The sequence below is a fragment of the Ictalurus furcatus genome, chromosome 1, assembly GCF_023375685.1.
Source record: "Ictalurus furcatus strain D&B chromosome 1, Billie_1.0, whole genome shotgun sequence".
NCBI lineage: Eukaryota > Metazoa > Chordata > Actinopteri > Siluriformes > Ictaluridae > Ictalurus > Ictalurus furcatus.
The window spans coordinates 6,573,152-6,717,330 of record NC_071255.1 but is presented as its reverse complement, the minus strand read 5'-3'; the positions used below and the strand labels follow the sequence as shown (position 1 = coordinate 6,717,330).

The window sequence follows — 144,179 nt, the reverse complement described above, 5'->3', positions numbered from 1 at the left end:
ATGACATTCCAAATCGTTGTACTGGCTATGCCCGATGTTTGTGCTCCGATTAATTTTCTCTTTTTTCTCAGCTTCAAAATGGCTTGCTTTTTCTCCCACAGACAGCTCTCTGATCTTAATGTTGGCTTATCCTTTTTTTTAACAACAAATGCAGTCTTCACAGGTGAAACTGAAGGTTAATACCAAGAGTAGATGTTCAGAGCTATTTACTGTTTAAACAATCAATCTAACAGGACACACCTGGGTAACAAGGAACACCTGTCAGTCACATGTTCCAATATTTTTGCCCGCCTACAAATTGGGTGGTCTGATACAAAATGTGCTGTGTTCTGTGTCATTTAACACATCTACATATAAATACCAGGGAATAAAAGCTGAACTTCTAAAGTCATATTCAATGTTTCATCTCAAACCCAAATGTCCTCACTCTACAGCCAAAAAAAACAAAAAAAAACAAATGAATTGGCCTTGCTGTTCCAATAGTTTTGGAGGGGACTGTAGTTTCTTTCTGTTATTTCTGTCCAAAAAGCTTAAAAGGTTATTTGTAATTAACGTCTACATCCAGCATTCCAAGTAAAAAATAATAATAATTTAAAAAAAAGCCAAATAAAACTTGCACAGAATTTTATTGGAGTATACAGGGACATTAAATGTGTACTATACAACAAGTCATTTCTAAATCAGACATTTAAAAAATGAGTCCCACATTTCTTTATATTTCATTTAAATCAAACAATAGTCTATTTATTAAAAAAAAAAAAAAAAAATCTTTAAAAAAAAAAAAAAAAAAAAAAAAAGGCTCAAGCACCACCAAACAAAAGAGAGCACTGAATCCACGGAACAGTCTCGGATGCATCATTTACAGCGATACACCACAACAACATCTGAGGTTTAATTCTGTCTTATTTGCTTTTTGTTGTTTACAAAATAAATAGGTCAGAAGAACGAGAAAAGAATTGTACACCGCTACACTAGTCACACAAATAGTAATATTTTATCACATTGCTTTTATTTCAGAAAAGAAAAAAATTCTCTCTCTCTCTCTCTCTCTCTCGCTTTTTTTTAAAATTATTTTTATTTATTTTTTAAATGTTTTGAGGTTTTACACAGTGACCTGAAGGATCTACCCTCAGCACTTTCTTAAACTGCTGTATTCAAAATCCAGTAAAATCAATGGTTTGGTAAGAAAATGAATAAATATAGATACTATAAAGTTATAACAGTTGCCCAAAGGATGTATTGTCCAGCAGGGGGTGATAGTGAGTAAGTCTGAGTGAACCAGTCAGAGCTCTGGTGAAGGCAGGAAGAGTGCCATGTCCAGGTGATGACTTGTACAGCTGTCTGACTCCAGAAGTCTAACGGACAGCTATTCTGTGTTCTGCCCTTAGTGTGACATGGTGCTATTGCTTGAGGCTTTTCCTGGTTTTCCAAGCATTACAAACTAAAACCAAGAGAAAGGTCTTCGTGCGTCTTCGATCATGAAAACACAACAAAGTGTTCATACATTTTCCACAGCTGTTATGTACACAACACAGAGTCCTTCTGAAATTGTAATCTCCACACCAGGTTTCTGTCAGAAAGGCAAAAGTGGACGTCGCAGTGTCTGTATGGTGTGTATTATTGGGACGCTAAAGTAAATATGGCGAAAAGTCATTGGACCAGTCTCTTCACCTGAGCCTGAAGTATGTTGATTTGTGCTGAAACGTCGACTCCCTTGCTTAGAAATCAGTACTTCAGCATCCTTTTCCAAGGTTTTTGTCCAAATGAATTCCTTCTGATTACATGTCTGCTGAATCAATGGTCGTAATCTCAACATGAAACGTAAGCGCTGGAATGTCAGAACGCTGCGGAAATGCTTTCGGAGTTGCCAAACGATCGATGGACACGGCTTCATCGTCAAGGCTTTTCATGCAAGCTTTACAAATAAAGAATTACGCACAAGTATTACACACAAATATATCCATAAAATGAGTACAAAATAAATTCATTTAAAAAAAAAACAAAAAAAAATTTTTCAAAACAAAACAAGCTTCGCGTTCGTGTGAAAGTTGCATGCCCTGCGCGTGTGAACTGAACCGCTGTTGGACGGGGTGAACTCTGGAATATTGATCGTTTTACAAGCATTTACAGTAGCACACTGACACCAGGGTATGTTTTATTGAACTACTCCGGATAATACATACAGTCCACACAATTAACATTAAATCAAATATTTAGGCCATACATTTAATAAAAGACGGAAATAATAATAATAATTAAAAAAAAACACACACACACATAAGCGATTAGAGACGGACTTTGATGTAGCTGGCTTCTATTCTAATGTCATAGCACCAATCCTTTAACTGCAATAACAAAGAAAACCGACTCCACAGGTTAGGAATGTGTTTAATGCTAGTTTCATACTTATAAGACACTTAAACTACGCATGAACATAGAGCGACCATCTCTTCCATATACACCTTTTTTCTATGTGCTAATCTTTTGTTCTCTCTCTCTCTCACACACACACACACACAGATTTTAGAAAGTGCGTAAACTCTATCCGAAATGTGCAATCATGCATCGCTTCCCCAAATAATATCCCCTTACAACACACACACACACACACACAACCACGTAGCATCACACTCACACTAACACCCACACCTACACGCACGTGGATGACATTTTGGTTTACTCACACACTCGAGTTTCCAAAGCATAATTAGTGATAAGTCCACCCAGTAACGTATTTCGAAAGAAAATGAAGACAAATCACAGAGACAATGCAAAGACATCCATTCTGTAAACCTACTTTAATATTTCTACTTGTGCAAATCGCAAAAAAAAACAAAAAAACAAACTGAATTACTGGTATACATAGTATAGCTTCGTCGTCGTAGTAGGGCTCTCTTGAATTAAACAGCCAGTCGAATTGCGTGTGTTGTGCCTTTGCGGTAGACAGCACACCCAGCGAAGTCTGAACAGAGTGTTTAGTTACTAAAAATAAAAGAAGAGATTCTTAAACATGAGACATTTTGGTAAACTGTGTGGTTGACCCACTACACCGCACACTATATAAGAAAAACACATGGGTTTTTATTGTTTTGTTTTGTTTTGTTTTTTTCATTGAAATTACACACATTACACATTTGTTCAAGTTGATGACCTTTTCTCTGAACTGTTCCACTTCCTGTAGGTGATATTGGGCAACTTAAACCAGAGCCCCAAACAGTACAATAGCCGGAAACGCTTTATTATTAGGTCCATAAATAAGCATGTATTAATACATGTAATAATAATGAATTAATACATGCACTGATCGTAGCCTATACATAGCCTGTGAAGCGTATACTGCAGGAACAGGCATTAATCATCATAATAGTTAAGTATTAACATCTTGTCGACTTATTATTTTAATTAAAACCATGACCTGCAGCATTAGTAAAGATTATTTACATAATTAATGGTCTTTTTGTGTGGAGTATGGGTTGAACAAAACTTGGGACATTTCGCAATTTACAGTACATGATCAAAATCGAGCCACTTATAGGCATGATGTTATTAAAAATAAAAATAATTTTTTAAATAAAAATAAAAAGTGTGACAATCTTGTAGGACTTTGATCCACTCGAGCACTTTAGCATGATAAACTTTTGTTTCATATACCAAAGTTGAAAATGTTAACAATGTGTATGTCAAATGAAACTCGTAATTTCAGTCCTCAATTTCAGGATTCCGGTCACTCGTTAAATGTTGGAACAGTTGTACTGAACAAAAAAAAACAAAACAGATTATGACGAAAAATGATACACTTTTGTGACACCTGTTTGCAATAAACAAGACCGAACAAATAAATGAAAATAAAAGATTTACGGGTGCTGGAAAACAAATGTGGGTCTCAAACGTACATCCTATCATTTTGGCTCAACCAATCATTATTAATACTGAATAATGAACAGAACGAGTTGAACGTTAATACTTAACTGTTACCATTATTAATAGTTCTTCATATATGACGGCTGTTGTAATGTGTTCATGTCAGACACGCACTGATGATTAGCGCATGTATTAATTCATCGTTGGTACACATATTAGTGTGTGCTTATTTGTGGACCTTATAGTAAAGTGTTACCCAAAAGCCCCTAGAGAGAGTCATTACCACTATGGAAACGGAATATATATTGGTATATGTTATCAATATATTCCGAAAGAGAATATATTGTACATTGTATATACACAATATTCAGTATTAAACATTCGTATGTAATTTTGTACACAGAAATCCAGTTGCTTAAACTGCAACGATACAAGAATTTTAATAACACAACGCTTTCACAGACTCCAACTGGATTTCAAATGGATTTTTAAAAATGTTGGTTTTTTTTTTGTTTTTTTTAAATGCATCAATGTGATGGTTGTAATTTGTTTTAAATGGGGTTAAAACATACAGGACAGCTAACATTATTCTAAAATTGACATTGTGCAAATGGCTGTTGCTTAGGCAACAAAGCAGAGGTGAGGGATTTAATCATCCATTGCCTTCCGTAAAGTGCTAATATTCAAAGGCTGAGTGAGAATTCACCTGCACATATCCACTGTATGAACATGAACAATGAACATGAACATGGTTTTTGGACGTGGTTTTAAAGATCCCAGATTCTGAAAAGAACCTGAAACAGCCTTGTGTCACGTTTGAGGTATGTGAATCATCATAATATTGCATATCTAGAACGTTTTGACTAATTAAATTCTGGTGTATTTAATTAAAATATTGGTAAAAAATATGTTTAATCCTCGACATTCAGCGTTTTTCCAGTTTTTGTCCCAAGAACTGGACCATGTTTGGTTAACAAAATTCTCTCATCTGAAACGTAATATCGTCACGTGAAATCACACGTAGGACTCCTAATCGATCCTGCTCAATCAGTAACGGACAGAATGGTCAGTGTTAATTGAGAATTTTATATCTCTTTTTTTTAACGGTCGTTTTTCATTCTAATTATATCGTGTTATTTGTCATAACCGACATCGATTATCTTCATAAATTATATAGCGGATCTTAACAATGTGCCTTTAAGTAATATTTATGGGGGAAAATTTGTCGCAGCAAGTCAAACTATTGACCAATCTCTCCAGCCTACTGGTCTTTATGTGTTCGACTCACTGATTATGACTGAAATACAATTATGCTACAATTTACATGAATGTAGACAAAGTGCCAAAAACAGATAATGGCAGAATTAACTACAAAAATAAGTACCCCGCATATTTATGTGTACGCCTCAGGAGAAATGCCAGAAATTATTTGTTTGTTTTATTACAAAAACATATCCTGTAAATACTGTCGGACAAATCCTGTTACAGTAACCAAAATAAGCCATGAGAAGATAACCATAATAATCCTGTTATTCTTGTACTGCTGCATATTGTTTGCCCAGTGAAGAACGCGCATGGTTTTGGAACAGTTGTCACCAGCCAACACGACAAGTAACTGAACAAACCACAAAGATCCTTGGTTTAGAAGATCCTTTGCCTAGAAAATCAAGGACATCCTCCTTTTTGATTACTCACAAGGTACCTCAGGTGCCCATACTGGACCTTCCTTCAATGCTGACCTTTACCTCCTGTGAAAGGAAGGAAAGTTTAGGCAGAGTTTCTTCAGGGTGGTCATTCTCCTGTGACCTCCCGATCTCTCCTCGCTCTGGGGCAGACCACCTCCTCTTGCGACTCCCTGCACCATGAGCTTTCCCCTCTCCATTCTTTGAGATGATCACACCATTACCAGAGTTCGAAGTCTTTAGCCCAAGACCTTCAAACTTTTGCTCCCCTTCTAATACAAAAATGTTCCCATCCCTCTGATCCTCTCTCTGAGCCTGTGGCTCTCCAATCTGTCCACTGGTTTTAGCTGCTTTATGGTGAGTGCTATTATGGTTCTTCACAGGACCAAAGGGTTGGTCTTTTCTTAATGCACCGTTCCTCAGGCTCTTTAGGGTGAGGGAGATGCAGACATCACCAACAGAGAGTTTGGCACATGACAGAGCCAGTAACTGGGTAGTGCGGTCTGGGCAGCAGGATGACCATCCCTGACCAAACACGAAGAAAGGATACTCTACCAGCACTTCCACACATACCTACAGACAAGGAAAACATGAGCAGGACCTAAAGTAAGTACATATTCAAGAACTAACAATCTTGTATAAAAGTTAAGTATGTGTAAGCCAAGGACAATTATATTATTACACAAAATAACAATCATTGTTTATGTCAGGAGAATAACTATGATATTATAACTACACTGTGTAGATAGTTCAGTGATAGCTTTGTTGAGACTAGCTATTTAATACATATGATGAATGATTTGTGTGTAGAAATGATATATGTGGGATTCAGTCTGGTAACTACATGTCAAGAACATCAAGGTTTCAGTACAACGCCAGTTCACTGGAACAAACGTAACAAGCGGCACAACTCCAGGTCATTACAGTAAAAAAGTGCACGTGTGATCCAGGAAGGGTCAAATTTGCAACAGAAAGTATGCATGCTTTAGACCCAGAAAAGTAGTCTACAAAAAAATACTACTAAATATCATGACCCTACCTGTACTTTGTGTTCCCCGACTGAGAACTGTATGATAACTGCATCAGGCGTTCTGCTGGAGTCTATCCGTTCAACTGTGCTCGAATCAATTTTGAGTTCTTTGCTCACTTCTGCACTCTGTAGGAAGTCCTCTGTCCTTAGGTCCTCCACCCGCTTAAGCTCTCCATCTGCCAGCTGGATGATAGAGCCCTTCATGAAGTATGAAGGCAGGGCTGATGAGGGTGATACGGGTGCATTCTGTGGGCCTGTGGGTGTTGGAGGGAGCACAGGAACTGGAGGTGCTACTACCCCTGCTGAAAGCACGGGAAGTTGCACCTGTGTGGAACTCGGTACTCCCACTGCAGCATGATGTTCTTCAGGCCCCATGACCTCTTTGCCATTAGGGAGGATGGAGGTTGTAACAGTAGGTGTGGCTGCGGTGATGTAGGCCTGAGGCAGACCTGTTGCTACAGTCTGTACAGTGGTAGCAGAAATGGTGGGGATGGAGCAGCGCGTAACCTCTGACTCAGTAGATGACGTGTTCATGTTGCCAGCGCTCACAGGAATAAGGAGGGAGGGACTGCCTGAGATCACTAGATGCTGTGGGAGGTTGCTATGGTAACTGGCCACAGCCTGCTGGGGTGCCCCAGATGTACTAGTAATGTATCCGATAATAGGCAGCTGTGTGCTTGAGAAAAGGTTTGTAGTAAGTTCCTGGGTAGGGGCAGCTGGAGACGTATGCAGGACTGTGTGAGGGGAGAGTGTTGGAGCAAGAGATGCTGCCATGCTGTCTGATGATGGGAGAGAAAGGGAGGAAACTCTAGAGACTGGTTTCCCCACAGATAGTCTTGTTCTCTCAACTCGAGCAAGAGATGTGTGCTCTTTATCCTGGGTGCTCTGAAACTCAGTGCTATTATTGGCCATTAGGTGGTTGCTTGACACCAGCATGACTGATGTTTGAAGTCCTGCACTGTCATGAGCAGCATAGTCAGCAGGGAGCAAGACCTGAGTTTGGGCTGGGAGACCTAGGTTCTGAATCTGTCTTTGGCCATCATCACTTTCTGTTTTGTTAGACATTCCCTTCACAATGCTGGTGGTGTGTTTGACCACTGTGACCTCTCCCAGAGCACCATTCTGCAGGTCTCTGCTTTGGAAGTCAGGTTGTTTTGTGATGAGGCCATCAGCATAATGCACAAGCACCTGAGAGGGAGCAAGAGTCAGGCCATGAGGGGCAAGAACAGTTGAATGAGTGTGAAGTTGAAAGGGTACTTGTGAAGTTGGGGAAATCACTGGCAAGCCAACTGGGGTGCCCTCTACCTGAATGCACTGGCTGGTGGTGTGAGCTACATTAGGTAAGGATGAAATCACATGCTGCTTCTGTGGGTTTCCATTAGAAGCTTGTGGGATGACAGCTGCGGTAGCATAAACCTCCTGGGTAGGTCTACGTGACTGGGTCGGACTTGCTGCAGCTGGCACTATCTGGGAGGAGATATAACTGGTGTAAGGTCCAATGATTTGTAAATTAGGTGGCAGCTGGGTGGGCTGGATGGGTCCTGTTGCTTGAGGAAGATTGGAGGAGAGGACAGCTGGGTTGGCTGTTATTGTGGTTGTTCCAGAGAGACCTCCTGCAGGTGTGGAGCTTGTATATGACAAGGAGCTGTTGCAGGCAGAGGTGGAAAGTGGGTACTCTGTCACTATAGTCAGGGCTTTGGTCGATGGTGTTGGGCTGCAAGCTTCAGTACTGTTGCTCTGTGAGGGAACTAGGTTGGGAACAGTGGCCATGCTGGCCATGCTGGCTACACTAGCAAGCCATGCCAGGTTCTCACCACTTTGACTCTCATTCACAGTTGATGCAACCAGGACCTGCCGCTCTTCCAGTGCCAGGATCTCTCTCTTCTTTGGAGGCAGGCACTCATTACTACGCTCCTGGTTAGACTTCATGATCTTTCACTCTTTGACTCCTACGTGCTACTACCACTGGATGGGCTTGGGCTTGTTTTTATTTGGTCTTCAGTTTCAAGAAGTCCATTGTTCTAAAAATTGTTCTTTTTATATTTTGTGTTATGATATAAATCCGTCTAGTCACTGGATCTCCTTGCTGCTGCTGAAGTCTTCATATGGAACCATCTGGAATTGTCTCCTTTACTGCTGTACCTTGCTGTAGTCTGTACCTTGATCAGAAACAAAATCATAACCGTTTACTTTGAACCTGAAGGCGTACTTTCCCTTCAGCCTCCCCTGGCAAAAAAAAGTCAAAATAAACAAAGTGCTTCTCACTGTACATTAGAAAGATATAAACATAGCAGGAGCCAAGAACTACTGAAGTCTTTCTTTACGCACAGCCAGAGCACTTTATGGTCTAAAATTGAATCATTTTGTAAAACTGTGTATACATCATAACACACACAACACACACATAGCAAGCCTATAATTACATGAGCACCATTGCAAAGAAGCATACGTACTATGTGTGAATGTTTTGAGCCATCATATGGTCATCTATGTCAGATTTCAACACTCTTGAACCAAGTGTCTCTTTTATAGAAACCAGTTAACTTATTGTCTTGTCATAAAGTTAAGAAAACTATAATTACTTCCATTACTACCAAATATATCTCTGATAGATTTATATATTACTTTGTGTTAGTTGTACATTTACATTTCTATCGCAATGGTGTGTATGTCCTAGTTGTTAATTGCATTGACTTGACCCACGTCTTGCTCACTCGTTTCACTCTCTCTCTCTCTCTCTCTCTCACACTCACTGACACACACACACACACACACACACACACACACACACACACACGATTATATAAATATACATATAAATACACACACATAGGCTGGTCACAGAGTCAGAGAGATTAGCACTGCAGTATCACTCCAGCTCTGACTACATCAGACATCACACACTGCTGCCCTGTTGCAGATAGCTTGCACGGGCCCCCAACGTAACTCCTTCACACTTCCCTATCTTCCTCGTCACACACACACACACACAGAGAAATGTATGCTGCTTGAACATGACACAAATGAAGACATAGTGACAAACCAAAGGCCCAAGCACAGTTTTAACTATGCAAATTCAGATGCAAATGACTTATTCTGAAATTCTACCATAACACATGATAATACACCTATTCTGTGTTAGTGGCATTTACCTGATTTTTGCACAGTTACTGCATACATGTTATATACAGTCGTGTGAAAAAATAAGTACATCCTATGGAAATTGTTGGCTTTTCTGACATATTTAGGCAAGCAATCATATTTGATCATCTTTGAATTGGTGCCCGTTAATAAAGTTGATACACAGGGACAAAACCACAAGGAAAATGAGTTTTTTCAATAATTTATTCAACAGAAATATCAATAGATGTGATATTATTCTGTGGAAAAAGTAAGTACACCCTTGGCCTCAGAAGCTAGTTTTGCCCCCTTTAGCAGAAACAACTTCTTGTAGGTGTTTTGCATAATTGTCCACCAGGCTTGCTGGAATATCTGACCACTCTTCCATGCAATATTCTTTCAGTTGCATGATGTTTGAGGGTTTTCTTGCACGTTCTGCCCGTTTCAAATCCCCCAACATCATTTCAATGGGATTCAAATCCGGGCTTTGACTAGGCCATTCCGTAACCCTCCATTTCTTCTTTTTGAGCCATTCCTTGGTGGATTTGCTCGTGTGCTTAAGATCATTATCCTGTTGAAAGGTCCACTTTCAGTTCAACTTCAACCTTCAGACAGATGACATCACATTATCTTCAAGCACTCTTTGATATGATGCAGAATTCCTAGATGAATAAATGAATGCAAGCTGTCCAGTCCTTGTGGCAGTGAAGCAACCCCAAACCATAACATTTCCACCACCGTGCTTCACAGTTGGTATGAGGTGCTTCTCCTGAACAGTTGTCTATGGTCAGCGCCAAACATGTCTGCTGTTACTGTGGCCAAACAACTCTATCTTTGATTCTTCTGTCCAGAGCACATTATTCCAAAAGGCCTAGTCTTTGCCTATATGCTAATTTTTCCTGGCTCGCCTCCCATGCAGGTCAAACTTGTGCAATCTCTTTCTGATTGTAGAAGCATGTACTTTGACACCAACAGTTAAAATATCTACTATAAGATCCTGTGATGAAATTTTGGGGGTTCTTGGAGACTTCTTTGTGCATCAGACGGTCTGCTCTTGAGGTGAATTTGCTGGGACGGCCAGTCCTGGACTAATTGGCAGTCGTTTGAAATCCGCGTCATTTGTAGAATATTTTCCTTACAGTGGAATGATGTATTTCAAATAATTTGGAGATCTTTTTAAATCCCTTGCCAGACTCATAGGCATCCACAACCTTTTTTTCTAAAGGCCTTACAGAACTCTTTAGATCTTGGCATGATGACACCACACACCTCAATAGCAAAGGGAACACCAGACACCAGATATGAGATGGGTATATATAAGACAGGTTTCACCTGCACTCCCTAAGCAGGTTCTAATCACTGGCACCCAATCTTCAACACCTGAGTCTAACTTTATGGATTTGAAGGTGTGATAAACATAGGTGACTTACTTACACAGACCTATGTGACTGGTCTGTTTTTTTGTTAATTTAAATTGTGAAAATTACTACAAAATGTCAATTTTATGTGTCGTTTGATAGAGTACATCAACTTCATCAATAGGCACTGTTTCAAAGAGGACCAACTGTTTGCTTGTCCAAATATGTAAAACAACAACAACAACAACAACCATTTCCATGGGGTGTACTTATTTTTTCACATGACTATACATAGCTTGTCACAATCTTACAATGTTACAATCACAGGGACCTAAAACATGATGTCATCCCCAAATGAGAAGACAAAGTGGGATCAAGTACTACACTTCGGTATGACCTCGACCACCTTCAAACCAAGCACTCCAAAGAAAAAACAACATCGTTCATAATAGTCATGGAAAATTGGAAGTGTTTTGCCAGACAATGCCCTTAAGCAACTATTCTCTGCACGTTGCCACCCTTTCATAAAGGTACCTGTCCCTTTAAGAGGCGGGCTGGGGAGTCCTAAGCTAGACATGAATCCAAACAGTGCTGTTGCTGCTTTACAGTGACTACAGACTGCTATTCTGAACATATTCTCTCTCTCTCTCTCTGTGCTGAAAGTATCACATCACAAATTGCACACATTCAGCAAAATGTATGCAAAATATCTAATCTTTCCTTAGAGAATGCCTGCATGGACCACGCCAGCGCTCGAGTAAAACTATGCAATATTACAGGGTGTCATGATGAAAATTCCTTTGTCAGGAGCCTTACCTCTGGATTTTGGAGAAAACAGCTCCCTCACTCTCTCTCTCTCTCTCTCTCTCTCTCTCTCTCTCGCCTGCCTTGCAGCGTGTAGTACGTGAGTGCAAAGCACCCTATTCCTCACCAGCCATCCTTTGTCCGGGTTTAACACAAATACAAAGTCAGATCCACAAATCCTCACGTCACATATTTACCTCCATGTCCTGTGTTTGTCCCTTGCTCTTCTGCCCTCTCCTCTTGCCTCCTCTTCTCCTCTCCTCCCTTCTGCAGTAGCCCTGGAGGAGTAAGCATAAAGGAAGTCCCCTTGTCTGGGCTGTCTCACATGAAGCCCTTGCATACAAGAGGTACAGAGTATGTTATGCAAGGCATACACACTGCCTCACTCCCAATCTCTCTCTCTCTCTCTCTCTCTCTCTCTCTCTCTCACTCTCTCTCACTCTACACACACATACGCACACACATGCTCAGTGCTCTACTGAATGCAGCTCCTCCTCCCCCAGTCAGCCTCAGCAGCCTCATCAGGTATTCATTCAAAAAACACACTCCACTTGGCACAACGCCCAAGCTACACTCACAAGGAGGGAGGGAGGGAAAGAAGGGGAGAGGGAGAATTACGCAGGGAAGGCGGAGGCAAACGCAAGAAGCCTAGTACTCACAGAACGACGAGGAAAAATACATGCTCTCTGCAAAGGATTACGCATATACGCACACACACACACACACACACACACACACACACAACATACTGCGCTACTACAGTTTTTCCGTTGTGTTTGCGGCCTAATTAAGTTTTCCTCAGTGTAAAATGAATTCCCTATCTCGCAATGTACAGTCAGTTTTGATAAATAAATCAGCTCCGAAACGAATTCCATTTGCATGCCGCTGTGCTCTGAGGACTGTCCTGGAGTAACCTCTTACACACCTGCTGTTAGGGAGCTACTATGTCACCACACTACTGTAGACCCTTCCACCTGGTATCACATGTAGTCATCATATTTTTAACATCACACACACACACACACACACACACACACACACAAAATGAGAAGAAACCGACCTTTTCATAAAGATTAAAGACTTGTATACAAAGATCACAAAGATTTTGACAAAGACTGACAGGAGTCTGGTAATGGTGAAGAATATCTGTAGGCTTAGGGTTCGTCTGTTGCTCTAAAATATAGCACATTTCAAAGACAGTACCAAAAACTGGTGCTAATTTGCTGTTCGTGGTGTTAATGGTTGTGTGCGCTAGTGCCAGTTACAGTACCGTTTAAAACTATCTCAAACATATGCGGTTTCACTGTTATGCCATCAAAACAAACGAGCACGAGCGTCTTTTCTCACTCACCATGATCTCATCTGTTTGAGCAGAGTATACAGATGAGGAGGTAAGAGAGCTAAACAGACTAAAGTACTAAAGTGCTGCTGCATCAGCCTCTTTAGCTAGAGATGACACGTGGGACAATTCCCACTGGCACCAGTATCAGTATCAGCAGGCAGTCACATGGCATTGTGGGTAATGCAGGTCTGAACTAACTTGAACTGAATTTAAAAAAAGAAATCTTGAAAACCGTTGAAGAAAACGTTAATTATAAAGATTAATATCCATGTCATTCAGGGTGGATTTCTAATACATCCATCCATCCATCTTCTATACCACTTATCCTCTACAGGGTCACGGGGAACCTGGAGTCTATCCCAGGGGGCATGGGGCACGAGGCGGGGTACACCCTGGACAGGGTGCCAATCCATCACAGGGCACAATCACATCCACATTCGCACACCCATTCATACACTACGGACACTTTGGACACGCCAATCAGTCTACCATGCATGTCTTTGGACTGGGGGAGGAAACCGGAGTACCCGGAGGAAACCCCTGCAGCACGGGGAGAACATGCAAACTCCGCACCCACAGGGCCACGGTGGGAATCGAACCCCCGACCCTGGAGGTGTGAGGCGAACGTGCTAACCCCTAAGGATTTCTCATATAAGTATCCTGTTTACAATATTTTCTTTTATCCTACCCCCTGGTATAACTAATAATGACAATGTATAAGTAGTGCATTTATTCAATTCTATGCTGTATAACATTATTATTTTAAATGTTGTATTAAAGAAATTCTCGAGGCCTGGTGTTCTAGACTACAGGTGAGAGGTTCTTGGTCTTAGAGAAGCTTGAAATTTTCCTTATATATATATATATATATATATATATATATATATATATATATATATATATATATATATATATATATATATATATATATATATAAAAGTACATGTGTGCATATGTCAAAACTTGAAAAGATATTGCAATGTCTAATCTTAGCCTGGTTATGTTCCATCACCCTTTTCGAGCAGGACATGCCCAGACAGAGGACACAGATTGATTTGGAGGAGAAGAAACCTCAGGACAGACATGGCAGCGAAAACACGTGAAGGTAGGCGTGAAGACAAGCACAAAGGGCTTTATTGGTCAAATGATGATACTTGGTAAATAATGAAATAATTAAAGAACAGATACAAAAACCTTAAAGATGTGAGCCATATTGCAGTTTCTATTTGCAACGTAGTTTTAATGAATTACGCGAAGTAACAATAACATCTGACATGTGACTAAAAACCTGTTGTGCATCCATCCGTTTTCCATAATGCTTATTCTAGACAGGGTCACAGGGAGCATATCCCAAGGAACCTCTGGGCAGAACGTGGGGGACACCCTGGACAGGGTGCTAACCCATCGTAGGGCTCAATCGCATACACTACAAACAAATTAGAAATGCCAATCACCCTACAATGCATGTCTTTGGACTGGGGGAGGAAACTCCCAAAGCAGGGGGAGAACATACAAGCTCCATGCACACAGGGCAGAGGCGGGATTCAGACCCTCAATCCTAGAGGTGCGAGGCAAACGTGCTAACCACTAAACCACTGATCCTGGTCCTGTCTGATCTCCGGACCTGCCTGATCCGTTTCGGATGTCCTGCCTCTGGATGGAGCTCAAATCTTCTCCGATTCCAGACTGCTGGGACTATGGCTGCTCCTAAGGCCATACAGACTTCATATAAGTCAATAATGTACTTTTTCACACTATCAATTGTTACCCAGATGAGGATGGGTTCCCTTCTGAGTCTGGTTCCTCTCAAGGTTTCTTCCTCTTAAAACATCTTAGGGAGTTTTTCCTCGCCACCGTCGCCACTCAGTGGCTTGCTCAGTTGGGATAAATTCGCACCTTTAATATCTGAATACCGTGTTGATATTTCTGTAAAACTACTTTGAGACAATGTCTATTGTAAAAAGCGCTATACAAATAAAATTGAATCGAATTGAATTGAATTGAACTGAACTAAGCCACCACCCACCTCCTGTGTACATATGTACAGTAATCATGGGCGGATATTTATATGCTGAATCATATAACAACTGCACTCTTAATCAGTTCGCATAAGCACACAGGTATATTATACGTGTGGTTCCTATTCATGACGCACGAAGTGTCCGATTATTTTAGACCTTTACATTGTAAATAAATAAATAAATAAATAAAAATTCTGACTGGTCGCCAGTAAATTACTGAAAAATGTACAAGAAACAAGCGTATGAAACAAATGTCGCTTTTTTTTTTTTTTTTCTTTTTTAAAGGGAGCAATTGATGCAGGATAAAACTAAGCTGTGGGTTAAAGGTTTTACTCAGAGACCCAGTCATAGTAGTTTGGCACTGTTGGGGTCTGAACTTCCTACTCTGTCACCCAAAGCCTTAACCACTGAGCCACTGGAACTAACACGACATACTGTATGTGCGCTGAGTCAATGCCATCTTTTACTGCACATTAGCTCAGTGCCAGATCTGGTTTAATCAATGTAAGTAAGTTGAGCTAGTCGTGGTGGCTCAGTGGTTAACGTTTTAAGGTGCAGATTAGAAGGTTGTGTCTTCTACAGTTAGTTCCTTGAGCAAAACCTTTCAGCTCAGACGTGTCCTGCACAAATAATAAGTCAGCCAAATGAGCACATATAGTGGATCGTGTGTTATTTTCTACTACGTAATATATTATAGCACTTCGCTGTAGATATGTTTACAATTGTTTATTGTAATTTTACTGCGCTTTATAGGCAACCTTTATTTCCGGTAAATTACTGTAAAACCTAGTCCATTTTTACAGTAGATAGACTAGACCCTCACTGTGAAAGCTAAATAACTGCTTCTATCTATATCTATGGGTGCACCAAAGGAACCGTGATAAACTGAACCCAGACAAAGTGAGTGTGTGACAATCTGTGCTTTCAGCGCCTAAAGCCACGCTGAGTGACAACCTTTGATAGCTCCACTCCTCTTAATAGAAGAAGGGGTTTTGGCAGGGGTGCTATGTTACTCTGTTTGGAGAGGATATTGAGCCCAAGCAGACACTGGGGGGAAGAGCAGTGAATTTCTGTGTGTGTGTGTGACCCTGCTTTCACCAACAGTGCTTCATTAAACTACAGCCTCTTTCACTAGTACATTAGAGACGCATAATTGTAACAATGCATTTAAATAGCCGAAGCACTCTATAAGATAGTATGCATCAGTGACCTTGCGTGGGTGTTAACATGGGGTTAAAAGTCAACAGCCACATGAATTAAGCGTGGTGCACATATGGTCTGCTATTTACAGTTATTAAAAGTATAAATCATTTATGAGAGTCTGTGTGCTGTGTTCACCCACAGGCAATGACAAGCAAAATACATAACTGGCAAAGAGTAAACAAGAAGCACAAATTACTGTACCAAGGGCACATCACTGTACTCCAATATTAGATCCTGCTTAAATATACAAGTATATCTGCACACACACACACACACACACACACACACACACACACACACACACAAAGTGCCATGCGTGCACTCACTGTGATGTCCCCAGATGTGGTGTTTTCCAGTAGAAAATAGGATATCCTCATATGGTTTGTCCTCAGCACCTGTTACTCACACTACACTGCCAGGAGTGTCTCAAATAGTGCCTCACATTATTCATGTAAAAACCCTCAGACATGTCCCAACATGTTCAGGCATGTAGAAAGAAGGCCTGAGAAGGCTTGGGCCTGAGCAGCACCTGTGTGGACAGAACACAAGCATGAAGACTGTGGAAGGAGGGGAAAGATTTGATTGGTTACTTTTATGCTAACTAAGATTATAATGACATTGTCCTTAATGCAACACAGTCAACTCTCAGAGAACGTTCCGTCCAGTGCTCATTCGATTTGAAATATTGAGTCATTAAATAAAACCAATTCATCATGCATGAAACAATAAGTCAATTTAAAGCACATTATTTGAGCACTTACTTTCTAAATTTAGCTTTTTTGATTTGGCATATAATCAACGAGGACGTTTCAGCGCACTGTATTTCAGTAATGATCTTGTGGTGTTTTTATTGTGCAGCACATTGGTGTTGACCTGGTTGTGTTTAATGGTGCTATATAAAGAAAACTGACATTTACTTTCTAAGTTTTTGCATGTTTTAAGTCCTTCTTTCAAAAGTTTCTGCATATGGGAGGGAAAAGTGTTTACGAGTGCACCAGAAAACTGTATGTAAAAGTTTTGAACTGTCCAGAAACTTGACCCTAGTTTTTGGAGACTGAATACCTAATCTGATGCGAACTGCTTTGTTGGAAAGAAGAATAATAACCTGAATAAAACTTAGGGTAGTAAGAAAAAGTCTTTTTCCTTGAGACCTGTTTAGTTATTTATTTTCTCCTAGCGCTCAGCAGTCCAATAAAGAATAAAGAATGACCCCATAAAGAAGACATTTCACTTTAATCTGCTAGCCACCGGCATGTCTTTCCAAGACCCTCACAAGAAATAGTTATACTGATCATTTATGGTTATAGTGCCCTATCAGCACTGCTTTAAAACTGGGCAAAAATATATATTGCAGGCTAATGTGGAAAACTGCCTTTGGTTTTGGTGTGTGGTTGGTAAAAGACACATCACACACAGTGAGGGAAATGTTAACGTATATGTGTGTTAGGAAAGACTGAGACAACTTTGGAATTTGCTTTTGTCACTTATTCACATATTCAGATTGACAACCGCTATACTAATACACTAATTGAATTACATTTGGTGGGCTACTTTTACTTTTACTTGTATTGTAATTTAAGCATTAAATCCAAAACAGCGAAGGACATAACACACATCTTTGAGGCACTCCGTTATTTTCAGGCTGCCAGCTTTTATAGAAGCATGGTGCTCACTGATGGATGCTGATGGATTTTCCATGATAAATGTAAAAGTAGAAACACACAGAGAGAGAGAGAGAGAGAGAGAAAAAAAAAATTGATAGATAAAATAACTGGAGATTGCTGAGGATGGTACCGCTTGAAGTACCATGGAAATGGTTTTGGACCTCAATTCCACATGGACATTCTCACTGTAGTTGCTGGGACTACGGTTGCTGCGATGGCCTTGGGACTGCGATTACCACGTGCAGATTTGCACTCGGGTCTACTTTAGTGAACGGTGGACTATTTCAACAAACAGACTTCATGTTAAAACCATAATGAACTTTCTTTTACTTTCATACTATCTGTTGTTACCCAGATGAGGACGGGTTCCCTTCTGAGTCTGCTTCCTCTCAAGGTTTCTTCCTCATATCATCGTAGGGAGTTTTTCCTCGCCACCGTCTCCACCGTCTCGCTCAATAGGGATAAATTCACACCCTTAAAATCTGTATCCTGTGTTTATATTTTTCTGTAAAGCTGCGTTGAGACAATGTCCATTGTAAAAAAGCGCTATACAAATACAATTGAATTGAACTGAATTGAATAATTAATATCGTAAAGTAATAAAATGGTGTCTAGTTTCAGTAAGTCAGCGTAACGGACTGAAAACCTTTACGGAGATCTTCACGGACTGCATTCTTTATTATTTTGACGTTAGACGGCACTCAGGAAGAAAAAAAAAAAAACCCCAGAGATGACATGGTCAGTACGAATAGATGAGCCAACATTCATTTTCACAGTCACACAATTCTCACTTAATAGTTACAAAGATGATGGTAAAAAAAAAAAAAAAAAAGTCATGGCCAAGTCCACATAAAGAAAACTCATTTCCACAGGTGATGATGCCTATGTGCTATATAAATGCGGATCAATAGATCAAAACCTCACTGACTTGCTGAAATGTGTGCATTCATGTAGCAGATGTTTCCTCAGTCACCTCTGATATAAAAAAACAAAACAAAAAAATCAGTCACTCAGTTCCAGAAATGTGCGTGTGTTTGAGAGAACGAGAAAGAGAAGAAGGAGAGGGAGAGAAAATATCAGTCTAATTCAGAATGAACATTTTACTGTGTGTGTGTGTGTGGGGAGAATATGAACCCCGGGTTGCCAAGGTAACCCAGGTAGACTGCTATGCATTAAGCAACGTGGGTTTCCTTTAAAACTGTACGTTTGTTTATGTGAGTGTGTCCGCATGCATGTTTGGTCTTGTGACTGCACATGTACTCAGGAGGTATCGTGTTTAGTTGTGAGTCTGTATGCCTGAGTTTCAGGAGCTTGTACAGGCCCTGTAAACCCAGAGCACCGGTGGAAAATGTCTCGCTGTTGAACACTTGCCTCAGGTTGGCGTTTGAAGAACTTGAGCAAGAGCCAACTCGGCTGTTTATCTCTGACCCTTATGCCATGGACTCTTTCATACAGTGTACAGCAGTAGCATTTATACCTCAACATGGAAAAATATACTGTCTTGAACACAAACACCTCTAAACAAGAATCTTGCTGGTAATATCAAAGAAAGGGTTACTAAGTCCAAAGAAGTCCACTTGGCACTGAATTTGAGTGTGCAGACTGGTCCAAGAGTAATAAACTGTCCCTGCAGAGGTTCTGGTGCATTCTTTTAAAGAAACAGAGAAAGCAATGCAATTAGATTTAATACTCGTTACCCTGGTCAGGGTCACAGTAAGTTTGAACGCTAGGGGTGAGGTAGGAATGCACCCTGGATATGACTCCTGAACATACTGAGCATGTGACAGTTTATTGTTTTTACATCATAACATAAAAACCGATCATGTTCCAATATGCAAATGCAGGTCATGTGACACCTGGCAAGAATCCAGATTTCTTGATAATGGAAATAATGTTGGTGGATCGGTGCATTTTTCTGTTTTCTCTGTTCTTGAGCAATTTTATTATTATTTGAGATAGGAATAGATTATGGCCACTGAAAGTTTTGGGTGACTTTTCTGTCAACAAAATGCATGGAAGGACAAATATGATAATGAGTCTTTATTGGTCTCGTATACATTACAGCACAGTGAAATTCTTTTCTTCTCATACCCCAGCATGTTAGGAGGCTGGGGTCAGAGTGCAGGGTCAACACCATGATACAGCAGCCCTGGAGCAGAGAGGGTTAGGGGCCTTGCTCAGGGGCCCAACAGTAGCAGCTGGGGCTTGAACCCCGGACCCTTGAACCTTTGACCTTCCGATCAGTAACCCAGAGCCTGGCAGTGCTGGGGCTTGAACCCCTGACCTGCTTATCAGTAACCCAGAGCCTTGCAGTGCTGGGGCTTGAACCCCTGACCTGCTGATCAGTAACCCAGAGCCTTGCAGTGCTGGGGCTTGAACCCCTGACCTGCTGATCAGTAACCCAGAGCCTGGCAGTGCTGGGGCTTGAACCCCTGACCTGCTGATCAGTAACCCAGAGCCTGGCAGTGCTGGGGCTTGAACCCCCGACCTGCTGATAAGTAACCCAGAGCCTGGCAGTGCTGGGGCTTGAACCCCTGACCTGCTGATCAGTAACCCAGAGCCTTGCAGTGCTGGGGCTTGAACCCCCGACCTGCTGATCAGTAACCCAGAGCCTGGCAGTGCTGGGGCTTGAACCCCTGACCTGCTGATCAGTAACCCAGAGCCTTGCAGTGCTGGGGCTTGAACCCCCGACCTGCTGATCAGTAACCCAGAGCCTGGCAGTGCTGGGGCTTGAACCCCTGACCTGCTGATCAGTAACCCAGAGCCTGGCAGTGCTGGGGCTTGAACCCCCGACCTGCTGATAAGTAACCCAGAGCCTGGCAGTGCTGGGGCTTGAACCCCCGACCTGCTGATCAGTAACCCAGAGCCTGGCAGTGCTGGGGCTTGAACCCCCGACCTGCTGATAAGTAACCCAGAGCCTTAACCTACCACTGCCCCTAGTACACAATATTTGAACAGAAATATGCAAATTAAATAGTAAATAAAGTTTCAGAATCTAAATTCACTGACAGCACGATTCAGAACGTAGAACTCACATGATTTTTATCATATTTTATTTGAATGTCAGAAATCTTATGGTTTTATTGTTTGCGAGTGGACTGTGTATTGTGGAACAACTGTTGCAATCTTCGCTCTCTACAAAAATGAGGAAACGCTGGATTCCTTTTGATAAACAAGCCTGACCACAGCAACGGACAGGCCTGATTCTTCACAGCTAAAACATTTTCCCATGTTTATCAGAGCCAAGAGCTCCATTCATCCCAAAAATAGCCTGGCCATGCTTACGCACAGCGCTGTAAGAATGCAACCCAAGAAGCAGAAGGGGATAAAAAGAAAAGGAAAACAAAAGTACTGACTTAACCGTTCTACCAAAATCTCCAGCAACATTGTGGTCACTCCTCCATATGTTACACTCATCAAATGCACTTGGGGATAACAACGCTGAATTACACCGAATCCAGAGTGGTTAGAGGATTTCTGCTTGCAAGAAGTAATAACAGCTCCTTTATCTGCTGATGGTATGAAGAGCCGTGCTGAGTATGAGGCAGAGAGAACTACCAGCCTTGCCAGTGGTTTGGCAACCCAACAGAGTGAAAGGAGTGGAAGTCACGGTTAAGTGATCTCATTTGACTGTCCATTTTAAACCCAGAGAACCTGAGGGAGAATTTCTCAAAACTGGAGAATTATAGACATAATCTTAGAAAGGCTTCTTGTTCATTCACAAATACCAACATTGTATACGAATGTGTAAAGGCCAACAATGGATAAAGTGATAGCTCAGCCAAAAAGGGAGGTTTATATAATAGGCATGCACTTTGAACGATGCAAGTCACAGTAAGTGAGCTGCCTTTACTTGTTAGCCACAGAAGAAGCAAACTTAGCTTATGGACTACATTTGGGGTTGGGGAAATCGTGTAATCTTAACTGTGTGAGTGTGTGTGTGATTGGGCCCTGCGATGGACTGGCACCCTGTCCAGGGTGTACCCCGCCTTGTGCCTGATGCTCCCTGGGATAGACTCCAGGTTCCCCTGCAACCCTGAAAAGGAGTAAGCGGTAGAAGATGGATGGATGGATGGATGGATGGATGGATGGATGGACAAAAGGCGGGGTTAGCAGTCCTAACTTGTCATTTATATGAAATTTTCAACAGTTTTTAAAAAACAATTTTCTTGTTCTTTGGAATGCCAATGATTTTTTTCCTAAAACCGGTTGCCTTAAAACATTTCTATCACACCCATATCCAAATTATTTTGCTAGTTGACAACAGGTATTTCACAACAATGTAAATGATTATACAGTTGCTCTGTGCTCTGAAAGTGTAAACACTTTTCCGTACTGTAACAGTCTGCATCGGTGGAATCATATGGTTGGTATGCATCAGTGCTGGGAAGGAGGAGAACTGTGGTGTGTTTGGTATACACTGCATGTTGCCAGGCAGATCCAAAGTGCGCCTTTCCTGTCTTTAATTCCAAAAGTGGAAAACTGGAGTGGCACAACTGTGTGTGGCTTCGTCTTTTGCTGTGCCACTAAGTGCTATATTATTCAACAATATTTTTGTTCACAGCCTTGTTGTAGGAGCTTGGCTCCCCATCCAGGGTGTATTCCTGCTCAGAGACACTGGATTCACTGTAACCCTGACCAGGATAAAGATTACTGAAGATGTCTGAATGAATGGCGCACTTAGTACAATCCTCATATTTGACAGTGAACTGTATTACAGTGGGGGGGGGGGGGGGGGTTTCCCTTGCTAACATGCATTGGTCAAAACTGTCACACTGTCAGAACTCTTCACACAGTCAGTGAAATAAAAGTCCAAACGGACCAAACTCTGAATCATTTTTAATTGCTTTCACACAAAATGCATTCAATGACCACACCTTCTAAAATCCATGAACTGCTTTGTCATTCATACTCCACCATTTGGAAAAACACTATATACATGCAGCACATTTTCCAAAAGCTGACACACTGCTTTCATAACTGTTCACACAAAACACATTCAAAACCAATAACCATAATACCCATACTGAATTTATAGAAACTCTTAGCAGAATATCCATCAATCCATCCGTCCATTTTCTATACTGCTTACCCTACTGGGTCGTGGGGAACCTGGACCTTATCCCAGGGAGCATATGGCACAAGGCGGGGTACGCCCTGGACAGGGTGCCAATCCATCGCAGGGCAGAGTCACACACACATTCATACACTACGGACACTTTGGACACGCCAGTCAGACTACCATGCATGTCTTTGGACTGGAGGAGGAAACCGGAGTACCCGGAGGAAACCCCTGCAGCACGGGGAGAACATGCAAACTCCACACACACAGGGCCATTAAGCCACAGTGTGTGCTCTTAGCAGAATATTTACAATAAAATGAAATAATAATCATTCCAAACACAGCTAATTGCAATTTCAGCTGAAAGCCTACGCAGGTGTCCTTTCTTTTAGTCTCGTTACCATCTTTTAGCAAAAGGGGACGGCTTCGGAATGATGTTGGTTGGAAACATGGATCAAGGAAGACAGGTTGGTTGGGAAAGAAGCAGAGGAAGACCAAGAGCGGTGGTCTCTGATGCATCGTGCATGTTGTAAACCATGGTCTGTTTTTGAGAGAGGCCAGTTTCAGGGTGCAACCAAATCTGCAGAGTTTCAATAATAGTACAGATTTCCCAGTAAAACAACAGATGAGATGTGCATCTTTCAATGATTATTGAACAACAGTATGAACAATACAGAATGTGTGCATTTTTACATGTACTGACATTTTGAATTATATTGATTGCTGTGAGTTTTAGGATCCAGTGGTGGAATCTTTTCAAATGTGGAGGAAATTGCCATTGTTGGCACGGTAATTGGCAACAATGCAATAAAACTGAGGGAAATTCGGGACAGAGTGCTGGCAGACGATATCACTTTTGGGAATGTGAATACGGTCAACACAATTGCCAGAGTCCCAGAGAAACATAAAATAAGCATGAAGCAGTTGTACACTGTAACCTTTGAGAGAAACAGTGAACGTTTGAAAGGACTACGGTATCAATATGTCCAGGAATGTCTGGTCGATAATCAGATAGGGTACATACACCGCTATGCATAATGTAAAATACTGTAAAACTGTCCATAGTTTAGAGAGTAAAGGAAATGGAAGCCAGATGAACTGCACACGTATTCATTTTTTGTGGATGAAGCTGGATTCAACCTGGCAAAGACATGCTGCAGTGGAAGAAATGTGAAGAAATGTGATTGGAGAGAGCAACCATGGATGTCCCAGGCCAGAGTGGAGCTAACATCACAATGTGTGCAGCACTGTCCAATGATGGTTTGCTGTTACATAAACCACGCATTGGAACCTACAATACAGAGAGGCTCGTTTCTTTTCTGCATGACCTGCATAATCGACTTTTGCCAGCGGAGAAGAGAAGGTGAGGTGCAAGAAACTCCCCTACGCACCACTGTGTGTTCCACCACTCTGCTGCAGTTATAGAGGAGCCCAGACAGGAGTTTTTCTCTGTGTGAAGGTGGAAGGTTTATGACCACCATTCACACGACCAGATGTCTTTACTGGATGTCATAAATGTGGGATGTGGAGACATTTCTCCTGAAGCCTGCCAGGGTTGGATTAGACATTCCAGATGATACTTTCCATGTTGCATTGCCAGAGAAGACTTAAGATGTTGTGAGATGTTGGTGAGAACTTGTGGCCTAATGCAGGAGAGCAAGAGGACTATAACCCTCACAGCACTATACATACAGTGTGAGTGATTATAGGTGTTGTCATTGTTTTTGTTTTGTTTCGTAATTATTATTGCAGTCCTGGAATTTAAGGAATTTATTTATTTGTTTCAGCTTTTTCTTTTTTTCACGAGTACATTACTATATGCAAATGATTCTTCATTCTTGCTACATATACTTTAGTACAGTGAATAAAGCGAAAATGTGTTATTGTTGTTCTATATTGAAATACTGATTTATGGGGAAAAATGTTATCATTCCAACTGCAAAGATAAAATAATGCTCCCTGTTGTTAGTGGTTTTGAGGTCAGTGTGTTATGAGTGACAGTGTATGCTTTCTGAGTGACAATTGTTGCCAGTGTTATGGTCGAACAGGCTTATTTTGAGGCATGTATGTCTCACCAAGTTTTTTGTTGGTTTGAGCGAGTTTTGGAGGTGAGATTAACTGTTTGGCCAAGATCTATGTTGGTAATGCAGACTGCATGAAGAGTTTTGAAAAAGTGGATTCAGTATTGACCGATGCTTGTTAGCAATAAGAAAAAAAAACTGTAATCAGCGATGAGACGCTGGAGAAGATGTAAAGATGCAGGACAGAGCATCCATAACTTAATTGCTCATCGCAAGTTAAAATACATCCTAAAGAGGCATTCTAGTATAAGATTCATATGTTGTTTGTCATGTTGTTGTTGTTGGTGGTGGTGGTGATATTATTGTTGGTGTTGTTATTGGGATTATATGTGCTGTTGTTAACGGTGTTGTTGGTGTTATTGGTGTTGTTGTTTATGGTACTGGTGTTGTTGATGTTGTGGGTGCTGTTGTTCTTGTATGTGCTGTTGTTCTTGGTGTTGTTAGTGGTGTTGTTAGTGTTGGTGGTGGTACTGTTGTTGTTGATGTTGTAGGTGCTGTTGCTGTTGTATGTGCTGTTCTTGGTGTTGTTGGTGTTTTGATTGGCGTTGTTGTTGGTGGTGTTAGTGGTGTTGCTGTTCTTGGTGTTATTGTTGGTGGTACTGTTGTTGGTAGTGTTGTTATTGTTGCTGGTGATGATGTTGTTGGTGATGTGGGTGCTGTTATTATTGTTGGTGATATGGGTACTGTTCTTGGTGTTGTTGTGTGTGCTGTTATTATTGTTGGTGATATGGGTACTGTTCTTGGTGTTGTTGTGTGTGCTGTTATTATTGTTGGTGATGTGGGTGCTGTTATTATTGTTGGTGATATGGGTACTGTTCTTGGTGTTGTTGTTGTGTGTGCTGTTATTATTGTTGGTGATATGGGTGCTGTTCTTGGTGTTGTTGTTGTGTGTGCTGTTGTTGTTGGTGGTGATGATGTTGTTGTTGGTGATGTGGGTGCTGTTCCTGGTGTTGTTGTTGTTGGTGGTGGTGATGTTATTGTTAGTGATGTGGGTGCTGTTGTTGGTGGTGTTGTATGACCTGTTATTGTTGGTGTTGTTAGCGTTATTGGTGTTGTTGTTGGTGTTGTGTGTGCTGTTGTTATTGGTGTTGGTAGTGTTAGTATTGTTGTTGGTGTTGTTGCATGTGCTGTTGGTGTTGGTGCCTGGGGTGAAAGGGGCAAAACAGCGATGAATAGTGGGCCCCAGCTGATGACCCGATAATTTTTCCAAAGGCACCATTGGAGGTGTGACAAGCAACAATGCTAAGCACGTGTAACACCTACTGTACCTGTGCACTATACACCAGAAAGGTAACTATTTACTACAATTTACTGCAATTGTAAATAAAGGCCTTGCATAGCTGACAAAAGTCCAGTCATGGAATGGATGTAAAGCATTTCATTGCCAAGCTGATGTCTTCAGGGAGTGTAATCTTCTCATTTCATTTGCAATTAATCTCCTCTTAATTAAAACTACAGACTCCACTCGCCTGCTGCAAGAGCAGCCAACTAATCACAGCTTCTAATATCTCACCACAAGAAATCAAGCATCAAGGACTGTATGAATCAAATCCGTAGGCATGAGGGAGCTTAGTGAAATCAGAATATAAGCGCACAGTCGATGATAAGACTGTGCTGAAGTTGTGGTCATAACATTCTTTCTGCTCTTCCCACCAAAAGAGTGTGTTTCATAAATGGATGCTATTAGGAAAGATTAGTTTTACATCATTTTAAAGGTAAACTCCAGCATAATCATGTCTAGTATGTTATTCGGTATGTTGTTTGTTATCATGTTATGTAGTATTCCATAGTGCAGTATTGCATCTCAAAGCCATGAATGAATAATTTTGTATTGTCATGTGTACGTGAAGCAGTGTTCGGCACTACACTATACCAAGCAAACTACAGGTATATGTAACAGTTATAATATAGTCATAGGCACCACGGTGGGTAGTGCATAGTGTTGTTACTTTACAGCTTACAGCTGATTGGATGGGGTTACAGGTTTACCCCCACCTCCCAAAAACATGCTTGTATAGGAAATGGACTGGCCAAGCTAAGTTTACATCTATGGCGTTTGGCAGACGCCCTTATCCAGAGCAACTAATATTTATATCACTTATACAACTGAACAATTGGTGCTGGGACTTGAGCTACGTCGAAGTCCAATGTCGTAACTACTGAGCTACCACTGCCCTGTTGCTCCTAACTGTGAATGAGTGTGTGCATGGGACTGGAATCCCATCCAGGGTGTATTCCCAACTCATACCTAATGTCCCTGGGATATCCTCTGGATCCACCGTGACCCTGACAAAATGTCCAAAACACACCCTCAGAACACACCCTCAGTGCAGCGCACCATGCTCATTCACATCTAGGGGGATTTAGTGCAACCAGTCCACCTTCCAGTATGATTTGAGGAGGTGGGGAAACCCACATGGACACGGGGAGAACATGCACAACTCTACACGGACAGTAACCCAAGCTCAGGATCCAACCACGGACCCTGGATCTGTAAGATGACAACGCAACCCACAGCACCACCCTGACTGAGATGTCATTTAATTAACTGTATAGCACAGTAAGTTAAAACTAAGTGCAAATTAATACTGATGATTTAAAAAAAAAAAACAACTAAACCAATTAATCCATCACATAAACAGGCCTTCAAAATAAAAACAGAACAGCAAAAAGAACAGAATTTTAATATTAAGCAAAACTTCACAGGTGTGACCAGGACTGATGCAAATGCAGCTTTTCTTTCACTACACTGCAGAAGTATTCCAGGACTGCTGGACTGCAGACCATTAAACATGGATTATAATACAGTATTATGAAGCCATATACTGAAGTCTCATGTTATTAAACATAAAACACTACTGGGATGAAGCGAAGCTAGAAACAAGCCACCCCGTACTGGATTAACATGATGTGTGAGGAGGTTCTATTGCTTTTGTTCAGACGTAATCACAGAATATTCATCGATGATTTGTGAGGACATGCTCCTTCCATCCTTTCTCACAGAGTATAGGAGTGTGGGCTGATGGAAAACAATACCTCCTCCCCTTTTCTCGAAATAGCCAATAGGGATGCTCTAATCACAGTCACTATGGTCTTGGATTTGCTGCAGATGACATCATTACTACAACAAGCCAAATGCATCATCAATTAATGCAGGACTGCTGCACAAGGAGCCAATGAGCTTGTTCAGAGGGAGACCTTGACAACACAGCCTGACTCTGTCCTTCCTTTCCTTTCCTTTCTCTCACGGCCACTGATACACACATATATGCTCGTGTGCATGTGCACACACAAACACTCACTACTACTACTACTACTACTACTACTACTACTCAGGCGAGAGAGAATTCCCAGTGGCATGATGACTGATTTGGCCCTCTGCCCTGCTGTTTATTTATTTATTTTTTAAAGTATTTATTTATTTATTTAATCCGTATTATTTTAGATTATTGCGTGTCTGATGTACTCGGGTGATCTTTTCCGAATTCTGAATTCAATAATAAATCGATAATAAATCATGAGTCTGTTAGTTTTGACCTGCAGCGCTACCACTGGCCTCAGACAAATATCCAAATTTATGTACAGTACATTTAGGGAGATACAAATTTTACAAATACAGTTAGGGCAAACAACAACAATAACAACAACAATAACAGCAAATACTTTCCCAAGCTATGAGTCATAAAAGGCAACATCATGTTCAATATCAGGGTTTTTGTAAAAAGATATTGTCATGATGTAGTTATTATTGGACTAACAGATATTTAGGTGATTTAGAAAATGATGTCTGCCCTTTAACCTGGCACTCGCTCTGGTGCAGGGGTCACACTTCAGGGTCAACCTGAGATCACAGGTCAAATAAGAGAAATTAAATATGCTTTAATATATTTGTATAAAATATCGTATGGTTGAATCTCAGGTATTTTAAGTATTTTTAAGTCTCAAAAAAACAACAACAACAACACACTGCCGTTATGTGATACTTTAATCTGCACTAAAAGAAATTTACATTCTGTTCTCACAAATTACAGTGAGGTTAAAAAGTCGTCGTTTTCCAACAACGTGGAGACGGTTCTGTTCATAGCAGTAGACCTGGTAAAGACGTGACCCGTACATGAAAAAATAACAACAAAAAAAGAGTGTCTTTTGTTTACCTCTCTTCTTAATTTAATGTACTATTGTGAGTGAAAAGTAGAGCGTTACTGGCAGCTTTGGACTTCTGCTGTTTGTTCAAAGCTTGGCAGACCCATGTAAGCTGAAATAAATTAGGATGGCTTCACTACCTCCAGGTTGCTTGTTTATGTTTTTATTGGATGGCCACACTGTGTTGTAATAAATGTAATTTAATTCAGTGGTTTCAAAATTTGTTGTGGGTGTATGAGGTGGCCTGAATGAGTGTGAGACTCCCAGCCTGAAATTACAGGTATGTCCCAGTCCGGCCCTGCTACTACTACTACTACTATTACTACTACTACTACTCAATTGGGATAAATTTGCACATTAAAAATCTGTATACCGTGTTTATATGTTTCTGTAAAGCTGCTTTGAGACAATGTCCATTTTAAAAAGCCATATACAAATACAATTGAATTGAATATTACTACTACTACTATAACTACTACTATAACTATTACTACTATGATTACTACTACTACTGTTACTACTACTAATACTATTACTACTACTACTATTACTACTATAACTACTACTGCTACTATTACTACTACTATAACTACTACTATAACTATTACTACTATGATTACTACTACTACTGTTACTACTACTAATACTATTACTACTACTACTATTACTACTATAACTACTACTGCTACTATTACTACTACTATAACTACTACTACTACTACTACTACTACTATAACTACTACTAATACTATTACTACTACTATTACTACTATAACTACTACTACTACTACTATTACTACTATAACTACTACTACTACTACTATTACTACTACTATAACTACTACTAATACTACTATACTACTACTACTACTATTACTACTACTACTACTACTAATACTATTACTACTACTACTAATACTATTACTACTACTATTACTACTATAACTACTACTACTACTACAACTATTACTACTATAACTACTACTACTACTACTACTATTACTACTACTATTACTACTACTATAACTACTACTAATACTACTATACTACTACTACTACTATTACTACTACTACTACTACTAATACTATTACTACTACTACTAATACTATTACTACTACTATTACTACTATAACTACTACTACTACTACAACTATTACTACTATAACTACTACTACTACTACTACTATTACTACTACTACTATTACTACTACTATTACTACTACTATAACTACTACTAATACTACTATACTACTACTACTACTATTACTACTACTACTACTACTAATACTATTACTACTACTACTAATACTATTACTACTACTATTACTACTATAACTACTACTACTACTACAACTATTACTACTATAACTACTACTACTACTACTACTATTACTACTATAACTACTACTACTACTACTACTACTATTACTACTACTATAACTACTACTAATACTACTATACTACTACTACTACTATTACTACTACTACTACTACTAATACTATTACTACTACTACTAATACTATTACTACTACTATTACTACTATAACTACTACTACTACTACAACTATTACTACTATAACTACTACTACTACTACTACTATTACTACTACTATTACTACTACTATAACTACTACTAATACTACTATACTACTACTACTACTATTACTACTACTACTACTACTAATACTATTACTACTATAACTACTACTACTACTACTACTATTACTACTACTACTATTACTACTACTATTACTACTACTATAACTACTACTAATACTACTATACTACTACTACTACTATTACTACTACTACTACTACTAATACTATTACTACTACTACTAATACTATTACTACTACTATTACTACTATAACTACTACTACTACTACAACTATTACTACTATAACTACTACTACTACTACTACTATTACTACTATAACTACTACTACTACTACTACTACTATTACTACTACTATAACTACTACTAATACTACTATACTACTACTACTACTATTACTACTACTACTACTACTAATACTATTACTACTACTACTAATACTATTACTACTACTATTACTACTATAACTACTACTACTACTACAACTATTACTACTATAACTACTACTACTACTACTACTATTACTACTATAACTACTACTACTACTACTACTACTACTATTACTACTACTATAACTACTACTAATACTACTATACTACTACTACTACTATTACTACTACTACTACTACTAATACTATTACTACTACTACTACTACTATTACTACTACTATTACTACTATAACTACTACTACTACTACTACTATTACTACTATAACTACTACTAATACTATTACTACTTCTATTACTACTACTACCATTACTACTATAACTACTACTACTATTACTACTATAAGTACTACTACTATTACTACTACTATTACTACTATAACTACTACTACTACTACTACTACTACTACCATTACTACTATAACTACTACTGCTACTACTATTACTACTACTATTACTACTATAAGTACTACTACTATTACTACTACTATAACTACTACTACTACAATTACTACTATAACTACTACTAATACTATTACTACTACTACTATAACTACTACTACTACTATTACTACTATAAGTACTACTAATACTATTACTACTACTACTAATAGTACTACTACTACTATAACTACTACTACTATTACTACTACTATTACTACTATAAGTACTACTACTATTACTACTACTATAACTACTACTAATACTATTACTACTACTACTACTAATAGTACTACTACTACTATAACTACTACTACTATAACTACTATAAGTACTACTACTATTACTACTACTATAACTACTACTACTACGATTACTACTATAACTATTACTAATACTATTACTACTACTAATAGTACTACTACTACTATAACTACTACTACTACTATTACTACTATACTATTACTAATACTATTACTACTACTACCATTACTACTATAACTACTACTACTACTATTACTACTATAACTATTACTACTACGATTACTACTATAACTACTACTACTAATATTACTACTACTACTATTACCACTATTACTACCACTACTATTACTACTACTACTATTACTACTATAACTACTACTACTACTACTATTACTACCACTACCACTACTACTATAACTACTACTATTACTATTACCACTATTACTACCACTACTACTACTACTATTACCACTATTACTACCACTACTACTATTACTGCTACTACTACATGCATGTGTTTCATGCTGGGAGCGGATACAAATACCTCTAAAAACATATGAGGAACTAGATGAAAACCAGGGAATAGGGAATATCTCTGGCCTCATAAAGCTGAAAGCAACAGGCCCTGTGATTCATAGCAAAAGCAGACATCCATCCAATAACGCGTTTCCTGTTGTTTTAGGGATTATAAAACCAAAACATGAACTTCTTTCCTATTAAATAATATCGTACTGGGGACTTAACAGGCCCATGTCAGGTGAAGGCAAGGCAGGTTGTGAAGGACTGAGCTCTGCTCACCGAAATGAGAGTGAGAGAGAGAGAGAGAGAGGTCTGTGGGGAGTCAGGGTCTGTTTATGAAAGAGAACCATCTGTCCCTGTCAGCTTTGCTTTCAATGCTGATAAAGCCCAACACAATAATTCGTCACATTGACAAATATATAACGAGATATGAAACCATGAAGATGACCGCACAACCTAATATTATGTTTTCTTGTACATGTTTAGTGTAATAAAGGACAGCATTAAAATACAGACAACATTGCAGCAACAGAATATTTTTTTTTTCTAAACGTAGCCTTCACCAGTGGATGAATCCTTCATTCCTACAGTATAGGCTGGGAAGTTGCAGGTAGGGCAGAGGATGAGGTTTGCATCCGGACTGTATACAATGTAAAACTTAATAAATGCAAGCTGTAGTGTTGTTGTTGTTGTTGTTTTTTTTTTCTTGTAATCTTGTAAAAAGTGAAACCTTTTCATGGAGCCCAGGCTGTGACATTACTGCTTTTCCTTCCATCTCAGTTATGAAGTTTGCACAATCTGATGTCACGTTATATCCTAGTGCTTTTGTCACGTTGACTCTCTCTTCCATTCCAGAAAGCCAGCAGCTGTAATGAATATTCCGAATCGAGATAAATTCAGTCCGTGAAGGGAATATTTAGCATTCTTGCTCCATCTACTGGTGATTCAGGTGCACAGCGTAGTGTATGTTGTAGTGTAGCTCACTATGGAGAAGATTCTAAGTCTATACTGAGATGTTGAATAAGCGCCTACAGTATGGGTGTGATTAGTTGGGTGTCCACAATTTTTACAACATACTGTAGTGTACAGTGCAGTGGCACGGATTGGTTTGAATCGTGGATAAGATTCACTTCTGACACGTAACCAGCGTTTCATTTGGAAAAAGCCATCCTCGGCTGATTGTTTTTCAGTGCAGATCAGCCTTGCTACTCAGTGTGGTATGTTGACCTCATTCGTCGTCACCCAGATGAGGATGGGTTTCCTTCTGAGTCTAATTCCCCTCAAGGTTTCTACCTCGTATCGTTTCAGGGAGGTTTTCTTTGCCAGTGTTGCCTCTTAGGGATACATTTATATATTTCTGTAAAGCTGCTTTGTGTCCACTGTTCAAAGTGCTATACAAATAAAAACTGAATTGAATCGAACGACCTGCGTATTGCAGTGTTTCGGGGCAGAATTTTCTCCATAGACGTCCCCACAGCAGCAACTAGTATCAATTGAATCAGCTATGTGACTCCTAATTTAAATTGAATTGAATCACTTGAATCACTTAAGAGTGCACACAGTGCTGTGAAAAAGTACTGTATTCGCCCCCATCCTGATTTCTTCTGTTTTTGTGTATATCTCATACTAAATAGTTTTAGATGTTAAAACTAAATACAACATAAAACAAAGGCAACCTGAGTAGACATGCAATACAGTTATTTATTTATTTATTTATTTATTGAAGAATATATATATATATATATATATATATATATATATATATATATATATATATATATATATATATATATATATGTTATCCAACACCTACCACCCATGTGAAAAATGAATTTCCCCTCTAAAAAATTGGAGATCAGTCTTTCATTAACTTCTAAGGACTTGGACTTACTCCTATGCTTTGGATCGTTTCAATTTACGGACTGAAGACCAGAAAGTCTCCTTTAGGATTTTCTAGTAGAGAGCAGAATTCATGTTTTCCTCAGTTATTGCACGTTGCCCAGACCCTGAAGCAGCAAAGCATCCCCACACCATCACACTTCCACCACCATGCTTGACTGTAGGAATGACGTTCATTTTGTAGAATTCGGTGTTTGGTTTACGCCAGATGTAACAGGACACCTGTCTTCCAAACAGTTCCACTTTCGACTCATCAGTCCACAGAACATTCTCCCAAAAGGTTTGAGGATCATCAAGGTGTGTTTTGACAAAATTCAGACGAGCCTTAATGTTCTTCTGGGTTAGCAGTGGTTTTCACCTCACCACTCTTCCATGGATGCCATTTTTGCCCAGTGTCTTTCTGATAATGGAGTCATGAACAGTGACCTTTATTGATGCAGGAGAGGTCTGTAGGTCCTTTGATGTTGTCCTTGGCTCTTTTGTGACTTCCTGGATGAGTAGTCGCTGTGCTCTTGGAGGAATTTTGGAAGGTCGGCCACTTCTGGGAAGGTTCACTACAGTGCCGAGTTTTTCCATTTAGAGATAACGGCTCTCACTGTGGTCCTTTCGAGTCCCAGAGCCTTTGAACTAGCTTTGTAACCCTTCCCAGACTGATGTATTTCAATCACCTTCCTCCTCATCAGTCTGGGAAGGGCTACAAAGCTATTTCAAAGGCTCTGGGACTCCAAAGAACCACAGTGAGAGCAATTATCTCTAAACATTTGATTGAACAGGGATTTCAGTAATCAGGCCTGGTTGCGTCTAGTCCAGCTGAACCTCATTATGAATGCAGTTTCATGGATTTGGGGAATTAGTAACTATGTTGGCAAATACATTTTCACACAGGCCCAGTTGGTATCGGATAACGTTTTTTGCTTCAGTAAATAACATTATCATTTAAAAACTGTATTTTGTGTTCACTCAGGTTGCCTTTGTTTTATTGTGTTTACCGATGGAATAGATAAGAATAAGAATAATATTGATAAAGGAACAGATAAAAAAACAAAGCAATAATAACGATAAAGTGCGCGTGTGTTCTGGTCTCTCTGTGGCTGTTCGTATTTGCCTGATATTCTTTGAGTGGTGTCATCTTGTTCTATTCGCTCGAACGGTAGTGGATTGACCTTTCGGGGTCGGGTGCACAACATTTGGATGACTTGCACAATCACTGCAAATCTCAAAAGAGCTCAAATCTAGATTAATATAACAATAAATACACGTCATAATTTACACATCGGAGAAATTTATTAGCACATTTATATTAAAAGGCACAATCAGTAAAATAAACTTCTTTTATATATATATATATATATATAACTTTTGTTATACTGTGATGTTTTGCCAAATGACTGCGGCAAAGATCTTGATCTGAAATGTTCTGGAAAAAGAAAAAAGGAAAAAACGTAACGCTGGCATTATTCTGTCTTTCAGAGCCGTACCACGTTTAGATCATTTGGACTGACTTGCTTGTTTGGAGTGCATTCACTCCAGTTTAAACTTTGCTGATATTCAGATCAGACACAGAACATGCTAAATACAGTAATTAGCAAAGTAAACTTACACTTATTGGGATTTGCATGATACTCATTTCACTGCATGTTATGAAATTCTTAAAAAAAAAAAAAAAAAAAATTCACATTGTATATGCCAATGGCATTAAAAAAAAAGCTGCAGCAAACCATTCAAACGCTCCCTCCGAGCACCCGGAGGGAATAATACTTGCTGTCAAACAGTTTTCTCTTCGACCGTTCAAAGGATTTCCTCGTTTTCTCTCTTTCCTGTGACCCGGCAGTTCTTTGGATCAGTTCTTCATGTGGAGTTGTTTTCTCAGCAGGTAAGATCCACACACATCATCTGAGTCTGTTTCTCTTGACCACTATAGTCCCTGCCACGATATCGTACACAGTTCTGTTGTGCTGGAAAAAGAGCAGCGTGATAAACGCCGGGAAAAAAAACGCGATGGAGAAATTTTTGTTCAGGGCTCGGATGGTCGACCTAAGAGAAGAGAGATGTAATGATTTATAAATGACTGGTTAGAATAGTGTTCTTTTTTAAAAAAAAATCTATAAAATCATCAGGATCTGTGCATTCAGAATAAATTCAGTGAAATTTTACGAAACTCCCGAAACACGGGGATGGGGGGGGGGGTGACGTGAGAACCCCCTACCCCAGAGGTGCGAGGTACAAACGTGCTAAACACTAAGCCCCGATCTGCAGATGTGTATAAATGTGAACGCTGAATGCTGCGATGCAGCTATCTGATAGCATCTGCTCTCTTGTCGCAGGTATCGTTCGCCACTCGTTCACTCGGGGTTTTTCCTTCGTCACTCGTCCGTAAAATCAGAATTTCTGATTCCGGAATCTCTCACTCTCGTCCGATGTAAGCAAATTTGAAATGCAAAAATACCAAAGGAATACACAAAAACACCTTGCATTAGTAGCTAGAATTCTCTATCGATGCAACAAAAATTCAGCGGACTGCCATCATATTCCTATCCATCCATCGTTCACTTTCCACCAAATTAGAGAACAAATGTTCCGAAAGAAAACCAATATCCCTACTGAATCTATTTTCCTCCTGTACTATCAGATTGAAACTCTCGTGCTCGGACACTCGCTCTCTTCAATACACCCTGTCAGAGACATATCTCCCTGCAGTTCTCACCTGGTTTCCCAACTGAAGCTATGCAGGACAGTACCCAGATGGGGAAAACTAAGGTTGATGCTGGAAGTGGTATTAGTGAGGCCAGCAGGGGGCGCTCATCCCGTGGTCTGTGTGGGGCCTAATGCAACAGTATAGTGAAGAGGACACTACGCTGTTTAAAAAAAATTATAAATAGCCCGGTCTTTGGGATAAAAGACATTAAACCGAGGTCCTGTGGTCAATAAAAATACCGGGACACTTCTCGTAAAGAGTAGGAGTATAACCTATAGTCTTGGTGAAATTCCCCCATTGGCCCTTCTCCATCACGGCCCCCTAATAATCTCCATCTCTGAATTGGCTACATCACACTCTCCTCTCCACTAATAGCTGGTGTGTGGTGGCTGATGCTACACACTACTGGTGATTGATTAGACCCCCCACATATACTATGTAAAGTGCTTTGAGTGTCTAGAAAAGCGCTATGTAAATGTAACTGTAAACCCTCCATCTCCCAACAACCCCCCCCCCCATCCAAACATCAGACTCATCAGCCACGTGATTAAGAAGACCTATACGTCTGCTAACTCCTGCAATTATCCAATCATGTGGCAGTAGCGCGATGCGTAAAATCATGCAGAAACAGGTCAAGAGCTTCACTTAATCAGTTCACATCAAACATCAGAACGGAGAAAAATCTGATCTTTTTTTTTTTTTTTTAACTTTGACCATGACATGGATGTTGGTACCAGTATTTCAGAAACTGCTGGGATTTTCACACACACACACACACACACCAGTCTCTAGAATTTACACAAAAAACAGTGCAGAAAACAACAATAACACATTCCGACTTACCTCGGAAACGGGAAGTCGGAACTAACTGAGCGAATTATTTCATTTTCGAACCTCTTGTACTTCTGAGATGCAAAGTGGGAAAAATCCATGTTTGTCCTTTGTTAGCAACGAGCTATTATTTTCCTCCTCCATGCACGGTCCTGTATAGTCAGAGTTGAAGATTTAACCAGTGAACACGCCTTTACGTCGACTGATCGATAGCGAACACTCATTCCAAGCTAAGAAGTGCGATGTTGTTTACTGTTCACGATGCGAGGAGCCGTGTTGGTCTGACGTCACTGGACCGAGTCCGAGGTCGAGTCCGCGATCCGAAATGAAGAGTTACGAGTTTGAGCTTGAGCAGTAGAGTGAGACAGTTCTGTGCGTAGAAACGCTTTGTTGATGAGAAAGGCCAGACGGAAAACGGCAAAAACTGGATCGAGCTGACAGGAAGTGCCTGTGACTACAATGGCATGGTGGCCAGAAAAGACAGCACATTAAACACGAACCTTGAGGTGGATGGATTACGACGGGAGAAAACTACATCGGGTTCCGCTCCTGTCTGCCAAGAACTGTATCTGAGGCTACAGTGGGCACAAGCTCACCCGAACAACCCTGGACGGTTGAATATTGGAAAAACATCACCTGCTCAGTCTTTTCCAGTCTTCAACTGACCAGTCAAGGTCAAACTCACGGAGATCACGGTTTTCCGCCCATTCTGATGTCTGACGTGAATATTAACTGATACTCTTAACCAGTATCTGCGTATTTTTTTTTTGCATTTCACTGCTGCCACATGATTGGCTGACTCCATAACCGCATGAATGTGCGGGTGTTCCTCTTAACGTGGATAGAATATTTTGGTCTCCTGACACAATAATCATGTTTTTTGTACATTGTAGTAAGTAAAAAAGATCCTACGCCCTGTATACTTAAATAAATAACCCCAGAACTTACGCTGACAGACTGACGTTAGTCGCAGGCACCACACGCACTCGGTTGGGCTGCACCAGGACCGAAGTGTCACACGTGACCACTCGCAGGCCAAGCACAAATTTCCCTGGCGTGGCTCCACCAGCTCCCCAAATACATATAATCTAAACAGTGAGTGACATACAGGCATGTGGATAATTGGGTATACATTACCATGGTAATACTAACATGGCATCACATTAATACTGTTATAGTAATGACAGTCATAACTGCTTTAATGGTAAACTGATACGATATTGGGTAATCATCATGATATCATATTTTATACTAATACTACTATTTCATATCTTATAGCTTAATAAAGAGAGAGGCAACAAATTTACTTCGCTCTTTATTAGATCGGTGTATTCAAGCTGACCTCGTAGAAGCACACCAATATCCGGTACACAAGCGCCACGAGCATCATTTTCTGCAGCTCCTCCATTGACGTGTCTTCATCTATTTCTTCCACAATGAAGTGCAATGCAAATTTTGATATGTCCCTAAAAACACCAATAGATACAGCATTCCTTGAACACGACAGCAATCAAGACGTTCTATAAAAGTAGCTTTGCAATGATGCCGTACGCACATTTCGTTTTTTGCGCGTCTATACCGATAAAGAAACGGGTGCGAGGTCAACGGGACAGACGGGATACGTTTAACATTTCAAGACCATGTATTTAATTGACAAGGCTCGTGCCTAGTAGTTTCACTTTTAAACATGCTGGTTGTTAAATCTGACAACAATCGCATTTTTTTAAAAAAAAAAATACATAATCGGTTAATTTTAAAACTACTACGGGTTTTCACTACAAAACGTACAGGCATCTACAGCTTCTGTTTTCTTCTTGTGAACAGAAGACCACTGGGCCACCGCTACTGTTTGCGACTGACAAGGATGAAAAAACCGAACGCAACACAGCCAGCCATTAGCGACCGCAATCTGCGGATTTATATTGGTTTAAAAAAGAAATTCTGACGCTGCAGCCTAATTGTTAGCTATATCTAGCATACCTTCATACAGGCGGTGTTCAGGAATGATTGCCGTGTGAACGATTACCCCATGAGAGTGACTGAAGCTGTAATGCTAGTCGAACAGCGCACTGTACTGTATAACAACGCGCGAACATTTTTTTAAACTCATGCGCGAGCCAGGAAGTCCTCCTGGCCTCGTTTTAATATTCAAATACTGACGATTTGGTTAACCACTGGGAGTGCGAGTGTTTATTGTGGTGTACACAATTATCATTTTCCCACCGCGATTTATTCGCTCGTTTCCCGGCAACAAAGTTGTCCACAGACATCAGACAGAGAAATGACGTACACATGCAAAAAAAGCTTCACGTTACAGCCAACTTTATTGACAGCTCAATATTTCAGCCTGTAGCCCTAGGCACTCTGGCTAAATCCAATCTTTATGAAAGTTCGAACTACTGGACCACAGCGGAGGAGCGACGATCTCGGTAGGTTAACGGATTTTAGGCGATCAAGGCGGCGCTGCAGGTTTATAATAATCTGATGGTCCCAAAGACTTTTTTTTTTTAGCGTCCTGATACACACCAACGACAGCGTTACTTTCTGCCTAAAATATTCACAGATCTTCTCATGCAGGTGGAGGCTATAAGGTGTCCCCGAATGGTGATTTCAGCATTCGAACACTGGCACCTCAAACTGTTTACCAAGTATTTGAATACCCATGTACACCCCTACGGGGTCGCGGTCGGGATCAGCTCTTCTCATGCGTGATGCCTATAACCATAGTGACAGTCACTGAGATACTCTCTCTTTCTCTCCTTATATATATATATACACACACACATACATGTAAACTTAGTAGAACATTTGAAATTTGAATGAACTGACCCTACGCCAGTGCGGACACTTAGCATTCGGACCCAACTCACTTCATTCCACTCAGGTGTATTATGCTCAGGATGATGGTTGCTTTGATGAAGAAGAGGATGAAGAAGTCCACCATCTCAGCCAGGAAGCGGTGGAGCGGAGAGGGAATATAATATTCTCGACCTAAAATCAAATCCACAGCACAGGAATGACAGGAACACAAACAATCATAACCATTTCCATCATGTTACATGAGCTCTATTGGGCCAGAACTAGGTTTTCAGCGGAGTAGTGGGAGAGCACAGCTCTGTAACCTGGTCGAAACTGGGACTGGAGTCAGATTTAACTGGATGTTTATTACTTTAATAACTGAGAAGCTTGCTTCAGTACCTGGCTGCTGGGCGTTTCCATTTTGCTGCAGGTTCTGGGGGACAGGAAGATTCTGACTCTGGCCATTAATCTCTACCTGTCTCTCACTAGCGTTATGAGCAGCCGTGGTGGTAGAGGGCGGAGGAACAGACGGAAATGAAGAAAAAGGGACAGCAGAAGAATGACTAATCCAGGTCTGTAGGTCTGGGGTGGGTAAATCCACCCCCCATGTTGGCGCTCTCAGGCTCCCAGTCGCTGCTTGTGTTGGAAAACAAGGAGGAAAAGGAAACACGGTCACCCAGCTCTGCCAGCTCACATACCCGCAGTAATACTGCCACATCCATTCCTGGAGTTTTTCACAATATTCCGATTTGGCGATTAAGTCAGACACAGTTTGTGACCCGGATTTGGAAACGGTCTTCATTTCCTTCCCGTTATTACTCCCACTGCGGTTTATGGAAGCAGTTTTCTTCAGGTCGTGTACTCCTTCGTCGGAGTCCGCCATGACAAGTCTGTTCTCGCGAGCATTCTGCGGCTGAAGCCTAAACGCCTCCCGATAGAACACGTAGTGCACTAGATAGGGCGCAGTAGCCACGACTTCCTAATGCAGTGTAGTGTACGAAGAGAGGGAGTAGCGTGCTAATTTCGAATTAAGCCCATGTAAACTCCAGTAATACAGGAAGGATTTTCTGACTTGCTGTACTGCTTTAAACACACAGAGGGCGGCATAGAGCAGTTATAAGCAGTCACAACGCTGCACATTCTTACAATAAGATAAGATAATACTTTATTCATCCCCAGAGGGAGAAATTAGGGTGTCACAGCAGCAGCAAGACAGGTGAAGAAGAAAGAGATAGTAAGGAGAACAAACAATACAGGGATATATAAAGAGTATATACAAGATGTATATATATATATATATATATATATAGACATAAGCGCAAACTATATATATATAGTGTGTGTGTATCTATCTATCTATCTATCTATATAATGTGTGTGTGTATCTATCTATCTATATATATAATGTGTGTGTGTGTATATATCTATCTATACACACACACACACATATATATATATATATATATATATATATATATATATATATATATATATATATATATACAACAAACAACAATGTACAGTCACATTATACATATAGCCTATGTACATACACAATACTATATACATATTGCAGCTGTATGGTATAATCAGTGTAGACATATAACAATGAAGTAGTGATCTATGAACATGAACTATGAAGTAGTGATGTGGACCTTACAAAAAATATAATACCGCATGTGGTCTATGATGCCCGAGAAAGATCCTGAATATTAATTGGCCAATGCACAGAAACTGCTAAATAGGCTAAATCCTATTATATCTTAAAAGCTCTATTTTTAAAGAAGGGTTTTATGGTCTATAAATACACCTGGGGGGGGGGGGGGGGGGGGAATAATCGCTTGGAAAGTGAATACACGTGGGAAATTTATCAAATCTTATTATTAGATGAGCCTGATTTGGAATAATTATAAAGATTATCAAATATATCTCTAGAGATTCTTTTTTTTTTTTAATTATTATTATTCCATTGGCATTTTGGCAAAATTATTCTTTTTTTTTTTTAATCGCTCACTTTCAGTAACCACTTTGTCCTGGTCAGGGTCATGGTGAATCTGGAACGCAACCTTGAAGGGACTCCAGTCCATCACAGAGCACCATGAACACACACATTCACAAGAACATGCACACAAACTCCACACAGAACACAGACAGTAACACGAGCTCATGTCATGATTGACCCGGGGGCCCTGAACGCTGAACACTGCACCACCATTTCCCCAGTTTTTAAACCACATTACGCTTGTCACAAATATATCTGTCCAGGCAAGAATATCTGGAAACTGAGACTCCAGCATATCTGTCAGATCTAACCTATATAATTTAGTATAAAAAGCCTTGAATCTATAATGATTCTATTCTCATTTATTTATTTATTTAATCTTATTGCTGTGTATCAATAATTGCTCTAAATTAATCATGCCACACATGACAGGATATATCTGAAGTCTTTTATTGGTTTATTATGCATCAGCAGAAATCCCTGAGTTACAAGGTAGCATGTACAGTCCCCTCAGAAACTATTGGAACGGCAAGGCCGACTCATTTTATTTGTGCTGTACACCAAAGACATTTGGGTTTGAGATCAAAAGATGGAGATGAGACGAGAGTTTCGGATTTCAGATTTTATTTCCTGGTATTTGCATCTAAATGTGTTAACCAACATAAAACATGGAACCTTTTGTATCAGACCACCTAATTTTTAGGTGAGCAAAAGTATAGAAACAGATAAGTCTTGAAGTAACTGAAAGTAAATAACACTTAATATTTAGTTGCATATCCCGTGCTTGCAATAACTGCATCAAGCCTGCGACTCACAGACGTCACCAGATTGTCGGTTTCTTCTTTTGTGTTGCTTTTCCAGGCTTTTCCAGCAGCTTCTTTCAGTTATTGTTTGTTTTGGGGGTTTCTCTCTTCAGTCTCCTCTTCAGGAGGTGAAATGCTGCTCAACTGGGTTAAGGTCTGGAGATTGACTTGGCCTTAAACTTTCCACTTTTCCCCCTGAAAAAGTCCTTTGTTGAGTTGGCCGTGTGTTTTGGATCATTGTTGCATGATGAACTTCACTGTAATTTGGAGACAGAATGTTGCTGTAAATGTCTGAAGTCATTCTGCTGCTGCCATCACGAGTTACATCATCAATAAAGATTAGTGAGTCTGTTCCAGAAGCAGCGGTGCAAGCCCAGGCCATGACACTACCTCCACCATGTTTCACAGATGAGCTTGTATGTTTCGGATCATGAGCAGATCCATTCTTTCTCCACACTTTGGCCTTTCCATCACTTTGGTAGAGGTTCATCCTGGTTCCAGAACTTTTGTGGCTCGTCTCTGTATTTCTTTGTGAATCTTAATCTGCCTTTCTGATTCTTACTGCTGATGAGAGGTTTGCATCTTGTGGTATGACCGCTATATTTCTGCGCTCTAAGTATTCTTCACCCTTGCCCTGTGGAGGTTGTTGGTGATGTCACTGACTGTTGTTTTGGGTTTTTTCTTCACAGCTCTCCCAATGTTTCTGCTATCAGCTGTTGTTGTTTTCCTTGGTCGACCCATTCGGTGTCTGTTGCTCAGTACACCAGCTGTCTCTCTCCTTTTCAGGACGTTCCAAATTGTTGTATTGGCTTTGCCCGATGTTTGTGCAATGGCTCTCATTGATGTTCTCTCTTTTCTCAGTTTCAAAAGGGCTTTTCTCCCACAGACAGCTCTCTGATCTTCATGTTGGCTGATCCTTTTTAACAACAAATGCAGTCTTCACAGGTGAAACTAAAGGCTAAAACCAAGAGTAGATGTTCAGCGCTATTTACTGTTTAAACAATCAATCTAACAGGACACACCTGGGTAACAAGGAACACCTGTCAGTCACGTGTTCCAATATTTTTGCTCACCTACAAATTGTGTGGTCTGATACAAAATGCGCTGTGTTGTATGTCATTTAACACATGTACGTATAAATACCAGGGAATAAAAACTGAACTTAAACTATCTTCTCATATTCATCGTTTCATCTCAACCCCAAATGTCCTCAGTCTACAGCAAAAAAAAATGAATTGGCCTTGCCGTTCCAGTAGTTTCAGAGAGGACTGTAGTCCAGAATTAATGTGACTGTATGTATTTATGTATACATTTTATAAATATGAAGTTTTCTGTGAGAAAATAAATACAAAATCACAGTACTGCAGAATGCGATAAGAGTGGATGTGTAGAGTGCAGGGATTTTGCTAAAGTTTTTTTTTTTTTGTTAATTGTCATTTGCATTAACGGCAGAGCCCGATCAGCTGAAGTATCATCAAGAAAAGTGTTATAATGTCTAGGTAGAGGTTCAGTGCAGCAAAAATGTATTCCTCTGCACTGAGGGCGTATTTGTGTTTCCCGCCTAGCATTAGCTGTGTATCCATCACCAGGTACTAGGGGAGAGAAACAGAGATGTGAGAGATTCGTCTTAGTAATTAAAATAGTTCCTACCTGCTTTTATCTCTCAACGTAATAATGTATGACAAGTACTATGCTGTATACACGGTCAAACCAAGCTCTAGAAGAGTAAAACATGGACAATCACTTACGATAGAGAAGATCAATGTCCCCACCGATGCATAAGCAATGTATAGAAACTGTTAACAGTAAAGTAAAATAAAGATGAAATGAAATATGAAGAACTGATCATTCATTTTCCATGTAGGTCATATTGTTTACCTGGGATCGCATGATAGCACAGAGTAACCCAAACGATAACAGAGTCCAGCATAGTACCCAAAGTGTTCCACTGATAGTTGTGAAGTCCCACTATAAGCAGAAGAGTTTGGACAAGTTGGAACAATTATTCATATTTCCCTTTGATGGAAAGTGCAATTTAAAAAAAAAAAATGTCACGGAGTCATGAGTTCTGTATAAATATGTGTACATACATACAATGGTGCTTGAAAGTTTGTGAACCCTTTAGAATTTCCTATATATCTGCAGTAACATGACCGAAAACATCATCAGATGTCCAGTCCTAAAATTAGACAACGAAAACCCATTTAAACAAATGAGACAAAAATATTACACTAGGTCATTTATTTATTGAGGAAAATGATGCAATATTACACATCTGTGAGTGGCAAAAGTATGTGTACCTCTAGGATTAGCAGTTAATCTGAAGGTGAAATTAGAGTCAGGTGATTTCAATCAGTGGGATGACGATCAGGTGTGAATGAGCGCCCTGTTTTATTTAGAGAACAGGGATCTATCAGAGTCTGATCTTCACAACACATGTCAGTGGAAGTGTATCATGGCACGAACGAAGGAGATTTCTGAGGACCTCAGAAAAATCGTTGTTGATGCTCATCAGGCTGGAAAAGGTTACAGAACCCTCTCTAAAGAGTTTGGACTCCACCAATCCACAGTCAGACAGATTGTGTAGAAATGGAGGAAAAATTTCCCAGATTTACCATTACCAAATTTATCCAGAAATATAGACAATTCTAAAGGGTTCACAAACCGTAGAGGTGATTATCAGAGCTTCTGGTTTTCCGATATGTGCTATTCAATACTCGTTGTCCCTTGCAGAATTACAAACTTTATTCAGCATCTATTGGTGCTACATTTAACAACACATACTGCAGTCAAATGACCCACATTCATCACTGTGGCTCCAACATCTCTGTAAATCTCCTTCGGATTTTTAATGGCCCTGCATGTGCATGTTTCACACAATGTGGTGCAAAATCACTTGGTTAGACGATTGCTTTTCGCCTTCAGTAGTTCTCACAAGTAGAAATAATGTTTCATGACATCATTATCCATAGCTTACGGGTAATGGTATAACGATTATAACTATTTTTCATGTCTCACAATACACTATGTATACCATTATGTTCGGTATTACTGAAAGCGGTGTATCTATTTTATTTCAGGTTTTTTGAAGTGTTTAACTTAACAGTCAGAGTCTAGTCGACTATATCTATATAAATGGGTTGAGTTCACAATAAGGGACCATTAATGTCTCAATTTTGTCTCAACTTTCTTCGCACACTAATCATATAGCATGCTAAGGAAGTGATAAAATGGTCATCTGGAATTCAGTAATAGCACAAACTAAAAAAATTAAGAAATAGAAGTTTCTGTCCATGGCATTGCATTTTTTTTTAATTATTTTTTTTAGTTATAGACAAGTAAAGCATTTTCTCCTTCACAGGGTCAATCCATTTCTCCATTCCTTATACCAGTTTTGAGCAAGGCCTAATTAAAGGTCAACATATTGTTTGCTTTCATCATAATAGATATGGAAAAAAAAAATGTTAATAAACTTAAAATCTATTAAAGTAAATGAAAAGTATTATAACTTTTTGATTGGACTTTTTATATTGCCATGTGACTGACCTTAGTCTGCATTGCAAATACACTCAGACCAAAGGACACCAAGGCAGTGGCTCCTACTGCCCACAGAACAGCCTCTGCATTAAAGAACCTAAAACACACACATTCATCAGTTCTGTCGGTCTTTGCACTGTAATTCTCTTTATAAAGAGTCTGTTTAATATAAATACCCTACAGTCGGCTCCAAAACATCTATATCATCATTTATCAAAAACAGTTGTTATACATGCAAAGATAATCCACATCGAAAAACACAGAGTTCTGATCTAGATCAATGCCATATATTTGGCCATTATGCCACAGTGCTGTTGAATTCCCAAATCTGAAATGGTCAGGAGGTGTTGATAAATTTTCTATGAAAGCAGCTCTGACAGTAAAGCCAGCTGTACAGTGGTGCTTGAAAGTTTGTGAATTTTCTATATATCTGCGTAAATATGCATCGGATTTACATCATCAGATTTTCACACAAGTTTTAAAACTACACAAAGAGAACCCAATTGAACAAATGAGCCAAGAATGTTATACTTAGTCATTTATTTACTGAGGAAAATCATCCAATATTACATATCTGTGAGTGGAAAAAGTATGTGAACCTCTGGGATTAGCAGTTAAATTGAACGTGATATTAGAGTCAGGTGTTTTCAACTGATGGGATGACAATAAGGTGTGAGTGAGCGCCCTGTTTTATTTAAAGAACAGGGATCTATCAGAGTCTGAGTTTCACAGCACATGTTTGTGGAAGTGTATCATGGCATGAACAAAGGAGATTTCTGAGGACCTCAGAAAAAGAGTTGTTGATGCTCATCAGGCTGGAAAAGGTTACAGAACCCTCTCTAAAGAGTTTGGACTCCACCAATCCACAGTCAGATAGATTGTGTAGAAACGGAGGAAATTCAAGACAATTGTTACCTTCCTCAGGAGTCGTCGATCGACAAAGATCACTCCAAGAGCAAGATGTGTAATAATCCGTGAGGTCACAAAGATAGGATACCTTTGAAGTTTTATCTTTATTGATCCCCTGTAGGGGAAATTCAAACTGACACAACAGCACAAGTAATTTCCATAAATACCTGTACAATAGAAATAATAGAAAAAAAACCAGATCTGTGTGTATGTACATATGCTAGAGTTCTATTTGTATATGTACATGTGTAATATACTCGGTATTTATATACATGTGCAGTATCTGTGAAATGGGAATTAACTGTTGAGTGAGTGTTTCTGTGAGACTCAATCAGTGGGGTAGGAGGTACTGGGTGTTGTTGCATTGTGGAGTCTGATGGCTGATGGCACGAAAGACGTTTTGAGGCACATGGCTGGATGAATCTGTGGCTGAATGTGCTCCTGAGCCGCCTCAGCTCATTGTAGAGAGGATGAGAAAAATTGTCCGTGATAGCGTTCAGCTTCCCTCTCATCCTCTTCTCAGTCACTTCCTCCACCCTGTCCTGTTCCATCCATCCCACAGAACTGGCCTTCCTCACCAGCTTGCTCAGTTTGTTGGCCCCACAAGTCCCAATGCCACCTCCTCAGCACACCTCAGAAAAGAAGATAACACTGGCCACCACAGACTGGTAAAACATTCGTAGCAGCCAAGTGCACACAATAAAGAACTTGAGGCTTCTCCGAAAGAACATACTGCTCTGTCCTTTCTTCTAGAGGGCCTCGGTGTTGTCTAGCCAGTCCAGTTTGTTATTGAGTTGCACCCCTAGGAACTTGTAGGTGTCCACTACCTCCACTCCCTCCTCCCTTATGGCGACAGGGGTGGGGGACCTCTTGAAGTCCACCACCAGCTCCTTGGTTTTCCCAATGTTGATTTGGAGGTGATTGTTGTCGCACCATCTTATAAAGCTTCCAATAAGGTCTCTGTTCTCCTCATCGTCATTGTCCCCTGCCAAGAATGCTTTCTTCTTCCTGTTCAGCAGGGCTATGTTGATCCGAGGCTTGTTGTACGGACCTTCTAGGTGGGGACAAGACTCTTCACAGCGATGTAGTCAGTTATACACTGAGTGAGACCCTCTATGTCATCCCCATGATCTTCCTGAAACAGCTCCCAGAAAGTTGTCATGTAACACTCTATCAGGGCCTCCTCTGCCTCCACAGACCATGGCTGCACATCCCTGGTGGTGATAGGCTATCTCCTAACAACAGGCTTGTATGTAGAAATGACCTGTATCAGACAGTGGTCTGATTCGCCAAGGGGAGGAAGGGCGGTGGCACTGTATGCCTCCTTAACATTAGCATACAGCAAGTCTAAGGTCTTATCCCCTCTAGTGTTGCAGGTTACATACTGTGTAAAGTTGGTTTGAAACCTGTGATCAAAATCTCCATTTATTATGAAGAGTGCACTGGTATTCTGTCTCTGCAGGTCCATGACAGTAGAATGAATGATGTCACAAATGCACGCTGCCACTGCCACTGGTGGTATGTAAACAATAGCAACAATGGCGATTGAAAACTCCCGGGGAAAATAGTATGGTCTCAACCCGATTGCCATCAGCTCAACATCAGGCATGCAGATTGTTGCCTTTGTAATAACATGCCATGGGCTACACCATTTGGAGTTAACAAAGACAGCAAGTCCTCCACCCGACTTCTTACCGCTCTGTTTCTCCCTATCGACCTGAACTAGCGAGAAGCCGGCTAGTTCCACCGAACAGTCAGGTATTTTCCCATTCAGCCATGTCTTCATCAGACATTACATGCTGCACTCCTGGTACTCATGCTGTCTGCTGACCAGGGCAGAGAGTTCGTCCATCTTATTAGTCAGCAAGCGTACATTCCCCATGACAACAGTGGGAAGACAAGGCTTGTTCCTCACCATCTCCCCGGCTCGAGATCCTCGCCACTGTATTCTTAACTCCACCGGGATATCCTTCAGACCTGCAGCTGGTCGATTCTGGTACTGGGAGAGCTCCTCACATGAGTAGACTATGGTGCATTGTTGTTTGGTGGTTGTGGTGTTCTTTATCTTGCACATTATTAAAACAAATGAAACTAGCAGTCCTTATTACACAATAAATACGACGAGCTACAATGGCTAATGTTAATGTTCATGGGTCCACCATCAGGAGAACACTGAACAACAGTGATGTGCATGGCAGGGTTGCAATGAGAAAGCCACTGCTCTCCAAAAATTAACATTTCTATCCTTCTGCTGTTTGTTAAACATCATGTGGACAAGCCAGAAGGCTAATGGAAAAATGTTTTAAACCATTTAAACCAAAAAGTTCTATTTTAGTCTCAAGCGTCTACAAAACATTTTTCCAATAGCCTTCTGGCTTGTTTAAAATCTGTTGTGTTATGTTTGGAGAAAGGAAAACACTGCATTCCAGCATAAGAACCTTATCTCATCTGTGAAACATGGTGGTGGTAGTATCATGGTTTGGGGCTGTTTTGCTGCATCTGGGCCAGGACGATTTGCCATCATTGATGGAACAATGAATTCTGAATTATACCAGCGAATTCTAAAGGAAAATGTCAGGACATCTGTCCGTGGACTGAATCTCAAGAGAAAGTGGCTCATGCAGCAAGACAAGACATGTTGTGGAAGGAATTGAAGCAAGCAGGTCATGTGAGGAAACCCACCAACATCCCAGAGTAGAATCTTTTCTGTACTGAGGAACGGGCTAAAATTCCTTCAAGACGATGTGCAGCAACAGTTACCTGAAACATTTAGTGACAGTTATTGCTGAACTGAAGTGGGTCATAAGTGGGGTCACACCAGATACTGAAAACAAAAGTTCACATACTTTTGCCACTCACAGATATGTAATATTGGATAAATAGATGAATGAATTTAAATGAGCATGTATAATATTTTTGTCTCATTTGTTTAATTGGGTTCTCTTTATTTACTTTTAGGACTTATCTGATGTTTTAGGTCATATTTATGCAGAAATATAGAAAATTCTGAAGAGTTCACAGACTTTCATGTACCACTTTAATTCAAATCATAGGGTTATATTCATGGGCTCATCCAATACAGTATCATTTCCATAGTAACTTACACAGCCACTTATATGCTCGGACGTACCACATCATCTAAGGCATATTATTGTGCTTTATTTTTTAAGGAAGAAAAATGTGTAATCGTTGATAAGCTGAAAGTCAATATATTCCACCACAGGATTCTCATGATTTTCTTTGTTTAAAAGAGCAACAGTGTTTTTTTTTTTCCACAACTCTGCTTTGTACCATTATAACAGCTCAAAGTTATATAAGAATCATATAAAAAAAAATTTTTGTATATTTTTTTCTATATGTACTGTAGAGTGAGACTCTACTAATGACTGAGCTGTTATTTAAAACCATGTACAACCCCAATTCCAAAAAAGTTGGGACGCGGTGTCAAATTTAAATAAAAACAGAATGCAATGATTTGCAAATCTCGTGAACCGATACGTTATTCACAACAGAGCGTAGAAAACAATTAAACAATCAAATGTTTAAACTGAGTAAATGTACCATTAAAAGAAAAAAATAAGGTAATTTTGAATTTGATGGGCACAACATGTCTCAAAAAAGTCGGGACGGGGGCAACAAAAGGCTGCTTTGAACAAAAGATCAAAAGGTTAAACAAGGGTTTCAACATTAATAGAGGGCACTGCAGGAGAAATAGAAGACCCAGTAATCGCTGCTTAGTTAATTGTGAACTCTTACTATAAATTGAGTAATTTACTAAAAGTACTTAGTAGTTAATTGGAATAAGATAAGGGATAATGAAGAACTACTCATTGTTCCTGCTTAGTCCGTGCAGCGTTACCTCTGAGTTACGTATCAGTGTTATAAAGCGTTACTGATTTTTGTAGTAGGTTTTTACAAATGAAATAAGAACAACTCTTGATAGTGAACTCAGACTGATGGGATCTGAGAGTGTGGCCTAAAAGTAGATCTGTAAGCGTCTTACTTACACAGTCACCGATCCAAGCAGCATACCCTCTGCAATAGTCTGTAAGGGAATAGATCAGTTAAAACCACAGTACCCTGTGTGTCATCAGGATTTTCTCAAACATGGGGCAGGCTGATGTCTACTTACAAACAGCCCGAGAAAGAAGAAGTTCAAGGGAACCTTTCGCCGCACATCACCACAGCAGGAAAGCACAATGACAAGAGCTAGTGTTATCCCCCTATTGGAAATAAAACACACAGACACACACCTGTGTTGAGCTGTCGTGGAGCCAGTGAGCGGGAAAACTGACCGTCCAGAGACTGCCCTGCTGTTTTTGTTGTTGTTGTTGTTTGTTTTTTTAATTATTTATGTCATATTATTGAATTATTATCTGAATTCAGTAGTAAATCAATACTAAACCATGAATCTGTTAGTTTTGACTTGCACCGCTTCCACCAGCCTCAGCTCCGGCGAACGGAGTCATGAGTGTAGAGCGAGGATGGAGAGGAAGAGACCGGGTGGAGCAGAGAAGGAAAAAGCACACAAAAGGAAAACCTTCTAAAAAAGAAGCACAGAAATGTAACAAAATTACTGACCTGTTCAGGGCTTCAAGTGCAGGTCAGTCTCATCTGTAAATACTATAGCTTTGTTTTCGCTAATTTAGCTAATCAACATAGGCAAACGTTAGCACTATTACTATCATCGCTCTAAATGTGCTAAAGGACAGTGTTATCTACTGTATACTTATAATACTAAGTCATTTAGCCCTCCATGTTGAAGTTACAAAAACAGCTTGGGCAAACAACAACAACAACAACAACAACAACAATAAAAGCAAACACTTTCCCAAGCTATGAGTCATAAAAGGCAACATCATGTTCAATATCAGGGTTTTTGTAAAAAGATATTGTCATGATGTAGTTATTATTGGACTAACAGATATTTAGGTGATTTAGAAAATGATGTCTGCCCTTTAACCTGGCACTCGCTCTGGTGCAGGGGTCACACTTCAGGGTCAACCTGAGATCACAGGTCAAATAAGAGAAATTAAATATGCTTTAATATATTTGTATAAAATATCGTATGGTTGAATCTCAGGTATTTTAAGTATATTTAAGTCTCAAAACAACAACAACAACAACACACTGCTGTTATGTGATACTTTAATCTGCACTAAAAGAAATTTACATTCTGTTCTCACAAATTACAGTGAGGTTAAAAAGTCATCGTTTTCCAACAACGTGGAGACGGTTCTGTTCATAGCAGTAGACCTGGTAAAGACGTGACCCGTACATGAAAAAATAACAACAAAAAAAGAGTGTCTTTTGTTTACCTCTCTTCTTAATTTAATGTACTATTGTGAGTGAAAAGTAGAGCGTTACTGGCAGCTTTTGGACTTCTGCTGTTTGTTCAAAGCTTGGCAGACCCATGTAAGCTTGTCACGATAAGGAGGTTGAGACGGATACAAGTGCAGAATTTTAAAGTTTCATAGATAACCAAACAAGATACAAAGACACTATGACTATGAGGCAAAACACTGTGGCGAAGATAAACATAAACTAATGAATAAAACACGGCTGCAGAGACAAAGGCAAAGAAGGACGAATGTGTGACGAAGAGTGCAGTGCAAACTGTGGTTATATACATGAGTGCTCAATTGACAGGGTGCAGGTGGTCATGTGACTGTGATGCAGTGGCTGCCGGGAACTGTAGTTAAGAGTTCCTTCTCTGATTTCATGACAAAGCTGATATAATTAGGACGGCTTCACTACCTCTAGGTTATGTTTTTATGGGATGGCCACACTGTGTGTAATAAATTGAATTTAATAAAGAAAATTCGGTGGTTTCAAACTTTGTTGTGGGTGTATGAGGTGGCCTGGATGAGTGTGAGACTCCCAGCCTGAAATTACAGGCATGTCCCAGTCCGGCCCTGTTTGCCTCATGTCCAGTCCAATCAAAGTCCAGTTATTTAGGGTAATAATCTGATAATCCCACAGCCTGGCATCAATATTACGTATGATTCCTTATCTACAAACCCACAAACACTTAAGCAATGTAGAACACTTACATCATGGCGTAGGCAAACCAACTGGTGCGTATAGCCCAGATTTTCAGGGTCTCCCTGTCGAAAGGGGACAAAAGCAACCTTAAGCATTACTACAGAATCATATTCAAATTCTTAGACCTGGGTATCAGAGTTGCTGGTATTAAAAGTCTGGTACGGGTATGAGAATTTAACATTTGGGCTAATTTAATACTTTATGAGTGCGTACTCAAATGATTAACCTGAGCAGCTTGTTACTCACCAATAGAGGAATGCACAAATTATTCCAACTGTTATCAGCAATTGAACCATAAGGGTGAGGTACACCTTTCTGATGAAGCCTGAAGATAAAAGTATAAACCACAGGTGTAAGGCTGCTGAACACACATGTAATTCATATATTTCACTTCTTAGAACATCTGCATCCTCATTTTTATTTAATCTGGTTTGTTTGTTTTTTTTCCCCCCACAGATTATATTTTCATTAATATGAATCTAAAGAAGTTGGGTGACCTACTTATAACTGGCGCTGTCATTTATCTAAGGACGTGTGAACCGCTTTGGTGAAATGGTACAGTTTTATAACTGAATATATTCAGTTTATTAACTCGGTGCACACAGATCAACACACCTCGTCTGACAGAAGCTTCGGAGAAGCAGTTATCGTCCTCGAAGCACTGTGCGTATTCCGGGGGCATGCCGTCTGCTTCTCCTACATTAGAGTTACATTGAGTGATTGTCGAAATTTCAGCCTCCCCAACATTCCTGGCTCCGTGGGTGTAGGGTTGGGTGCATGTGGGGTTGTAAGGAGGGGGAAGCTGATCCCCGTTAACCACCTCTGGTCTCTCCATGTGAGTCTGGGTAACCACCGAGCTCTCAGTAATGGGAACCTGATAACAGTTTATTTAACTAAATAAAGGAGAATGGAAAACAGTACATGAGGGATTTGTTAAGAGTTGTACATTATTCACATTACAGTCTTTCTTGTTTTTGTGAAAACAGTGACTGTTACAGTTACAGATGTGTACACACACACACACACACACACACACACACACACACTAAATACTTTCACCAGTTTCATTTGATTGAGTTTTATTTCATTCAGCACTTTGATTTCTGTTCAGCATCAAATTAAGGATTTGGCCTTTTATTTATTTATTTAGTTATTTATTTATTTATTTATTTATTTTACAGATTGCTATCTTAGTGATATATAGTGGAAACCAGATCAGATTTTATGAAACTGAATGAATGAAGAAGGAGAATAGACTAAACAGAATCGAGTTAAATTAAAGTTAATCATACAGTTATCCGGATAGTTACGCGGATACCACGTGCTGTGCTGTGCTGTCCGATTATGATTTCTTTTAGGCATGTTAACGATCATAATCGAATACAAGTTTCGTTATTATCGTATTATGTTTAGCTTAATTCATTTCCTTCTTACCTTTCGCGCTCGGCTTCAGCGTAGCTCTGTTCCACAAACGCTTCATACAGGGCAAAGTCTACCCTCAATAGTTTTGTTTCCAGGGCGACTCGGACTAGCCTATGGGAGCCAATCAATATTTAAGTTGCGGTCCACGTGGAATTAACACCTGCATTATACAAATATATACAACACAGTCATGTCTTAATATTTACAGTGAACTACTTTCAGGTCCAGGGTTATAAACCAACAGTGCCGCATTAGTATGTTGGTACATTTACTTCCACAGGGTACGCATAATGGACATGTATGTTCAAAAGTGCAGTGGCCCTCATCAGTGGTCATTAAACAGTGGTCCTTATTACGGAGTTTAAACATGTTTAAAAGTACAACATCTTTTAGGTCTTCTAACTGAAAGACAATAGAGGCACCCCTGATGCTCTCACCCCAGTGTTTGCAATCTGACAAAATACAATACCATTTTTCTGGGTGTCTATACAATATACTGTAGTCTCATTACCACTGACAGTGCTGAATTAACACCTACAATGTTGAGCTTTGCTGTGTAGTAACCACGTTGTCTATTTGTCCTCGTCTTTATCCGTTGTCCACAAATTTTATTACTTATAATCAGTGATGACTGCTCATGATATCACGGCTAAAATGCCATGTTTATCAATGGCTCAACAATAAAACTATTAGGGTTGAGCAATGCATCATAATGTTCTCCAATGAATACCAAACATGATATACAGGAAAAATTAAAATGAAAAACACTAAACTTACGGTTCTGTTTATTGTCCTTTTGTGTTATTCTGCACTATGATTGGCAATTTGATTGACATAAGCGTCAATAATCCACCTTGTGGGTGTTCATTACACCCGTGACACTATTTCACATGCGCCGTTTCAGTCACTGCTGATGACGTGCTATGGCTGAAAACTATCAGCCAAAATGGAGGTCAGAGGCCATATGCATGAAGCCACTGAGAGTAAAAATTTAGGCTCTTAGGAAAATTTTAGAACAAATTCTTAAGAACGTAAGTGTGACTTAAGAGTATAACGGTTCCTAAGTATTATTATTTAAGAGTGCTGGAGAGGTTTCCTAACCTGGTTAGGAGTAACAAGATGGCAGCAGAGAGGCGGAGACCACGTACTTTCCGACAAAGAAAGAATGTGTTGGAATTATATGACGACAGGGAGTTGATCAAACGACGCAGGCTTGATCATCAAGGTATTCAGTAGCTTCTCCCACTCTAAGAAACAATGCTCTAACTGCAGAAATGAAAGTAATAATGACTCTGTGTTTTTTATCGACTGGAAAATTGCAGCAGTGCACCAGGGCCCATCACATTCCACACTAAGCAGGGTCTTAAATACCACTATTGCAGCACTAACCACACCAAACATAATAAGGCAGTTCACTGACTTCCCAACTGACCTTCAAACCATACAGCAAAAGCAAGCTGCTTTTATGAGGAATGCGGGCTTCCACGGGGATGCTGGTGCCATCGATGGAACTCACGTTCGCATCATTGCTCCAACTGTAAATGAGGAGACATACATCAATAGAAAAGGATTCCACAGCAGCAATGTTCAAGTTGTGTTTGATGCTAATTACAAGATTCTGGATGTGTTCGTGATGTTCGAGTTCTTTCCCAGAGTGGCCTCACTGGGTTATTCGAACAAAATTGTGTTCGGCCTGGATGTCATCTGCTGGGTGACTCCGGATATCCCTTAAAACGTTGGCTTCTCACCCCTTACAGAAGAGTACAAGGAGAACAGCAGCTCGACTATTACAGGTATTGTTCTGGACTGAACTGTAGGCAAAATACCAGTGAGTGCATTCCTGACTTATCTTTTATTTTTACATCATGAAGAGCACACAAAGTAACAAGCGCTGTGGTAGAGAGCAATTGGACAGCTGAAAAGGAGATTCCATGTCCTTCATGGAGAGATTTGACACTCCCCTGAGCGTTCTAGTTGCATTATTAGGGCTTGTGGCATTTTACACAATATTTGCAAGGCTCATAAGCTTCTGCTGCTTAGTGATGATGATGATCATGATGACAGTGATCATGATAATTATGAGGAGAGTGATGACAATACCACCGACCACACTGTCACGTAATGGAGGCTGAGACGGAAGCAAGTGCAGGTATGGTAGTTTAATCCAACAATATGAAGTACAGTGATGACAATACTACAATGGAGGCTGAGACGGAAGCAAGTGCAGGTATGGTAGTTTAATCCAACAATACGAAGTACAGTGATGACAATACTACAATGGAGGCTGAGACGGAAGCAAGTGCAGATACGGCAGTTTAATCAAACAATACGAAGTACAATGGATCAAGCAGACAGGCTACACTAGGCAGAACAGAGAATCGAGGTCAACAGGGTAAACAAAGTCCATGATCAGAACAGCAAACACGATAAGGCTTGGAAATACGACAGAGACCATGCAACTGAGCGTAATACTTCGCAAAGTCATAGAGTTCAAAAAGTCTTTTCTAGAGTGATTGTGAGTGCTCTGAATGGGATGCAGGTGTGCGTGATTAGAATGAGTGTGAGTGTTGTGTGTGTGTGTGTGTGTGTGTGAGAGAGAGAGTGTTCTGGGAATTGTAGTCCATGGCGGCCATGTTTGTAGGCCGCTGTGCAGTATGGGAAATGTAGTCACTGGTTTGCTGTGGTATGACACACACACATGACAGAGTGTTTCAGGGAGAGTTTCGATAAGGGATTGCTTTGTAAAGTAAAACTGCTTGACAATAAAGAATGCAGTAAAAAATTTGTCATCACACGATTTTATTTACACAATACAAGATTGATATATTTCTTTAAAGCTGCTTTGGGACAATGTCCACTGTTAAAAGCGCTATACAAATAAAACCGAATTAAATGTGCAATCATTGAGCATTCTTTAATCTTTTCAGTTTTAGTGTGTAACGCTCATTTGGCACTTCCAGCAACTTTAATTGTAATTTGAGCTTTTTTTTTTTTTTCTTTTAAGAGACTCAACGTCATCCAGAGGGGCTGTGCTCTGTGCAAACCCTGTGCGTTGTGAGGCAAAGGCTCATCTTGAAGACACGGGGAGACGTGCTAAAACGATCCAGGAGAACTATAACGATCCATTCACACTAAATTCACATGCAGAAAATATTCAACAGTGCAAACATTTTTATTCAATCTGATGTGTTGTGTGTATTTCATGTCCATAGATTAAAGTCAAGATATCAAAAAGGCAAAACATTATTAAACATATTATTTTCTTCATACCAAACCTCCTTCAGTTGGAGCAGTGCAGGGTCTGGGGCATCTGCAATGCCACAAATGGATGGATTAGCCACTCCTAGTATCTCCTCAACTATCTCAGCGATCTCAGACAGTTCACATGGAGGGCCTTCACCTATTTGACAGCAAGAACTCAGCTGCCGACCACACGTAAACAATCTTTAAACATAAAAAAAGAGTTGTTTAGTAGGCCTAAAATTAAACGTACTAGTGGCTCGCATACTTTCTTCGTATGCTACAATTTCCTTGCGTGCTGTTGCCAAAACATTGTAGCACTTTTTCTCACAATCCTCGTCCGAGGAAATGTTGCACTGACAGTGATCGCAGTGTCTTGCCGTGCATTTGTTTTTGTCTTTACTTGTTAAAGTTGGACCGAATGTTCCTCTTGTCACCTCCTGATTGCACTAGAACAGTGGTTTTCAAAAGTGGGGGCCGCGACCCCCTTGGGGGCCACCAGGGGGCGCCTGGGGGGCCTAAACAATTTGATGTGAAAAATAAATAAATGTATGTTTTCTCTTTCTCACTCTCAGACAACCACACACACACACACACACACACACACACACACACACACACAGTCAATTCCTAATGTAATGTAAAGATGTAAGATGTAATTATTAATAATAAAAAAAAAGGGGGATATATTCAGAAGTCTGTATTTTTAATGTGTTTTAAAGACATCTTGCAAAAGGGGGGCCTCGGTCAAATGTTAATGCCATTTGGGGGGCCTTGCCCTGGAAAAGTTTGGGAACCCCTGCACTAGAAGAACACTTTCTTCCTTGGACCAGTTTGGTTTTAAATCCATTTTTTTAAGATAAGCCAAGGAAATAAGTCTTTCCTTTATTTACAGCTGTGAGTGCAAGTTATAATAATGTAATTCATCCGCTTAGTAACTTGCAACTCGTTATGAAAATCGTGTCAAATAAATGCAGGTACTTATTCATAATATTTTTGCACATATTTGCACATTTTTTAAATAAATTTAAATGTCTTAATTGCATCATGATTGCATGGTGTCATGCTGCTGTGACTTTACCCTTGCAAGCTTACTATTGGCTCATTCAGAGGTTGAGGGCGGCCATTTTAGGTTGACATCGTTGTAGTCCTTAGTTCACACTTAAGTGCCATCTCAGTCAGCGCTTAAGAGTCAGTTTTAGACTTTGCTGAGAGTTGCTTTTAGTTGCTTTATAAAAAGCTCCTACTCTTACACAAGTCCTACTTTTTACTAAGAATTTTTTTTTTTTTTTTTTTACACTATTATTAAGAGCATTTCTGAGAAGTTTTATACATACGGCCCCAGAAGTAGATGGTGTTTCATTCTGTGTAATCACCTGACCACAGCTGTTACTGCTATGCTACATGAATCTACATTCTGGGCTAGAAATAAATCACCCCAGCCTCGCTGCTTCATACTATTCTGTATATTTTTCTTGTGATTGTTAGGGGTGCTGTCTCACTTGGTTCTACAAAAATCCAAAAAGAATCCATCTTAAAAGATTTGTTAAAAGAAAATAATCTGGATGACAAAAATGAAACCTTATATCGGTGTCTTTTTTTTTTTTTAATCTTTGAAAGACCGCTAGTCCATTTATACCAGCCACCCCTGCTTACAATCAAGTAAGTCCGTCAGACTGTAACAGGAAATGTCTATAAAGTCAGGTCATGTGATTTCTTATACATACCCTGACTTATTTCTCCAAGATCACACAGTGGTTTAATTTCAAATGTTCTGGCGCCAATATCTGAGAAACTGTTGAGTTCAAAATATACTCACCAGTCAGTTTAATAGGAACACTGGTACACCTGCTCATTTATGCAGTTATCCAATCAGCCAATCATGTTGCAGCAGCACAACGCATAAAATCATGCAGATACAGGTCAAGAGCTTCAGGTAATGTTCACATCAAATATCAGAATGTGGGAAAAATGTGATCTCAGTGACTTTAGCCATAGCATGGTTGTTGGTGCCAGATGGGCTGGTTTGAGTATTTCAGAAACTGCTGATTTCCTGTGATTCTCACACACAACAGTCTCTGGAGTTTACACAGAATGATGCGAAAAGACATCCTGTGAGAGGAAGGTCTGCAGGCTGAAGCACCTTTTTGATGAGAGAGATCAGAGGAGAATGACCAGACTGGTCTGAGCTGACAGGAAGTCTATAGTAACTCAGATAAACCCTCTTTATACCTGTGGTGAGGAGAAAAGCACCTCAGGACACACTAAACATCAAATCGGAGGTGGAGGGGCTACAACAGATTCAGTGTTTTGCGCATGCTGAGATGCTTGTCTGCTCACCATGGTTGTAAATTGTGATTGTTTGAGCTACTATATCCTTCCTGGCAGCTCGATCCAATCTGGCTATTTTCCTCTGACCTTTCTTATCAACATGGTGTTTCCACCTACAGAACTGTCGCTCATTCAATGTTTATTGTTTTTCACATCATTCCATGCAAACTCTAGAGACTATTTTGGGCGAAATTCCCAGGGGATCAGGTTTGTTGATGGTGGAATGGCTGGTCACTTTATATCCCAGGGCGCCCTCATGTCTGTGTTACCTCCTGGCTCTCCCTTTTAGTTATGCCGTCATAGCTAGTCTTGCCGGAGTCCCTGCTTGCACTCATGCAAAGTACATGACCTCAACCATTATGAGACAATAAGCATACCTAATAATATTTCTCTCTCTCTCTCTCTCTCTTTCTGTTGAGCTACACATACTCATGAGATACCAGTCTGCTTTCCGGACCTGCCTGATCCATCCTGATGCCCTACTTCTGGTTGGAGTTCTCATCAACTGGAAGTCACATGCTGCTGCTGAGGATGGCCCCACATGGTGCAGCCTGAAGATCATTGAGATTACTGAGGATGGTTCCACTTAAAACCCATAAAGATGGCTTTGGACCTCAATTCATATCAACAGTTATACTATGATGGCTAGGACTACAATTACTATTATAGCCTTAGCACTGCAATTACCACAAACTCTGTGGTATCACAAAGTCTCCATCAGTGAACAGTGGAAAGTTCAGCAAAACAGACTTCATGTAAAAACTGTAATGCATTTTCCTGGTTAGACAACTGCACTATTTGACCATGTAATATTAGCACATTTATAGAAGGGATTTGTTCATAATCGTACTATCCGGTGTCACCCAGATAAGGATGAGTTCCCCTTTGAGTCTGGTTTCTCTCAAGGTTTCTTCCTCATATCGTCTCAGGGAGTTTTTCCTTGCCACTGTCGCCTCTGACTTGCTCATTACGGATAAATTCCTACATTTAAAATCTATATCCTGAATTGATATATTTCTGTAATGCTGCTTTGGGACAATCTCCATTGTTAAAAGCGCTATACAAATATGCTGTATTGAATTTAATTGAATCAGCAGTTTTTGAAATACTCAAAACAGCCCTTCTGATTCCAACATCCATGCCACAATCAAAGTCACAGAGATCACACTTTTTCTTCATGCTGATCGTCGACGTGAACATTAACCGAAGCTGTTGACCGGTATAATTTTATGCATTGAGCTGCTGCTAAACGATTGGCTGATTAGATACCTTAAATTCACACCTTAAAACAGACCACTCGACAGTGGCGTCAAACCAAATTGGTAGTATTTCAAACAGCATGGAAGGAGAGCCTCCTGAACTATAGAAAATCTTTTAGTGCTGCTAGATCAATGTATCTTTCCACCATAATTGAAGATAACAAAAATAATCCTAGAGTCTTACTCAATACGGTAGCAAAATTAACCAGTAATAAAACCACCAGAGAAACTTGCACACAAAAAATATATAGGAGTGATGATTTCATTCATTTTTTCACTGGCAAAACTGAAAATGTTAGACAAAAAATTTAGACTATTAATTTAACACAAGACAGTCTTACAACTAACCCTGTAGATAATAATAATGCAATATCAGATCAACGAATTTCATTAATTTCTTCATCAAAATCATCAACTTGTATACTGGATCCCTTACCTACATGTTTCTTCAAACAGATCATTCCAGAGGTAATCAAATCCTTTCTAAAAATAATCAGTTCTTCCCTTAGCACTGGCTACAGTATGTTCCGAAATCACTGAAACTAGCAGTTATCAAAACCCTGACCAAAACCTGACCTCAACCCTGTCAGTTGTCCAGCTATACGCCAATTTCAAATCTGCCCTTTATCTCCAAGATCCTACAAAAGGTTCTAGCACAGCAGCTATGTTCATACCAACATAGCAATAACATTCATGAAATATATCAGTCAGGATTTGGCACAGAGACAGCGCTGGTTAAAGTAGTAAATGACCTACTACAGGCCTCTGATCAGGGTTGTGCCTCCTTGCTTGTGTTACTTGATCTTAGTGCAGCTTTTGTTACTATAGATCATACTATCGTTTTTAATAGACTAGAAAATGTTGTTGAACAGCGCTCTCCTGGCTCAGGTCTTATTTGACTGATCGCTATCGGTTTGTAGATGTAAACGGAGACTTCTCCACGCATACCGAGGTTAAATTTGGTGTTCCACAAGGTTCTGTTTTAGGCCCACTGCTTTTTACTTTATATATGATACCTCTCGGTCAAATTATTGGCAAACATGGAATAAATTTCCAGTGTTATGCTGATGATTTCAGAAGATTTCTTCTGTTTTTGTGTATATCTAATGTTAAATAGTTTTAGATCTTCAAACGAAATACACCATGAAACAAAGGCAACCTGAGTAAACACACAATGCAGTTTATTTATTTATTTATTTATTTATTTATTTTTATTGAATCAAAAAAAGTTCTCCAACACCTATCACCAATGTGAAAAACTAATTGCCCCCTTAAACTTAAAATGTGGTTGTGCCACTAAAGAGCAGCAATAACTGCAACCAAACGCTTTCGAGATCAGACTTTCACTTACTTCTAGGATTAGAACCTACTCCTATGCTTTGGATCATTGTCTTGCTGCATAATCCAGTTGCGCTTGAGTTACTTACAGACTGAAGACCGGACATTCTCCTTTAGGATTTTCTGGTAGAGAGCAGAATTCATGTTTCCCTCAGTTATTGCACGTTGCCTAGGCGCCGAAGCAGCAAAGCATCCCCACACCATCACACTTCCACCACCATGCTTGAACGTAGACATGATGTCCTTTTTGTGGAATTCTGTGTTTGGTTTACACCAGATGTAACGGGACGCCTGTCTTCCAAATAGTTTCTTCTTCGACTGAATTGACTTGAATGAATGTGCAGGTGTACATGAGTTCCTAATAAAGTGGACAGTGAGTGTACAGACATGAGACTATAATTATGGTAAATTGATTGGAAGTGGTTTGTCACATCTGTTATCTTGTGGATGGATTAATTATAATGGCTACATCCCTAATGTTATATTATTGCGCAAAAAATAAATGAATATAACAGAACTATGGAGCTTCGAAGCTGACAAAAGTGTTTGAATAGGACTTTTGTATATTTGTGATGTTATACATACTCAATTCATGTCATATTCCATAAAAATATTTTCCATCCTGTGGTGTATTTAATAAATGGACATTTTTGCCTATGGCTTTTCTTTGTTTTTAAAAAAGACAAACAAACAAACAAACAAAAAAAAACACAAACAGATCCAGATACAGATTTTATGAATATTAGCATCCAGGATTCACAGGAAAAAATAACTATTTAAGTAAATTTCTCACTACCAGGGCTACACTTACGTTTATATGGATGTGACAGCAAAGTCGGGGGGACGCTGGCTTGTCTCGCACAGGGTTGGGGGTTTGAATCCCGCCTCTGTACTGTGTGCATGGACTATGCTTGTTCTCCCTGTGCTTTGGGGGTTTCCCCTGGATACTTTGGTTTCCTCACAGTTCAAAGAAATGCGTTATAGGCAGATTGGCAGTTCAAAATTGTCCCTAGTGTGTGTGTGTGTGTGTGTGTAATTGTGCCCCGAGTCCCCGGGGATAGGCTTCAGGCTCCCCGTGACCTTGTGTAGGATACACGGTATGGAAAATGGATGGTTTGACAGCAAAGTGGGCTACAATTAATTACTGCCGTGTGTTAATTGTGAATAAGATGATGTGGATAGCAAAATGAAAGCTTAATTGTATTTGAATCATGAGGGAGACAGAGGACTTAGCTTTATGTAAGACAGCACCAGTTGGACATTACTATGAGAAGGCATTACCAGACATTGTCGGCTTTTCTCGGTTTATCATAGCATTATAGTGACTGTTCCACTTAGCCTGTGATTTACACATATGGCATTTAGCAGATGCCCTTATCCAAAGTGATACATTTATCTCACTCATGCAGCTGAGCAGTTGAGGGTTAAGGGCAGCAGTGACAGCTTGGTGGTGCTGGGATTTCAACTCACAACCTTGCCATCAGAAGTCCACCATCTTCACCACTGAGCTACCACTTTCTTTGGTTAATTCCATGAACTGTAAAGAATGGAGAAAAGCCTCTTTCGGGCATTTGCTCTAGTTCGGAAACAAGTCACTGTTTTGTTAATTGTAAAAAAAAGTCGTTTAGCTAATAATCAAATTAAAAATGTCAGATTTTGGCTCCACACAATGTGTTATTTCACTTCACCAGTAGAGGGCAACAAGCACTAGACAACTACAGCAGCTCTATTGTAAATGGTCTGGTAAATGGTCTGCACTTATATAGCGCTTTTATCCAAAGCGCTTTACACTGGTTCTCATTCACCCATTCACACACACCAATGGTAGCAGAGCTGCCATACAAGGCGCTAACTTGCCATCGAGAGCAACTTGGGGTTCAGTGTCTCACCCAAGGACACTTCGGCATGTGGAGTCACGTGGGCCGGGAATCGAACCGCCAACCCTACGATTAGTGGACAACCCGCTCTACCACCTGAACCACAGCCACCCTTACTGTAAACTACTGTACTAATCAGTAGACCTAAATAGTGCATATATTTACCTAAAGTCATGCACACTACTAATATTTCTTATGACAGAATGCAGATTAGTAAAGAATATTTGTTAGTTACAGTGCAGGATACTGGTCCTAATGTTTATTGAATGATAATTACTTCACACCGTGTATTATGAATGAACAACTGTTACTTTAAAAATACAACTCCTTTACAATTAAGAGAATAGGCCTACTTATTCATTTATTCATTAGAGATATATAAATGAGGTTATATGTAAACATGTAAACACACCTAATGGTTTGTCCAGAAAGAGAGAGAGAGAGAGAGAGAGAGAGAGAGCGAGAGCGAGAGAGAGCATTGTGTGAGTATGTGTATTTCTTTTTGCTCGTTTTTTTTTTTTTTATTGATATTTGCATAACACTTCTTGGTCATTTCCATGCTTTAGCAATACTGTAACTGCACAGAGAGAGAGAGAGAGAGTGGGGGGGGGTGAGGAGAGAGAGAGAGAGAGTGGGGGGGTGAGGAGAGAGAGAGAGAGAGTGGGGGGGTGAGGAGAGAGAGAGAGTGGGGGGGGTGAGGAGAGAGAGAGAGTGGGGGGTGAGGAGAGAGAGAGAGGGGGTGAGGAGAGAGAGAGAGTGGGGGGGTGAGGAGAGAGAGAGAGTGGGGGGGTGAGGAGAGAGGATGAGGAGAGAGAGAGTGGGGGGATGAGGAGAGAGAGAGAGTGGGGGGGGGTGAGGAGAGAGAGAGAGTGGGGGGGTGAGGAGAGAGAGAGAGTGGGGGGGTGAGCAGAGAGAGAGAGTGGGGGGGTGAGGAGAGAGAGAGAGTGGGGGGGTGAGGAGAGAGAGAGAGAGAGTGGGGGGGTGAGGAGAGAGAGAGAGAGAGTGGGGGGTGAGGAGAGAGAGAGAGAGAGGGGGGGGTGAGGAGAGAGAGAGTGGGGGGGATGAGGAGAGAGATAGAGAGAGAGAGTGGGGGGGATGAGGAGAGAGAGAGAGAGGGGATGAGGAGAGAGAGAGAGAGAGGGGATGAGGAGAGAGAGGGGGGGTGAGGAGAGAGAGTGGGGGGGATGAGGAGAGAGAGAGAGGGGATGAGGAGAGAGAGGGGGGATGAGGAGAGAGTGGGGGGGATGAGGAGAGAGAGGGGGGATGAGGAGAGAGAGGGGGGATGAGGAGAGAGAGAGAGTGGGGGGGATGAGGAGAGAGAGAGAGTGGGGGGGATGAGGAGAGAGAGAGAGAGAGGGGATGAGGAGAGAGAGGGGGGATGAGGAGAGAGAGAGAGTGGGGGGGATGAGGAGAGAGAGAGGGGGGGTGAGGAGAGAGAGAGAGAGTGGGGGGGATGAGGAGAGAGAGAGGGGGGTGAGGAGAGAGAGAGAGAGTGGGGGGGATGAGGAGAGAGAGAGAGAGAGAGGGGATGAGGAGAGAGAGGGGGGATGAGGAGAGAGAGAGAGAGTGGGGGGGATGAGGAGAGAGAGGGGGATGAGGAGAGAGAGAGAGAGAGGGGATGAGGAGAGAGAGGGGGGATGAGGAGAGAGAGAGAGAGTGGGGGGGATGAGGAGAGAGAGAGAGAGAGGGGATGAGGAGAGAGAGGGGGGATGAGGAGAGAGAGAGAGAGTGGGGGGGATGAGGAGAGAGAGAGGGGGGGTGAGGAGAGAGAGAGAGAGTGGGGGGGATGAGGAGAGAGAGAGAGAGAGGGGATGAGGAGAGAGAGAGAGAGAGGGGATGAGGAGAGAGAGGGGGATGAGGAGAGAGAGAGAGAGGGGGGATGAGGAGAGAGAGGGGGGATGAGGAGAGAGAGAGAGAGTGGGGGGGATGAGGAGAGAGAGAGGGGGGGGTGAGGAGAGAGAGAGAGAGTGGGGGGGATGAGGAGAGAGAGAGGGGGGTGAGGAGAGAGAGAGAGAGTGGGGGGGATGAGGAGAGAGAGAGAGAGTGGGGGGATGAGGAGAGAGAGAGAGAGAGGGGATGAGGAGAGAGAGGGGGGATGAGGAGAGAGAGGGGGGATGAGGAGAGAGAGAGAGGGGATGAGGAGAGAGAGAGAGTGGGGGGGAGACACACACACACACACACACACACACACACACACACACACACAGAGAGAGAGAGAGTGAGAGAGAGAGAGAGAGAGAGAGAGAGAGAGAGAATCATTGGCTTTTCGCACAGTGCTTAATATTCAATGACCTATAATCTAACACAGCAGCGCTCCGGTCTTCTCGGAGAAGGGACACCGCCTGGCTCTGACTGACGGGCCTCGCTGCCTCTGACTGACGGGCCTCGCTGCCTCACACTGTTCCTCACACTTTCTGAAACTTTTGACTGCTCCGCTGTGTCTCAGCGACGGCATGGAGGCGCTTCTTCTCGCGTATGCAAACGCGGCCTCTGACGTGTGCAGTCACGTGCCTTTTGGCGTCGCACCCCCCTGCGCTCGCGCATTTTTTTCGGCTGTTGTCTATAGGGTTCGGGTAGAATCTTTACATTTTCGCAGCCCCTCTATTTTGCACATCACTCGGAAAAGTACGGCACTTTCTGTGTTTTTGGGAGCTATGCTGTCGCCTTGCGGCCTGCCCTGCGCCGTGGACAGGTAAGAAAACAGCTGAAATAAAGATTCACCACAGACTCAAATCAGCAAAGCTAACCTAAAAAGTTACAACTGTTATGTATGCGTTTGCTAACTAGTTAGCAGAGAGGACGGCCAGCGCCGTGGCCTAACCACAACTCCTACTCGGTATAACGTCTTAACTTAACCGTTCAACTTTCTCTGCTCTATCCATATCGTACAAACTGGGTAACGGAAAAAAAAACACCCCCCAGAGCAAAACAAACCAAGCTCGTGTTCCGGTCCGGATATAACGCTGATTTAATAAACGGCTCCACGCTGAGATTTAAACGTTTAAAGCTCGGCGGTTTGGTTCAGAGCCGTTTCAAACGGAGCGAACGTGCGCGTGAGCGTGTCTTCACTCCGACGTCGAGATAAACAGCGGAATATGGCTCCCGGTGTCGACATGGCGTTCACGAGAGCGCGCGGCTTGCTGTCGCTCCGTCTCATTCGCCGGGTTCATAACCGAGGTCCGAGTTGTTCGGCGCCGGGTTAGTGTTTTACTCAGGCGAAGGGAGCGAGTCAAGCTCGCAGGAGGACTTCAGGAATGGCTGGAACTAGCTCCTCTGATTTGGCTGTGATGTAGGCAGGTGACGCCTCTTCTCCCCTCCAGCTCCCAGCACACTGCAGCACTGCGTTCAGCACTCCTCACACTCCTCCTGTCTCTCAGATCACCAGGACATCAACCGCAAACTTCACCGTCCTGGGAGTGCTTTTCATTCAACTCCTCATACATATATATACATAATATATATAATATGACCGAGGCTTAGTAGTGCTTACTCAACGTGGCTCAAGGTCCCTTTCCAGAACCTTCTGTCCCTCAGTGTCCCTCAGTGGTGGGGTGAACTTCCAACCTCAATCCTGACCGCAGAATCTGTCGCTGTCTTCCAAAAAACAGCTCAAGAGCCACCTCTTCCGTCAGCACCTAACTGACCCCTATAAACGTTTTTAAGAACAAGCACCTCGACTCTGCGCACTTTGCTTCTTCTAGAACTCGATTAAAGATCTTGTACGGTAGCACTACTTGTAACGTTCTCCGCTTGATATATCGCTTTGCTTGTATTTTCTTATTTGTAAGTCGCTTTTATATATATATATATATATATAAGATACTCTTTGGTCAGCTGGTCTGACTTGCCCCATGGGGCATCCTTCATTTCTGATGGGAAATAATGGTCTATATTGTTAATATCTTCAACCTTCTTGTATAGAGCGTAGTAGTTTGGGAGCGTAATTAGTTTTTTTTTTTGGACATCTTTTTAGTAAGGATGACTTGCTCAGGAGAATTGGATCACCCTGTTTGAGTTAAGGTACATGATTTACACCTCAAGCTGGGAACGCTGGTACAAACGGGTTTGCCAAAAAACAAACAAACAAACAAACAAACAAAAAAAAGAGTCCTCAGATATGGGGTGTAAAAGAGCAGGGGTGCGTTGACGCATGATTATGTGAAGCGTTCTCTTGCGTTTATCTGATCTTTAACACTCCTTATTCAGGTTCACGGCTCGACGGCTGGTAAGTTGAAAAGCGCTGGCCTTGAGAGAATCGCAGCCATAAAACGTGTGAGACGCGCACGCACGCGCGTGTGTATGTGTGTGTGTTGTGTATCTTGTACAATGACATGATCATGAAAATCTCCCCCTCCCCCCCCCCCCAGCTGATATACGCTCATCACGTAGCACGGTTAATCAGTGAGTATTAGGGTCACGTTGCCACACAAATGCAGTTCTCTGTTCTCCGTTTTGTTTTGTTTGGAGCGTGAAAAACAGTTTTCCTGAGTAGTCTTTGATCAATGATCAATCCAGGTCTTTTTTTTTTTTAAATTGTATTTTTTTTTCTTAAAGACAACTTCCAAGGATACTCTGTGTATATTCCGCTCAAACTATAGACTATAAATAGGCCTTGAGGTCAGCAACACGAGTTTTAAAAAAAAAAAAAAAAAAAAAAAGTTCTGACTGGAGTTTTAAATTTTTGAATTGAATTAAATTTTTGCAGGGCAGCTTTTCTATCCGTGATGATAAAATCAAGACCGGAAAAGTATTGCTGCTTGTTCGGAATATATAACTGTAAATATTAGACCCTGATTCAGCTTCACTAGCTCTGGCACCAAATGCTTTTTGTGCCAGGTGACTGGCTGGATTCAAAATGGCTGCCTGCGTCGGTGCTAGAGCGCTGACGTCACCGAGGAGGCGGTTTTGCTGCCCAGGCCGTCGGTGACTAAGCGAGCAGAGGCGATGATGTCATAGCCGTGGGCTGGGCTCCTCTCAGAGCTGTGTTTTCTCTGCTGCTGCTGCTGCTGCTGCTGCTGCTGGTGATGACTTCATCGAAGGGAAAGGTTCACTCCGAGGGTGTCTTGCCTCGCATAATTTATTATTAATCCCTACTGAAGGCTCTAAATATTCTGTTCCTGTGCTCATCTCTAACCAAGAAAGTTCAGGCATTAAGGTCCACTTTTAGAAGACGTTCTACACCCCTGCCCTCTGACTTGCGTGTCATGGGAATGAAGGAGAGCAACAAGTCATCACGCGTTCATCGGACATTTTGTGTTGGAACGATTTCGGTGGTGTTTAATATCCTGCTTTTTTTTTTTTCCTTCGGTGTTTGTGGAATAAATAATACATCGTCCCATTTAGAGCTGCAGCGTTCCGTTAACGTGAACGATGATCCACAGCAAAATGACTCGAGTGAAGGCTTTCCGAGCTCAACAAGGAAACTGTACGAAAACGGTATATGTTTTAGTGCAACAAGTGTAGTCTTACTTGCTGTTGTGTTGGAACACAGCATGCCATCTGAGAGTATTTCTCTATGCAGAATGTCCCATCGCTCGTAGAGTCCCGTGGTATCTTTCCCCGTAGCTTCTCACTTGGTCCTGGTATCTGTGGTCAGTGTGATGTTTTTGTGTCAATCAGTAGGAATGCTTTGTCCTAGTTGAATGTAGATCCAACCGTTTTTGTTGTTGTTGTTGTTGTTTCTGAAGTAGATGGACACATTTGAGCCATAATTGTGTATCGAAAAAAATCAAAAACCATCACGTCACAAAGCACAAGCACAATTCTCACAAACCCATGGCTCTTAAACTGTTTAAACAGTTTAAAATAATAATAATGAGTAAGACGAGTCCTCGGAGTGGAACGTTCAACCCTTTAAAACCCTATATGGCTCCAATAAATAGCCAAAATATGATATTATTATTTGGGTTATATGTTTGTATTCTACAAATATGTACTTTCCAGTTGAAGGGGTCCCTGGATGTCGAAAGTTTGAGAACCGTTGTCAGAAGGGGGTTCTGTATTGTATTGTAACAGGTCGAAATATCATCACGGTATGTGAGGATGTAGTCCTGTTAAAAAGCATCTTCCTGCTGAATTTCCTGCCACGGCATGAGAGGTTTTAGTTGTTAGTCCCAGCGTATGTTCTGCAAACTGTGGATTTATTTGAACGTGTGTTCGCTGCGTGTAAGCGGGTGTGTAGTTGATATACGTAGTGCAAAGCTAGTATTTGTTCAATATATCAGTAATTGCCGCTGGCATGTAAATATTTGTTTGCTCAAGGAGATCTTCATCCATATCAGACGCCTGCGTGCTGCCACTGAGCATATTATTAAGGCATCTGTTGTTGCCCTGTTTAGCTGCCAGATTCGATGTCTTCATTATGATAATTGATCTCCAATTGCATATTTAAGAAAAAAGCGAGGGGAAAAAAAAACAACAACCTCCCAGATGGTCAAGAGTCGACAGTTTGGTGCATCTTTAATCATTCGGTTCTCACCAATGAAATGATGCGCGAGTCCAAAAGCAGCGTCTTCCTCTAAACTTCTAAAACACTGTTTTGTTTTTTTTTGGGTTGTTTTACAGGATAGGGACATGCAATGTCTTTTGTTGTTGTTGTTGTTTAATCAGCCTTTCGATTCTGCCGTGATACAGGTCAGTAGATTTGAACAGATGGACTGTTAGTAGATGACGGCTATGTTCACTGTATATTTGGGTTCATGAGAGTTTTTATGAAAATATTTACATTCCAAACGCTCATGGGCAAATTATGCTGACACAACTGTAAATACACTTGAATTACACGGTAATTATAAAGCCAGAGTTAGCAAGGTTATTCGTCTACTTGTCTGTCGGTTGCTTTTGTTGTCAAGGCAGTCGCCGTGTACCGAGTCTGCTTTCTGTGCATGAATGTACAGAGTCGGGGAAAGTGTGCCGTGTGCCAAAGCAGTTCAGGGGCAGTATATCTCCTGTGATGTATATTCTTGCTGAAAATATGTTTGTTTTTCCATTTTTTTTAACCAGGCCAGAGACAGAGGTTTGTGAAAGCCAGTCCTGTTCATCCTCATATGAACATAGCGTCAGGTTCTGCTTACGGTTCTGCATGAGGCTCGACAGTTTCCACACGGAGAGTTTAGTTGCTGGTTCTCGATGCGAGTTCCTCTCCAAGTAGTCTCGTTTTATAAAGGCGGTCTGCCTTTTGTTGGTTTTTGATCGATTTGCAGCCTTTGTGACCTCGAGGCACAGTGACGACAGCTTTTATTGGAAGCCCCTCCAACACACATTTAAGGTGAATGATGTGTATATATATATATATATATATACGCTCACTACACGGGGAAGTAACATGATGGCGCTGTCAGACCTGAGCAGTGCGATATGTTCCCAGTCATTTCCACCGGAGATTCAGACACGGAAAAAGAGGGACCCCGATGACCTGTTGCGAATTGCACTTACAGAACATCACATTTAGGATATATACGTTAGCGTACACTTAAACTTCTGTATATACGATGCCCTCCACTAATATTTGTTAAATATAGGTGTGCAACAATTATTGGCACCCTTTTATTCAACACTTTGTGCTACCTCCCTTTACCAAGATAACAGCTCTGAGTCTTCTGCTATAATGCCTGATGAGGTTGGAGAATACATGGCGAGGGATCTGAGACCGTTCCTCCATACAGAATCTCTCCAGATCCTTCACATTTCAAGGTCCACGCTGGTGGACTCTCCTCTTCAGTTCACCACACAGGTTTTCTATGGGGTTCAAGTCAGGGGACTGGGATGGTCATGGCAGGACCTTGATTTTGTGGTCAGTAAACCATTTTTGTGTTGGTTTTGATGTATGTTTTGGATCATTGTCCTGCTGGAAGATCCAACCACGGCCCATTTGAAGCTTTTGATATTTGATAGTCCGTTATGCAATGTCCAGGTCCACTGGCAGAAAAACAGCCCCAGAACATTAAAGATAACCATATCTAATTGTGAGCATGAGGTACTTTTCCATATGGCTACCTCTCTGTGTGCCAAAACCACCTCTGCTGTTTATTACCAAAAAGCACTATTTTGGTTTCATCTGACCATAGAACCCGATCCCATTTGAAGTTCCAGTAGTGTCTGACAAACTGAAGATGCTCGAGTTTGTTTTTGGATGAGAGTAGAGGCTTTTTTCTTGAAACCCTTCCAAACAACTTGTGGTGATGTCAGTGACTTCGGATTGTAGTTTTGGAGACGTTCTGACCCCAAGACACAACTAACATCTGCAGTTCTCCAGCTGTGATCCTTGGAGATGTTTTGGCCACTCGAACCGTCCTCTTCACAGTGCGTTGAGACGATATAGACACACGTCCAATCCCAGGTTGATTCATAACATTTCCAGTTGACTGGAACTTCTTCATTATTGCCCTGATGGTGGAAATGGGCATCTTCAATGCTTGTGCTATTTTCTTATAACCGCGTCCCATTCTGTGAAGCTCAACAACCTTTTGCCGCACATCACAGCTATATTCCTTGCTCTTACCCATTGCTATGAATGACTAAGGGAATTTGACCTGTGTGTTACCTCATATTTATACCCCTGTGAAACAGGAAGTCATGATTGAACAATTTCCTGTTTCTAGTCATCCAGGTGTAACAAAAAAATGTAAAATATCAATGGGAACATACTTCAAATATATTTTTTTCATATGAGTTCATAGGGGTGCCAATAATTATATTTTCTATTCTATTTGTATTATATTTTATATTATATTTATATTATATTTAACAAAGATGATGTTATTTTTTAATTTTTTATAAACCTGTGTTGTTTGCAATTGTTTGATATCCATGAGAGCAGAAGAGTATTTTTGTGAATTTCTTTTTGAATAAAAGATCAATTCTTTGCTCATATTTACCAAGGGGGCCAATATTAGTGGAGGGCACTGTAACTCACAATGTTTCGATAAACTAGAATATATTCTAGTTTATATTACACAGTCGCCCAGGTCATGCAATTTTTAGACGGTCCCTTACTGACTTCATTCCTATGAAGCGCTGGTGAGCCGTGTTTTTCTGAGAGATTCGCTTCAGGGGGATTTAACGGGAGAAAAGTAAAATAAAATCTATTCGGTTCTCGCCCCACTCCGGAGTAAGACAACACACGTTTTGTCCATACTGTGTGTCTATTGTTCGAGAAATCTCGTATGTGCAGTGAATCTCCGGTGACCACAAAGCAGTCTAAAATGCAGTCGACTGTGAGTGACGTCACCTCCAAACACGAACACACCCTGTAGTATCCTCCCAGCCCCAGCACTGATCGGCAGGTTCCTGTGCAAGGCACGGAAAACACAAACGCAAAGGGATTTGTGATCCCGTTTGAATATCGGCAGTTGACGCCGAGGAAGTGAAATAGCAGTCGAGGTAACTGAGATTTCAGTACGACGGGATCGTAACGCATAACACACGGGAAATGCGATCGCTAGCGGACTTTGCAAACACAGCTTGTGGTCGCTTTTGAATATCGTCTAAAATACTAACCCCATATCTTTTGACCTTTTTAAAAACATTCACATTCATGCAGAGCTCATTTTCACAACACGCACTCAAGGCCGTGAGTGAACTTCACTCGCCGAACCTCACCGAAGCCGCACGCAGTCAGTTGGGTACGGAGAGATGACGAGCCAGAACAGCGCGAGCTTTATAGTTCTAATTAAAGTTTAATCAAACTTTGTTTGATGATCATCATCCAAAGCTCAACCGCTGAGCCGAACCCGCTGTACGAGTCACGGCAAGTACAGCGGTACACCGTGCTAAAATACTGCTTTTACAGTGAGGTAGATACGCCATGACGCAACGATTAGGGATGTTCCTTTGCCTTTTGTCTCAAATCGAGGTTCCACGTTTTCACGCAAATAAACTGGAAAAATAAAGGCTTGAACAGCTTGCAGCTAATGCATACTGAGTGTTAGCACACACACACACACACACACACCACTTGGTTCACAATGAGAAGATCAGTCACACACCTCCTCAGCTCAGCAATACTTGGCAACTGGTTGTCATTATTAAATAAAACGCTCGCACGTTTATAGAAATGCCATATTAATTTTACACTGAGGAATTTTGAATGTGTGAAAAAATCTGCATTTTTGCTTAGTAGGAAGTCGAATCTTTTAAGTCCGCGATGAAGCGTTACATCATGAAGTCACCAGAAATCCACAAGCTTATTCTCCAGTGTGCTTGTACATCTGTTTGTGATATATATTTGTCTTCGCTCCTAGCCCTGTGATTGGCTGTTGCCTGTGTCAGTCACCCAGCTGAATCACCGACCATCTCGCACTACAGGCCTGGCTTTTTACCGCCATTAAAACCCGACTCTCATGAGTCTGTTGTGACGTTTTTTTTGTTTTTTTTTGTAGACTTTGTACGGGAGTTTTCTCATGCTGTGGGCGTCCACATTGTTCTAACTCGTGGTCAGTAAGGTTCCCTAAGCAACTTCAATTCCTTGAGCCCTTTCTGTTTGTACAGTTCCACATGTGCTTTTAGATACAAGTGTAAAGGAGAGCTCGATAAAACACGCCAGCGTATAATCCGACAGATGAACGTCACCTCGTCGGCTTTACGTTCGATGTTTTTGTTTCCTTTATAGCCGCGAGCGTCGTTTATAAGGCGCGAGTGTTTATAAATGTGTGGAGTTTGTATGATTCAAGCGTTTGGATGCTGTGACTCAGCCTCACAGATGGATGACGGCGAAGGCTTTGACGAATACCACTGTGGTCGTCGTCTTAGCTCCGAGCAGGACAAAGACCGAGACGACGTACATGTCTGGATCCGTAGTGCAAACGAGAGCAGTGATTTCAGCATCGAGCGAGTCTCAGAACCGCGTGTGCGCCAGATGAGGAATTTCATTCGAACATGATTCGTGCACATTTATCTTGTCTTTTGGTGTTTGTGAATCTGCCTGTTAGGGCTTAGGAATGGGACCTCACTGAAGGTGTACTGAATCACCGAAGGTACTGTATTGTATTGCTTCATTCCTGGGTTGATGAAACACACATCAACATCTTGTTTGTTTCATTTTCCTTTTCTTTCCATTTCAAAGGAATCTGTCGTGGAGCGCCTTTCTCTGCCCTTCAGTCACCCGGCCTGCGTTCAAGGAGCGATACTCCAACGATTAATAATATTCCTTACTTGCAGCTATAAGTCCTGTAATACAGCCGCCGCTCGTCATCACTATCCGTGCGAGCCCAGTACAGAATATTAGGAAAAAGATATCAAAATATTCAACTTTCAGACTGGCAAAACCATTCAAAGCAGCAAAGTTCATACCACAGTCCGCTGTGTCCGGAGCGAAGCAGCTTCCTATGATCGTTTATAACCCGGTCTTATTAAAGCTGATCCTATCTGAAATGCGTGCCGTAAACACCATGGCCTGAGATGTCTGAGATTTGGCTTGTGCTTGAAAACCCCATCATCTCTTTCCTTTCTCCGTCCAACAGTCGCATATCCGATTCAGTCTTAATTGTATAGCACTTTTAACAACCGGCCGTTTTTTTTACCGAAATGCAGCTATCGATGTAGATCCCTAGCGAACAAACCAGAGGTGACGGTCGCAAGGAGAAACCGATCTGACGGAGAACCCCTGAGAGGAACCAGACTCATGAAAGGAGGCGCCGTCGTCTTCTGGGTGACACCGAGTAGTGTAGTTTACAAACCGTTACCACGCACGGCCGTAAAAGAGTAAAGACGAACGGTACCGAGTGTGTCGAATAGACGCTCCGTACGAGCAGGCTGCTAATAAGACTCCTGGGATAAAGTGTTTATGATTACAGCAGCAGTTCTTTGGGACAAGTCTACAGTATCCAGGTGAGATTATCCACTGGAGCGAGGATAGGATATTCAATTGTTCTGAATTGTTTAGGTTTTAGGGCGTCCATCTGGAACCATCAACTACAGCGGATAGTAGAGCACCGGGCTGAAACGACGTGCATTGCTCACTTTTTATTATAAATATATTAAACAGGATCATGATGGAAGAAACGTGTATCTCAACGTGGTTTTTAAAGAAAAAAATATTGTGATGAACAACAACAGCAGTAGTTTATAGTATGGCCTGTTGTTGTAATACAGTCGGATACAGATGGCTGTGTTCTTAAAGGTGTTCGGTGTGTTGCCGCTTGGGGTGAATTTAAATAAAGTTGACATTTCTGGACAAGGCTTGTGCGTGGTGGTGATTTTATGAGGTGGAAGAACTGAAACGAAAGAACGTTAGATTTGTTCATTCGGATGAAGCAACATGACTTCAGAGAACAAAAGATGGTGCTCTGGAGGTGGTATTTGTGTGTAAGCAGACCGTAAGAACTGCTTCTGTGAGGGTTGGTGCTAAATGACCTCTAAACCGTAACTATGACTAAACGCATGCTTTAGTTGTGATGCACACGTTATTTCGATTGCCTAGTGTGCCTAGTTTCTCCACCGCTCCGGTATTTTTGGTAAAGGCTAACAGACGGTCCGGGCACGTGACTCGACGCTGAAGCACGAGGCTGAGAAATGGGGTTGGACGTGTCTGCGTCTTCAACGGACGTTTTAATAATAACTGTTTGCTTATTACTCAAAACGTAAGCGTAAGATCGCCTTAATGTTCATTTGACGACAGTGATGATTGTAGTAATGGATCTACAGGGTAGTGGCAGTCCTCACCGGTCTAAGGATCAGTAGTTTCTGCGCAGAACAGTGGAGATGGCTTCATTCACATCTGCTGCGTGTGGATTTTAACCCGCAAAAATTGCCTCGGCCAAAAATAGGAATGCGGAATAATGCGGATCCTCATCTGGACCTCTGGTGAGGGAAAAAAAAAACCCTCCCACCCTCGTGCCTAGGGCCGTTTCCATGGCAACCCAGGAGGCCTCTCTCTCGTTTTCTTTTTCTTTTTTCGAGCCTGGTCTCAAGATTAACACCCCCCAATCCCCCCCCACCCCCACCCCCAAAAAACAAAACTTGAAGCCTTGGGTAGACGTAAACTTCTGAAGGCTTTCTACTTAAAAGTTCAAGTCACGGGCAGCATGCACAGGGTTCAAGTTATTTTTATGAGGTTATTTTAATGACCTGCACTGGCTCTCTTTATCAACTAAGCTTCTCTTGATTATTAGAAGTTTTTTTGATTTCTCAAGGGGAATCCTTATGATTTCATATCATGGATCAGTTTACGTGAAATGCAGTTGTTTTTGTTTTGTTTTTTTCATTTTTTTCGTTTCACATACTGGGTCAAGATGTCCTTACAACAGCTGTCGGAAATCTTTAAAGCGGCCTGAACTAGGATTCAAACACACACACACACACATGTCACTTTTTTGCCTTCAGAGGGCATTTTACCCCATCGAACAAGCATGTACAAGAAACAAACTTCGATTTGAGGCGGTAGTTTTGTGTATCGGAGGCGGAGCGTTTGAGGCGGTAGTTTTGTGTATCGGAGGCGGAGCGTTCGAGGCGGTAGTTTTGTGTATCGGAGGGAGAGCGTTTGAGGCGGTAGTTTTGTGTATCGGAGGCGGAGCGTTTGAGGCGGTAGTTTTGTGTATCGGAGGCGGAGCGTTCGAGGCGGTAGTTTTGTGTATCGGAGGGAGAGCGTTTGAGGCGGTAGTTTTGTGTATCAGAGGCGGAGCGTTTGAGGCGGTAGTTTTGTGTATCGGAGGCGGAGCGTTTGAGGCGGTAGTTTTGTGTATCGGAGGTGGAGCGTTTGAGGCGGTCGTTTTTGTGTATCGGAGGCGGAGCGTTTGAGGCGGTAGTTTTGTGTATCGGAGGGAGAGCGTTTGAGGCGGTAGTTTTGTGTATCGGAGGGAGAGCGTTTGAGGCGGTCGTTTTGTGTATCGGAGGTGGAGCGTTTGAGGCGGTAGTTTTGTGTATTGGAGGGAGAGCGTTTGAGGCGGTAGTTTTGTGTATCGGAGGGAGAGCGTTTGAGGCGGTAGTTTTTGTGTATCGGAGGCAGAGCGTTTGAGGCGGTAGTTTTTGTGTATCGGAGGCGGAGCGTTTGAGGCGGTAGTTTTGTGTATCGGAGGGAGAGCATTTGAGGCGGTAGTTTTGTGTATCGGAGGCAGAGCGTTTGAGGCGGTAGTTTTTGTGTATCGGAGGTGGAGCGTTTGAGGCGGTAGTTTTGTGTATTGGAGGGAGAGCGTTCGAGGCGGTAGTTTTGTGTATTGGTGGATCAGCAGCTCTGCATCTGAAGCAAGTTTCAGTGCAGTGCTGCAAGGTTTCTAGGCCCCATCTGATGAGATTTAAATGAATTCTGCCTCAATCCCAAATTCAGCCCCTTCCCTGCTGCACTGCACAGTATTAACAAGACGCTGTCTCCACCTCCTCACACAGCAGTAACACAGTTACGTCCTCCCGTGGAAGGATGCAGCTCAGCCAGCGGAAAGGCACACAATGCTCATCTTCCTCTCTCTAGCGCTCTCTGCCCCCTCTGTGTAACATATGCCTCATCCACATTTCATTCAATGTTTGTCAAAAATGCATATTAGAAGAGGCAGTGAGGTAGAGAGGAAGCAGTATAGCACAGGGAGAGTGCCTCTAGGTCTGCTCTCGTGCCCACATTGTGCACTTTTGGGAGACACTTTTTTAATTTGTTAAGATTTAGTCATTAATTTTAACCACAATTTGAGTTATTTTCAGGCGAGACAGGAAAGGAGCATGCAATCATAGGAAAACATTATTTAAATCTGCAGCAGCTTAACCCTTCTTGCACACATGTATTGACTGATATCTTGGGGTTTTTTTCTCTCTGAGGTAAAAAGACAGTATTTTTGGTACAAGCTCTTGGTGGGGGGTGGAAAAAAAACTCTCTTGATGCTGAGATCAAATCGAATGTTGTTCTGTTACATGAAACGTTTGTAAAGAACAACCCTGTTGACCCAAATGGCTTCCCAAATTGATTTATCTGTTAATTTATTTTTTTAAGAGCGCTATATAAAGAGTTTACAGTATGACCAAAACCCATCTGATAAAATGTCCTGTATAACATCATCTTCATTTGCCCTTAGAACAACCGCCTTCAAAACAAACGAAAACAAAATAAAAAGTATTGGTACCCCTTGCGCGCTTCTGGTCGGTTCTGCTGGAGTGAGTTGAGGTTGAGATACGAGAGGACCGTGGCTCATGCATATTTCATCACTCTCCGCCGTACTGAGACACCGAGGTCAGTGCAAGCCTGACGAAGATCCACACTAGATAACCAATCAGACATGCCAGAAGATATTTTTCTACCTCTGCCAACTGCGTCTCTGTCCACGCTAATTAAAACACGTAAGGATCCTTAATCCACTGCTGTGATGAAGCACGAGTGCGCGTCGCTCTCTCAGTGCAGTTGCTATAACTACAACATGGAAATAAGGCCTGCGTTAATTTTTAATGAAGCCCCGCTTGGACTATGACAGGACAAACCCGATATGAATCAAGAACTTCTCTGTATCTCGAGTCCTGAGCGGTGATTACGGTCCTTTCTCAACTCTTCATGTGAACTGAATACGGATAGAAAGCTCGCGTTTGTCCAAAACATGGTTCTCATTACGTAGTGCATATATTACTTTATAGTCTGAATTAGAATGTCGTTTCGCATGCCTTCAGACCGTTTAGAGACAATTTGCGACGCTCTTGTTTACTTTAGATCTCCTTCCTGGGTGTACTGTAATTAGGCAAAATGTCATTTTGGAAAAGCGGGGCTTCAAGAGTTTTCATTTTCTTTGTAATCCGACTGTTTTCTGTTAAACAGTGTCCAGTAGGAAACGTGTAATTAAACTTGCTGTCAGGAGATAATGGGCCCACTGTGTAAATGAACAATTGTGAAACAACGCAGGTTTGTTGGGAGACGGCTTCTGTCGACAGACATGGTGACTGGCTTCACGTGTTACAGAGGAATCACTTAACACTTTCACGTTTAGCAAATGATTTTGAAGTGGGTAGAAAATGCACATGACTGACATCGATCGTGTTGAGAGACATTTAAAGAAGTGATTGATACTTCCTAGGGACGTTATTGGCTGTTGTTACATTAAGCATGTATTTAAAAACTAGTTGTTGTATTAAAGAATATCTTTCAGCTTGCCTTTTTCTTCTTTTGCATTCCATTTAGATTTTGTGGCCTGCAATGACGTCTCATGAAGTCACCCATTGCAGCTGACATTAATGGTCAGCAGAAATATTCTCTAGGAAGTCCCCAGACAGAGGTCCGTTCAGCGTTCACTAAGAGTCCCTCATCGAGGTTGCACAGTAGGTCATGGCCAGTCGAAGAAAGTCCACCACCCCTTGTATGATTCGGCCAAATGACTTGTTGGACCAGGATATAGATGACTGTGTGGACAGCACAGTGGAGAACGGATCCCCGTCTGTTCCTGCTGGTGAGGATTGGACCGACAAGAGGAGCGTTGTAAGCACTATGCCAGCGATAGCTGATCCAGAAAAGCCTGAGGCGGAAATTCGGCCACCGAAGAAGGTGCAGGGAGGCTACGAGTGCAAATATTGTACCTTCTCGACTCAGAACCTTAACGAATTCAAAGAACACGTGGACTCCAACCATCCTAACGTCATTCTCAACCCTCTGTATCTATGCGCTGTCTGCAACTTCAACACGAAAAAGTTTGACACCTTGACGGAACACAACGAGAAGTTCCATCCTGGAGAGAGCAATTTCAAGTTCAAGAGGATAAAACTGAACAGTCAGACCATCCTGGAGCAGACGATTGAAGGTTCAAACTGCGCAGCCATTTATGAAGCTCGGAGTCCCCAGTCAGGGGAGGACCTTTCCCCTTCGAGCAAATCCATGGCTGTGAAGAAACCAAAAACTGACTGCAGGCGCCCTCTGGGAGACGGTCAAATAGACAAGCTCACGCCAGAGTTATCCAAAAAACAGATCACCGCAGTGAATGTGAATGGAACAGTGATAATCCCAGATGCAACACTAAAAGAGGGTCTCTCGCACATAATGCCATCCCTGCAGCGTCCACCGAACTACAGTTTAGTGCCAAAAATTGCTGTTCCTTTGAACACATTGAGATACAACGCATCGCTTGATGGAAACCTGACTCTAATTACTTCCTTTAATAAGTTTCCATATCCTACACAGGCTGAGCTCTCATGGCTCACTGCAGCATCGAAGCACCCAGAAGAACAAATCAAAGTATGGTTCACGACTCAAAGGCTAAAACAAGGCATCAGCTGGTCGCCTGAGGAGGTCGAAGAAGCACGTAAGAAAATGTTCAATGGAACTATTCAGCCTGTTCAACAAACATTCACCGTCTTACCTGCCCAGCTGACCCAATCCACAAAAGCCTCCCAATCCCTTATCCAAACTCTCCCTTGCCAAGTTCTTGGACAGTCCGGCTTGGTGTTGACACCAGTGTCCAACGGGTCCAATGCAACTTCTGGTCCGCTTGCACTAACCGTTTCGAATCAAGCCGTACAGGCCGTCAAGAGGCCTCTCATGTCCCCTGTTGCGTCTCCAGAGCCGAAGAGGCCTTCAATAATCCAAACCGTTCAGACTACTAATAAATCTGCCTCTCCTACACCCAGTCTTTCTTCAGATTGCAAAAAAACACCAGGTCAGATTAAAGAGCTGATAGCCAGCTATACTCAGTGCCAGTTTCCTGATGATGAAGAAGTGTATCGTCTTATTGAGATGACTGGCCTTTCCTGGGGAGAAATTAAAAAGTGGTTCAGTGATCAGCGTCTTGGAAACCATAAGACTGTACTGCCACTAAGGGCTGACCTTCAGTTGAAGGAAAACCAGCCTCAGAAACCCGTGGCCACTAAGTTTCCCCTTCTGGAATGGGTAAAGGGAAAATCCTCTGAGCAAATGAAAATGTTGGAGGAGTGTTTCCAGAGGACGAGCTTTCCGTCACAGACTGAGATCGAAAGCCTTGCGGTTGACGCCAGACTTTCCAAAACGGAGATTGATGGCTGGTTCATGGAGCGTCGTGCTCTTCGAGATAACCTTGAACAAGCCTTGCTCAACTCCATGGGCTTTAAAAGACTGGACAGAGGAGCTCTGAATGGAATACATGAGCAGGAAGGCCGGTCAAGGTCCTCTCCCCTTCCTCTTCTAACTTCTGTTTGCCCTGAAATTGACAGCAAGTCTCTCTACCTTCTAAAAGAGGTTTTCTCACAGACACAGTGGCCGTCACCGGAGGAGTACAGCGAACTGGAACTCCAGACGGGGTTGCCTCGCACAGAAATCGTACGCTGGTTTAAGAATAACCGATCTGCTCTGAGAAATGGGACCTTGGAATGGATGGAGCAGTTTGAGACTATGAGCACCAAAAAACACAACGGGCAGAACAGCTTGCTGAGCCCCGAACAAGCGCCCCACGGTGGTGTACAGCGGAACTTCCCTGAGGCAACGCTACTAAAACTAGAGGATGATGACAAGCTGGCGGAGCGCTCGAAACTTGTCAGTCAGGACATAGTCAACTGGGTGACCAGTAAGCTAGGCCACAACATGCAGGACATTAGCCGGAGCAAGGACCAACACGGACTGGTGACGACGGACAGCGGGAGATGGGTTAAAGTTTCCGTGGCAGCTGACACTGAAAGAAAAGACTCTGAGGCACTGAGAGTGGCCGCCGACCTTGAGGTTCTGACCACAGAGCACACGGTGACGGGATAAACTAAGAAAGGTAGGTCCAGTATCGCAATGCATTTTCAACTGCATTTTATCGTAAGGATGTTCTATTAATTTCCCACTTTATCGTAATACGATCAAGGAAAAAGTGCGATGACTCACCTGGAGGCTTTAATTACACCAAACCTCTGTCAAATGCTTTTCAAATGGGCCTTATTGTTTATTCTCTCTTTTTTATAATGACTAAGGAATAGATGTTTGAGGAATAGAATTGGTAAGCCTTTACCCTGTTACCACACATTAACCAGAGGCTTGTAGTTAGAGGCTGGCAGTTGACTGAATGTGAGCTAGGCGTGCTGATGACGTCGCTAACTAACATTGTGCAGGTGGGAACAGCCATGAATTAACATGATAGACAAATGATAAATTCATTAGCTAGCTCACCGACGAGTGAAATCTCACAAGCGCCGCGCAGTTACGCTTGGCCCGAAAATCCAATTAACTAGGCAAAAAAAGCAGCAAGTAACATAACTGAACTCAAACGTACGACGAGCGTGGAAAATGAGCGAGGACTTTCATCTAGCTAGGGTCACCGTCGTCTCCCCATAACGTCTCTGCTGATGCGTTTTTCCGCCCCTACACGAAAAGGCAGAAAATGTTTGGCTAACGTTTTATTGATGAGCTCCGGTGTCCTCTCGTCGCACGTGAGCATTTTTCGTCTTTGTTTTTGCCCGATGAAGCGTGTTGTACATGTGAATATGCCGTGATGGCGCGGGTTGACGTGCTAGAGACATATCTGCCTGCAGTTCTCGCCTGGTTCCCCCACTGAAGCAGGTGTGAGCCTGGCCAGTACCTGGATGGGAAAACTAAGGTTGCTGCTGGAAGTGGTATTAGTGAAGCCAGCAGGGGGCGCTCACCCTGTGGTCTGGGTGGGGCCTAACGCCCCAGTATAGTGATGGGGACACTACACTGTAAAAACAGCACCGTCTTTCAGATGAGACCTTAAACCGAGGTTCCCAGGACACTTCTCGTAAAGAGTAGGAGTATAACCTATAGTCCTGGTGAAATTCTCTATCACGGCCCCCTAATAATCCCCATCTCTGAATTGGCCACATCACTCTCTCCACTAATAGCTGGTGTGCGGTAGGCGTTCAGGCGCACTGTGGCTTCTGTCACATCAACCAGGTGGATGCTACACACTAGTAGTGGTTGATGAGATCCCCCCCTCCCCTCCCCCCACTATGTAAAGCGCTGTATAAATGTAACCGTAATGTAATGGGAAGTAAGTAGCATTAGTTGTAGTTTTTGCGCTGCACCGTACTGTATAAACTCTACACTCTAGTCACAGTTTCCACATACCTTCATGCTCCCGATTCTGGAAGGCTTGTCTAGCATCCATTCAAGCAAATTAATATGTCTAGTAAAAACAGTTCCTTTCTACAGGCAGACCGTGTCGTCACTGTATGTGTGTGTAGCAAGCGCTGGGGTTCGGAGAAGAGTAAGCGCGACAGCATTCACAAGAAATATATAACTTGTGTGGTGTGTGTGTGTGTTCTAATAATTTCATTTGATCTATTTTTTTTGGGGGGGGGGTTTGTTTGTTTGTTTGTTTGTTTGTTTGTTTGTTTTTCTTCACCATGACCTTGAGCAGGGTAAAGTGTTTACTGAAGATTAATCGAGTTTCAAAAACACTGTCTGTTTCCACCCGTTCCCGGATGAAATAGCCAGCGATTACCCTGCATGTGAAATGAAAGGGGATCAATTAGGCACGTAAAGCTCCATGCTATAAATGAATGAACGCGCCAGAGCTTCAAAGCTTTCTAGAATACGATCTGCTTTTATATTTCCGTAAGGTATTTACCATTGAACTGATCTAGCACGCACGTCATCATGATTTCCACGTCGTGTCTCTGCTAAAGCTATAATGTGTGTGTTTGTTTTTCATTGCAGGACAGAGACTAGGCTGCTATGACTAACCCTGAGGTGGGAAGGAAAATAATTGCGTTGACATACTTGGAACCAATGATCTCATGCCTGGACTCTGATCTCATCAGAGGGGGGAAAAAAGGACTGCGCGCGCGTGTGTGTGTGTGTGTGTGTGTGTGTGTGTAAGCACTGACCATGGAGTGCCAAAGTCAGACTGCGATGCTACTATTACTGCTTAGGTGTTTGAGGATTATTTTTTTTTTGTTGTTGTTGTTGTTGTTATTATTTTATAGCAGAAGAGCCCATGTAAATATGTTTTTGACAGATTTGTAAAAAAAAAAAAAAAAAATTTCCTGCGGATGGGTTTTGTTACAATTTCTAATACTGTAGATGTCCCCAAGCCATTTAGCTTAACGCTCCCGACGGAACGTTCGGCCTTCTTGTGAACTGATGGACCTGCTGGTAAAGCGCGGTCACTACGGCACTTAACATTTGAAGCGGATAAAGACAAGCGGTGCTTCTTTTGATCTCATTCCTCAAACAAAGCGAACGTACAGACTTCTTTTCTTTGGACCATAGAAGCATCGCCTGCACACGATGGATTTTAATCCGAATCGACATCGATGCAGCGAGGCACAAAACATGTTTATTTGTAGTTCGACTTTGCAATATTACTCTCGCGGAAGAATAGCATTTTTTTTTTTCTTCTTCTTCTTCTTCTTCTTCTCTTTCCTTCGCATTTAAGGCGTAGTTCCATTTCGCCGTGGTCTGCTTTTAAGATAGCTCCGTGTATTCCCGTCCCCTCCTGCCACTCTTCTCGTCATGTTCAGACATGTATCAGGAATACCGTATGGGTATCAAGATCCATGCTTGCTCTTTCTTTAAAACAAGCCTGCTGTAAATCAATAAAACAAACCATTGAAATGATTTTATTTTCTTCTTCTTCTTCGTTGTTATAACATGTACTTACACCCCATTAGACAGCCGTAGTGTATTTATTCATTCTCTCTATCGGTGGTGTTGTTGTTTTGTTTAAAGCACTTTATTTTTTCAATTTAATAATTCATCCAACCAGCACTAACAGAACAATAGTTAGACGGAACAGCAGGAACATTTTATTTAACTTTCTTTTACTTTATACAATCACACACCATTTTCACTATGAAGAATTGTTGTTGTTGTTGTTTTTTTACGCCTATGTCTTGTTCGAGTTAGACAACTACATGCCGCATCGCTGTACCGTGTCATCTCTACCCTCGAAATGCTTGATAATGAATGATTTACTCGATATACATGTTGGAGCATGAAACTACCGAAGCACAGCCTTTTTGCCTCTCGGCGCTTCGAGTCCCGCGTCTTCATAGCTTAATCATCGATGCGCACAAGGTCAGTAGAATTTCGGCGCTCGCTTTAACGATCGTTGCCGTGAAACGCCCTGCGCGTTGTTTAATGCGGTCATTACGGCAGGGTTTCTAGTTTCACGTTCGTTCAGCCGAGTGTTTTAAATAATCAGACTTTATTTACACGGCACTCTGTTGTGGTTTTAATTCATTTATTTATTTATTCATTCTCTACCACCAGGTTACGAGTTAGGATTTCTAGGATGTTCCGACACCTACAGGCCGCATCTATAAGTATCGAATCGACGTGACCTTAATTTCAGTAATTTCAGCTCAGACACGTGTGGTTTTTTTTATTATTTATTTATTTATGTGTTTCCGTATTAAGACAAAAAGGTTACGCTTTATGGATTCGAACGAAAAGAAATGACATTTTACTCGTAAAAGCGATCAACACAAGATTTGCACATCTTCGTCCAAAGAGGAAAAAAAACAAAACAAGTAAATATTCTGTACATGATCAACAAGACGGTGAAAACTAAAAGCGTTCGGCAGATAAGTGTTTAACCTGAAGCCATCCCACACTTCCACAGTGTGCTAGGTTTTAAAACGGACACGTTTCAGTCCTCTAAATCGTCTCCTTTCTACAAACTCTGCCCGAGCTCCTCTTTGTGCGGGGCTGCTCGTGGACGGTGAGAAGCCCGGTTACGGAGCGACGTACGAGATCACGAGGAGTAAACGAACACGCTGACGCGGTGCGAAGGAGCGCCGTGTGATCGTCACCTTTTCATTCGTAGTCGGAAGGAGAGATACAAAAACTGAACCGAAGCTCAAACGTATGCAAAAACATGTGTCCTGCGGCAGCAGTGCGTTTATTATGTGCCTGGCGAGCATCGGTGTCCATGGAGGCTTCGGTCGGAGGACGTCCTCAGTCTTCCCCGAGCCGATTCCCTTGTCCCCAGTTGTGACGTCTACCGTCTCCTCCTGCTTGTTCCTGAGGAGCGCGTCTCCTGACGGGCGGGGCGCCGAATCCGGAAGCTCCACCGCGTCGATTCGGAAACCACCGATAGCTGTGGAAAAACAAGGCTGTTGAACGAATACTCTAGCCTCGACTAGACACGTTTAGTCAAAGCAGATGTTATGTAACAGATGTTTGTCGTGTCTTACAGCACAACAGCAGCAGATGTGATGCCGAACAAGTGCGTAATGATCGTTGTGGAAACAGTGTAACGAGCAGTAGCAGAATAAAGTCTGGAGGACCAGCTCAATCACCTGATCACCTCACCGTACACATCTCTAGTTCTTAGTACACGATCTCTCTTGTATAGGTTTATACAGCTTTATCAGATTCATGAGTATATCGATTTATAGTGTTTTTGACCGAGAGTGAAAATGCATTGAGACTGAGTGCTTACAGGGTCTGTGGCGTGGACAGGAAGGATCTGCCGTTCAGGTCCATGGGATATTTGAACATGAGGAAGAAGTAAAGATGGCCCACTAAATTTCCAATCAGCTCGTTCACAGCCCTGAGGAGAGATTACGACAAAACCCAGATGGCAACTGTTAGATTTTCATCGACAGGAAATCCCCAAACTCTTCAGAACAATAATTCTATGCCTTTAAACTTTAAATGCATGAGGCACTGAGGCAATTCTGCTCCCAAGGGCATGTTTTGTTGTCGCACAAATCAAAATACACACACACACACGCACTCACGCTTGAGAATATAAATATCAGTTGCAGAAGTCGGTATAAAATAGGAGTCTTTTAGAGACTCCAAGTTTGGAAGCCAGGTTGTCGCTGACTCTGTACAGCGGTGTGTGAGGATGACTAATCATAAGTACTTGTCTCATTCTTGCTACCAAAAAAAAAAAGACACTGAAACATACGTGGCATAACCCTGTCTTTTTTTTCCCTTCTATGCAAAGTGTTCTAAAAATCCACACGCTAAACTGTGAGAAGATAAAATGAAGGTTCTTACGAGCCACCGATGATGTAGTTGAATCCCAGAATGACCCAGGGGAGATAGCAGGCCTGCAAACATTTGCTACAAGTGTCAGAATGCTTTAAAAGGTACTTCGATGCAGTCTGAAGAGAGAATACGTCTGCGAAATTGGATTTCTACCTTGAATCTCGTACCAAACCAGAAGGACACGATCATGTCTCGGTTCATTTGGGCCCACACGTACAGCACAGACATGATCAGAGGGATCATCAGGAGCTGCGGGGAGAGGACGGGAACGACACGTTTTTTAAACGATTACATTTGTATTTCAGTCTGAGGTACACACGGACTCGTCTTTCGACAGCTGCACAGACAGATGAGGCTCTGAAATGTGTAACCGAGCACAAACGAGCAGCCGTAAGCACTACTGTCTGTCCAGGATCTTGTCCAAGATCACACTTTTTCCATTAAGAAGACCTTGACATTTACAAAAAAAAAAAAAAAGATGCACTCGTCTTTCTACAGTCCCTCATCATACACTCCTTTATTTCCATTTCTCCAGCCGTGTGTCCCGACCGCGTGTGCGATTCCTAACATTAAAAACTCGGTCCGGACAGGACTCCGTCGTTCCCTTTCGGCTCGAATACCGAACGAGTAGTGAAATGAATATCCTAACACCATCGAGGATAAAACGACAGACGACGACTTACCTGCATGTCCATCATCAGTCCTGTTATCTGGGTCATGTAGATAAGGACAATCACACATCCAGGACAAGGATCCAACATTTAATAAAACATTTTTTTTTTTTTTCAACACACACACATATCGAAAGTCTAAAGGATACAACAATGCAAATCCAGTTGAAGAGCAGCATATACACGTAGTCCGCTGGTCTTCCATCAAAGGCTCCTGGAGGAGGAACACGAGCTTAATGGAGTTCTGACTTCATAAAACAGTGGTGTTTATGTGTGTGATTAAAGGTTTGTAGCTTAATCATTTCATGCTGTGTTCACTCGCTTGCAATTCCTTTAACCTCTTTTTCCAACATTTACGCCAGAATGGTGGACCTTTTAAAAATAAATAAATAAATAAATAAAGCGGGTAATTTCATGACTGGAAACGTTCTCAAATCGACATTCAAATACTGCGGCTGAACAAAAAAAAAAAAAGAGGTTTATTTCAAACTATTTTACTAGTCCTTGTGATTCTTTTAAACGATCCGGCATTCGACTCAGTGTTTCTTTACATCTGAAAACAGCCGGATGTTCAATTCGCGAGTGCGTGATTTAAATTTTATTCACGTTATCCTAAACTGATCTGGGACCAGTTTCACTGCGAAGAACTGAAGCCAACAGCAGACTCCTATTTTACACTAACAGAAAAAAAACAAACAACAAGCATTTACTTTAATATTGTTCATCCTTATTAATAAACTAGCAACATTTATTATTCAGATCTCTTCTTCATGGTGTAGATCTGCTACGTGGAGGGCGGAGAGTTAAGCATACCTGTTTCCAGTCTGGACGAGTATTGATACAGGAAGTACAGATTGACCATGTATAGAAAACCGGTTCCTGGCCCAACTGGGAAATACAGTGTCGAAGATATCGGTCTCCATATCTGCAGAAAGACCAAGTGATTAGTGACGCATGAAATCACTGGGCATGGTGGCGTTGTCCCAAACTCTAAAATTTGCACATCTGCTTCTAACACCACTTTACAGTCATTCTTTTCCACATCAGTCTCCTGTAGTCTCACTGGCTCCATGAACCATGAGCTGTTTTTACACACGACTGTGTAACAAGGGTAAAGTTAGCTGCATTATCTACAACATCCACTAAGACGTTATACATTATAGTCGCTGTGCCCTCTGTGTAGTGGCAATAAATGGCAATAAATAAATACTAACCACTAATTATCTGATTACCTCGCTGGCTATTAGCAAAGTGCAGGACAGGCGAAATAAGCACAACTCTCATTATGTTTTACAGCTAGTAAAAACTCTTCTATTGGAACGCCAGTGTTTAAGATTTGTGTTGTTGGCTACTTAAACAAGCAAACATTTCATCCTCTTTGAAACAGTGCCTATTAATAACGCCGATACACTATCAAACAGCACGTAAAAATGACTTTTTGTAGTAATTTTCACAATTTAAATGAACAAAAAACAGATCAGGCACATGGAAAAAAGTAAGTACACCCCTACGTTTACCACACCTTCAAATCCATAAAATTTCGAATCGGGTGTTGAAGATTGGGTGCCAGTGATTAAGACCTGCTTAGGGAGTGCAGGTGGAACCGGTCTTATTTACACCCGTCTCATATCTGGTGTCTGGTGTTCCCTTTGTTATTGAGGTGTGTGCTGTCTTCATGCTAAGATTTAAAGAGTTCTGTAAGGCCTTCAGAAAAAAAGGTTGTGGATGCGTATGAGTCTGGCAAAGGATGTAAAAAGATCTCCAAATTATTTGAAATACATCATTCCACTGTAAGGAAAATCATCTACAAATGGTACAGATTTCAAACGACTGCCAATTAGTCCAGGACTGGCCGTCCCAGCAAATTCACCTCAAGGGCAGACCATCTGATGCACAAAGAAGTCTTCAAGAACTCCCAAAATTTCATCACAGGATCTGTTAGTAAGTCTTGTGACTGTTGGTGTCAAAGTACATGTTTCTACAATCAGAAAGAGATTGCACAAGTTTGACCTGCATGGGAGGCGAGCCAGGAAAAAGCTTGTGCAACACTACAGTTTGGCAATGAGTATATAGGCAAAGACTAGGCCTTTTGGAATAATGTGCTCTGGACAGACAAATCAAAGATAGAGTTGTTTGGCCACAGTAACAGCAGATATGTTTGGCGCTGACCACAGACAGCTTTTCAGGAGAAGCACCTCATACTAACTGTGAAGCACGGTGGTGGAAATGCTATGGTTTGGGGTTGCTTCTCTGCCTCAGGGACTGGACAGCCTGCATTCATTGATTCAACTTTGAATTCTGCATCATATCAAAGAGTGCTTGAAGATAATGTGATGTCATCTGTCTGAAGGTTGAAGTTGAACTGAAAGTGGACCTTTCAACAGGATAATGATCCTAAGCACACGAGCAAATCCACCAAGGAATGGCTCAAAAAGAAGAAATGGAGGGTTACGGAATGGCCTAGTCAAAGCCTGGATTTGAATCCCATTGACATGTTGTAGGGGATTTGAAACGGGCAGAACGTGCAAGAAAACCCTCAAACATCATGCAACTGAAAGAATATGGCATGGAAGAGTGGTCAGATATTCCAGCAACCTGGTGGACAATTATGCAAAACACCTTCAAGAAATTATTTCACGTGCCCTGCAGGAATTCCAAACTCACGCGCCTGCTGCAAGACTCTCTGAGAGGAGACTCTAAAACCATGATGTGTGCAAACATTGGACCGGCGGACTACAACTATGATGAGACCATCAGCACCTTACGCTATGCAAACCGTGCAAAGAACATCGAGAATAAAGTGAGAATCAACGAAGACCCTAAAGATGCGCTCTTACGCCAGTTTCAGAAGGAGATCGAAGAGCTCAAGAAAAAGTTGGAAGAAGGAGAGGAGATCTCGGGGTCAGAGGGCAGCGGCTCTGAAGAGATGGACAGAGGGGAGGATGAGACTGCAGACGGTGGAGAGAGACGCGGGAAACGACGAGGAAGGAAGAAGGTGTCCCCGGACAAGATGGCAGAGATGCAGGTGAAGATCAAGGAGGAGCTAGACATGGAGGAGGAACAGGAGGAGGAGCACAACAAGGCACGAGCAGAGCTGGAGAAGAGGGAGAAAGACCTGCTCACAGCCCAGCAGGAACACCACCTTTTACTTGAGAAGCTGTCTGCTTTGGAGAAGGTGGTGATCGTTGGAGGAGTTGACTTGCTGGCCAAGGCAGAGGAGCAGGAGAAGCTTCTACAAGAATCCAACAACGAGCTGGAGGAACGGCGGAAAAAGAGCCGAGCAACTCCGCAGAGAACTGGAAGAAAAGGAGCAAGAGCGTTTGGACTTTGAGGAAAAATACACCAGTTTGCAGGAGGAGGCCCAAGGCAAGACCAAGAAATTGAAGAAAGTCTGGACCATGTTGACGGCAGCAAAGTCAGAGATGGCGGATCTGCAACAGGAACGTCACCGAGAGATCGAGAGCCTGCGGGAGTACATCCGCCAGCTCGGCAGAGAACTCCGTCTGCGAATGCTAATCACTGACAACTTTATCCCTCAGGAATACCAGGAAACGATTGAGAATCATGTAGACTGGAATGAAGACATAAGAGAATGGCAGCTGAAATGCGTGGCTTACAGCGGGAACATGAGAAAACAAACCCCTGTGCCAGATAAGAAAGAAAAGGATCCGTTTGAGGTGGAGCCGTCTCACGTGTATCTTGCGTATACCGAGGAGAGCATGCGCCAGTCCTTGATGAGGCTGGAGAGGCCCAGGACCTCGAAGAGTGGCAAGGCCAGACCCAAGACTGGACGCAGGAAGCGTTCGTCCAGGCCAGAGACTGCCGTCGAGTCCCTGCTACAGTGATCATCTTCATTAGTTTCTGGCTGCAGGATCCGGGCCAGTCGTTTGCATAAGAACGGATTGATGTTGGATGTGTAAAGATGTACGCATCTGGACAAAGGATACTGAAGTTTTGGTGGAGAAACAGGTATTCGTTGTACATGTGCTGGAGTACTGCAGTTCTTTATGCGTGTTGTAAAGACACTTATTCGTTTCAGAATGTGCATTCAGCAAATGATGATGATAAATTTCTTCTTTAACCTCAACACAAAACTGAAAGTGTAACTTGAGCTTCGGCTGATACGTGGTAGTTTCAGGCACGACACGGCTCCTCAGGATGTTACTACACTGATGCCCTAGCTGATTAGCTTGTAGTCTTAAGCGAAGCTACTTCAGATATGAATCACATGCTTGATGCTTCTACCACTGGCCTTTTTGAGGTTCCTTTTTAGTCTTTGAACTTGATGTATGTATGTATGTGTGCTCCTAACCCGATCTGGTGAGGGATTTGGCCTGAGAACGTGCATGCTGCTCAACATCAACTGTAGCGTTACTTAACACTAGCTAAATGCTTTCGCTTTCATTTCATCAGCAACCACATGCGCACTGTAGTCGAAGATGAAACTTTGCATTTGCCATTGTTCATTTATTAAATTATTCACCTCATATTTATATGTCCCGATCACATTGGTATGTGTCGATTAAAGATAGACGAATAATATGGTCCGGAAAAAAAAAAAAAAAAAAAAAAAAAGAAGTTATTTCTGCAAAAGGTAATATTAACTTTTGAGGCCAAGGGTGTACATACTTTTTCCTCAGAAGAATACCACATCTACTGATATTTCTGCTGAATAAAAAAAAGAAGCTAATTTTCCTTGTGGTTTTGTTCAAGTACATCAACTTCATTAATCGGAAACTGATTCAAAGATGCTCAAACGTTTGCTTGTTTAAAATGTGCGCTACATACAGAGTAAACACCAGGCTGTGATTTTTCATGGGCACTCACGCTGATCTGCCCACCACGCATAGAGTGATGAAGGCTTAGCTCTAGTTACCATCCACTTCAAATTTCCCCACAAATCAAAACAGGAAACTTTTATTCGATGATTTGTTTTGTAGAAGCTTAAAATTCACCATGACAATGCACCAGGTATTTGGAGAGGTTCCTTCGATCGTCCTGAAATTTGAACTCAAAATGTTCCGATGACTAACGGAGAGAATTGACTGCTGAGCTACAACTGCAGCGCACATCTAACTGGCCAAAAATTAATCTGCTCATTCATCCGTTTTAGCCTGGTAACTCCCTGGCATGGAAAATGGGTCAGGAAAGAACGGGCACTCCCCCCCCACCCTTTTCTCTGTACATCTTCAGTATGAAGTAGGGCTGTGACGATTATAGCTTCTTTCCGTCCTGTTCTGACAACGTTAGTGACATAGTGTGACGGAGCGTTTGAAATATGCAATAAATCACTTCGGCCTATTTTCTAAAGAACAAACAGACCCTGCTAAATTCATTGAGAACAGCTTAACTAAATCCGAGATGTTCAGAGAAGCAATTGTTTTTGTGCTTAGAGTCAAGTCTCATGTATTTACTAAAATTTAAGGCCAACATGGGTTTTGCTGAACACTGAAGACATTTGGGTGAACATGATGATGAACGACAGATCAGAATTTCAGCTTTAATTCAGAAAGGCTGAAGTGTCCTTGGGCAAGATGCTACCCCCCCACCCCCGAGGCCCGCCCCCAACATGATGCTGGTACCACCCTCATGCTTCACAGTTGGTGAGCTTCAGCTTAAAAACCTCCCCTCATACATCTTCATGGGCCAACAGTCCAATTTCTTCTTTCATCTGACCAGAGAACACTCCTCCAAAAGGCTGGGTCTTCATCCTGGTGATGATCAATCTTCAGTCTGACTTTTTTTTGTCGCTCTTGCACGACTTTGCCTTTCGGACCAGCGGTGAACGTACACACCTGGTGCCTCCAATTCAGTCAACGCGGTGTATTAAACGTTTGACCCGCTGGAATTCTGGTATAGTCGATTAGATCTTAAATAAGTCCGTTTCCAATCGATGACCTCGGATGTGAACAAACTAGATGCGCTAATTTACGTAAAATAAAACTGTATGATAACATGAACGGTGTGGAAAAACTGAGGTTGTGGAATTTCTTCTACCTAGGTGTATGTAAACCTTTGGCCCCAACTGGATTATAAACTACAACTGCTAGAAATCAGGCTAGACAGAACACACTCTAACCAAACAAACTAATCCTACTTAGTGTGCTTTAATGCGTGTTATATAAAAGCGACTTATTTTCTAATGCTGCATTTATTCGATTTAGAAGCAAGGATGCCCTGCGATGGATAGACACCCTGTCCAGGGTGTACCCCGCCTTGTGCCGATGCTCCCTGGGATAGGCTCCAGGTTTCCCCACGACCCTGAAAAGGATCAAGCGGTATAGAAGATGGATGGATGGATGGATATTTCTAGAAGAGAAAAGTCCCAGGTTCTTACAGGAGGCGTTGTAACATTTCCAGACAGGCAGGTGGTTTAGCTGCCTTGTAGCTCCAGGGTCCCCAGCTCAGGTTACTGTGTGTGCGTGGATTTTCTCCGGTTTCCTCCCACCTCCCAAAAACATACCAGAAGGCAGACTGGCTAAGATAAACTCTCCATAGGGGTGTGTGTGTGTGTGTGTGTGTGTGTGTGTGTGTGTGTGTAAGGGGCACTGTGATGGACTGCACCTGTACTGCTGCAGTTTCCCCTAACCTAATAACACTCGCACTGATGTTGCACTGTAAACTGATATAGCGACGGCAGTGATACTAGTGTATTCGGTTATCGTGCACTTCGCCGCCTCACACCGCTCCACCCTGTCCTGAAGGTCTACATCTCTCTGTGCCGAGCTGCAGCCTGCAGTGCAGAGAAAAGTGAGTTAGAGAAAACACACACCACAGGACTGCATGGGAGGAGAACGAGGAACGAGGCTGAGAGAGACGAGAAAAACAAATCGAATAGCGTGTTTGTTAAAGCCAAGTGCAGTGTGTCCTGGACACTAAATGAAATATGAAACATTATTAACACATTCTGTGCTTGAAAGAACGTCTTGCTTTGCTTGACTGCTTCACTATTGCCAGATGTTCTCTCCAAAGCAATTTAAAAAGTGAGGCAGAATTCAATCTGAGCAAAGAGCTGAAGGTGAAAGGTCTTGTTGTAAGCTCTGAAGCAGTGCCGAGATGACTTCGGTTTCCAATCCAACTCATACAGTGCAGTGAAAGAAGGAACCATGTCGGCGTCAGAGTGCCGTAGCAGCTGTTCCTGCAGCAGGTAAATGTCGCGAGGTATCACATGGTGATCTGTGGTTTTGTTAAGTTATTAGAGATATCTACAAACATCAAGGTACATTGTAAGAGATATATATATATATATATAAAAATGCACATGATCCAAATTGTTTGATCTCCAACTCAGTTTTGTACTGCTGTTTTAACTGTAGCACTAATGTTTTGTTTTTTTTAAATACTTTTTTGGTCTACCGAGTCCTGTGTGTGTGTCAGCGTGTACCATATTCTGCAAATGTCTTCAGCATGATCATACAGCCCGGCTACTGAAACCTAATGCAAATGATTTTGACTCGAAACTTTCAATTCTTATTAAATCATGTGAAAGACACGACGTTTCAAATAAAAACAAAAATGTCCCCACTTTCAAAGCTGAAAGATGTACTCTACATATCCTCTTATTGGGAGCAAACAGGCAAACTTGTACAGAACATGCAGGTGAGGGGAAGCCTATAGTGTATATCCCATATAGTAGAGTTGTGGTACTCGAGACTGGGCTGGTCATAACGCCGCTGAAATTTTATTATATATATATATATATATATATATATATACACACACACATCTGTCGAAAAATATTTTCCCACCACCACCCGAGACCATAAGATCATTTGCATAAACAAACAGCTTACAGTCGTAGTACAAACATGTAAACGTCCACTTCGGCACGTGGAGTTAAAGAGCACCTATATATTTCGAGTGACTATGTTTCCAGTTACTTCACCCTCTTGTGTTCTTATAGGAAGCACAAGTAGAACTTGTAATATGTTCGCTCTCAGAAGGTTATACGAGCCAAAACAAATGCTGGTTTTGAATGCATTTCTATTTACCAGCTGAGTGATCGAATGAAAGGAAATGGGCAAATCTTGCAAATCTTTCTGTGTGTTATACTGGTTCTGTTGTATTTCTTGAAAAAAATTTTAAAAATCATTTATATAACTAGCTAAAAAATTACATTGCAGTGCCTACTAGAAGAATGGGTGATGTTTAACACGTCCTGTGTGCTAATCTGCGCAAAAATGATCATCCCAAAGTGAGTTACTTCAACAGAAAGTTCATGGAGGGTCAGGACATTGTCTGGACTCGGCTGTGTGTGAGGTGTTGTTCTCTTCTTTAACCCGAGTCATACTGGCTGTTGACTCAGACTCTACTGGCCACGGTCTTGGTCTTGGATCAAACACTTCTTTACACTTTACAGTACTCTTGAGTAGGGAGCCATCTGAGATTTCACCCTGATTTATGCCAAACAAACAACTTAAATAAATAAATAAATAAATACTACATAAGTATTGTTTCTCGCCACAGATTTGGCAGTTCAAGCGGTTGAGTCCAGTACATACCGCACTTGCTGTGTTCTGGGCGCCATCTTGTGCCTCGGAAGGAAACACGGCTGCACCAAACCAGTCGTTCACTATTATAACAGTGTTATACGTATTTATACACTTATACCTAATGTGTGGGGTTTTTTTTAAAATACTATTTCTCTATTTTACTGTCATACAAACTCGTGGCTCCTCATTCAAAATTCGACTTTGTTTTCTCACTATATTCTCGAACTTTCAGAGGAATCCGCGCAGAAACCTGCACTGCTGAGCCAAACAAACAAACCCCAATAAAAACCCTCGTAGAATTTGTAATGGAAACTGTAATGGTCCCTGTGCGTTTCTACTGGTAATTTGTTGCCTTCTATTGGTGGCATGTTAGGTCTAGTGGGTACCATTAAGGACCAGTAATGGTAATGGTTGGAACAGTTAACAGCGAAACGGCTTGTAATGGTATTTGTAGTGGAAACCATTAGAATTTCTGTGATGGTTTCTATTGGGTTTTTTTTTTCTTTTCAGCATGGTGGACAGAAACCTGGAGAGGCTATTACTACTACTACTACTACTACTACTACTACTAATAATAATAATAATAATAATAATTCTCACTTAGCACAGAATCTAAAACTAGTAATATGAGAAAGTGCTGGACGCTCAGAAACCCGGAAGTACTCATTATGGCTGGATCCTAAACCTTGTTTAGACTCACAGTGCACTGAATTATATCACTAACCAAGGGAGATCTGGATACAGTCTGTTAAATACATGTAGAGGCGCAGAAGGCTTCATGTTCTACCCGATATAATATACTTGTATACGCACTAGCAGTTCGCTGACAATCCCCACTGTGCACTATGTAGTGGAGATCAGTGCCATTTGGGACACGACCCCAAAGGCGATTTCCGGTGTTTGCTTCACTGCAGTACTGACACGCGGCCTGTCGGCCTCATTAACACTCTAATCAGATTTACCCGGTTCACATGTTTGCTTGAACTCACCTGGAACTTATGAAAGAACTCCTGCGGCCACAGCACGAGATAGGCGGGACTGATCAAGCCCAGTTTTCCTATAAGCGGCACGATGATTGACCCCGCGAACCAGTAGCGCGTGAGGAACGGGACGCTCCTGAACCAGTCCCCGATGTCTGACATCTTTCCATATGATTATACACAGATCCCACCAGGTGTGTTTAATAACGCCTCCTGACTGGGGTATGAATATCCCTGTACGGCCGCGCTGGAGTCTGGTCGCAGCTGCTGAATCCTGTTTCGGTATCTTCTATTTTGGTTCAAACCTACTCTTACTCCATTTACAATGACGTGGCCGCGCACGAAACGCTACTTTCCCCCACCCGTTTTCCGCCCTATCACTTTTCCGGCGTCACTAGAGTCTCTCATAGGTACGAAGTCACATGGGGTTAAAGGGGATATCCAATCAGGAAGCTGCTCGTGGGTACTACTCCCGCTTTTAGCCAATCACAATGTAGGCGGCGGAGATTGTCATAACGCGAGTGGGGACAAAAATAACTCGAATCGAGACATCCTAGTAGTGGTTCTCTGCTTTTGTGTGCGAGTGTCACGATAAAAGCCGCCGTCTAGCAACAGGATTTTTCATATAAAAGGTTGACATCGTGACCCTGACGAGAATAAAGCGGTTACTGAAGAGGAATGAACGAATGACTTACAGTTTATAAACCCCCCCATTCCAAGCATTCCCATTTAGATTCCAAATAGATGTTCAAATCTGACAAAAATCACATTGTCCATGTCAATGTGGGGTTCCTCTGAATTCTGTGGGTTCCCCCCGATTCTGTGGGTTCCTCTGGATTCTATTGGGTTCCTCCGGATTCTGTTGGGTTCCTCCGGATTCTGTTGGGTTCCTCCGGATTCTGTGGGTTCCTCCGGATTCTGTTGGGTTCCCCCGGATTCTGTTGGGTTCCTCCGGATTCTGTGGGGTTCCCCCGGATTCTGTTGGGTTCCTCCGGATTCTGTTGGGTTCCCCCGGATTCTGTGGGGTTCCCCCGGATTCTGTGGGGTTCCTCCAGATATTGTGGGGTTCCTCTTGTGCTCACTGTTAAATTGCCCCTAGGTGAGAATGAGTGTGTGAGTGTGTGCATGATGTTAGGGTCCCGAGCTGAAGGGAAACTGTAATACTACAGCACACAACATCCTATACAGTTCTGTGCTTCCAACAGTTTGGATGAACTCCCACATATGAGTGTGATGATCAGGTGTCCACAAACCTTTGACCATCTAGTGTATGTTGTTTGTAGGAGCGTGCTGTTGTAGCCTAAGAATTTCATCGCATGACGTTCGTCTCACACCTTCAGGGTTGGGGGTTTGATTCCCGCCGCTACCCTGTGTGTGCAGAGTTTGCATGTTCTCCCTGTGCTGCGGGGGTTTCCTCCGGGTATTCCGGTTTCCTCCCCCAGTCCAAAGACATGCACGGTAGGCTGATTGGCATGTCTAAAGTGCCCATAGTGTGTGTAATTGAGCCCTGGGATGGATTGGCACCAGGGTCTACCCCGCCTTGTGCCCCATGCTCCCTGGGAAGGCTCCAGGTTTCCTGCAACCCTGAAGGATAAGCAATATAGAACATGGATGGATGGATGGATGGATGTTTGCTCTGTATTCTAAATAAACCTTGACCTGAAGATGTTTTGAAAGCACATTTCTGAGGTCAGTTGTACTTTAATTGTAATGGGGTGAAAAGTAAATTTATGGTTGCTTGATTGTTGTGGTAAATTAACTATAATATCTGGAGAATATAATATATAATTAGTAATTCATTCATTCATTTATCTTCAGTAATTGCTTGATCCTAATCGGGGTCGTTGTAGATTCAGAGCCTGTCCTTGGATATATCCTGGATGGGACACCAGTCCATTACAGGGCACACACACACACACACACACACACACACACACACACACACACACACACACATTCACATACGCATTCACATCTTGTTGCTATTTAATGTAGCCAGTCCACCTACTGGAAACCAGTTTACACACAGTGAGAACATGTGAAACTGGGAGACGGCAAGACTACCTGCTACAGCACCCCAACTATTATTATTATTATTATTATTATTATTATTATTGGACGCACGGTGGCTTAGTGCACGTTCGCCTCACACCTCCAGGGTTGGGGGGGCCACGGTCCTGTGTGTGTGGAGTTTGCATGTTCTCCCCGTGCTGCGGGGGTTTCCTCCGGGTACTCCTGTTTCCTCCCCCAGTCCAAAGACATGCATGGTAGGCTGATTGGCGTGTCCAAAGTGTCCATAGTGTATGAATGGGTGTGTGAATGTGTGTGTGATTGTGCCCTGTGATGTATTGTCACCTTGTCCAGGGTGTACCCCGCCTTGTACCCCATGCTCCCTGGGATAGGCTCCAGGTTGCCCATGACCCTGTAGGATAAGTGGTATAGAAAATGGATGGCTGGATTATTATCATTATTACTACTACTACTACTAGTAGTTTTAAAACTACTACTTACTACTAATAATACTAGTAGTACTCAAACTACTACTAATAGTAATAGTAGTAGTATTCGTAGTAAAGGAAAAATTCACAACCGCTTTTAGAGACTTTTATTTTATCGTCAAAAACCCGGAAGCTTTTCTTGTGGCGCGTTACTTTGGAGCGGTGGTGAGCTGCTAATAAAATTAATTTGTTCAAGTTCTAGGTGTTTTATAGTACGATTTTTGACAGGCGTCTTATAGACACGATGTTACTGCGTTTTTAACGGTGCAATAGGATAATCAATTCACAACCACTTCCGCTTGCTTAGCTGGCTAACGGTGCTAACCTGTAAACAAACCAAACTCAGAGGCGCCTTCTCAAAGAGTGCGCACTAGCACACTTCGAAATAGTATGGCAAAATAGTACTCCACATACAGGAATACATCCCTCTCTCCCTCTCTCCATCTCCCCCTCCCTCCCTCCCTCTCTCTCTCCCTCCCCCCCTTTCCATCTCCCCCTCCCTCTCTCCTTAATGAAACAGTATTCCAGAGAGATGTCCCTGAACACCATTCAGCCCCAGCTGTCCTCTCTGAAGACATGTCAGACGGACATCAGCACAGGGATGGACATTGTGTCAGAAGTCGCTCTGGATCTGGTCGAAGCTCAAGGTGACTTTAACAGTAATGAGTGAGGAATAAACATGTGGGGGCGTGCTGTTGTAGGAAAATAAGCAACGACAGATTGGTCCTGAGGGTTTTATTCCTAGTGTACTACAGCAGTTTACCAACATTAACTATGTATTAGTATGGATTAAAGAACAACACGTCGTACTTTTTAACCGTTAATAGTTACATTTAGTTCCTGTTAACACTAAACTTTATAACAGTTCTGAACACGTGTACCTCCGGCTGTTACGAAGTGCTGACATTGGAGACTCCTTCCAAAATGTCTTCTCACATAAGAGTGCACCATATTGTACCATATATGTGTAGGAGGTTTTGTTGTTGTTGTTGTTGTTGTTAAATGCATGATTTATTACTAGACCTGTGGAGCTTCCATCAAACACTACCAGTCAAAAGTTTAGACACGCTCGTTCTGTATTTTTATTTCAGCACACATTTTAGAATGATAATAAAGTCCTCCAAATAAAAATTAGCATCTTCAGAGTAGACACCCTTTTTGCCTAGAATTTCCTGAGATGCTTTTTAAACAGTATTAAAGGAGTTCCCACCGACGCTGGACTCTTATTGGCTGCTTTTCGGAATGTTTCGCTCCGAGTCGTCTGTTTAAAAAAATATATTTTTTTGTAAATAAAATGTTAGTTCTCTGATGAATATGTTGGCACAGTTATATTTTTGTCTCCGACACCGATTTCAAACGTTTAATCACACACCTTCAGATCAAAAGATTTTTAAGATCATAAGAAACGTTTAAGTCAGGGGTGTCCAAGCTTATCCGGAAAGGGCCGGTGTGGGTGCAGGTTTTCATTCCAACCAAGCAGGAGCCACACCTGATTCCACCTGTTTAATCAGTTGATCTTGGCTTTCAATAGACTCAGGTGTGGCTTCTGATTGGTTGGAATGAAACCCTGCACCCACACCGGCCCTTTCCGGAAAAAATTGGACACACCTGGTTTAATTCAAGTGTCTCCAAATTTCTGACCGGAAGTGTACAAGTACCTATGAATTAGTTGTTGCAGTAGAACATATTAGACCACGCACATTATTATACACCTGCAGTTATAGACCTGTAGCTTTAGCTTTAGCTTTCACAAGTTGAAATAACTCGGTTTCTTATGTAAATGGGAAAATGTGTGAGGAAAGCCACTCGGCCAAGTCCCTTTAGGAAGTGGAATAATATGTCACGATATGTTTTCATCAGGGAGTGCTTCGTGCAATTCACTGAGCAATAGAAATTTCATAAACAAAGATTCTTGTATAGATGAGAAGTATTAATATTGTCCACACTTAAAAATTTTTTTTTTTTTATTGCAGCTACAGATGACAGTCCAGGTCTGAAGAAACTGGATCAGATGATGTTGGAATGTGCCAAACTGGACAGAGAGATCAACTGCTTTGTGGAATCTGTCGAGCAGATGGTTGCTCAGGTTGGTATTTTTGCTCCTTGTGACATCACAGTGTTGCTTTCCAGTTTTCTCACCGAGCTCCCACTTATTGTAGGTGAGACACGAGCCTCCAGACGCCATGTTCAAACTGAAAGACTCAGTAAAGGAGCGATTCGCTGAACGAACGGCTGCGGTCTCCGATGCTGACGTTGAAAAACACAGTAAAGTGGTAGCCTTCCGAGACAGCATCAGGAAATCTCTGCAGCAAGGTAATCCTCATTATTCCTGCAGGTGATCAGATGATTCCCTGGTGCTCAGTCCCATTAGTTTCTGGTTCAGAGGGGATTTAGTCTTGGCCAATTCCAGCTACCTACTGGTGTGGGCGAAGGGTAATGTGCTTCCTCCGAGATACATGACGCTGCCAGTCAGCTGCATCTTTTTGAACAGCCGCATCACACCTGGAGGAAAACACTGTCCGCTTCCTTTTGCATGCATGAGCGCACGGACACTCACGATTGGCCAGTGTCACTGTGATTGACAGTGTACCATCCCTCCCACACTAATGTAAATTGACCGATAGTGCCATCGGTTGATTTGGAAGAGGAAGTTGCTTAGATGCATTTGTGAGAAAATCACTTTCTGTTTGTTTGAGAGTCGAGTTTTCCTTTACAAGGCAGATTGTGTTTCTTTGCGAAATTCTATATTTATTTGTTTCGTTTTGGCACAAATTTAACTCCATAGGAGACCTCCTGGGGAAAACTAAGGTCACTGCTGGAAGTGGTATTAGTGAGGCCAGCAGGGGGCGCTCACCCTGTGGTCTGTGAGAAGCCTAATGCCCCAGTATAGTGAAGGGGACACTACACTGTAAAAACAGCACTGTCTTTTGGATGAGACATTAAACTGAGGTGCTGACTCTCTGTGGTCATTAAAAAATCCCAGGACACTTCTCGTAAAGAGTCGGGGTATAACTTATAGTCCTGGTGAAATTCCCCCACTGGCCCTTCTCTATCACGGCCCCCTAATAATCCCCATCTCTGAATGGATTACATCACTCTCTCCTCTCCACTAATAGCTGGTGTGTGGTAGGCGTTCTGGCGCACTATGACTGCCGTCACATCATCCAGGTGGATGCTACACACTAGTAGTGGTTAATGAGATCCCCCCCCCCCCCCCCAGGAAAGCGCTATATGAATGTAACTAGGTAACGCTTTCAAAGGCTATGAAATAATGTCATCATTGCTATTTATTTTAATATTTTGCTAAAAATGTGAGAGAACCTTTAATTGAAGCATTTATCCTACGAAAATAAAACGGCCCCAAAACATCCCAGATCCTCGTTATTAAATGTTTTTGGTTAAAATTCTGTTTTACAATACCACACATCCTATAATGCTTGTGAGATGGGAGAATACAGAGCAGGAATCTGAGACCTTTTCTCAGTACACGGTCTCTCCAGATCCTCCAGGGTCCTTCGTCCTCTCTTGTGGCGTCTTCTCCTTTCTCTTCAGTGGTTTTTCAGATCATGGCACCGGCGTGTCCATGTCAAATGCTTCATTTTGTGGTCCTTCAACCATATTTGTGTAGATCCGGACACATGTTTCAGATCATTGTCCTATAGGAAGACCCAACCATGACTCATTTGTAACCTCTTGGCAGAAGGAACTGGATTTTCATTTAAAATCTCCTGCTGCTACTACATCATGCTACATGGTGTATCCTAACAAGGTTCCCAGGGCCTTTGGAGAAACCCAGTTCCACAACACCCCAGATATACTCCACTATACGTTTTGATTGTTTTCTGTATCCTGTGTAACCATCTTTCCTTTTACACCAATGTCAAAAAACCTGGCTATTTTTGTCAAAACATAGAATACCGTTCCAGTCAAAGTTACAGTAGTGTCTAGCAAACTGTTGGCTCTTATTTATTTATTTTATGGTTAGACGAAGAGATTTTTATCGTGTGTTTTCATTAAAAAAAAATAATAATTCCCCTTGTTTATGACTGAGTGAATGGTGAGTTTTTTATACCAAATAAAAATGGTGTATTTTGCAGTATAAGTGTTGTAAAAGAAATCAGTGTGTTAATTAGCCAAAAGGTGATAAACCTCCCTGTATTTATTTTGTGTCTAAATGTATGACAAACTGGCTTGACTCTAATCTGAGACACAGCTGCAGTCAAAATTATGCAACCCCCATTGCAAATCAGGTTTAATGTCAAACTGTACAGACTTTCAGCTGTTTGCAAGGAACAAATCAAAGAAAAGCAACTGAAACAGTTCAACACCACGAATGCTTCAAGCGGTTTCCCCAAATTCAACTGAAAATGCAAATTATAAAGACTTCTCCAGTTTCAAAATTATTCAACCCCCTGAACAGAATCCCTCACAACAGCACAAATATGCAAAACGGGTGTTGTCTCAAGCACACCTGATGCATCTAATCAAGGGCTTCATTAGTTGTACCAGGTGTGCTTGAGCTGGAACACATGAAATACCTGAACTGGCTAGGGGTAGAAAATGTATAAAATACCTGGACGGGGCAGAAAAAGGAAGCTGCAACCAGATTTCTGAGAAAGCAGGTTGTGAAAAACCCTCGAGTGACTGCAAAAGACCTGCAGCAAGACTTGGTGGTAACAGGCAGTAAGGTTTTAGTGAGCACAGTAAGGCGCATACTAAATCATGCCAGAACTCCAAGACGTACATCACTACTGACCCAAGAGAACAAGAAAAATCGGCTCAAAATCATATAAATAAGCCACAGAAGTTTTGTGAATCTGTTCTGTGGAGCGATGAAACAAAACTGGAACTTTTCAGCACGATGGATCAGCGGTATGTCTGGAGGAAGAAGAATGAAGAAAGAACACTCTGTCTACAGTCAAGCACGGTGGAGGCTCGGTGATGCTCTGGGGCTGCTTTGTATCCTCTGGCACTGGAAACCTGCAGTGTGTGGAAGGCGAGATGGATTCATTGAAGTATCAGGAAATCCTAGGAGAAAACGGCATGCCGTCTGTGAGGAAGATGAAGCTGGGGCGTCATTGAACCTTCCAACAGGACGATGATCCCAAGCATACCTCAAATTCCACCAAGGCTTGGTTGCAGAAGAAGTCCTGGAAGATTCTACAGGGCCATCACAGTCACCTGACTTGAACCCCATAGAAAATCTCTGGTGGGATTTGAAGAAGACGGTTGCAGCACGCAAACCCAAGAATATTACTGAACTGGAGGCCATTGCTCATGAGGAATGGGCAAAGATTCCTCACGAACACTGCCAGAAGCTTTGCATCTCGTTTGCAGCAGATCATAACAGCAAAAGCGTGCTCTACTAAGTACTAAACATGCTTACCATGAAGGGGTTGGATAATTTTGAAACTGGAGAAGTCATTATAATGATACGTCATCATTTTCAGTTGAATTTGGGGAAACCACTCGAAGCATTCGTTGTGTTGAACTATTTCAATTGCTTTTGTTTGATTTGTTCATTGCAAACAGCTGGAAGTCTGTTTGCAAAGAGTCTCAATTTTGATTACAACTGTACTCATTCATGCAACTGTACATATATATGCATGTTATATACACATGTAATACTGTGTGTGTGTGTGTGTAGTAAATCAGATGGCAGGAGGAAGTGTAGAAGAGGAGCTGGATGAAGACATTGCTGTAACACAGAGCCAGACGAACTTCACATGTCCTCTTACCCAGGTATATAAACATCCATAAAAGCCTAGACGTCTCAGCCAATCAGTATGAAGTCTAGCTCTTACAGTGTGCTATTAATGCTGTCTTAATACTTTAAGGGATAGTTCAGCCAAAAATGAAAATTCTGTCATCATTTACTCACCTCATGTCGCTCCAAACCCATAAGACTTTGGTTCATCTTCGGAACACAAAGTCTTATGGGTTTGGAGCGACATGAGGTGAGTAAATGATGACAGAATTTTCATTTTTGGCTGAACTATCCCTTTAATACAAAGCAATCATCTTAAAAATCTTTGTCCATAGTGTTGATCTAAACATTTAACTTTGGTACTCTCAGGTGAACAGGGCCAAAACATCACCTCTGTAATAATAGAGGATTTATTTATTTAATAATCATTTAAAAAAAAAATACATAAAAAAAGATTGTTTATTAGAGCTGAGTTGAGAATATTTTTAAACCATTTGTTTTTAAGAAAAAGTTTTGTACTGAACAGAGGATAAAGATTATGATGATATATAACCTGTATGTTGCTGACAGGTTGAAATGGTCAATCCAATGAAAAACAAGAAGTGCCAGCATTACTACGATCAGGAAGCCATTCTGTCCGTCATTAAGATGAAGCATACCAATAAGAAGAAATGTCGGTAAGCTGAAGCAAAATTTAAACCGCTAAAACTAAAGATAAAAGTGCACTTTTTTTTCATTTAGCAGCAGGTAACACCTGGAAATATTTCTACAGTATCCTAACAAGCAGCACTAACTTTCCCTTTTCTTGGACTGGTTTTTTCCATCAGCTGTCCCGTGGTCGGCTGTGGAAACATGGACGTCAAGGAATCAGATTTGGAATCAGACCCGGTTATGAGGAGAATGATACAGAACTATAAGAGACAGAGTGGAAAGAGCTGAGTCGGACTCGTGGACTCGAGGCATATATAACTTCACCCATTGAGCAAATGCAAAAAAAAAAATAAAAGCAAATAAATTGTTAATTTTTCTAAACAAAAAACAATTAAATGTTAAATATGTATGTTCATGATCATGTCTGCGTTCATCAATCTAGACATATTCATACATGACTCGTGCAGGGATTTTATTCACTGTGGACTTGAGTCATTGTTAATCCCTGTAAAACATGTTTTATTTCTTTCACATTCACAAACTTCAAACCAGAGCCTGATTTTTATTCTGTAGAAACGTTACTGTAATATACTTCAGATCTTACAACAGCCATGAAAGTTCATCGTCTTTCCTCAAATCACACTGCATGAGAAGGTGAACACTGCAGGATACTAACACCATCAGGGGTCCTACACAATATTGTGGTGTTGGTAACAATGCACAGTGCAAATCGTATTGTTGTCTGCACCTTACCAGGTTTCCCACTTTATCGCGACTATTCAAACTCTCTGTGGAAACGGAGTGTTTTAGGAAACAGTTCCTGACGTGACTCTTCAAAGCACCTCGGGCATCCGTGTCCTATTTTTTCTGTAAAGTTTTCAGAAGCGGGATTGATCAGGACGAGACAGTACACTCCGTAGTGGAGTTTTTCCCTTCACCGTGTCTCCTGTTGGACACTGAAGTTAAGAAAACTCAGATTTTCACCTTTGTAAATTTGTAAATTGAACTGAATCCCTTTAAACACCAGCAATGCCAACGGTGCGTATAAATCCGGTTGCATTTAGCATGAAGGATGAAATTTTATTTAAAGCAGGTTTTATTTGTTCTTCTCATCATTCCAGCCCCTCATAATGACTTACAGTAATTACAATAAATTCTACTTGTATTTTTAAAAAAAAAGGAATTCCTGATTTGACCTGGTATTGAAAACACTTGCGTGATTATGAATGTGAACCAGCATATAAATTTGGCCCAAGGCCAATCCAAGCTCTGACGATTTTTTTTTTTTCCTAGTCAGAGACAAAGGGACACGGAAGCTTTCTTGGCATTACAGTACAGCGCACTACCACTTAGAGATGAGAGATCTTGCATAAGAGAGAGCTTGTTCTCTGCTTTTATTTTGTACCTGAACGTTGACAGGGACAGAGAGTAAATTACACTGGGGGAAATAAGTATTGGATGCGTCAACATTTTTTTTCAGTAAATATATTTCCAATGAGGTTATTCACATGAAATTTTCACCAGAAATCAGTATTAACTCTAGAAATCCACAAATATAAAGAAATCCACACGTTAAAGTCCATAAATGAAGTTATGTGTAATAAATAGGAATGACACAGGAAAAATGACACGCTAACGGAAATGTATTTAATACTTAGTGGAGAAGCCTTTGTTTGTATTGACGGCTTCAAGACGTTTCCTGCATGAAGAAATTAATGGGCCGCAGTGTTCAGGTGTGATTTTTGCCTGTTCTTCTAAACAGATTATCTTTAAATCTTGTTCAATTGGATTCAAGTCAGGTGATTGACTGGGACATTCTAACACCTTAATTTTTTTCTCTGAAACTAATCGAGAGTTTCCTTTGCTGTATGCTTTGGATCGTTGTCCTGCTGGAAGTCCACCCACGTCTCATCTTCATCATTCTGGTGGATGGCAGCAGATTCTTCTCAAGAATCTACCAGTAAAGGGCTCCATTCACCGTTCCTTCAGTTATATGAAGTCTGCCAGTACTATGTGAGGCTTCCACCTCCACACTTCACTGTTGGTGTAGTGTTTTTAGGGTGATGTGCAGTGCCATTTCTTCTCCAAACATGGTGTGTAGTATGACAGCCAAAAAGTTCAATCTTGCGCTCGTCTGACCAGACTACACTCTCCCAGTGTTTCACAGGCTTGTCCAAATGAGTTGTAGCAAACTTTAAACGAGCTTCGACATGCCTTTTCTTTAGTAATGGAGTGTTGCGGGGTGAGCGTGAGCAATGGAGTGCATTGCCTATTGTTTTCTCTGTGATGACGGCACCTGCTGCCTCCAAGTGTTTCTGGAGCTCTTTCTGAGTGGTCCTTGGCTCTTGGGCTATTCTTCTGAATCCCTGGTCAGAAATCTTACAAGGAGCTCCTGTGTGTGGCCAGTTGATGACGGCGTGATGTTGCTTCCACTTGTAGATAATGGCCCCGATGGTGTTTACTGGCGGATTCAGAAGTTTTGAAATACGTCTGTATCCGATTCCATCCATATGTTTTGCAACAATAAGGTTGCGAAGGTCTTGAGACAGCTCTTTGCTTTTACCCATCATGAGATGTTTCTTGTGTGACACCTTGGTAACAAAAAGCCTTTTTATAGACCATCAGTTTACTAACCCAGCTGATATTAATTTGCACAGATAAGGAGTATAATTACTTTCTAATTACTTATAGATTTCAGCTGGTTCCTTGCTGCTTTTTCTTAGTGTGTTCAATACATTTTTCCTGTGTCATTCCACTTTATTATACACAACTTTATTTATGGACTTCAATGTTTGGATTTCTTTATATTTCCGGATTTCTTGAGTTAACACTGATGTCTGGAGAAAATTTCATGTGAATAACCTCATTGGAAATATATTTACTGAAAGAAATGTTGACACGTTCAAAACTTATTTCCCCCACTGTATGTTTGAATAAAATGCAGGGATGTAGGGACTAAATCTTGTTTTCTTTTGAACACAAGTCAAAAAGCTGACGGCTGAAACGCTTCCCTTTCGCATCTGTCTGAAACACAGATGTCGAGCTTAAACAAACTTTAGAAATCATCAGGGACACACATGAAAATTGCATCTCTATGTAATCTGAATGCACCATTTATCAGTAAACATGAAACTGTGGGTTTTTTTTTTTTTCTAAATATTTTAATGTTGTCTGATCACGAGCCGTTTCTTTTCACATGAAGTAGATCGGCAAATATGAAACGCCGGCCACTTTTGCCTGATTTATCGTAGTCCTCGTGCATCCACGTGAGGTTTAACCGCAGTGCTTGTGGGAGAATCTGAGTCCGTTTGGTTGTTGGTCCATGTCCCCCTGTCTCTCTGCACCAGTCCAAGTCTGCTTGAAATGCAGATCTGCTGCGATTCGTCGCTCCTGGTGCAAGTCTAACCAATAGTAACTCCAAAACCGCATTGAAACTTGTTTTTGCGATGGTTCAGGAAGGCGCCGAGAGCCAGCGACAACGGGAGTGGCAGCAGCTTCTTCTCCAGCGTAGCCCCTACCACCCAGTTACTGTCTAATGAACCTGTGGAATTTCATGTGAAAGTGTTTTGGGGTTTTTTAAACTATATTTAATTCAGCAATGTCTACAGATATATTATTTGAACTAAAATAAAGCGCAAACTAAACTCACTCAATCGCTCTTGTATTCATTACTGTGCTACTGTAGAGGATTTTCACAGGTTATACTGTATGTTAATCATTGGTACCTTTAAATTGAAGGTTGGCCTTGGGCAGGTCCACCTGATAGCCAAAAGTCATACTTGTTTCTTGCAGGCGTGTGCTCGCCTCAAACTCCACCCCAACTTGCAACTGCAGAAACAAAAATTTGTGACTTTCAGAGAAACGTTTCCTTCACTTCATCAAGTCAAACGTCTGATATTACTACCACGGGATATTTTACTGCTGCCGTAAGTACGCTGGCTGATGAATTGGTATTCATTCATTCAGTTTAAAAAAAAAAAAAAAAAAAAGAGCTCTAGTTTGTGTAAATAAAGCTGATATGAAATCAAAGGCCACCTGATCATTGGCTTTGTGGTAGTATGATGCGTGAGCACCTGCTCCTCCGACAGTCAGCGTGGCCACGTAATTGGTGCCTGAGAGGAATAAAGGAGCCATGTAAAATCACTGTAGATCCTGGGGGACGTGCTACACTACCGCTCAAACGTTTAGAAACACGCATTCTTTATTTTTATTTTTTTGTTTCTACATTTTAGAATAATAATAAAGTCATCAAAACTCTGGAATAAAACAAACTGAACTATGGGAATTATGTTGTGATGAATTTTTTCAAGTAGACGCCCTTGTTGCTTAGAATTTCCAGAAATGTATTCTTGGCGTTTTCTCAACCGATTTCTTGAATTTCCCTGAGATGCTTTTTAAACAGCATTAAAGGAGTTCACACCTACGCTGGACTCTCATTGGCTAATTTTCTGAATATTTCGCTGCATGTCATCCGTTTAAAAAGATTTTTTTGTAAATAAAATGTTAGTTTTCTAATGAAAGAGATGAATATGTTGGCACAGTTATATTTTTGTCTCCGACACCGATTTCAAACATTTAACCGTACACCTTCAGATCGAAAGATTTTTAAGATTTAACAGATCTTGTACGGTAGCACTACTTGTATCGTTCTCCGCTTGATATATATCTTTGCTTGTATTTTCTCATTCTTAAGTCACTTTAGATAAAAGCGTCCGCTAAATGAATAAATGTAAATGTAAGATCATGAGAAACGTTTCAACCGAGTGTCTCCAAACATTTGCCCGGTAGTGTATGTAAAGAATAACACACTTGGGGGCATGCTGTTGTTTGAAAATAATCACCACCATGAAGTGAATTATCTTTCTAGAACAGCGTGTCCTAAAGTGTTTTATTTCTCACTGAAGTTTAGAATTTGGACATCCCAGCTCACCCCCTCATGTCCAAACATGTGGCGTCTGTTTCTTACCTGTGTATCTGCCCACTAATGAAGTGACCGTGCCCTCCTCTCCGGGTCTCCTGTGGTACACCAGCTCACCCCCCAAAGCCAAGGCAGGTGACAGAGACTGAAGGTAATGAGCCACTAAAATACCTAGCAGAAAAACCATGAAGATGCTGTTACATCCGCTTGCCCTTTTCCTTCATTCAGTCCCCACATGGGTAGGACTTGGGGCTATACAGTGCAATGCACACAAAGCGTTACTTTTCATTAGTGACATGCAGGAAACGTGCCAAAACGGTAAAACCTTTATTATTTTCACTTTGCTCTTTACTGAAAAACAACGTGGGGATTTGCGTTTCAAAAATAAAACTTGGTGCTAAGTATCTCTGTATATGTCAGATGAAATAGTCGGCATGTGTGAAAGGATGTCCTAAAATTGGAGTTTTGGCAACGTCTAATTCAGGAGATAACTAGTCCATAATTCAGTCATTTCTTCATCTCCAGTAAGCGCTTTATCCTGGAGAGGGCTGCACTGGATCCGGAGCCTGTACTGTGAACACTTGGTGGAAGGCGGGAGAATTTATGCCAGATGGGACACCAGTCCACACACACACACACACACACACACACACACACACACACAGGCGCAAAGGGGCAATTTAGCACAGCCAATCCGCCTACCTGCATGTTTTTGTGAGGAAACTGGAGAACCTGGAGGAAGCCCATGTGAAGATGGGGAGAACATGCACAGAAACTCCACACAGACAGTAACCCGAGCTCTGGATCAAACCCCGGACCCTGGAGCTGTGAGGCGTCAATGCTACCCGCTGCACCAACATGCTGCCTAGTCCATAATTATTTCATTCATTATACTCAGTCGGTTTATTTTATTGAAATGTAAAGAAAAAAGTACCAGATCCAACAAGAACGTCTGGATTGCCCACTGTTACAGCAGCAGTGAAGTCATCTCCGCGGTACTCTGTGTCACACTGCCAGTTCACAAACTTGTGTTGCTGTGTCTGAAACACAAGACAACGCCTCAGTCCAGTGAAAACCAGGGTCAGTATCTACAGTGCTGTGAAAAAGTATGTGCTGATTCGTATTCGGCAAAAGTATTTCCTGATTTCTTCTGTTTTTGTGTACGTCTCATACTAAACTGTTTCAGAAATGAAAACAAAATCCAAGATAAAACAAAGGCAACCTGAATAAACATAAAGTACAGTTTTTAAATGATGATGTTATTTATTGAAGCAAAAAAAAAAAGTTATCCAATACCTGTGTGAAAATGTATTTGCCCCATAGTTACTGATTCCCCAAAATCTATGAAACTGCATTCATAATGGGGTTCAGCTGGACTAGACGCAACCAGGCCTGATTACTGCAAACCCTGTTCGATCACATCAACACTTAAGTAGAACTTTTTCAACAGCATGAAGTTGAAAGAAATTCCAGAAATGATGAGGAAGAAGGTGATTGAAATACATCAGTCTGGGAAGGGTTACAAAGCTAGTTCAAAGGCTCTGGGACTCGAAAGGACCACAGTGAGAGCCGTTATCTCTAAATGGAAAAACTCGGCACTGTAGTGAACCTTCCTAGAAGTGGCCGACCTTCCAAAATTCCTCCAAGAGCACAGCAGCTACTCATCCAGGAAGTCACAAAAGAGCCAAGGACAACATCAAAGGACCTACAGACCTCTCCTGCATCAATAAAGGTCGCTGTTCATGACTCCACTATCAGAAAGACACTGGGGAAAAATGGCATCCATGGAAGAGTGGTGAGGTGAAAACCACTGCTAACCCAGAAGAACATTAATACTCGTCTGAATTTTGTCAAAACACACCTTGATGATCCTCAAACCTTTTGGGAGAATGTTCTGTGGACTGATGAGTCGAAAGTGGAACTGTTTGGAAGACAGGTGTCCTGTTACATCTGGCGTAAACCAAATACAGAATTCCACAAAAAGGACATCATATCTATGTTCAAGCATGGTGGTGGAAGTGTGATGGTGTGGGGATGCTTTGCTGCTTCAGGGCCTGGGCAACGTGCAATAACTGAGGGAAACATGAATTCTGCTCTCTACTAGAAAATCCTAAAGGAGAATGTCTGGTCTTCAGTCCGTTAGTTGAAACCCAAGCACAACTGGATTATGCAGCAAGACAACGATCCAAAGCATAGGAGTAAGTCCCCCTCTGAATGACTCAAATAAAGCTAAATTAAAGTTTTGGACTGGACTAGTCAAAGTCCTGACTTGAACTAATTGAGATGCTGTGGCAGGACTTTAACCGGGCAGTTCATGCTCGAAAACCCTCCAGTGTGGCCGAACTAAAGCAGTTCTGCAAAGAAGAGTGGGCCAAAATTCCACCACAGCGCTGCGAAACACTGATTTCCAGTTATTCGGTTGCAGTTATTGCTGTTAAGGCGGCACAACCACATGTAAAGTTTAAGGGGGCAATTACTTTTTCACATGAGTGACAGGTGTTAGATAACAGTTTCTTCTTTTGCTTCAATAAAAAAATGAATTAATTAAAAACTGCACTGTGTTTACTCAGGTTGGCTTTGTTTTATGCTGTATTCCGTTTGGAGATCTAAAACTATGTAGTAGGGCGCTATAGACAAAACACTCAAAAGTAAAATGGGACAGTGTAATATGTGGATTGTGAATATGAATAAACACGTAAATCCGTTTTAGCTGATTACCCAGTGTTTACTCACACACGCTAAACGCACAACATTTATTATACACTGTTGTTCTCTTTAACTGTAATACGTTCAGAAGTGTGGGATCACAGGCCAACTCTATAGATGCAATGGTGCTGCTGGAGAGATTACAGAATGAATTTCAGGTAATGAGTCAATGAGTCAATCTCCACCCGTAACCAGTATTGATACTCTATGTATGGATTATAACGCAGTCAGTTATATGTGGTAATAGTAGAGCACGTCATTGTCTGTGCCTTCTTGTGTGTGTGTGTTTGTTTTTTTTTAATGCAGTGATCCGTGTCTAGTAATTTGATAGTGAGTACCGTCATTTCGAACAACACGGTAGAATATGAGGCATTAATCACCTGTACCATTTCAACAGCAAACCATTTTCTTTTCCTGACTGTTTCGGTTGAATCCAAATGTATCCTTTAGTTTTTCCAGCTTTGTATTTTGGTTCGGCGGGGTCTGAGTCCGAACAGATGTATTTGACATGTATAATCAGGCTCAAACACAGCTCTTAGTGGTGGAACACAAGAAAAATATATCATTTTTTTTCATATTTAAACCAGGTGTGGGCATGGACTACAGTTGTGCCCAAAAGTTTGCAACTCCCCATCTGCTAAATCTTAGTACTGTTAAGAAAATAAGAGGGATCATAAAAATCCCATGTTGTTTTTTTTATTTAGTCCTGTCCTGAATAAGCTATTGCACATGTTTACATATAGTGCACAAGACAAGATTATAACTGAAAAAAATTACCCTGTTCAAAAGTTTACACACCCTTGATTCTTAATACTGTGCGCTGTTGAATCATCCTGTTAATATTTCGTGTTGCCTTCTTGAGCATCAGTGAACGTTTGCACCTTTTGTAATAGTCGTGTACGAGTCCCTCAGTTGTCCTCCGGGTGAAAAGATGGATCTCAACATCATATAGTCACTGTTGGAAAGGGGCCAAATATACAGAAGATGCTGGAAAAGTAAAGAATGTGCAGGACCTGGAGGATTTTTCTGAAGAACAGCGGGCAGTTTAACTGCTCATGATAAACAAGGGACTCGTGAACAACTCTCACAAAACATAAACACAGTCGTGGATCATCCAGGTAACGACACACAATATTAATAATCAAGCGTATTTTTTTTTATAAATTCAGCTTTTATCTTGTCTTGTGGACTATATGTAAACATCTGTTATGTGCAATAGCTTATTCAGGACAGCACTAAATAAAAACCAATATGGGATTTTTATGATCCCTCTTATTTTGTTAACAGTATTAAGATTTAGCAGATTCTGCTAGGGGTATGCAAACTTTTGGGCACAACTGTATACTAGAAGGTTGATTTATTATTATTATTATTATTTGTTTTTTTATGTGAACCCCATCCCTATAACCTGGAAACAGGGCTGTTGGAAAAAGAAGTAATTTTTTTATTCAGAAATGATTACAACTTTATTTTCTATTTATGTATTTTATTATTATTATTATTATTATTATTATTATTATTATGTAACCACATTCACCTGCTGAACCAGATGTCCTGTGGAACTTTCTGGCAAGCTTCCTATCTTCTACCTAATGTGACTGAATAAGCAAGCGAACTACGTTTCAAAACAACAATGTCATTCCCAACTCCAAAAAAACTGTTATTTCCAGTCGACAAAAATAGGCACGGAAAACTATTTCATCGGGTCTACTTTCATTCTTTGGTTACATTCCAGAAAGATCACGATATCAGAATCTTTTATAACGCTGGACACACTCAGAGTGCTTCTGGGCTCCTTTAAGCAGCAGCTCACTATTATGCCTATATGATTTTCCAGGAAGTTTTATTTGAACAACGATGGAGGATGATCGCTTAAGAGCGATAAAAACACATGCAGTAAATGCACATTTGTGTCTGCATGCTGCAAATCAGAAATGCACACTACTGCTAACTTGTTTCCCACGAAAAGGCTGAAAAAAAGAAGAAAAACAACTACCTTTTCCTAAGTGCAAGCATCGTCGGCTAGTTTCAAGTCTTTTTCTGTGTTTTTTAAGTTGTAGCTGACCCCCCCCCCCAGGTAAAAAAAAAAAAAAAAAAAAATCTTTTTTTCATAGTTATATTTGTCATAAATGCTCGGGTTCCAAATGCAGACAAAGTCTTACGATATAAGAGAGGAAAAAAATCTTTCCTCTAACTTTTCTAATCCTTTAATGGACACTGTGCCTTTGAGTACTTATAAATGTGAAAATCCCACTGACAACGTTTTATTATTATGGAGGTAATAAAACTCCATGTATAAATATTATAATGCAAAATGAGTGTGTTTGTGTCGGCTGAGGCGTTCCTCCAGTGCGCAGTACTTACCTGCAGAGCCACCTTGGAGCGTACGTGTGTGGTCAACTGGTGGATAAACTGTGCGTTGAGACTGCCCGTGTTATCCATGTCACCAACCATTACTGGAAATGACTATAAAACATAAAGAATGGCATATATGAACTTCGCACAACGCTTCTGTCTCTGCTTTATAAAAAAATAAAAAATCTAGATTTAACGCTGTGTCAGTTTTAAATCCTATCCTACTGGCATCTGTATGTAGAAGGTCACCTTGAAAAATGAACTATATTGATTATACCGAATCAATTTTGTCGATCGTCAGTACTTCGTTACATACTGAGATGCTCTTGAGAAAACCTATTATAATGATCGTTTTCTCAAACAGTTTATTACATAACTGAAGTAAGAACGCTCACCTCAGCAGGACCGGTCTGCTTGCTCCCAACGTATGTGGCTGAAAACCTGTAGCCGGATTCTCCCATGGTGCTCAGTGTAATTGTGTGGCTCACCTGTAGCAAGAAAGGCAGAAGTCGCATGTGTTTCCTTTTCTAAGGCATCAGAAGAAATGATCAGTCACAACCTAGCATGTGCTAACAATCAGTTCACCTTACTGATACTATTATTATTATTATTATTATTATTATTATTATTATCACCTTATTGTTATACTGTAACTGTGGATGCTTTTAAGTGGTGCAGGAGAGAAAGCTGTCCTGATAACACAGCATTTCTGGTCAGCATTGGCATTGCTGATAAAATTAAATGTCCCAGTCACATCTCTCCTCCTGTTCAACAGCCACATGTTCCAGGAACGATTGGAAAACATTATAGACACTTGCCTGTCTGTATCAGTTTTTCATTCACAGCTGCCTTGACCAACCAGAAGAGGAAAACACACACACACACACACACACACACACACACACACACACACACACACTCCCTACTGACTTTCAGTCCAAACACTTCATATGCATGTTTAAACATAACACACTCCAGTGGGTTCCTATCATCCTTGGTGTTGTGAATGTTGTGGCACACACACTATGCTTCCCCATGCAGATAAACCGGGGATGCGGTCCGGCTGTAGGAAGGAATCATTTTTAATAGACATTAATTAGCTTGAACGGATGATTAGACAATCTTTCCAGAATCAGGGATACGAAGGGATGAGAAAACTCTGATGAAACTGAGCATAACCGAGCGAGAGAACTCATAGGGGAAATATGACAAATATTTCTATAACAAATCAAATATCTATTACAAATACTTTAGCTACATAAAGTCACTTTTCCCAGTGATTCAAGTGCTCACTTGATTTCTACAGTCTGTATTAATGCACAATTAACTCATTATATTGAGTTACATTACGGTAGCTGCTTTTTAGCCTAATTAACTGGGTTTCTGGGCAAGTATAACATGGGATTGGCCAGCACATTACCCTGTGAGCTCGCTCAGTGGTTTTCAAAGTGGGGGCCCGGGGAGCCTCAACAATTTGGTGTGAAAAATACATTCTGACTCTCAGACAACCACACACAAAATCAATTCCTAATGTACTGTAATGATGTAAGATGTAAGAATTAATAATAAAAAAAAGGGGGGATATATTCAGAAGTCTGTATTTTTAATGTGTTTTAAAGACATCTTGCAAAAGGGGGGCCTCGGTCAAATTTTAATGCCATTTGGGGGGCCTTGCCCTGGAAAGGTTTGGGAAACTCTGAGCTAGCTAATGAATTTATGATTTGCCCACCCTGGGAAGTTAATATATATATATATATATACACACACACACACACACACACACATACATATATATATAATTCGCTGGTTAGTTTTGTTTCACTCTTAAGTCTAGTTGTGTAGTCGGACTATCATGAGAATACTGTAACAGGTATTTTAAAAACACTACGATGAAGAGTAGCTCTTGTAATCAGGAAATTCTCACGCGGCATTTTATAACCCAAGAGATGGCATTACCGCTGACCTGGAAGTGATTGCTTAAACCCTTGTTGACCACCAGTCGCACGCCCTCCATCTGCAATGGGAAGACCTCTGAAGGTCAGAAAAAGGACACTGTGAGAACGTATCGGTATCTTAACAGTGTTTCATCACAGTATTAATGTAGCCTTATGTAGAATACAACCAAAAACTGGTCAAAGAATCGACGCCCTCTGTACCTTTGCATTTCCGATGGCACTCCTCAAATGTGCCTGGGTTGAGGAGAGACGGCTCGGTGTCTGTGCCAGCCTGTGCGCCGGTGCCCAGAGACGACGGCATGGTGGGCATGGTGAAGCCGGGAGGCACCGTCAGGCCTGGACCCCCCTGACTGCTACCACTGCCTGAAGCAGGGGGGTTCGGGGAAGTGGCAGCCAACACACTGCCCATGCTGAGACACACAATTTAGAGTTATTCAGGTTCATGATAATATAAATAAATACACCAATTTAATTATGGCTTTGCAGCTGCTAGAAACTGTACAATGAGAGCCTTATGTACCAGAAATATATTATAAACGATAAAGGTACAACCACCTAAACGTAATTTCAACTAACAGTTATAAATATTTATAAACTAGTCATAAATGTTTTAGCAGCTGAAATTAAGTGTGACGGTTTTATTTATTTATCATGTGCATCCTAACAATCATGACAAATTATTTAAGCACCAAATTATTTGAATTGAACTTTTTTTTTTTTTTTTCCACACACAGCATGTTATTTCAGTCTATCATGGCCTGAACCCTTCATGACCTTTACTTCCTACATAAGTACACTACATGAGATATAAAAGCCCAGGCTTGTGCACACTATGTAGTGAGCTGAGTTTGAACTCTTTATCTATTTGGAGACTGGCCCTTGACCTAGGTCAGGTCTGCTGCTAGTTTTGAAGTCTTAAGCCATGCTACCAAACCACCAAAGAACAACAATAACACGCAGCTAGAAGCTTTTTGTCAAGCACCTCCTTTAATCAACGCCGAACTGATGACCAGAGCTCAGCTGATGATAAAGCACACAGAAAGGCTTGGTGCACGGTTCACTTGGCAGGACAGCAGGTGAGCGACATTGCTAACGTTAGATAGCCAACATGCTAACACTTGGTACTAGCTGCACTTCCTTTAATCGTGGAGGAAAACTATAATACCGCACTAAGCCTCCCTGACCTCACTTAGAATAACATTTGCAACACTAAAACACAGCGTATACTTAAACTCATTTATTTATCTACTTCCTACGGCCTCGTGCTCTACTCACGTTGTGTAATGCAGTCCAGTTACACGGCTATGAAGCACCGGTAGGATGTATGGGACAACCTACAAGACCAATGTCTTGGCCCGCCCACTTCGCTCTTCTCTGAAGGGGATTGGGTGTAACATGCTACAACTCGACGCTGATTGGTTGAAGCGTGCTGTAACTGTAAGGCGATTGGTTCCCTGCTGAGTTTCTTTCAGAGGTAAGGGGTGAAGAACAGGAGTCAGGAAGCGACGTAACGCTTTTTAATTCCACTACACGTCCACTTCAAGGGTACTCTGCGGTTATTCCATGTTAATAAACCCCCAGCTGAGAAAATGAACGTTATTCGTTTAGTAAACCTAAGATGCTTTAAACATTAAAAAAAAAAAAAAAAAAAAAACACCTCAGCTGGAAATGCTGCACAGCAATTATATCAATTGTTATATCAAGTATATGAATTATCTTCCATTTCTACTTCATACTGAACTCTCTGCTTTCATTCTTATTTAAGAAGGGAGTTTGTAAAGCACACAGAACCCTGACAGTGCTAAGCAGTAAACTTTATTGCTGTAATCAATGGTATTGAGGGGAAAACTGGGAAAGAAAAAGAATTAGTGAGACAAAGATTAGAGAAACTTCCTGAACAGTAATAAAAGAAAGCACATGTGCAGCTGAAGCCCTAGATGCTAATATAACATCAACATGCTCTAAAAAGCTACACCTGGGTGAGAAAGCTGACTGAAGAAGCTCAGACTATTCACAAATGATATAATTCGTCTGTCTGTTGAATAACAGATCAAAACTCAATTTTTTTAAAAAAATGAAGAAGAAGAAACAAAAACAGAATACATTTCAATTTATTTATTTATTTGTGTAGCGCTTTTTACAATGGACATTGTCTCAAAGCAGCTGTATAGAAACATATAAACACAGGATACAGATTTTAAATGCAGGAATTTATCCCTATTGAGCAAGGAAACACTCCCTGAGATGATACGAGGAAGAAATCTTGAGAGGAGCCAGACTCAGAAGGGAACCCGTCCTCATCTGGGTGACATCAGATAGTGTGAAAGTAAAAGAAAGTTCATTATGGTTTTTATATGAAGTCTGTTTTGTTGAACTAGTTCACTGTTCACTAAAGGAGACTTGAGCGCAAAACTGTACGTGGTAATTGCATTCCTAAGGCCATAGCCGCAACCGTAGTCCCAGTGACCACAGTAAAATTATCCATGTGAAATTGAGGTCCAAAACCATTCCCATGTTATTATATGGCGCCATATTCAGCAATCATAGCAATCTACAGGCTGCACCGCTTGGGGTCGTCCTCAATAGCAGAGTGTAGCCTCCAGCTGAAGAGAACTCCAACCAGATGTAGGGCATCAGGATGGATCAGGCAGGTCCGGAGAGCAGAAAGGGGTTCAGGATTACTGACATCTCAGGAGTATCATGTGTAGCGCGACAGAAGGAGAGAGGGAGAGGGACGGAAAGAGAGGGAGAGATTATTAGGTATGCTTATTGTCCCGTAATGGATGAGACAGTGTACTTTAAAAAAAAAAAAAAAGTCTATTCATGGAAAGCTTGACTAAACATTTTTTTTTTAAAAAAGATAATAATGTTGATAAAAAGCTGAGTGATGCTCAGACTTGTCCTGTATCTAGGAAAAGTAGAAGCCATTTGTAATCAGTTGACAAAGTGTTTGGGTCTACTGAATACGGAGTAAAGCAATGGTCACCAACTTTGTTCCTGGAGATTTACCTTCATTAAGACTGCAGCGCCGACCATAAGCGTGCCCATCTGACCATCTAATCATTTCCTTAAGAAGTTCTTGATCAGCTAAAACAGGTGTGTTAGACTTTGATTGGAGATGAAACCTGCAGGAAGGTAGATCTCTAGGATGAGGGTTGGTGACCACGGTCTGGAGTAAAGCAAAAAATAATTACCGAGTATCTCAAAGCTGTAATGCTTACAAAAACAACCGGTACATTGCCACATGTGTTAACAGATAATGATGGAGCATAAAGACATTTAGTTGTTCATCTTACAGCATATTATTCAGTACTAATAGTAAGTGTATGTAGTGTGCAATTTAAGTCCTGGGAGTTTCTCTTCTGCTGCAAAGATCCATCCATCTTCTACCGCTTACTCCTTTTCAGGGTCATGGGGAACCTGGAGTCTATCCCAGGGAGCATCGGGCACAAGGTGGGGTACACCCTGGACAGGGTGGCAGTCCATCGCAGGGCACAATCACATACACACTCACACACCCATTCATACACTATGGACACTTTAGACACGCTAATCAGTCTTTGGATTGGGGGAGGAAACTGGAGTACCCGGAGGAAACCCTCGCAGCACGGGGACACACACAGAGCCACGGTGGGAATCGAACCCCCGACCCTGGAGGTGTGAGGCGAACGTGCTAACCACTAAGCCACCGTGCGAAATGCGAAAGGTCAAGCAGTGTAGAAAACGTCATATTTTGTAGCTGAGCACAGATGGATGATCATTTATGAATGTCTGATCTGAGGTCACTTTGAAGACAATGACATGCGCAGTGCTTGAGCAGATAACGGAAGGATTTGTAGGTTAGTTTTGTATTAAAAATATCTCATATTCCTAAATATGAAGCCCATCACATTGCTCAGAGTCCAGATCTCTTTCAGTTGTGTTAACCACAAGAGGTCAGTAGCTGTACGCGTGTCTAAAATGTTTAACGTCATTTTGTCTAGAGCTAATGTAGTGTTTGATTTTAGTTCTGTAATCTAGTATCTTTTTTTTTTTTTTTTTTTTTAGCAGGATAAAGTATTGAACAGTCAGCTAAATAGAGATATAGATACAAACAGGTGACAAATTAAAGGAGAATATGGCTCTGTTATGCTTTGAGGGCATTTTGCTGGCATGGTCTAGGTTCACTTGTCCCTATAGAGGGAAATCACTGCAAATCAATAGAAAAGTTCTTCTGACTGATCATCTTTATTCTATGCTTAAACCTTTATATGTGGTCTCCATCCGCAGGTCACGAGGATCACTGAATGGTTTGATAAGGGTGCAAATGATGTAAATCATATGCTATAGCCTTCACACTCAGCAGATTTCAAACCAGTTAAAACACCTATAGGAGATTTGGACCGAAGTCTTAGACAGTATTCCCCTTCACCATCATGAAAACACCAACTGAATGGTGTTCATCTCTCCAGTACAATTCTAGAGACATGTACAATCTATGCCAAGATGCATAGAAGCTGATCTGGTGGCTTGTGGTGGCCCAACACCTTACTACAAGAGCACCAATTCTACAGTAGTATTGAAAAGCAAGGCTGGACTACAGTACTGAAAAATATACTGCCGAATTAGCAGTGTCCTCTGGGACAGAGAGCAACATTGCCAGGAAATATATGGAAAAATGCATCTCCAGCAGGGGGCAACATTTTCATTTACTAACGAAGGAGTCCAAGGGGACTATTTCTTTTGGACCAATTCATTAATGATAACCAATGAAACAGTATCGTAACAATGACATGCCCTCTTCTCACATAAATGTCTTCATCATGATGATTATGATTAAACCTACATGAGTGCAGAGGTAAGTTTCACCTCACTGGCTCACAGGCTTTTCTGAAACAGGAAGTGTGTTGTCATTCATCAGCTGATTGTGTGTAAGTTTCCTTCCCCAGTTCCTGAGCAAGACAGTTACAAAGAGGAGGCCATAAATAGACTCCAGCAGACATGAATACACTCATTACGTTTCTGTGAGAAAAATGTGCGACATTCCCATACATATTGTAGTGCTTCCCTCTTTATGATTTATATCACACTTTTATGATTACAGAGACTGATTATGACTTTGTTAGGACTGTGGGCTGTAGATGTGCTAATTATTCCTTTTTACAGCATTTAGTATCTTTTTCTATGTGATAAATGATGGCATCAGTGATGTCTTATTCAGTTATTTCTGGTTGTGAATCGTGAGTGTGTGAAACTCTGGCAATCCTATTTGTTTCCTTTTTTTTTTTTTTTTCTTCCCTAAAATATGTCAAATCAACACAAGGGACACTAGCACTGTGCCAGCAAACGGTTTCCTTATGTTAACAAGGATTATGAAACGGTCAAACTGAGGAAGAAAATAAACAACAAAATATTGTTGTTGTTTTTTATTACGTGAGATGTTTTTGTGAACGACATGAGCAAACTATCAACATCCATTATTTCAGATTGTATGTCGCGATAATTACTAGTTCCTTTGCTTTAAACTATGACAGAATGGAAAGGAGTGACATTCTAGCTACTTCGAGCAATGTGCAAGAAATACGTCAGTGCTTCAGAGGCAGCTATGACTGCATTATGTATTTTTTGGCAAATCATCTTTAATTTCTCTCTGGTGGACTCAACTAGATTCAAGTCAGGAGATGAAGTTATTTTGGCTGTATGTTTGGGGTCATTGTCTTGGTGAAATGTCCATCTTCTGTCAAATTCAGATTCTTGGCCAATGAAGTTAGATTCTCCTTTAATGTGTCCTGTTACATCGCTACATTCATGCTTCCTTTAATGACGTGTAATGCCCTTTTTGCAGAGAAGCAGCCCTATATCATGATGCTCCCACCTCTGTACTTCACAGTGAGTGTGGCGATCATATACACAACCCTTCTTTCTTCAAAGATGAGGAGCTGGATTACTGAAAAAAAAAAAGTCTGACCAGAGTATCGTGTTCCATAAGAGTTCTGGTTTGTCCGAATGCTTGTAGGCATGTATGTCTGTTCTTCTTTTTTGCAGAGTTTTGAGTGGGAGTTGAGATGAGTGTGTTGCAGTTCATCGCGTTCATTGTTCTCTGTGTAACTGTTGTCCCTGCTGCTTTCAGGTCGTCCTGCAACTCTATTCAAGTGACTGCCGGCTTCTGTCTTACCTTCCTCATCGTCAGTCTGAGAGCGCGTTGTGATATCTTGTGTCGTTCACCTGTACAGGGATTTCTGATCCTTTTTTCCACTCAAGTATTGTTTCAGCTCCTTCACCTTCACCACCATGATTGCTACTTGGTGTGTGAAATCTTCCCACCCAGCCTTCATTTCTAAAAGTACTCGGATACGCTATACATACATACATACATACATACATACATATATATATATATACCAGTTTTTTAAATAGTTTATCTGTACATTATGTGTGTAAATTTGAAGTGGACATATGCACTGAAAGAATATTAAATAACAAAAACAAAATTATCAAAATATTGGCACCCTGTCCAGGGTGTACCCCGCCTTGTGCCCGATGCTCCCTGGGATAGGCTCCAGGTTCCCCGTGACCCTGAAAAGGATAAGCGCTATAGAAGATGGATGGATGGATGGATGGAAGGAAATTATCAAAATAATTTCCCCACATTGTATATCAAGTGAAACAACAGTTATGAATGAAAATTTATTCTGCAAAAACTATCTTCTTATTATGCCACAGTACTGTTTAATTTTCAAATCTGACTGTTCAGAAGGTGTTGATTCATTTTCTGTAACAACCGTGGCCTACAAACATGGCCGCCCAAGACTACACTCCCCAACAACCACGGACCTTGTCACGTTCACAGTTAACGCTCAGTGAGTATCTGCCTGAACTTATCAAGTCGTATTTCCTGTGTGTTGTTTTTCTGGTTCTGATTTTGTTCGCTAATCCTTTGCCGTTTCGGATTTTGCCCCATTGCTGATGTTTGATGTACATTTTTGAACACTGTTTTGGATTTGTCTGCTAGTTTCGTCAATAAAACTTCGATCTGCACTTGCGTCCGTTTCAGTCTTCTTTACCTGACACTGTGACAGTAGTGCCCATTGCAAGGTTCTCATGTGTTATCGTTTCTATAGTAACAGCTAACACGGGGAATTGTATGGCAGACGCTCCACATACTCTAAAATTTTTTATGGAATTTTTTTTTTATGGAAGGAGTCTCCAGTGTCAGCGGTTTGTACCAGTCTGTTCTGCCACAAGTCTAAGGATGGAGAACATTGTGGTAGCAAAGTGCTTTTTAAGATAGCTGAAACAAATTTTTATAGCTGTCATAAAATAAGTAATAACAGGAACTAATGTATCTGGGATGTTCCACAACATTATATGCATCATGGAATAAATGGATAAAGTATGATGTGTCATTCTTTGTCATCAATAAAACATGTTAGCAAATTGCTGTGTGATAAGAGCAATAATTAATAATTAATCATTTTCACATAACAACACACCATGTTGTATTTTATTCCTTGTATTATGAAATTCTTCTTGTTCTCGGTCAAGACTCGTAGAAATAACCAAAACCTGAAGCATGGTCAAGTGAAATGGTCACTTATTTACTTTCAAATTTATTAGATTAATAGCTTTGTATCAAGAAGCCTAGCTGTAACAAGTCATCCACAATAAATTAAGGCTACAAACATGAGTAAAATACTATTACATGAAATATGCTACAGATAATATTGAAACAGTATATCACCATTTTCACAGCTGATACTAATAAACCAATTGTAATAAATCAACCTGGTCTGTTGGGGTGTAAACATGGGGGTCAGTGTGAGGAGTGAAGGATGTCATGGAGGAGCTAGAAGTCCAAATCATGTCAGATAACTGCTGATGAACCTCGACGATCTATTGTCTCTCTCTACTTGTGCTTTCTTCACTTGTGACTCACTCTGTGCTGTTATTGATGGCTACACATAAACACCCTAAAGGTTTGCACGTTCCTAAAAGAGTTTATGCTCAAATCTCACCCTAGCTTCAGTGGATAGTCTCACTTGGATATAATAGATTTGTACCAAAGAACCACTGCTGTAATTCTAAACAATGTGACGCTCATACTGAATATCCTTTCAACACACTTAGTACTGTTTGACATTATAGTATACAGCTGTTGAGTGATTTAGAATCGCATTATGTGGCCTCATGTGGTCACATGACTGAGGTTTTTTTTTTTTTGCGGCTGTCACCTCTGGCTTGCTGTTAGGGATCTAAATCTACATGCAGTTTTCTGTAAAGCTAATTTATGACAATGCATGTTTTAAAAGCGCTATACAAATAAAACTGAATTGAATTCAGCTGAGTTGAATTAAACACATCACAATGCAGGGCACTGTGCCAATCCACCGCAGGGCACAATCGCATACGCACTCACACATAATTTGGAAATTAAGTAGTTTGGAAGTCTTTGGGGGTGCTCGGTGGCTTAGGGGTTAGCACGTTCGCCTCACACCTCCAGGGTCGGGGGTTCGATTCCCACCGTGCCCCTGTGTGTGCAGAGTTTGCACGTTCTGCTCGTGCTGCGGGGGTTTCCTCCGGGTACTCCGGTTTCCTCCCCCAGTCCAAAGACATGCATGGTAGGCTGATTGGCATGTCTAAAGTGTCCGTAGTGTATGAGTGGGTGTGTGAGTGTGTATGTGATTGTGCCCTGTGATGGATTGCCACCCTGTCCAGGACGTACTCCGCTTTGTTCCCGATGCTCCCTGGGATAGGCTACAGGTTTCCCCGTGACCCTGAAAAGGATAAAGGTGTATAGAAGATGGATGGATGGAAGTCTTTGGACTGAGGGAGGAAACTGGGGTACCCGGAGGAAGCCCCCAAAGCACAGGGAGAACATGCAAACTAAGCCAATGTGCCCCACACATTGAGATAATCAGGTGAAATAATGTGACATAACTCCTTTTGCAGGCTGTCAACTTACAACAGAACTACAGCTATAGCTACTCTCTGCTGTCTGGCTAACAGGTTACACTGTTAAACTCGCTGTCCCTCTAAGTGCATAAATATGTGTATATCTGTACAGTAGCATTCTCTTTTGTCATGCTGTTATCTTTTTAGGCAAACATATTTTACTTCTTCATGCATCTGCAAAGCAATGGATCATATATTATTAGGAACATTCATGCCAAACTAGGGAGGGCACGGTGGCTTAGTGGTTAGCACGTTTACCTCCCACCTCCAGGGTTGGGGCTTCAATTGCCACCTGCGCCCCGTGTGCATGGAGCATGAATGTTCTCCCCATGCTTTGAGGGTTTCCTCTCCAGTCCAAAGACATGCATTGTAGGCTGATTGGCATCTCTAAATTGTCCGTAGTATGTGAATGGGTGTGTGAGTGTGTGCGTGTAATTGTGCCCTGCGTCCAGGTTGTCCCCCTCCCTGTGCCCCGAGTCTATAAGAAGATATTCCAAATGGTAGTGTTTAATCAAAAGCATGTTTAAATTAATAGCGACAAAATGCCGGTCGTTTATCTGGCACATTTTGAACACCAATCCTATGTGAGCATCCTATGTGATGCTCAACATGCATATCAAGAATATCTCTGTTCCTGACTTCCTAATGTCCTAATGATGAACCATCCTGTGTTTAATCTACAGCGTCTGATCTTATCTGTTTGATGTCCTATGAAAAACAACACCTGCCCATAATGTAATCAGTGGAGGCTAAAAGCTCTGTGTGTGCGCGTGTGTGTGTGTGTGTGTGTGTGTCTGTGTGTGGTGTGTAGTGTGTAGTGTGTGTGTGTATGTGTGTGTGTGTGTGTGTGTGGACTAGCTAGTAATTCAGTTAACTTATTGTTTAAATTGAGGATCACTTGGTAATTGTATTTAAAGGCTGCTGTGTGATTATCTCCAGTAGGCTCGGTGGAGAAGCTATTTTTAGAGAAATCTCAATCTCCATTTTTGTAGGTCAGTGTTGAGTAGCTGCAGTTAAAGTCATGCTGGCTGTGATGCTGTTTCAGGCCAAATGCAGCATGAACATAAATATGCAGTATGACGTAACACCAGTGGAGCTACATTGTCATTCGAGGCAGATACATTTAAAGAAACCAGCAGACAGAGCAATGTGTTATGTAACTGTTAATCGGGCATCAGATGACTAAGGTCTGGGAACAAAATAGTGAAAAAAGACAACAAATGTTGTTTAGAAATGCTGAGAAAACTCATGCAAGACCTCATGAAGGAGTTATAAAAACATAAGTGCACAAATAGCCGTGCTAATGATGTCATCCTGTAGGAGCCGGTGCAAGTGATCATGAATGGGAGGTGCAGAGGTTGATCCAGAGCTGCACTGAGCCAAACATCCATCCATTTTTCATACCGCTTACCTGCGAGCTTATCCCAGGGAACTCTGGGCACAAGGCAGGGGACACCCTGGACGGGGTGCCAACCCATCACAAGGCACAATCACACACTCATTCACACACTACAGACAATTTGGAAATGCCAAACAGCATACAACACATGTCTTTGGACTGGAAGCCCGTGGAGAACATGCAAACTCCACGCACACAGGGCGGAGGCGGGAATCAAACCCCCCAACACCGGTGGTGCTAACGTGTTAACCACTAAGCCACCATACACCATACTGAGCCAAACTGGAGCCCCAAAACAATTCAGGGAGTCACGGCGGTGTCCGCAGTCGTGGCTCAGTGGTTAAGGCTCTCAGAAAAGGTCCAGAAAATTGAGTCAATTAAATAAAAGCATCTTCCAGTTGGATACATGTGAATGGAGATTCTTAGTGTCAGTCTTTTTGACAGAACTCAATGAAAAATTCACTGCTCTTATAGCAAAAAGACCGCAGCAGAGAAGGGAAATATAAAGGAAGCTAAAGAAAAGCAGAAGACAGGGCCAAACGAGGGGAGCGGGTAACGACAGGAGTCTGGAAAGGTTACTCAGCACAGCCTCGCCCCCAGTGTTCCTGAGATAGGCTCCAGATCCGCTGTGCCCTAATCAGGGCTTTAGGGATTGATGTGCCAGGGAGCAGAGGACATGTTTTAGCTCAATAAATCTGGGAAAAGAGAGCTGAATGAATTAGACAGGAACCATTATGCTGCAAAGAGGTAAGCGCCAAGTGTCTGGAAATATATCTTAGTACACAGAGTATGTCAACAATGGCTACAGAGCTGAAAAAGCCCCCTCCCCTGGCTTCTTGCTGGTCTTCCTGATTTATTTAGCCAAGAGAATTGTTGTAAAAGCATTCACGGTTGTTAACTACTCACCTTCTTGGGCATTTCAGTATGCTCTTTTATATGCCAGAGAGCTACAATACAGTAATGTCCATCCTAGCATCTTTCCATTGAATAATCATCATCATCATCATCCTCTTTATGTATATAGTCGCTTTCATACAAAAATAAGTGCTTTACAAAATGACAATTATATAAAACATTAAAAGGATAAACGGCAAAAGATATCACTTTTAATACAAGAAAAGCTTAAATAGAACATTAGAAGATGAATAAATATCTAATTAAACGCTAAATTCAAACTAAAAATATGACAATAGAAAAGGAAGGGGAAGAGGTGATTCCTTACATGCTGGAAGGCAAACAATGTGAGAGTCAGCAGATCCTTTCAACAAGCCCTTGCTTCTTTAAATGGGCTGTCTCCTAAATGAGCACACACTCTTGGTGTTAACACGCCTGCCTTGAATTTCCAGCCAGAGCAACCACTACTTCTTGGCTGCTCTAGTTAGAAGTAATCAACACCTGTTCTGTAATAGTCGTAGTCCTTCATACTGCAGAAGGTGTACATTCAGAGCTTTGCAGCCGTATTAAGAATTGTTTTCATTTTAAATTTATTTGCAAATAACGTAATAAAAGGACTAACCCGTGTTACTCTGTATGAAATCTCTAGGACAATAATGTAGCTTCTGTGTCCCTAGTTCATGGAGAAAGAACCACTGGAGAATTACCATTTTATCAACATCTATAACTACCAAAGACCTAGTGTACCTAGTGTTAGCTTGCATTATTCATGGACTAGTGACCTGAGCCAATGGCAGGAGATGTAGATAGGACTGTATTTCCTGCACGAATGAACATAAAAACATGTGTCTTCTCCTGCGCCCTTCCTGTGTCCAGGGGCTCCTGTCTGGACTGGATTCCAAAAATAATACCCAGCTGGACAGAATAGCTTCACATAAGACCTTAGTAAGACAGGATGTGGATGTGGATAGACGCATTGATTTCTTGTCATTGTCTGCAAGAGCTTTATTCAGTCAGACTTACATTTACATTGGATTTTTTTTTTTTTTTTTTTAGCTATGAAACATTATATATAAAAGTTTACAACACATAAACTGGGGACATATGATTCCCTAGTTTACAGGGTTAAATTTAAGGCAGCATTTCAGTGAACCGGGTTATTTCACTGTCTACATTTCTATACCCTGGAGAGGAATCGATCGAGCTCTAATTTAGTGGTATGGGGCAGTGGATGGCGATGGGGGTGGGAAAACATGTTCGATTGTATTTTAGGTTGAGAATAAGCTGTTTGTCAGTGTGTTTCATTGCTGTTTACCTCAGGATCCCAGGCCAGAGTGGAAACTCTGTAATAACTGATAATAACTGATATATATTGAAATATTGAAGTGTTTAAAAAGATCCCCGTTGAAATTCAGGCCACATTTGTTCTGACAGAAATGATCCTATACAGGAACACAAAACGCCAGTGTTTGCTTTGGCTCTTGAGTATAGCAGTTGTAGCTTTGTTTATAGACTATAAAATGGCTTAACATTGTCACCACATGGTCAATTTGATTGTTAATGAATCCCTGACATGTTTATATTTGTTCCTACTGTAATTGATATCGACTTGGTTATTAAACTCAACATAAATTCACCCACTGCTCATACACACTGAAACTCTCACTTCCCTTTCGTCCTCTGTCGCCTTCCCCACCTCTGCTGCTTGCTATATTAACACAAGCAACAGCACGACATTGATTAGCTATCACAGCGCACAAGTACACGGATTTCAGTGTCTATTCATCATACTCTCTTAATGTCAGACAGTAGTTAAAAAATTTCTGTTGTTGTCAATTTAGTGTGTTAATTCAAAACTAGAGCTAATGCAACGTCACATTATTGCATAGTGTTCTGATTCCAGTTTGTATTAATTATGTTCAGATCAATAAAACAGATAAATACCTCTGCAAACTCAGTATGCGTGACCAGGCAAACATGCATCTTCATCCATTTTCTCATTGTAATGTGTTAAGTAGGAGCATCTATGAGAAGTTCAAAACAGCAGCAGGGGAGGGTTTTGAGATGGAATGTTGAAGTAGGGTTAAATATTTCTACACGAGACCATGGTTTTTACCTACGAGTCTGGATAATATCTGGATTAACATGGCCACATTTTCCGTGCTGTTCGGTTACCTGTTAATATTCCCAGTATTCCATACTGTCATGTAAGCAGAGAAGGAACTCTGAACTACAGTTCCCAGCAGCCACTGCATCACAGTCACATGACCACCTGCACCTGAATCACGTACCTATAATTGAGCGTTTGTGTATATAGCCACAGTTTGCACTGCACGTCTCACGTTTGTCTTTCTTCACCTTTGTCCCTGTTGCCGTGTTTTGTTCTTTAGTTTATGTTTAGACTTTGCCACAGTGTTTTGCCTCACTGTCATAGTGGTTATTTTTTTTTTTTTTGTATTTTGTTTGGTTCTTTGTTAAACTTTAAAATTCAGCTCTTGCATCCGTCTCAACCTCCTCATCATGACACATACACCATCTCAACTAGTGAATATTGGCTTTTATTTTAACTTTGACTGATCGAAACAGGTTAGTGGCTGAAATGCAGAATTTGTCCAGAAATTGACACCCTTGGTTCAGAGTGTTCACACTGAAAAGTAGCTGCAAAAAGTGTGCGGAATCTGTATAAAATAAATAAAAATAAAAAAATTAATCAAACAAACAAACAAACAAAAAAAACTGTCTAAAATACCATGCCATTACAGTACATGCAGGCCCTCTGCTAGTCTGGCCATGTTAACATGGTAACTTAGATAGCTACTTTGTATCATGTGAGTACAGCTAGAACTCTTCAGCAGCAATTCCTTAATATTACTTAAAATAATAACTGTGATACTCTTTATGATGTCCACCCAAAGGTTTTTACTGGTGCTGTCCTGCCACCTCACTTCATTTTTTTTTTGAGGCATCACTGATTACAGAGTAGTGTTGGGAACAAAGCTGTTTTCATAGTGCAGTTGAACAAGCCAAGTTAGTAAAACTGTATCCAAAACACACTCCATACAAAGATGCATAAAGCTAACAGTAGCAATACAGTCACTGTCGTGTCGGGTATTGCCACTCATTCACTTTCTGACGAGGACACATCGTTCACTGTGTCTTTCTGGATACAAACACTACAAGTTGGAAATATTACTGTCATATCTCTTCTAAACACAAAGAAGCATACATACTGTATGTGTAATGATAGAAATGATCGGCAATGAAGATACACTTCATGATGTTTGAGCCTGAGACTTTTATTTGTTTCTGACAGTTTTTGTTTTTGTTTGTTGCAGTAAAACATAACATTAGTTAGATTAGTTATTAAGCTATTTGAAAAGAAACCCTTGAAACAATAGGAAATAACTGTTTTATAGTTCAATTCCGTTCAATTCAGTTCAGTTTTATTTAGGGATGCACCGAAATGAAAATTCTTGGCCGAGGCCGAAACTGAATATAATGAAAAACTTGGCCGAAGGCCGAACATGTTTTTTTGGGCTTTTTTCATTTATTTTGCTATTTTTTTCACCATTGCATAAATTAAATAGTCAAAATATGCTTTTTACTATTTTGTCTTGCTTTTCAAAGAAAAAAAAAATCAATTACAAAAACTACAATTTCAAAATATTTATTTAACACTGAACATTTTTTTTCATTCCAACAGGCATAGGCTACCAACAAGGCACCATATAACTTACTAAAAATATTTTGATGTGGTCGTCTTTGAGCCCCCCTTGAATAGCCGATGTTAGGCCTATAACTGACTGCTGAAAGAATGGAACACTCTGTAGCCTACAACAAAAAAGTGCATTAAAAAGTGCATTGACAAGAGTGCAGAAAATGATTCTATTGGGTTCTATACGGCTGATTATATTGGGGATATATACCGCTCGCGTCCCTGTACACCTTGTGGAGTATTATAGTAGATGTAGTATAGTTAGATACGTTGTTAATGTTATGTTCCTTGATAGATTTAGTTAGTTTAAACTACAGATTAATTCATTTAGTCCTCGCTGGTGTTTCCGCTCCATAGTACTAGTTGATGTTTCTTGTTTTGTGTCGTGACCCTGTTTTCTGTGACCGCGACTTTGATTCCTGCTTTGCCCGGTTTATGCCTGTTTGCTGATCGCCCGACCCTTTGCCTGTCTTGACTACGTTTTTTGGATTACGATTTGGATTTGTCTGCCTGCCCTTAAATAAATATGTCTTTACCTGCTTCCGTACTCTACTCCCTTACGTCTCGCGACGTGACAGAATACTCTGGGACAGAAACAAAACAAACGCACATGTCCACAGTAAACAATGTCACAGTTGGCAACAGCCGAAGAGCATGCGCTCGCTGAGCACTCGTGCACGTAGCTCATGCATGCGCGCGCCCCCTCATTTCTCCGAGTGCGCTGCCGGAAGTGGAGGTCGTGACATTCGCGCGTCTCACTCTGGTTGCTAGGCTATTTGTTCGCCTCATCAAACACGTCATTGTTCGGTCAAATTTATTCGGCCTTTTCACTTATTCAGCCGAACACCGAAAATGCTTTTTTTGCTATTTTCGGCCGAATAATTTCGGTTGCCAAACATTCGGTGCATCCCTAGTTTTATTTGTATAGCGCTTTTAACAATGGAGATTGTCCCAAAGCAGCTTTACAGAAATATATAAATTAGGGATATAGATTTTAAATTTATGAATTTATCCCTAATGAGCAAGCCAGAGGCGACAGTGGAAAAACTCCCTGGAAAAACTCCCTGAGACGATATGAGGAAGAAACCTTGAGAGGAACCAGACTCAAAAGGGAACCAATCCTCATCTGGGTGACACCAGACAGCGTAGTTATAAATAAATAAATCCCTTATATAAATGTGCTAATATTACAAGGTCAAATAGTGCAGGAAAATGCATTACACTTACATGAAGTGTGTGCTGTTGAACTTATCCACTGTTCACTGATGGAGACTGGAGTACAAAACTGTTTGTGGTAATTGCAGTGCTAAGGCTATAATAGTAATTTTAGTCCTAGTCATCATAGTATAACTGTTTATATGAATTGAGGTCCAAAGCCACCTTTATGGTTTTCAAGTGGAACCATCCTCAGTAATCTCAATGATCTTCAGGCTGCACCATGTGGGACCATCCTCAGCAGCAGCATGTGACTTCCAGTTAAAGAGAACGCCAACCAGAAGCAGGGCATCAGGATGGATCAGGCAGGTCCGGAGAGCAGAATGGGTCAGACTGGTATCTCAGGAGTATTATGTGTACAATGTACTTAAGTGCAAGCAGGGACTCCGGCAAGACTAGCTTTGACCGCATAATTAAAGGGAGAGCTAGAAGGGAACACAGACATGAGGGCGCCCTGGGACATAAGCAGGCCAGTCACTCCACCATCAACGAATCTGGGTGAACGTGTGGAAAGGGAAGGGCGACAGCATCCAAACATCCTAGTTCACCACAACACTGTGTACCCGTGAGCCCTCTAAATCTGCTCCTTTACCTAAGAAAAAAACTATTCACAAAAAGTTTGAGTAAACAAATACGTTTTCAGCCTGGACTTAAACACTGAGACTGTGTCTGAGTCCCCAACACTAATTGGAAGGCTGTTTCATAACTGTGGGGCTTTGTAAGAGAAAGCTCTTCCCCCTGCTGTAGCCTTCACTACTCGAGGTACCAACAAGTATCCTGATCATAAAAGACCAGAAGTTCGCTCAGGTACTGTGGCGTGAGACCGTTCAGTGCTTAATAGGTCAATAGTAGTATTTTATAATCAATGCGAAATTTTACTGGGAGCCAATGCAGTGTTGATAAGATAGGTGTGATGTGGTCGTATCTTCTGGTTCTAGTTAGGACTCTTGCGGCTGCATTCTGGACTAACTGGAGCTTGTTTATGCTCCTACTGGAACATCCCGACAGTGAGGCATTACAATAATCTAGTCTAGAGGTGACGAAAGCATGGCATTATATTTCTTATCTTTTTGATAATTTGCAGTATTTTACTATTGCAATATTAATGATAATTTGTAATGTTTCTGAGATGAACGAAAAATAGTAATATTATCTACATGACCTTCAAAGGAAAGACTGAAGTCAATAATCACACCAAGGTCTTTTACTGCTGAACATGATGAAACAGAAAGTCCATCCAGAGTTACTATTTAATGAAAAAGCTTACTTCTAGGTGCATGTGGTCCTAGTAGAAGTACTTCTGTCTTATCAGAATAAAGTAGAAGGACGTTAATAAGCACCGTGTCTAATGTCCTTTATACATTCCTCAAGTTTATTAAACTGGTGTCTCTCTTCTGGCTTTGCTGAAACATACAACTGTGTATCATCATCAGCATAACAGTGGAAGCTAATTCCATGTTTACGAATAATTTAACCCAGAGGTAGCATATGTCAGTGTCAAAACATGGATTTTTATTAGATGGAGTATATTATGTTGATGCTTAAGTTCAACCCCATCTTGCTTTCACAGTGGTAGAACCTGAGGCAGTACAATTTTTTTCATAATCAAATTATCAACAAAGAAAAGACTGGAACCAAACTATTAGTGGCTGTACATATCATTATAACTACTTATGTCTTTGGCTGAAGTGCTAAGGAAACGACTTTGATACAGTCCTTACATACAAACTTTCTTTCTTGTATCAATACAGTGTTTCATGCAATAATAATAGTTTTAGTTTGCTGAGTTATGGTATATTTGCAATGCAATTTAACACACTACATTCTAATATACCTTGAACCAAATACAGTACACTATTATATGACATTTGATGTGCAAAACAGATGCTAAACAATACAGGAATACGGTGGCGTCACCACAGTTCGCCCCTAAGTGAATTATGTGCGCTAGAGAGGAAAATCAGGCGTGTTGGTGCATCGATGCTTATTGGTCCCAGAGCGGGATGCCTGCAGTGAGAGAGGTTGTGCGGATGGGCTGTTTCCATGCTCACAGAACACACTATGGACCCAGAAGTCAGGTTTTATTTAGGGCATGAACCGCACTGGGCCTCAGATATGCAGCTGGCATGTACCTTCAAGGATGAGAGCATTGGGAGTCAGATGTCTCTTTGTGCCAGTGATGGAGGCAGCACAGAGGCTTAAAGCAGGATGTGGAAAATGCTTGACAGGTCTTGACAGTCAGGGATTCTTTGCATTATTCAATCTTGGCTGTGTCAGAGCAAAAGATATCATCTGAATGTTCTGTAACATGAAAGAAAGGAAATGTAACGAGTTTGTGTGTTTTTCGTGTGTCTCCCCAGTTTGAACTCATATCTGGTGCACTTGTCATTGATTTTGTTTGCCACGTGATATAGGAGAAACTAGTGACTACGCATTCAGGATTTCCATACAAATCTTGCCATACACATGTGGGGTGGCTGTGGCTCAGGTGGTAGAGCGGGTTGTTCACTAATCGCCGGGTTGGCAGTTCGATTCCCGGGCCATGTGACTCCACATGCCAAAGGGTCCTTGGGCAAGACACTGGACCCCAAGTTGCTCCCAATGGCAAGCTAACGCAGTGTAAGTGTGTGTTTGTGTGAATGGCTGAATGAGAAACAGCACTTTGTAGAACCGCTATATAAGTGCTATATAAGTGCAGACCATTTACGCAAAGTCATTCCCTGATCTGGATGTACAGATCAAGTGTCAGTCAATACATATACTGTACATCCCTGAAACTGTTTGCACAGCTTTATAATTTACTTAGTTTTGGACATAATCATCACATTAGCATTGCATATCAGAAGAACGCTAAGCCTGAGGTGCAAAGTAAAACTTCATTACGGCTTAAAAATCCACTGATGGTGAAGTTTATACTTGACTAATCAAGTTTCCTTTGGAAACTGTAAGTCAGTTTGAAAAGGTCATGTAAAACGTACAGCACTCTGAAATATTCATCAGATCATTAAAATGCAATGAATGGGGCTATTCAATGTACAGGACTGTTATGAATAAAGGTTGAGCGCTTTTGGCCATATACAGTCAGGTCCGTTCTGTAAATTTTTTTAAAACTGACAAAGTTATTGTTATTTTCGCTGTTTACCACAGAACATAGAAGTTGAGATTAAATAATGAACATGAGCTAAGTGTAGACTTTCATCTTTAATTTGAGGTTATTTACATTTACATCAGCTGTTCCATGGCCATGTGTGTGTTATTACCTCATTATTTCAGTTACGCGGTAAAGCAGATAAAAGCTCTAGAGTTGATTTCAAATGTGGAATTTGCATTGCAAATCCATTGCTGTTAGCTCTCAATATGAAATCCAAAGTGCTGTCACTTTGCAAAAACCCACTGCATGCCACGGTGGCTAAATTCTGGAAATAACAGGTTTTGATCGTGAGTTTTTCCGCCCATAATATACTGTTAGAACTCTACACTGTTAAACCGGATAGTTCCGGTTTTAAATTCAAAATTTTTAAGTTCATAGATCAATTTCTTTAAGCCAATTTCTTTAATACACTTAAATATAACAAAAGTTTTACTCAAACTTGTTATATTGAAGTGTATTTGGCTTAAAGAAATTGATTTATCAACTTAAAATTTTTGAGGTAATTAGTTTCCTAAAATTTTTTTGAGTTAAATGAACTTATCCGGTTTTACAGTGTACTTCCCTTCGCTGCCTGCCTGTACAGATCTGTAGCTACAGTAAGTGTCTTTGTCTCATAATTTGATCTTTGGATATTGACACATCATAATGGACAAAAGCCTAATCATTTGGTTTGTGATCAAATGTGACTGTCACATTGTCAGCAATTTTCCTGCTTAGTCACGTCATCATCAACAAAACAGAGAAGAGCGCTCACACGGTCTGTACGGAATAACCCGGGCAAAGTGTTTGAATGTTTAAATAACCTAATAAAAGACATTTAATAACAACAATAAATTTAGTCAGCAGGACTGACTGAATGAATCATTCATTAATTCAGCATGGATGTAAGAACAGACAGTCGAGTGGCTCATGTTTAAACTCTGAGAGTAACGTTTACCTCAGCTGATGATACAGAGACTGATGTGGATGATGCTGATAATCAAAGAACTCATTTCCAATCATAAACTTATAATTCTTTCAAATTTGGCAGTAATCCTTTTTTTCCATATGTAGATTTTTTATATATATAAATGTAGATTCTAGGGCATCTTTTAGTAGAACTGAAATGGAATATTTAGAGGCTAGAACTTACTTGTTATTGAGATTTTGCGAAATAGTGACATATTTCAGTACACGAAAGCTTGTAGTTTTCAAAACTGTATATACACAGTATATATAGTAGACTATTTCAAAATCTGAAAGGTTTTCCCAGACCACTGCTCATATGTAGCATGTTAGGGTTACACTACAACTTTGCAAACTAATGGAATATTTTGATAAAACATATTTGGTTAAAGTACACTAACGGTCAAAAGTTTAGACACACTCATTCTTTATTTTTACGCCCCCCCCCTCCCCCCTCCCCCCAATTTTATAATAATAATAATAATAAAGTCATCAAAACTATGGAATAACACAAATGGAACTATGGGAATTATGTTGTGATAAAAAAAAAAAATCCATAATAAATCAAAATAATTTAATATTTTTGCATCTTCAAAGTAGATGCCATTTTTGCCTAGAATTTCCAGAAATGTACACTCTAAAAACAAATGTTTAGGCTCAACAAAAAAAAAATTAACGCAACACTTTGCATCAATCTTTTTGAGTTATGACAACTTCTAATGAAATGAAGTTCAACCAACGAGCTACATTGAGTTAGAGAAATTACCTTTTCCTCTACAATCAAATGTGTTTTCAATTAACACTTAATAATTAAACAAATGAATAATTTGTATAATAAACACAAGTTTTTAAGTTGATTACTCGTAAAAAAAAATTAAGTTGTTCCAACTAGTTTTTCACATTATTAAAATGAATTTAAGTGAAATGTAGTTGATTACCATAATTATAGACACAAATTTTTAAATTGACAATCATTTTAAAAATTCAGTTTCTCCACTAGAATGCAGCCTTTTAAACCAGGAAAAATGGCTAACTTTAAGTTGTATAACAGTAGTATCAAAAATCCAGTGTAATTTACAATGCAAATATCATACCGAACATCGCTGCAGGTTTTACAGACATGAAAGCCCTGAATGAAATGAGCAATATAGACAAAAAAGAAACACTCTGCATGTACTACTTTTATCCTTCTCATAGAACTATCCACAGTCCAAAGTGGTACTTTGCTAACTGACTACAATGGAGCTAGAAGGCTATATGTGTGAATGACAAAAGATTTTTTAAAAATATGTCAATACATACAATTAGATTACACACTGTAGTTGACTTTTACATGAATAAGCAGAAATTTAATCATGCTTTTCCTTCCTATAGCACAAATGAAAAGCCCTCTCTAGATGAGCAGATTTATCAAATGAAACTTTATCATTCTTATCCACTGCTACGGTAAACTGAAGGGTAGATATTCAAATTACACTGCTAAATATGACTAGCATTAGCTACGTGTAGTAGTACAAAATAGTCCATCAACTGTATTAGCAGGTGTAGCCTAACCTATACATGAGTCCACTATTGGTCATATCACAATTGAGAATATGTCCCAAATTCATTGCTTTAGTAGAATTTATTTGTAAATGAAATGATACTCACCTTGAAATGTCCTTTGTGTAGCATTTGTTCAATCTACAGGTCCTCTAACACAGTCTTAACTGTTTAAATTGGTCCAGGCATGTTAAATGGGTAGGGGAGGGGACTTCCTGAACTCAAGGTGGAGAAAAATGAAGTTAAGTTATCAAGCCAATTTCATTAAGTTACTACAACTTAAATTTTGTTTTAAACCAATCAATGCAGAAATTTCAGTTTAACTTACACACAATATTATGTTGATGTAATTATCAACATTATTATGTCAACACAACTCATCAAAATAATGTTTGCAACTTAAAATATTTAATTAAATCTGTGAATTAGAATTTTATTAAGTTGTGGTAATAGGTCCACTGAATTACTTTTTAGAGTGTATTCTTGGCATTTTCTCAACCAATTTCTTAAGGAATCCCCTCCGAGATCCTTTATAAACAGTATTAAAGGAGTTCCCACCAATGCTGTACACTTATTGGCTGTTTTTCGGAATATTTCGCTCCAAGTCGTCCATTAAAAAATATATATTTTTTGGTAAATACAATGTTAGTTTTCTGATGAAAGAAATTAATAGTTGGCACAATTATATTTTTGTCTGCAACACCGATTTCACACATTTAATCATACACCTTAAGATCAAAAGATTTTTAAGATCATGAGAAACATTTCTCATCAGACGGAAGCAAGTGCAGGTTAGGTATTTCAATCCAGAAACAACAAGTCCAAAGGATCAGTCAGAAGACAATAATCATGAACATGCAGAGGTCAGGCGATCAGGCAAACAGCACAAACAGGGCAGGACAAAGTCATAAACGTAAGAAAGGTCAAAACACCAGAATAAACAGTATATAAGGCTTGATATCGACAGAGACAAGGCCACTGAGCGTATACTTCGCAAGGATTGTTTGTTTGAACAGTCTCTTTTAAACTTTGGCATGAATGCGTGTGAGATTGGAAACAGGCGTGCGTGATTAGAATGAAGGTGAGTGTTCTGGGAATTGCGGACCATGGCGGCCATGTTTGTAAGCCGCAGTGCAGGATGGGAAATGGATTCACTGGGTTGCTGTGACATGACACAAGTGTCTCCAATTTTTTATATATATATATATATATATATATATATATATATATATATATATATATATATGTCAACAATTGTGTTATTGGTAGTTGGTAAATTCAGTGAATTTAAGTATATTTTTTGAAATTTTAATTGTGAGGTTGGCAGGAATAGTATTAATAAAATAAAGTAATAACCAATCCACCATAAAATGTGGATTTTATTTTGGAGAAGTAGTTTTAAAGAACGATCCCGTCAAGAAATCTCCATTTCCCATCTTGCATAAAAGGTAACATACAAGCTGCCTGTGTAAATTTATCATCAGTTAATTTAGCATGGAACCACCTCAATTTGCTATGTTGGCCCAACTGGTGCTAGATTAGTGGTTCTGAACTCCAGTACTGGTGACCCCATGCCTGGCATAGTTTGAATTTCTCCTACTCTCAACATCTGGTTCAATTCATTAAGGGCTTAGTAATTAGCTGATCAGTTTATTTATGTGTCTTATCAGTTGGGAAAACCTTCAACTCTGAAGAACCGGAGGTTCCGCGTACTGGAGATAAAAAAAAATTCCTTTACTAGATATTATCAGGATAATGCCTTTCTAATTGAAGTGTTTTGCACTTGCCCTTCCTCTCAGTGGCTCCATGATCTCTTATCTCAATCAGACTCAACTGAGCTGTGCAGTGCAATACCAGATATTATTACATCTGTTACTGAGTGCCAGATTGATGTTACTAAATTAGAATGAAGTAAACTCTTTGGTATCAACAGTGTATGAAATATGGAGATTTTTCTCTTTCCCATGTAAATGATGTAAATCTGTATTCTTTATCTGATCTCAG

The 144,179-nt window shown here is 41.1% G+C and overlaps 7 protein-coding genes and 1 pseudogene across 12 annotated transcripts; 3 read left to right on the top strand and 5 right to left on the bottom strand.

Moving 5' to 3' along the window:
- Positions 1-4,366: 4,366 nt before the first annotated feature.
- Positions 4,367-16,996, bottom strand: atxn1b (ataxin 1b). 4 transcript variants are annotated; one of them, XM_053621916.1, is made up of 4 exons: positions 16,748-16,996; positions 12,053-12,133; positions 6,583-8,732; positions 4,367-6,116 (listed from the first exon to the last, which is right to left on the bottom strand). In XM_053621916.1, the coding sequence occupies exons 3-4, from the start codon at positions 8,500-8,502 to the stop codon at positions 5,565-5,567; spliced, it is 2,472 nt and encodes an 823-aa protein (XP_053477891.1). In that variant the 5' UTR covers positions 8,503-8,732; positions 12,053-12,133; positions 16,748-16,996; the 3' UTR covers positions 4,367-5,564. The 4 variants fall into 4 exon arrangements, with proteins under 4 accessions (XP_053477891.1, XP_053477875.1, XP_053477883.1 ...); XM_053621900.1 differs by lacking the exon at positions 16,748-16,996 and adding an exon at positions 12,515-12,879 and having other exon boundaries at positions 12,053-12,188; XM_053621908.1 differs by lacking the exon at positions 16,748-16,996 and adding an exon at positions 12,319-12,343.
- An 18,317-nt stretch (positions 16,997-35,313) lies between these two features.
- On the bottom strand, positions 35,314-41,789 carry fam8a1b (family with sequence similarity 8 member A1b). Its single transcript, XM_053622044.1, has 5 exons — positions 41,284-41,789; positions 40,956-41,076; positions 39,428-39,551; positions 39,034-39,173; positions 35,314-36,593 (listed from the first exon to the last, which is right to left on the bottom strand). The coding sequence occupies exons 1-5, from the start codon at positions 41,765-41,767 to the stop codon at positions 36,449-36,451; spliced, it is 1,014 nt and encodes a 337-aa protein (XP_053478019.1). The 5' UTR covers positions 41,768-41,789; the 3' UTR covers positions 35,314-36,448.
- A 1,537-nt stretch (positions 41,790-43,326) lies between these two features.
- Positions 43,327-55,662, bottom strand: zgc:110410 (uncharacterized protein LOC553618 homolog). 2 transcript variants are annotated; one of them, XM_053622066.1, is made up of 10 exons: positions 55,615-55,662; positions 54,796-55,073; positions 54,427-54,505; positions 54,189-54,242; positions 52,268-52,358; positions 52,143-52,180; positions 47,236-47,323; positions 45,568-45,657; positions 45,438-45,485; positions 43,327-45,281 (listed from the first exon to the last, which is right to left on the bottom strand). In XM_053622066.1, exons 2-10 carry the CDS (start codon positions 55,013-55,015, stop codon positions 45,132-45,134), a joined length of 858 nt encoding a protein of 285 aa, XP_053478041.1. In that variant the 5' UTR covers positions 55,016-55,073; positions 55,615-55,662; the 3' UTR covers positions 43,327-45,131. The 2 variants fall into 2 exon arrangements, with proteins under 2 accessions (XP_053478041.1, XP_053478032.1); XM_053622057.1 differs by lacking the exon at positions 55,615-55,662 and having other exon boundaries at positions 54,796-55,204.
- A 12,211-nt stretch (positions 55,663-67,873) lies between these two features.
- Positions 67,874-87,976, top strand: zhx2a (zinc fingers and homeoboxes 2a). The gene is made up of 3 exons (XM_053621933.1): positions 67,874-68,339; positions 81,729-84,267; positions 86,163-87,976. Exon 2 carries the CDS (start codon positions 81,873-81,875, stop codon positions 84,255-84,257), a length of 2,385 nt encoding a protein of 794 aa, XP_053477908.1. The 5' UTR covers positions 67,874-68,339; positions 81,729-81,872; the 3' UTR covers positions 84,258-84,267; positions 86,163-87,976.
- Positions 87,977-88,329: 353 nt separating this feature from the next.
- Positions 88,330-100,207, bottom strand: derl1 (derlin 1). Its single transcript, XM_053622089.1, has 8 exons — positions 99,603-100,207; positions 90,935-91,046; positions 90,271-90,335; positions 90,134-90,160; positions 89,604-89,699; positions 89,460-89,512; positions 88,894-89,004; positions 88,330-88,548 (listed from the first exon to the last, which is right to left on the bottom strand). The coding sequence occupies exons 1-8, from the start codon at positions 99,753-99,755 to the stop codon at positions 88,407-88,409; spliced, it is 759 nt and encodes a 252-aa protein (XP_053478064.1). The 5' UTR covers positions 99,756-100,207; the 3' UTR covers positions 88,330-88,406.
- LOC128606026 (kinesin-like protein KIF3A) lies at positions 92,515-94,699 on the top strand (annotated as a pseudogene).
- On the top strand, positions 96,687-110,241 carry nsmce2 (NSE2 (MMS21) homolog, SMC5-SMC6 complex SUMO ligase). 2 transcript variants are annotated; one of them, XM_053622102.1, is made up of 7 exons: positions 96,687-97,268; positions 102,612-102,738; positions 104,065-104,177; positions 104,251-104,404; positions 107,739-107,833; positions 108,369-108,475; positions 108,626-110,241. In XM_053622102.1, the coding sequence occupies exons 2-7, from the start codon at positions 102,624-102,626 to the stop codon at positions 108,735-108,737; spliced, it is 696 nt and encodes a 231-aa protein (XP_053478077.1). In that variant the 5' UTR covers positions 96,687-97,268; positions 102,612-102,623; the 3' UTR covers positions 108,738-110,241. The 2 variants fall into 2 exon arrangements, with proteins under 2 accessions (XP_053478077.1, XP_053478086.1); XM_053622111.1 differs by lacking the exon at positions 96,687-97,268 and adding an exon at positions 100,746-102,256.
- A 1,109-nt stretch (positions 110,242-111,350) lies between these two features.
- tomm40 (translocase of outer mitochondrial membrane 40 homolog (yeast)) lies at positions 111,351-122,318 on the bottom strand. Its single transcript, XM_053622029.1, has 10 exons — positions 121,659-122,318; positions 120,585-120,793; positions 120,392-120,459; positions 118,824-118,916; positions 118,438-118,539; positions 114,302-114,407; positions 113,416-113,538; positions 112,485-112,561; positions 112,175-112,277; positions 111,351-111,990 (listed from the first exon to the last, which is right to left on the bottom strand). The coding sequence occupies exons 2-10, from the start codon at positions 120,790-120,792 to the stop codon at positions 111,851-111,853; spliced, it is 1,020 nt and encodes a 339-aa protein (XP_053478004.1). The 5' UTR covers position 120,793; positions 121,659-122,318; the 3' UTR covers positions 111,351-111,850.
- Positions 122,319-144,179: the final 21,861 nt, after the last annotated feature.

Coding starts and splice junctions, on each gene's coding strand:
- nsmce2 (XM_053622102.1), top strand. CDS start 102,624: ATGTCCCTGAACACCATTCAGCCCCAGCTGTCCTCTCTGAAGACATGT. Junction 102,739..104,064: donor GGATCTGGTCGAAGCTCAAG/GTGACTTTAACA, acceptor TTTTTATTGCAG/CTACAGATGACAGTCCAGGT. Junction 107,834..108,368: donor TCACATGTCCTCTTACCCAG/GTATATAAACAT, acceptor TGTTGCTGACAG/GTTGAAATGGTCAATCCAAT.
- atxn1b (XM_053621916.1), bottom strand. CDS start 8,502: ATGAAGTCTAACCAGGAGCGTAGTAATGAGTGCCTGCCTCCAAAGAAG. Junction 6,117..6,582: donor TCGGGGAACACAAAGTACAG/GTAGGGTCATGA, acceptor CCTTGTCTGTAG/GTATGTGTGGAAGTGCTGGT.
- fam8a1b (XM_053622044.1), bottom strand. CDS start 41,767: ATGGCGGACTCCGACGAAGGAGTACACGACCTGAAGAAAACTGCTTCC. Junction 41,077..41,283: donor TGGAAACGCCCAGCAGCCAG/GTACTGAAGCAA, acceptor ATTTGATTTTAG/GTCGAGAATATTATATTCCC. Junction 39,552..40,955: donor ATACACCTGAGTGGAATGAA/GTGAGTTGGGTC, acceptor TGGTGTTTTTAG/GGACATATCAAAATTTGCAT.
- derl1 (XM_053622089.1), bottom strand. CDS start 99,755: ATGTCAGACATCGGGGACTGGTTCAGGAGCGTCCCGTTCCTCACGCGC. Junction 89,700..90,133: donor GACTGATGATGGACATGCAG/GTAAGTCGTCGT, acceptor CTCTCCCCGCAG/CTCCTGATGATCCCTCTGAT. Junction 89,005..89,459: donor AACTACATCATCGGTGGCTC/GTAAGAACCTTC, acceptor ATCTCTCCTCAG/GGCTGTGAACGAGCTGATTG.
- tomm40 (XM_053622029.1), bottom strand. CDS start 120,792: ATGGGCAGTGTGTTGGCTGCCACTTCCCCGAACCCCCCTGCTTCAGGC. Junction 120,460..120,584: donor GTGCCATCGGAAATGCAAAG/GTACAGAGGGCG, acceptor TCTGACCTTCAG/AGGTCTTCCCATTGCAGATG. Junction 112,562..113,415: donor ATTAGTGGGCAGATACACAG/GTAAGAAACAGA, acceptor TATTCCTCTCAG/GCACCAATTACGTGGCCACG.
- zhx2a (XM_053621933.1), top strand. CDS start 81,873: ATGGCCAGTCGAAGAAAGTCCACCACCCCTTGTATGATTCGGCCAAAT.
- zgc:110410 (XM_053622066.1), bottom strand. CDS start 55,015: ATGGAGAGACCAGAGGTGGTTAACGGGGATCAGCTTCCCCCTCCTTAC. Junction 52,181..52,267: donor TCTTCTTTCTCGGGCTGTTT/GTAAGTAGACAT, acceptor ATTCCCTTACAG/ACTATTGCAGAGGGTATGCT. Junction 45,282..45,437: donor GGACATTGATCTTCTCTATC/GTAAGTGATTGT, acceptor TCTCTCCCCTAG/TACCTGGTGATGGATACACA.